The 121,896-nt window shown below is 47.9% G+C and overlaps 5 protein-coding genes and 2 non-coding genes across 21 annotated transcripts; 2 read left to right on the forward strand and 5 right to left on the reverse strand.

Moving 5' to 3' along the window:
• Nucleotides 1-68,642: 68,642 nt before the first annotated feature.
• armc1 (armadillo repeat containing 1) lies at nt 68,643-74,253 on the reverse strand. Of its 2 annotated transcripts, none has more exons than XM_048976180.1 (7): nt 74,033-74,253; nt 73,025-73,214; nt 71,761-71,852; nt 70,907-71,096; nt 70,581-70,697; nt 70,435-70,509; nt 68,643-70,284 (listed from the first exon to the last, which is right to left on the reverse strand). In XM_048976180.1, the coding sequence occupies exons 2-7, from the start codon at nt 73,184-73,186 to the stop codon at nt 70,108-70,110; spliced, it is 813 nt and encodes a 270-aa protein (XP_048832137.1). In that variant the 5' UTR covers nt 73,187-73,214; nt 74,033-74,253; the 3' UTR covers nt 68,643-70,107. The 2 variants fall into 2 exon arrangements, with proteins under 2 accessions (XP_048832137.1, XP_048832136.1); XM_048976179.1 differs by having other exon boundaries at nt 68,643-70,302.
• Nucleotides 74,254-74,339: 86 nt separating this feature from the next.
• mtfr1 (mitochondrial fission regulator 1) lies at nt 74,340-81,105 on the forward strand. The gene is made up of 8 exons (XM_048976178.1): nt 74,340-75,266; nt 75,976-76,122; nt 76,928-77,026; nt 78,444-78,565; nt 78,643-78,869; nt 79,214-79,448; nt 79,587-79,758; nt 79,845-81,105. The coding sequence occupies exons 2-8, from the start codon at nt 76,114-76,116 to the stop codon at nt 79,890-79,892; spliced, it is 912 nt and encodes a 303-aa protein (XP_048832135.1). The 5' UTR covers nt 74,340-75,266; nt 75,976-76,113; the 3' UTR covers nt 79,893-81,105.
• On the reverse strand, nt 81,022-98,649 carry pde7a (phosphodiesterase 7A). Of its 10 annotated transcripts, none has more exons than XM_048976169.1 (14): nt 97,651-98,649; nt 88,719-88,779; nt 87,257-87,289; nt 86,851-86,940; nt 85,911-86,056; nt 85,724-85,787; nt 84,861-84,956; nt 84,516-84,616; nt 84,252-84,383; nt 83,897-83,988; nt 83,660-83,798; nt 83,470-83,572; nt 82,621-82,701; nt 81,022-82,430 (listed from the first exon to the last, which is right to left on the reverse strand). In XM_048976169.1, the coding sequence occupies exons 1-14, from the start codon at nt 97,786-97,788 to the stop codon at nt 82,216-82,218; spliced, it is 1,491 nt and encodes a 496-aa protein (XP_048832126.1). In that variant the 5' UTR covers nt 97,789-98,649; the 3' UTR covers nt 81,022-82,215. The 10 variants fall into 10 exon arrangements, with proteins under 10 accessions (XP_048832126.1, XP_048832125.1, XP_048832130.1 ...); XM_048976168.1 differs by having other exon boundaries at nt 86,851-86,964; XM_048976173.1 differs by lacking the exon at nt 97,651-98,649 and adding an exon at nt 91,602-91,883 and having other exon boundaries at nt 86,851-86,964.
• Nucleotides 98,650-100,155: 1,506 nt separating this feature from the next.
• On the forward strand, nt 100,156-110,384 carry dnajc5b (DnaJ (Hsp40) homolog, subfamily C, member 5 beta). Of its 5 annotated transcripts, none has more exons than XM_048977536.1 (6): nt 100,156-100,283; nt 103,980-104,109; nt 104,857-104,979; nt 106,881-107,094; nt 107,578-107,755; nt 110,075-110,384. In XM_048977536.1, exons 3-6 carry the CDS (start codon nt 104,873-104,875, stop codon nt 110,158-110,160), a joined length of 585 nt encoding a protein of 194 aa, XP_048833493.1. In that variant the 5' UTR covers nt 100,156-100,283; nt 103,980-104,109; nt 104,857-104,872; the 3' UTR covers nt 110,161-110,384. The 5 variants fall into 5 exon arrangements, with proteins under 5 accessions (XP_048833493.1, XP_048833489.1, XP_048833490.1 ...); XM_048977532.1 differs by lacking the exon at nt 100,156-100,283 and adding an exon at nt 100,525-103,222; XM_048977533.1 differs by lacking the exon at nt 100,156-100,283 and adding an exon at nt 100,525-100,700 and having other exon boundaries at nt 103,094-104,109.
• Nucleotides 105,779-105,864, reverse strand: trnay-gua (transfer RNA tyrosine (anticodon GUA)). The gene is given in 2 exon segments: nt 105,779-105,814; nt 105,828-105,864. It is a non-coding gene; the product is annotated as a tRNA-Tyr (tRNA).
• A 542-nt stretch (nt 110,385-110,926) lies between the features above and the next one.
• trnay-gua (transfer RNA tyrosine (anticodon GUA)) lies at nt 110,927-111,011 on the reverse strand. Its single transcript is given in 2 exon segments — nt 110,927-110,962; nt 110,975-111,011. It is a non-coding gene; the product is annotated as a tRNA-Tyr (tRNA).
• Nucleotides 111,012-117,828: 6,817 nt separating this feature from the next.
• On the reverse strand, nt 117,829-120,698 carry LOC125708920 (corticoliberin-like). Its single transcript, XM_048976844.1, has 4 exons — nt 120,626-120,698; nt 120,021-120,132; nt 119,158-119,243; nt 117,829-118,648 (listed from the first exon to the last, which is right to left on the reverse strand). The coding sequence occupies exon 4, from the start codon at nt 118,626-118,628 to the stop codon at nt 118,146-118,148; it is 483 nt and encodes a 160-aa protein (XP_048832801.1). The 5' UTR covers nt 118,629-118,648; nt 119,158-119,243; nt 120,021-120,132; nt 120,626-120,698; the 3' UTR covers nt 117,829-118,145.
• Between the last annotated feature and the right edge of the window lie 1,198 nt (nt 120,699-121,896).

The following is a 121,896-nucleotide window of genomic DNA, read 5'->3' on the forward strand; positions in this document are numbered from 1 at the left end:
ACTTGGCAGGTTGGGGGGGCCCAGTTTCACGTGGGGGGGGGGGGAGAGGAAACAATACTGGGACGTCGAGCATAAATAACTTGTGGGACACTGGCTAGGATGTCCCTAGCTTATGGGGGCCACTTGAGCTGTACTTTTGCTTGAAAGAAATTAAAAATTAAATGGGGGGGGGGGGGGGGGGGGGGCTGAAACACGAAAGCCGAGCCAGAGGATGGAGTGCTGGTGGAGCTGAATGACGTTACATTTTTTTTTTCCTCTGTGGAAAATGGAAAATCGATATATGGACCAGATTTAATAATGGATTAAAAGCATGTGGCGGGCCGTCATAAAGCTATCTTGTGGGCCGGGACTTTGAGACCCCCACTTTGGGTTGGACTCACTGGCCTGTCGAGTAACACGAATGTACCCTCCACGACTCAGCTCACCTTCGGGCTTTATGCCACTGATGAGGCATCATCCTCTATCCCATAATATCCCAACAGATGCTGAAATGTGTTTCGGTAATCGTAAAGCTATAAGCGCACAGAATCATGACTGCACAAAGGTTTGTAAGGAGCATAAATACATGACACCAAACCATTAATTTTCCAACCACTTGTGCTAGAACGTGTTGGGGGTCCGGGGAGATGCCAGAACGTTAAACAGGATAGGACACAAGGTACAGGTGCACCCTCAATGGGATGCCAGTACGTTAAAAGGCACATGACCAGTATAGGCTATTTAGATAGACCAGTTAGCCTGGCTTCATGTCTCTGGGTGGTAGGAGAAACCTAGAATCTCAAGCCCTGCTTTTTGAGATGTATATGCGTTTGAGCTGGAAGTCATTAAACCCATTAAACACATTAAACGCTTCAGATAAACCCATTGTTCCAGTCCCGGTTATGGCTCTGAAAGCAAACATGCATGTAACAGCATTTTCCATTTCCCTGCAGTTTGGCGTGACCATCTTAATGTAAAACCATTTGCACAAAGGACTTGTTTACAACGGAAGTATTTATGAGCACGTCTGAGGTGGTTTAACGTTAGTTCTGCTGTCATCAGACGGGCTCTGGGACAGTGGCTATAAAGAGATGCTACCCAGCCACAAACCTTAAAGGACAAGGTTGAGAGTCCAGATGTTTGGGTGACCTTTGGACCTCGGGACCTGCTGACAGAAGCTGTGATGTAGATTGGTTTTGGCAGAAGCCCTGCAGACCAGTAACACCCAGTGCAGAGAGGAGAACGTCCCCCAGCCCCCATTCTCTCCAGCCTGAAAAGCTGGAGGCTGCGGTCAGCGTGGCTATAAGCCGTCGGGGACAAAGACTTCAGCGTAGCAGCCTGCCAGAAGTCATCACGTCAGAGAGGACTTAGCCGCACGAACAAGAACTGCAGGCCCTGCCGCTCTGCATTGGGTTCAGCTTCCAACAGCTGTTTCTTGAGAGGATGCAGATGCAGAATAATGATAATAATGGCAACGTACAGCTCAGGCTTGGAAGTAGAGATGGAGTTCCCATCACACGCAGGAAGTGTTAAGCTTAATGGTGTGAACAGTGAGGACCCCGAGTCCACTCACATCAGCCACGCAGGAAGCTAAAACCAGGAAGTGACCTTTAAATGTGAAATACTCCCTAACAGCTACTCATCATTATGGAGAGGTGTGGGGGGGGGGGGGGGGAAGGCCAGTGTATCATACCTAACTGTTCGTTAGCTGTCCTAGTTTCCTTAGTCGTAGTATGGGGCACTAGAAGACAGTGAATTCACTAGAAATCACTGAGAGTCACTGAAAATCACTGCAAGGCACTGGCAGACTCTGAAAGTCAGTGCAAGGGACTGAGAGTCACTGAAAGCCACTGGGAGACACTGGGAGACACTGAAAGTCACGGAGAGTCACTGAGAGGCACTAAAACTCACCAAAAGACACTGGTAGACCCTGAAAGTCACTGAGAGACCCTGAAAGTCACTGCAATTGACTGAGAGACACTGAAATTCACGGAGAGGCACTGAAAGTCAGCGGGACTCACTGAAACTCACGGGGAGATATTCAGAGACACCGAAACTCCCTTAGAGGTCACAAAGACACGTGGAAAGACTGAGTATTCCGAATGATTGGGATGGACCCAAAACTAGGGAGTGTGACAGCACTACCTGCGGTTGGAAGTTACATAACAGGCAAGTGCAGAAAACATGTGCTGCCGTCTTTGGAGTCCAAGTCCACCTTCCATCCCATGCAGGATAATAACTGTAATGTTTTGATATACTTGCTGATTGTTTTGGGGTCACTCTGGTGAGTTCTCAGAATCCATATGACATTACAAGTAATATTTGTACTGTTGTAATATAGATTCTGGCTCCGTAGTGTAAAACAAAACGCGTTCCTCAAATGGAACACGCAGCCAAATATTACCTGGCACTCCTGTCCCCCACAGGTCACCTGCGGAAAGCAGATTGCGCGAACGGCGGAACACGATCACCTCTCGTCAGGCAGTGTTTGTAGGTGTCTCATCCAAAGGGGGGCTGTGAAAATGCCCCCACCGGAGACTCAACATATAAAAATATCTCCGTGAACATTCCTGGCAGGAACATGCAACAGATTCTGAATGTCGCGCAGAAACGGGTCCGTGGAAAGTGTCGCTTTTTGAGATGACTCCAGTCTGAGCAATACCAAAGCATGTGGTTTGGTTGTGCTTCAGCCCGCGAACCTTTCTGTCGCTAGAACATTCCACGATGGTGAGGCTGGTGATGAGTGTCAGTCAACATGACAGGGACAGTGTCTGTTTTACTCTGTGGCTTAACATAAGTCAATTTACTTTCCAAATTCATGCAAATCATAACTTAATGTTGGACAAAAGGTGCATGATTTTTGACATCAAAAGAAAGGGCACCAGACGGAATCACCAGTTTGGTTACAATTTGGATTCTTATTTGAATTTTATGATTCTGGATTTTTCCCAGCACTTCTATACTTGACCTTCCTTTGCAAGGCTCCCGACTGACTGACCTTAGAATAGCAATTTGGCTTTTGCAATTAAAATCCACAAGTGCAGCTTATCTTGCATGTTGCATGCCTCCTTGACAAATTGGTTTTCCTAACATTTGGCCATCAAATATTTTAATATGCAGTTGGTAAAATAGGTCTAATTTTCAGTTTTTAATTGTCTCTTTTCGTTTGAAAACTTTTAACAACATATTCAACATCTACAAAGCAGTTTTGGTGCACTTTCTGTGAGATTATATTATCGAGTTAAAATATTCCATAAAAGAACATAAAATAAACTTTCTACCCACAGCAAATAACAATACAGTAGTACAACTTTCTCTCCCCCAACGTTTTATTTGCTTCCTATTTATTTTTACCCATGTATAGCTAAATTTTTAAACTTGTGTGTAACCTTGCACTCATTAAAAGGTATGTAAAAGGTATGTATTCATTTTGCACCTGCTTACACAATTTGCCAATGTACCTAACAAAACATTAACAGCCTATTCTGTATTTCAGCTGATGTCCAGCACTTGTCAAAAACACTGCGTGTCAAGAGAATCAGGGAAAGTACCGAAATGACAGCTCACAATGTCTGCAAAAGTGAAGCCTCAGGAAAAAACAGAACATATTAAAAGAAAAACCCCCCCATGCCTTAAAGTACTTCTGTCAACGTCACATCAGAGGGAAAAAAAACTGTTCATTTTCACAGTTCATTCTCACCTAAAGTTTGAAAAAGACAAAAAAAAAAAAAAAAGATAATTTATGAAACACCAGCACTGGGTAATATGAAGGTTGCAGTCTCACTTGGTATTTTAAAAGCATAGATTAAACAGCAACACCACCCCAATTCTGTGCATCAAATAGAAAGACCAAACACCAATGCCGCATATCAGAGACAAAGTACAAACACCACTGATGTACGTCAAAGACAAAGACCAAACATTGGTGTTGTACATTAGAGACAAATACCAAACACCAGGGCTGTACATCAAAGACAAAGACCAAACACGGTGCATCAAAGACAAAGACCAAACACCAATGCTGTACATCAAACACAAAGACCAAACACCAAAGCGATACATGACAGACAAAGACCAAACCCCGGTGCTGTACATCAAAGACAAAGACCAAACCCCCGGTGCTGTACATCAAAGACAAAGACCAAACCCCGGTGCTGTACATCAAAGACAAAGACCAAACCCCGGTGCTGTACATCAAAGACAAAGACCAAACACCAAAGTGCCACATCAAAGTGAAACTTCACCATAAACGTCAGCGAAAGTGGTACAGACTGTCGTGTCCAAATGTTCTGCATTCAATCCATAATTGATATAGTTTTGTCTAATATCGCCGGTGCTGGCAGTGAAACAACTTGCCAGCTTATTAGCAGAATGACGTTACATTATTTTGTATCCTGTGAAAAACAAAAGATTGATCTGCTGACCAGATTCAATAATAAATGAAAAACATGTCACAGGTCAAGTAAATTAAAATATTGTGGCACTCAAGCACTGAAGAGATCTTGAGGCGGACAGCAAAGCTAAATGTTTAGCAGGCTTTTTTTTTGTGCGATCCTTAATAGGACAGCGGTAAAACAACAAGCATGAAAAACTCACTGACATGCGGGAGAAATACAGCCGTTAAGTACACAAAAGTGGATACAGGCTATAGAGACAAAGTTGTACTCTGTTGAGTCATATTCTGAAAACTATGAGACTTAAAGGCTATTTTTTTTCAGTGTGGCAACTTCTAAAACTTAAAAATAGAAACAGATCAAAATAAATAAAAAATAAAACGGATAACACTCCACTCTTTTTTGAAACCAGTGGAAACGCTAGCAGGTTCTCAAAAGGCACCAGAGCGAGAACCAGCCCAGCACCAGCAACAACACCGGCTCTGTGTTGGTGGAAAAGAGATTTCTGAGTCCTGACATACGGCTCTTAGTCAGTCATGGGTCAGCACTGAATGCCGCAACTCCAAAGAAACAGCATTCCTCCATCCCGCTTGCGGATTCATACAACCGACCTGCGAGCTCCTCAGTAAACACACACTTCCCGAGGGCTGTATTCTAGTGGAAGCTTGATCTGGCCGATGGGGCTGATGGCAGGGCTGCTCAGCCCTATAAGCGGCATAGATGGCCGTCTGGGACACTAGATTCTGAGGTCTGAAGCTCGCTTAGAGCTTGGATCAGCCCTGGGTGGTGGATGCACCGTTTGAGGAAACCAGGGAGTAATGAAGACGGGGCGAGCCTATGCTGAGGGGGGGGGACCTGGCCAACGTGCCGGCACCATGAAGCAGCTGGGCGGAGCACACTTAAAGGGCCACACGCGAAGTTCGACAACTGTGAAAGAAGTATTAAAGAGGACACAGCCGCCCGCCGGTGACCTTGAGTGACAAGCGCGCTTCATTTTGGCAATAAACAGCGGCCACACTGATAAGTGCTCGGGGAGTAATTACCTATCTGTCACGGCCGCTGGTGGGTGAGGAGCGGCATAAATGAAACATATATAATGTACAGCAATAACAGTGTGTATGCATAACCTAATGTATTCCCATCATTCTTGCTCAGGTTTATGTGGCTGCCATCAGTGGGTAAATGCCTAGGGCCACGACCATCTCATTCTAATCTTTCTTCCGTGTTATAATTTTCATCGCCAGACAGACAGGGTGAAGCAGGGCGCTTCAGTCGGAGGCGAAACACAACACAACCTGTTACCACATGTTTTATACTCCATACGTATAAAACCCATTACACTAAATAATGAGATATATAATTAAAGGAATGGAATCAGTTGTAAATCCACGGATAAAGGCTTCAGTATTCCGGCCGTGTTGGAGCACCCGCCCCCCACCCCCCGACATGTCATTGAATATGCCACTCTTAACCCATTTCATAAACCGAAAAGGAGCCCATAGGATGCAAATCCAGACAGGGAGGGGAGTCCAGACAAAGGCCACTGGTGTAACGTATATATGGTTCAGGTGGGCGAATCGACCAGTCGTGACGAAGCAACTGTGCTGCACAGGACTCCATAGGCTACGCTAAGCTGCCGCTCCAGTAACTGTGCTGCCTGAGACCAGATAGGCTATGCTAAGCTACCACCCTAGTAACTGTGTTGCCCGGGTTCCGCTAGGCTACGCTAAGCTGCCGCCTGAGTAAATGTGCTGACCTGCCCGGTCAGGGTTTTTTTTTGAGTCATGGTTCCCATTTTGGGATCTGGTGAAAGTTATGGACCTTCTCCTGAAATTATGCACATAAGCACATAAACTCAATTTTGCACGCAATTAATATATCTCATTGAACTTTGTCTCATACACTCATACACTACATGACACGCACAAAACACTAATAAATAAAAAAATCTGAACAAAAAAATATGTTTCTCACTCCTTTTTTTGCAAAATTAACGGGCAATCCATGTAGAAATGAAATACAATGATCTCATGCAATATAAACAATACGCAAATTCCACTCCGTTGACTTCAGTGAGAAGGTTGCTGCTCTTTGGCTTCAGTACGAAGACGAAACTGTGGAGTTATCGCTTTAAATCTGATCGCTGACTCCCTAAGGCCCATTGACACACCGCTTGGGGGCTCACGGACCCCAGGTTAAGAACCCCTACACTAGCCTATGCTAAAAGCTGCCACGCCTAGCAAATGCATGCTGCTCTATTTCCATACTTATGCAACGTTGCATCCTGCTACTGTAACTGCAGAGGTTCAGCAACAGGGCTATGAATGTGCAGAACTGGTGTGGATTTACTGTTTAATCCATGTCTTTAATGACCGCAGACAAGGGGGGAGACCCCTGGGGCAGATAGAAGCAGCTGATTGAGAATATCCATGAGGGCTCTGGGGGCGGGATGGTAGGGGGAGTCCTGCTAGTCTTGTCCTGTGACGTGGTCAAACCCAGCCTGTGGAAATAATGGCTTCTTTGCCCCCCCCCCCCCACCCCCAAAGGCATAACAAAGAGCTGATTAAGATAAAACAGACACATGAGACGCAGGAACCGGGATGAGATGGACCCCATGAAAAGGCTTCAGCCGGAGCTAAACAGTGAAACAAGACGAACGAAAAAAAACATTAAAAAAACAGTTTTTAAATGCATCGCATTCCACGTCCGCTTCAGCAAAACGCGTCCGATTAACTCAATAAAAAAATGTCAGCACGCTAATGCTTTTCAAATATTCTCTTTCATCAAGAAGTCTGATGAACTCTAACCCGGCAGAGGCGAATCTTTTCATAGATGTCTGTTATGCGCATGAAAAAAAGAAAGAATGTGATAAAAATGAATTGTGCCAAAAATCTGTTACACGCTACACGTCAAGAGAGTTATTTTGGCTCGCTGGGCGTTAGACACTGAGTCCAGCAGTAGGAAATCCAGATTTCCGTGGCAGGTGGCCCCCTGTTGCATCCAAGATACCCGTGGTACACCCGCCCTCCCCCCGGCACTGCATTTAGGCTGTTACGAAACAACAGAAGATCTTGACATGGTTCACAATTAAAGACAATGTAATTTTGCTGCATGATTTTATTTGTTTTTTTTGTTTGCTAAGCGAGGGCCGCACATACCTTCAGCATGCCCGTGTGATATCCGTTACGGAGCTGGCGGTTCGCTGAATCTATTCAGGTCAAATACCTTGCTTAAGGGTACGACAGCCGTTGCCTTCCTGGGATTTTGAACTGTAACCCTTTGATCACAAGTCCGGTTCCATGTCCAAAACAACACCTGCTGCCCCATATAGCATGAACTATAAAAAAACCGCCACCCCCCCCCCCCCCACTCCCCCACACACACATTTCTCAGACCTCCTGAGATGTTTGGATCGTTCGGTAAAGGAGCTACTCCTTCTTGGTGTAAATAAACTCTTCCGACACACAGCTTCTGTGTTTGCAGTGACCGCAGCCCACGCTCCGCAGTGGAGAGATAACAATAAATTGACTGATTTCCTGGTCTGTTATAAGGGGGCTGGGGAAGCGTAGGGGACTTGGGGGGGGTGGGGGAGGTTGTCTCACAGCCAGCCGCCTCTGCTTGCCCTTTGTCACGCGGCCTCTTCACCCCCCAGCCCGTCAGCGTTGTGTCAGACGTGATCAGCGGATCCAACAGTGTCCGCCAATCCTCGTGTGCGTCCGAACGGAATGACATGAGGTGTCTGCTGCTACGTGTCAGAGGGCCGTGTAAAACCACATGTCCTCATTATGGGATGAGGGGGGGTGGGGGGTGCTCAGACCACATGACACGCAGTGCGTGTTCGTGTCACGACGGCCCTGCCGCGTTGTTGCCTTGGCGTTTGGGACGACGTCCATCCCACGCCGCTGTTTAGAATCACGTGCGTACCACAATCACAAAGGCTGGTGGGGGTTCGGCTTCCAGCTAGAAGCTTCACATCGAATGAGCGTTGAGGGGAAGCCTGACGTGACCTTCGCACAAACGCAGCAGCAGGCACAAGGGGCTTCTCATGTCCCTCTTAAGCGAAAGGGGACGCTTTCAGGCCCCCATTGAACCTGTGACAAATCACAACCCCCCTGTCATATTTGAAGGGCCCCAGCCCCGAATGACAAAACTCGCTTTATTAGAAAGGGCAGATTGCTGCTTGTCTGACTGACTTAATCTGTGTGATTGAACAATGAGATGCCGTCGGGTTCACAAGTCCTTCAAAGACAGCAGATTTTCCAGATAAAAAAAAAAAAAAACTCCTTTCACGCCCAGCACTGTGAACGATCGCTTTTTAAGATTTATTTATTGGCTTTAAATACCTTTATCCACTGGCAACCACCCGCGTCCTTTCAGTTCATCAACCTGCGACAAAGACTCCAAGCTTGGACAATCTGTCAAGTGTCATTGTCATTGAATGCAGGACATCTCCCCACACCCACCGGGCTCTTATTGAAATCAACCGTCAAAGGGTAGAGAGGGGACCCACATTACGGAGCCCCTACATTCATTGGCCTGTGTGCCACCGCCTCATTATTGGGATTTAACTTCACACCCCACCCAGCGCTTTTGAACGCGGGGCTGCTGCACAAAGGGGCGACCGTCGTCATTGTGCTTCATTTAAACTTCATTTAAGCATCCATATGGTTCCCTGGCCCTCCTCAAAGCCTCGCGTTCGGGCCCAGCATCTCACACACACCCAGACTCTAAGAGAAGCAGCACTCAATAAGCACAGCCAACCTTTTCTTGGGGACAATGCGGCAGATCATGATGGAGTGCTAAACTGCCACATGGAACAGATGAAGCGGGAACCAGCAACCACCGCACCCCCCCCCCCCCCCCGAGTGCAACTGCGAGTGGCCCCTTAGCCTATCACCTAATAACCGGTAAGCGTGCGGGGCTCTTTGATGGGACCCCCACCTCTGAAATTAAAGCATGGCATCATTAACACTGTTAGCCATTAGCACTATTTGCACTGTCAGCATGTTAGCTGTTAGCATCGTGCGTAGGGTGAGCATGTTGGTGACCGTTTCACTTTGTGAGTGACGGAAACTCATTGCCAAGGCACACGCGCATGATCTCACTGATGACAGAGCAGCCCCCCTCCCCCCCCCAAAAAAAAAATTTAAGTACCAGGATATTTAACGTAGTCCAATGGCTGTGTCTCAGAGCGAGATGTACAAAATTAGCATTACGGGGGCCTGAGTGCAGTCTCTGTGGCTAAGCTCTGCACAGACAGCTCCTTCCAGCCTGCCTGTAGTGACAGTCTGTCCACGACGAGAAGCCATCACGCGTAATCGAGTCTGACTCCTGACACGCAGGGTTCCAGGGAAAGGCTGTGCATGCCCAAACACGCACACACACACACACACACACACACACACGCACACACACACACACGCACACACACGCACACACACACACACACACACACACACACACGCACACACACACACACACACACACACGCGCACACACACACACACACACACGCACACGTAGGGTATACCTATCCTTATGGAGCCCGCTCATTCGCTTCTATGGGAAAAATGCTAACATTAACTATGACAACCTTAACCCCCACCCAGCCCTAACCATAACCATAAGTAACCAAGCAAAATACAAGAGTTTGTGTATTTTTAGTTTTTTCATATCAGTCACCGATTTTTATAAAGTAGAGTTTTCCCTTATGGGGACCAGTTTCCTGGTCCCCATAAGGGAAAAGAAACGGATATTTATCACGTTATGGGGACATTGTGTTACCTAAATGCAGCAGCTTCCTTCCCGCCGCGTTCTACTGTTCTTCTTGCGTGTCTGTCACACCACCACCGGCACAAGTGAGGAGAAGCGGAAACCAGAAGACCCTTGCTTTTGTTATAAATGAACTGGTGGTAAATGTTCTAAATGAGGGACATTTCCATAACCTCCTGGGATTAATTTAGCAGTGATGCACATTTTGCGAGAGCAGGGTCAGGCAGTTCTTAACGTACTTGGGGGTTAAGGGCCTCGCTCGGGGGTCCAACGGCCACCTCATTCTGCACAGCCCAGGATCTGAACTGGTGACCTTCTGATCACAGATACAGTAGCCAATCCCACTGAGCCAAACACATCCGCCACAGCCAAGTGATCAGCGTATTCAGAATGGTGATCAGCGTCAGCCGTATGAATGTATATACAGTGTTATCAGCATATTCAGATTGGTGATCAGCGTCAGCCGTATGAATGTATATACAGTGTTATCAGCATATTCAGATTGGTGATCAGCGTCAGCCGTATGAATGTATATACAGTGTTATCAGCATATTCAGAGTGGTGATCAGCGTCAGCCGTATGAATGTATATACAGTGTTATCAGCATATTCAGAGTGGTGATCAGCGTCAGCCGTATGAATGTATATACAGTGTTATCAGCATATTCAGATTGGTGATCAGCGTCAGCCGTATTAATGTATATACAGTGTTATCAGCATATTCAGATTGGTGATCAGCGTCAGCCGTATGAATGTATATACAGTGTTATCAGCATATTCAGATTGGTGATCAGCGTCAGCTGTATGAATGTATATACAGTGTTATCAGCATATTCAGAATGGTGATCAGCGACACTTGCGCATGCGCGTTACATATGACTGCATATGTAGCACATGACTGTATGTGTAGCACATACATATACAAAAAAATCAGCAACAGACAGTATCAAAGAAATTAAAATTATCATGTAAATTTTGCACAAAATCCCAAATATGGTTAGAGGATGGATGGAAGGATGAATGGATGGATGGATGGAGAGATACTGAGATTAAAGAAAAGGACACTGGGTCAGGTTTTGTTATCCAGGAGAGACAGTCTGTTTACAGTTTGTGAGGCGACACTGATGAGTGGAGAGCCATCGTCACATCAGTCCATCACCCTGCCCCCACCCCTCTGCTATCCTGCCAGGACATGATTATGTTTTTAGTGTGTAATATTCTGGACGCCTGCTCCGACACTTCCTCCCTCTCCCAGCACACCCCACCATCCACTCTCACCTTTCCTCAGTACCACCAGGACGCGGAGTGTGGGACCCAGCATCATGGGCAGCCGAGGTCCCGGCTCACTCTGGCGGCAGGAAGCAGAGGGACCGGCACGTACAATGGCGGACTGGACTGGGGGGAGCGTGGCGGGCCACACTCGTGAGCCGCACAAAGCCGTCGCCCTGGAAACAAAGGTCGCGGTTGGTGATTGAGGCCGGTGGCACCCGGGCAGCTGCGTCCGCCACGCTCACGCTGACAGGCGTCCAGGAAAACAGATGGTTTGTGTATTCATGAGCAGTTTAGTGGAAGCCCAGGAGTCAGGGCTCGCGGGCCAGCTTCTCTCGCACCGCGCCACAATAAAGTACCTCGCTCTAGTAGAAAATCACAAATGCATTTTAAAATTGTCTTTTAATTAGCAAGGTCAGGGACTCGCACTTTTCCACGCGTCTGCGATCTCCCTCAAACGTTTGTGCCCCCTCCTCAGCCGAAATGCAGGAAGACCGGCCCTCCAAATCCCTGGCATCAAAAAACCACCCCGAAACATGAAGCTCACACTCATCATAGACGCCGAAGGGCCGGTGAGCCGCAGCCTGGAAAGATGGAGACGGAGGCGGTAACCATGCCGACTCCTCACATCTGTAGAACCGCGACGGTCCACAAGCGACTCTCAGGCTCGGAGTCTTTCAGCGACGTGGATCTGGGCACCAGATGGCAGGGGCCCCCACCAGGGATGTGAGCGCCTTCCTCGGGCCCGGTCCGCTGGGGGCAGCCCCCCCCCAATGCACACCGTTCGGACACACCAACCGGTGCGTGAACGCGGAAGACAGGCGGCTGCCAAGGAGATGCGGTGGACCACACTCCACATCTCCTCATCTCCCACTTTGAAGAAATGTATGAAACTCAACCATAATCTGAGGAAGGTGCCATCTGCAGCTTCAGCCAGAGCTCTGTACACACAAATTAGCCTGGATACCAGCTGAAGTGACATTAAATAAACTTTGTTCATTCTCATATTTAAATAGTTGTGCAGCTTCCAGACCCTGGAGGCATGTACAACAATGGAAAGCGCTTCAGAGCGTATCTAAATTAAAGATAACCAGAATGACAGCGCAGTCGTTCCTCAGCTGGAAAACCATCTGGACACTTAATATTGATTTCTGAATGAAGTATTAATGACTATTTCATTTGGATTCATTGTTTTTCCTCCGCGATGCATCACTGAGGGGCCACACTTCCTCTCTGCTGCGGTTCGTCCGTCTCTTTCCTTCACGGCCCGCAGAAGGACGACTGCTTGACTGGCTACGAGGCCCTGTGTCACACAGACAGGGACGCCGTTCTCATATTTTTGACGCTGGAACGAACGAGTCGTCTAACCTGAACGGAGACACCCATGCTGTTCTCGGAGAAAACTTCTGGTTTCTGAGGATGGATTCATATTATCGGAACTCGATTACCATAATCACTCTTTTTTCTCATGAATAAAACAGGACGTGACACACGCCACCACAAATGACCCTTTGCGTGCCATTTCTATGGCGCTACCTAGGACACAAAGAGCCGGCTTTACAGTGTTCATCAGTCCTAGCTGAGCTCAAACTGGACAGCTAACATTTGGACATAAAATACCATAGGTTTTTGCTGAATTTTAGTTTTGACACCTTACAGGGAAAAAATTTGCTCCTTTGCAAAACGAAAATGCCCTCAGCGGACTCGTCAGGGATCTTAACATTGCCTTGTGGCGATGTCACCTGCTTTGTGGCGATGTCCCTAGGCTGCTAACAGTGTCCCGGCCCTGTCTGCCCGTCTGTTCTTTCAGCTGCACTGAGCCATGTCACGAAAGACTGGAGACCAGGCTGCGCTGGACGGGGTGCAGCAACACAATCATAGAATTTACATGATTGCTTTTCAATTTATTTAGTAGACACCTTTTTTCCAAAGTCAATAGTGAGGCAAATAGCACATCACAAACATATGAGCTTGAAGTAAAGGCTGTACTTCCAACGAACGACCAGGTACAAGTGTAAGCCGTACTGGAGCAAGAGTTTTAATGCTTTATTTTAGAAAATGATACTTTGTTTCTTATTCTGAGGAAAATATAACAGAAAACGACGTCACAACAGACTTTAGCAGTAGGAGACATTTTTACAGCAGCTTTTATCCTTATTATGTTACATTACATTGGAATAATAAAGTGTTTACAGTGCTTAATACAGGCTGAGTCATCGGTGCTGTGATGTCAGTGTGTGTGCTGTGCGGTTCCGACTGACTGCTGTCCACCCAGCTTCATCATTAACCATCTGAGTACCTGCTTCTGTAAGGCAGTGCAGAATATCATCTTCAGTTTAGTGCCGCTGTCCTCCCGACTTATAAACCTGCCTTTTGTATGTGTCCCAGCCTTATCGCACGGGTGTCATTTTTGAACCACTTTAAATAATGCTGCAAATCGCAGAATTTGCACGGGAAACCGTTTAAACGATTTAATAAATTTATCCTTATAAAGTTAGTACTGATCCTGATCTTTGACTGAAGATCACAGATGCATTCTGGTTCCTTCTTGAACACTGCCCTCTTCTGACTGATAATGGAAGTGAACATGTGAGTTGTTCGGCATCCCTCCCTGATCCGGGGTTTTGTCTCTTTCTGATGATCATGCTTGTTAAAATCACTCTTCCCTGTTGCGGACGTCGCTTCTCTTCATTCTCCTGCTTAGTCAACCTGTCACTGGCTGAATTTCACGCTTTACAGAGGTGTTTTTAAATGTTAATAAGCAAGCGGTCCAGATGAGTCTGAAGGGTAATTGTCCTCTACGAGATCTCTATCCCAGCTAAATTTAAGAGTGAGAATAAAGGCAGCAACTGGGCGAGCTCACGGCTTGGAATCTAAATCCAAGGGGGAACCTGAAGCTATCCCTTTAAAATACACTTAATCAGACCTGCTCCAATAAGCTATCAATGTGGGAAAGGGGAAAACTGCAGTATTAGTTAGTGAAATAATTCCCAGCTTCTTCTGAGCAAGGAAGTATTGCTGTCATTGGTGAATGAACAGTGCAATAGCAGAACAACCGTTACAGGTGATCTTTGCCAAACTGAAGCTACCACAACTGCATTAAGCACAAAAAAAGGTGAAAATCCAGAGAGTTAAAAAGCCTGTCACCCTCAGTGTAGACCAGTCCATAACATGGAGTCACACACATTAGAAAAAGCATGAACACAGCGCACTGTGCTTGGGTTCTGTCCGCAGGATGTTTCCTTCATGTTCCCTTGATTCCGTCCTTAGATCAGCACAGATCGCTTAGAGGGCCACCTTTCTCCAGCATTTTACGTAAATCCACAGAGCTACTGCCTGATGTCCTGTGTTTGACTGGCAGCAGGACTGAGCAGGGCTCTCCAGGGAGTCTGTCAGGGGAAGCAGTCTGAGGAATTCGTCCTGTGAAGCTGAATTGGGGGGAGCTGAACAGGGAATTTGATCTGGGAAGCTGATTGAGGAAGCTGATTGGAGAAGAGGAACAGGGAAGCTGAACGAGGAAGCTGAACAGGGAAGCTGTCTGGAAAATCTGATCAGGAAAGCTGATCAGGGAAACTGAATAGGGAATCTGATCAAGGGAGCTGATCGGGGAACCTGATTGGAGAAGCGGAATGAGGAAACTGAACAGAGATGTCTGGGAAGCTGCTCAGGGAACCTGATTGGGGACACTGTCTGGTTATCTGATTGGTGAAGCTTTCTAGGGAAGTTGTCTGGGGAAGGCAAATGGGGGAGCTGATCGGGGACGCTGTCCAGGGAAGCTGATCAGGGAAGCAAAAAGGGAATCTAACTGGGGAAGTTAATTACGGAAGCTAAATGGGGAAGCTAATCTGGAATCACTGATCAGGGAAGCTGAATAAGGAAGCTGATGGAGAAGCTGAATAAGGAAGCTGATGGAGAAGCTAAACAGGGAATGTGATGGAGGAAGCTGTTTGGGGAAGCTGACCAGGGAAGCTGAATGCCAATTCCTGGAGGCCGATGCTTTCAGATCCGCCATCATCCCTGGGACCCCTGTCACTGGCCATGCTGGAAGGCAGTCTGTCATCCAGAAGTACAGTTAGTTGTACTTTTATGGGGATTTTTAAATGCTTCTCTTCCTTCTGTTTTTTTTTTTTCTTCTTTTTGGTTTTTTCGCTACCCTGCCAATTGCTGTTTACAACTGCCAAAAAGCGCCTCTATTGTTTCAGGTTCACATGCACTAGCTGAAAAGTGGGATATTGGATAGAGCGGATTTACAGTACAGCCCCCCCCCCCCACCCCCATAAATGCTAGCAGAGACCTTACAGAGCGAGACGTCCTGCAGGCTGCTGTCGCTGACGAGGGGAGCAAAACAAGCCCTGCGTTCAATGTGCTCATTGTTCCATTTTGGATGAGCTTGATTCCAGGGAAATGTGATATAAATGCAGACTGATCTGGAATGTGGAAAAAAAATTCCCTTCACTGTGTTACACCAAATTACAACCATGAAAATCTATCACACACGTGTTCACTGTGAAGTTAAAAACACAGTCGTGGGGAAGCAAAGTGATACCAGTGATTCATCTTCTCAGATGTTTGTACTCTTATCCATATTGATATATTTCAGAAATAAGTATTACTGCTTTTTGGTGAAATGCTAGAGAGAACAGTGGAGATTGTAGGGATTATGCAGAACTGTAGGACACCATTAAAGGAATGATTAGTCATCAGTGATAATTAAACTTTGCTGTGTTTGGTGCTTAATTAGCGGCATTACAGCCCTCGAGCATTAATAAGATGTCTACAAGGAGTTCTAGTGATCTCCAGACAGACAACTCTTAACATATGCCACATTATAACTGCAAATTCATCCATCTTCCGCCATTCATCCAAGAGCCCATCCCAGGCATCATGGGGCACAAGCCTGGGATACCAGCCAATCACAGGGCACAAGTCTGGGATACCAGCCAATCACAGGGCACATACTCTACCGGCAGCTTAAAATGACCAATTAAATGAACCCCATACCTTTGGTTGGTGGAAGGAACGCAACTCAGCACAAGGGCTCCAATCTCCTACAGTGCAGAGGTGGGATCGAACCCCAGAACCCTTCAGTTACAATACAACTGCTTCATACAGGAAGCCACCAGACCACCATCAAAAAGAGACACATATTTTACATCTTCTCTTTTAGACCTGCTGTTCCTATCTGCTAAAACACTTTGCACTAGCACTTACTGAGAATGATGCCTTCGCACCATTTATCTCACTGACGTAGTAGTAAAAAAGTAGTATTTTCAGTAATACTGTACATGACATACTCATGTATGCAGTTCGAATGAAAGTCCCTCTATAAAGATATAGAAGTGGATCGTTTCAGTGTGAATCGTAGCTGGATGATAACATTCGGACAGAGCGGTGCGATTCCATCCCGGTTCTCCTGGTGAATTCAGGGCCATCTCTGAGTGACGAGGTACAGAGGAGAGCCTGACCCAGGGCAGGCCCGAGCAGGCAGAAGCGGGACAGTAATGCCTCCTATCTGCACGCTCACCAAATGGCTGCTGCTTCATTAGCTGTAAACCCCATTTTGGGACCTTTTGTTCCCATATTTAATTAAAATGCCATTAACACCTTTCCTGCGTACCGAGCTGCACAACTGCCAATACTGTCTAGGTCTGTTATTTAATTGGCCTAAAATGGGTTAATTACATTTCACAGACAAAGTCATTTGCGATATTTAAAGAATGCAATGCTTTAAATTTAAATGTCCCTAAATAAAATGGCACGACCGCCATTCAGCCAGATTGATACATTTACACTGATTTAGGCAAAAAACCGAATTGGTTGTTCAGAGTAAAAGTCCTCGCGCTGGAATTCGGCACCGTTTGTTCAGTCGAGAGAAGTAGGCAAAGGAGCCTGAAATGCGCAGTGATGTTCAGGCTTTGTGATTTTATGATGTGTGCATGTAGGTAGGTGAAATGTTGTGGCCCAGTATGTAAGCAGCACGACAGGGGTCCGAGCGTGGGGTTTGCGAAAAGGGGGGCTACGGTGACAGCCATGAATAACTGTTATACACAAAAGTAGAATCGTCCACTATGTCTCTAATTAATGTGATCTTCTCACCCTCCTAATTAATTGTCTGGCTGACCAAACACTGGGGATGATCCTAGGATTTTACTTCAGGGTTCCCACACTCAGTCTCAAGAAATACAGGACGCCTATTTTTTAGAGGGGCTGAAACAAAAAATATCGCCCCTCTAAATGGGATCTAGAATCACCTATGCGCAATACCAAAGCACAGCTAAATACTGAATGATGCAAAGTAAGTACGAGCAGTTTATCAAGTTGAGGTGCCTAGGAAAAAAGGTAGTGTGGACATTTCAAGGAAGACTTTGGTAGTGAAATTATGATAGTGGACAGTTGAGACATGACCTATGTGATGTGCTAATATTTATCTGTTCGGCTACATAAAGACAACAAATAATGAAACTGTTCAGTGTTGACTCTGGCTACTCATCATACGAGTCATACCAGGAACTGACATTAGATACAGATGCATGAGCATGTAGGTTATCCTGTCAGTTCATCAAGCGATTCAATGAAACATTAACATTAGATAAATGACTAACATAACTAATGTAGGCGGTTCTGTGCACGCCATCCAAACATCCCTGTAAATCCCAAATTTCTTTGACTATCATTAATGGTATTCTTGTTAAATTTCTACATCACTACATGACTATTTAAAATCTGTTTCTTCATATGACTGATCGACTCCTCCTGGTTCATCTTTGTCAGTCTGACTGATCGTCTCCTCCTGGCTCCTCTTTGCCAGTCTGACTGATCGGCTCCTCCTGGTTCATCTTTGCCAGTCTGACTGATCGGCTCCTCCTGGCTCCTCTTTGCCAGTCTGACTGATCGGCTCCTCCTGGCTCCTCTTTGTCAGTCTGACTGATCGGCTCCTCCTGGCTCCTCTTTAAGAGTCTGACTGATCGGCTCCTCCTGGCTCCTCTTTGTCAGTCTGACTGATCGGCTCCTCCTGGCTCCTCTTTACCAGTGTGACTGATCGGCTCCTCCTGGCTCCTCTTTGTCAGTCTGACTGATCGGCTCCTCCTGGCTCCTCTATGTCAGTCTTATTGATCGTTCCTCCTAGTTCCTCTTTACCAGTCTGACTGATCGGCTCCTCCTGACTCCTCTTTGCCAGTCTGGCTGATCAGCTCCTCCTGACTCCTCTTTGCCAGTCTGGCTGATCAGCTCCTCCTGGCTCCTCTTTACCAGTCTGACTGATCGGCTCCTCCTAGTTCCTCTTTACCAGTCTGACTGATCAGCTCCTCCTAGTTCCTCTTTACCAGTCTGACTGATCGGCTCCTCCTGACTCCTCTTTGCCAGTCTGGCTGATCAGCTCCTCCTGGCTCCTCTTTACCAGTCTGACTGATCGGCTCCTCCTGGCTCCTCTTTACCAGTCTGACTGATCGGCTCCTCCTGACTCCTCTTTACCAGTCTGACTGATCGGCTCCTCCTGACTCCTCTTTACCAGTCTGGCTGATCAGCTCCTCCTGACTCCTCTTTGCCAGTCTGGCTGATCAGCTCCTCCTGGCTCCTCTTTACCAGACTACCTAACCATTTCCCAGGTCCTGTCTGTCTCCCCTTCCTCCTTCTTTGTTACTTCAGCTGGTATGAATTTTGGCTCCCAAAGCCAAAGGAAGTGACATTCCGGCATGGATATTAGCCCCCATTTCAGTTCTTAAAGCTGGATGTTGCTTTTGCAGAGCAGATGCTGAAGAGCACAGCTGGAGACACAACCGACTCACAAACAGCTGGCAACGGCAGGTGACCCAAATGCAGGGCAGCAGCTCTCTGCAGGTTTCTGCCAAACAGGAGCACACTTCAAGTTTGTTCCCCTTCCTCTCTTTTTAGGTAACGGCTTGTGGCTTTTCTGGAAAACTGGCTGCCTGTCGGAGATGCACAGGCTCTATGGTGACAGACGCCTCGTTAAGCACGGCGGTGAAAACTGTTCCTTTGTCCTGCTGTATACCAATGCCGTGCAAACAGAAAAAGGGAAGGGATGAGACTCAGCATGATTTCCCAAAGGTAACTCCACCGCCCTGCCAAAAAGAAACAAATAAACAGCATGTGGATGTTTGATGGGGATGCCAGGAGCGCACCCAGTCCACTGTGACAACACCGCGGTGCAGCAGATGAGTCCACCAGGCTGCAGCTTAAGGTGCATTTCTTCTGCATGTCACATTTTAGATTCAAATGTTTATTTGGCCCTTTTGGATTCCGGAATGTATCATCTGCTCTTAGCGCTGTCCTGCTCCCCCCCCACTCAGAACATTGTCATCGGCCTAACAACCAGGAAGTGGCCCCGTCAGTTTCCATGGTAATTTGCCTGAATTAGAACTCACACCAAGTTCACAGAATAATATTAGCTGTTCTTAAGTCATGCTTGGGATCCTGCGTGCATGTCTGTTGAGGACCCTGGAGGGTAACGCAGCTGGGCAATTGGACCTCCAATCTCCCAGGAAGGACTCCCACACTTCCCAAAATGAGCTCTCACCTCCCATGGAAAAACCCCAACCCCCCCTAATCAACCCTAGTCCTCTCCACTGGAGATTTATGTACCAACGTCCCTCAGGTCAACAGCCATAAAGCCTGTGAAAACAAGAGTCCAAACATGCTTTTGGATCTGGTGCCATACTAAGAGACAGCCCCGCCCCACCCCCCAACACTGCTCGATCTTAATGGCTTTTATGCTGAGGGTGAGCAGAATAAGTTGAGTACTTCCTGTGACTTTTATACTGCTCACCTGCTCCTCGGTGGTAAACCTGAACATTTGATTTCGTTTTATTTCAAAATACAATGAAATATTCTGTAATTATTCAGCTTAAACAATGTACGAAAACTGTTATACTCTTCTGAATTGTCTCATACCACGAATAGCTTTACATCTGAATAAGAAACACGAACTCTGCATGTCACCTGATTGAGGTGCTAACCATGTGTTAACATCCTCATTTATAAATGCATCTGTCCACTGATCCAAAACACATAAATGCAGCAGTACTTAAAAAGCTTTTTAGTTTCAGAAGCGGTGCGCTTGGTTACTTAATGATTTCCAAAACACCCAGTGCTTATCAGAGTTTCCGGCAGCTTCAGTCTTTATTTCTGTTGACCAACAATTCCTTCGGCTTAATTACAGTCATTTCAAATGTCTCACTGCTGGCTTTAAGATCAAGCAGAGACACATACACTTAACAAAGGACTCCGCTTGTGAATAAGATTACAAAAGACCTTCCTGCGGAACAATGGTTCAGAGAAGCTGTACTTGTGTTCCTATCAGGGCAGGATGAGAGGACGGGTGGTGAAGCACCATCTGACGTGATAACATCTCGGTGGGGCTACTTCTGAGTCACAACTATTCCAACTGTTCTTCTGACTTGCAGACAAGTAGGCCATGTTTCTTAATGTACGTGTGATAGCAAGGCGAGATCATTATGAGCAATAACAGTCAGTATCAGTATAACTGGTTTCTGTTATGAGATCAGTATCAGGTAGAGCTGACAGTAAGGGGGACCAGCATGGGGGATGATTGGCTTTTGGAAATGAATGTTCATCTTCTTAAGTCTACTTTTCCTGGTGAGTGTCCTAGTAGAAGCACATCAGGCAGGTCTAACTAGACCAGCTTCAACCGAGAATTTGGACTCGTTCTGGAGGATCCCCAGATGTTCCAAAGCTAAATGGGAGACACAGTCCATCCAGCATGTCCGAATATGTTTCCTGGCATCCTCACAAGATGTGTGAATCACCTCAGCTGGCTCATCTCAATCCAAAATACCAATAGACTCTATTTCGAGGTCCCTCGTGATTGCCGAGCATCCTGCCGCAGACTGCAAGCCCTGCAACCCTGCACAACTTAATCATGCAGGTGGCCATAGGTGAGGACTGCAGCTTAGATTGACCAATAAGGCCAAAGTTTTGTCCGAGCACTCAGCTCCCATTTAGCCTCCATGGAAGCTATGGAACCAACCCATCAGTCAACCCTGTGCTCCTTCATACCATCACTCATGAACTGGATCCCGAGGTATTTAATCTCCATCACTAAGGGCAGACTCAGATCTGCCCCCCAACCTGAATGAACCAATTCATTTTTTCTCGAGAGAGCACCGTGACCTCAGATTAGGAGGTGCTGATTCTCATCCCTGCCACTTCATACTCGGCATGAAGCTGCTGGAGTATGTGCTGGAAGTCCTGGTCAAGTGAGAATAAAACTACAATGTGATCTTGCAAAGGACGTCATTCACTCTAAACTAATTCAATTTTAGACCAAGTATGTGGACGTGACTCTTGAAAAATCCATACATGGACCCTAAAAGCAGAGAGTAGCAACCCCGGTGTGGCAACCTGCAGTACCCGGTGTGGTACCCTGCAGTACCCGGTGTGGCAACCTGCAGTACCCGGTGTGGTACCCTGCAGTACCCGGTGTGGCAACCTGCAGTACCCGGTGTGGTACCCTGCAGTACCCGGTGTGGCACCCTGCAGTACTCGGTGTGGTACCCTGCAGTACCCGGTGTGGTACCCTGCAGTACCCGGTGTGGAAACCTGCAGTACCCGGTGTGGTACCCTGCAGTACCCGGTGTGGCAACCTGCAGTACCCGGTGTGGTACCCTGCAGTACCCGGTGTGGCACCCTGCAGTACTCGGTGTGGTACCCTGCAGTACCCGGTGTGGTACCCTGCAGTACCCGGTGTGGAAACCTGCAGTACCCGGTGTGGTACCCTGCAGTACCCGGTATGTGCCCAAGCTTTAGGTCAAATGTCTCCTCCAAGTGCCCAAAGCACATATAACCAGTGCTGCACAAAGCGTCACTCATCTATGCAAGTCCACCCACATGCAAGTCAACTCAGAGTGCTCTGTTCACCACTAGATATCATTCCCAGAGCTGGTCCTCACTTTCCCACTCATGCTAAACACAGCCTGAGATGGGTCTCACCTTCACTTTCTCAGACAATGAAAGGTTCTCCAGAACTGTGCAAAACACTATCAAAGTCACGTATATAATGCTTTTTATGCAATAAGATCAGGTGAACACCAACTGCAAGAAGTATTACAGGTCCAACAGATAGAAGAAATCAGCATCTATCTGCCACTGTCTATGCGCTTTGTTGAACTCTGTAGATAAAAATGTATCATTAAAAATTCTATTTGTGTTGATATATATATATATGTATATAACTGTAATTTAGTATTTTCTTTAATTCTGTCCTGTAACTATGACAATATTATTACCCTCTCCACAGAAAAATGTATTAATATCATTTTGTCATAGTGTTTGGGTGTAACTGTAAAATATTCACAAGATTTGATTTGAAATGTAAAACGTGTGAAGAACAAAGCTATTTTTATTCATTTTTTTGTAGTTAATGTAATTAGGTGGCCATCCAGGACAGCAAGAGCCTACTTCAAATGGGACGACAGATGCATAAATATTAAGCAGTTTGCATACAAACAACCAAAACATGATTTCCACCCAACCCTTACATATGAAAGTTACTCATAAGTGATGCATCGATTATTGAACATCACACATGTTTGAAGTTCTACTGATTATGTTAATTCATAATTAATTCATTTAAAGAGATATTCACTCCATTAATCTTTGGCCTTTTTTTCTAAGCAAGTCATTTCCATTATAAAAGTTTTGGAGAGCGATTGAATCTGTGTGTAGCTCTGCAAGGTCAGTAACGGATATCATTTTCTGCATGACAATATCATCATAAGCTTGACTTTTGTGTTGCATCCAGAATTGTGTAAACACTGGAATAATAAACAAAACACGCAAACACAAACAAGCCAGCTTGTTGTCTTCTTCGAACATTATATTATTGCATTACATTAAGCGAAGCGATGTTTCGGTGTGTGCATGCAGATATACAGCAGGTCTGTGGTCACCTTGAGATTCTCACTTTTTTATTTTCATATCTCATTGTTTCACACTGACACTTCCACGGGGAAAATGGCAGAACCTTTATCCTGCATATCCGTGTATCTCTCTACCAGTGCTTCCTGTCTTTCTGTTTTGCACTGTTTACCAGTGTGCAGTTTTCCAGAACTTTCACAGGGAAATGTCAGAGCCTTTAGTCTGTGTGTCTGTCTCTACCAGTTTTTCTCTACCCCCCCCACTCCCCCCTTACCAAACCCCTCTTCCTATTTGGTCGATGTGATGTGTTGGAAATGGCCTTGGATCAGTACACACAGGCCTCCAGCCAAACCACACAGCATTTGAACTGACCTGGGGCCAGTCCAGCCCATGGATCCTCCCGGGCATGTGGCCCGGGAGGCCCGACGCACCATCAGGTGGGCTTCTGCGGCCCGGGCCCCCCGGCACTGCGGCACCTTGGCGTCGGCCTGGCTTCCCCTTGCAGCCCACACGTCTGCCTCCCATGAAGCTTGGGCCCGCTGGCGAGGTGTGCTGATGGAGGTTGGCAAGGAAACCAGACAACCAGCGCCTGGACCCAAAGTCCTGTGGCGGCAGCAGGTCTGAGTGAGCAGACAGAACTGACTGACACGTACCAACCATGCAATCATTGTGCATGACACAGTTACTGACCACTTAGCCATTGTACATTCTCCTTGCATGTAATCAACATTTTAATGAAACATGAAAGTACGGATTTGCCCCCTTTCTAATGCATGTAAACACCATGGAAATTGCTTATATTATTGTTTTATTCTAATCCATTCATCTATTCATACCGCCTCACCAATCCCCTTCTGAAGCAGCATCGCAGACCGCACACGGTCCGACCTTTGACCCCATGTCCTACATGTGGACGCTGCAGTGCCTCTCCAGCATAGTTTCAAAGGGTATTATGTGCTGTGGATGTTGCTGTTGTGGGGCCGCTGTTGGACTCTTCGGGTGTCTTCTTGCCCTCGAGCGTGGGGGGGGGACAGATCCTGCCAGCACCACTCGTGTCTCACCTTGCCTGGTCCATTGGATTGTGAAATCGCACCTTGCGCACCGCTGCGACTAGCCAACACAGAGCTGGCATTGACTGGCACGTTGCTTCCTAGGCTTTGTCAGGGGCCACACAGGGGAAAAGGTACAAAGAGTGGCGAGGGAGACGCACCGGTCTGGGACTTTTCTTGCTGTTGTCGCTGGGATTCACCATTGAGTTGAATAAGCTGCTGGACAAAAATGGCCGGTATAACCTTTCTTTGAACTGGAAATAGCTGGTTGCCTGTGGTTCATCATGGGCTTCATGGGTGGTTCTATACATGCTGGTGTCTTGTCTGGAGTCTCTCGGTTCTAGAAGCCAGAGCCTTGTTCCTGACTTTGAGGTTTGGGTAACTGGTGCCTTGTTTGGAATATCAAGGTTCTGATTATCTTGAGCCGTGATTCTAGGTCCGCGGTTCTGGATTAGCTGGTGTCTTGTCTGGATTTGGATTTCGGTTTCTTGTGCATATCTTGTTCCAGTCTTTCAGCCCCATTTTCCAGTTCCCGTTCCTGGTTTTCCACTCCTCCGCACTTGGGAATGCCCATCTAAGAGGCATCCGGAATGCTGTAAAACACATTTGTTATTATGTAGAATTAGTTACACGCCTGTGTTTCTGTTACTTTGGGGGAAAGGTTGAATCTGGTCGTCTTTCCATAGCAGTGCGTAAACGTGCAGTTAGCTGCAGTCCAGTGCCTCTGTTCTTCGCCATAGTGATGCCTTCACCACGGATGACAGCTGAGTGCCTCAAAAGAGCCCCTGTCCCAGCAGCGGGGCCCCAACCTGGCAAAAATCCTGAAATCAGGCTCCGTCGTGCGCCCTGCCCATAATGATTCTGACACATCAAGCCACCGAGCGGCACAGTTTAACATAAAACAGCCCCAAGCTAACTGCACCCATGCAATTATTACAGACACAGGTAGCAGTGTGCGGATATCTGGGATGATGTCAATAATTATAAAGCGTGTTACCACTTGTCGTGTTTAGTTTTAACGTGATTAAAACTAGGTGTGTGGGTGGGAATTGACTTCCCCAGGCAACTCGAGGAACTTCAGAGCTGACAGCTTATTGGGAGCCAGACATGGATGCATCACCAAGCTAACACGAACCCCACAGCCAGAAGGCATAGACCTGACATTTTGTAGTTCTGATTATTGACGTTTTTCTCCTAAAGATATATTATATTCTCGTCGCAAATGTCCCCCCTGAGAAAGGCCGATTTGCAGTTTTAGGTGGAATTAACCCCTGCCCTTGACTCAACTCTCCTTTGACTGTGATTGAGACTAACAGCTCAGGCCATATGGTCAACAATTACATAAATCAGTCAGGTTTGGCCATATATAAAAAAGGGGGCATTGCTGCCTTTTGCCACGGGAGCCCGTTCTGCAGCCACCGCAAGCTGGCTGTCGGTTTCACGTCACCGTGGGGCTTTTAGGAGATGCTCTCTCGCCCTCCAATCGATTGAAGGAGAACAATTATCAGCTGCTGCATTTAAATGAGTAACCTTTCAGAAGCCAGCGAATGGCATCTACGGCAGATGGGCGCTAATGTTGATGGGCTTCGCGTTGGCTGGAGTCAATCTCAGTGGGGCCCGGATGTGACACGCAGCAGGAGCCAAGCGGCGGGGCACTGCCCGCCATGCAGAGCGTCTCCGCCATGGACGGGCGTGTGCTAATGTTGCTTCACCAGACATGGGTGTGCAGGGATACCGTTTCACCAAGGACAAGTGTGCAGAGGTGTTGCTTCACTAGGGACGGACGTTTGCTAATGTTGCTTCACCAGACATGGGTGTGCAGGGATACCGTTTCACCAAGGACAAGTGTGCAGAGGTGTTGCTTCACTAGGGACGGACGTTTGCTAATGTTGCTTCACCAGACATGGGTGTGCAGGGATACCGTTTCACCAAGGACAAGTGTGCAGAGGTGTTGCTTCACTAGGGACGGACGTTTGCTAATGTTGCTTCACCAGACATGGGTGTGCAGGGATACCGTTTCACCAAGGACAAGTGTGCAGAGGTGTTGCTTCACTAAGGACGGACGTTTGCTAATGTTGCTTCACCAGACATGGGTGTGCAGGGATACCGTTTCACCAAGGACAAGTGTGCAGAGGTGTTGCTTCACTAGGGACGGACGTTTGCTAATGTTGCTTCACCAGACATGGATGTGCAGGGATACCGTTTCACCAAGGGCAGGTGTGCAGAGGTGTTGCTTCACTAGGGACGGGCGTGTGATGGTGATACTTCACCAGGGACACCGCTTCATTTGGGATGGACGTGCTGCAATGATACTTTACCAGAGACACGTGCACTGCAATGCCGCTTCACCAGGGAGGGGCTTGCAGTGGTGCCACTTCGACCAGTGAAACGGGCATACAGTGATACTGCTTCACCATGGAGAGGCATGTGGGAGTACCGGGATTGTCGCCTTCACAGCTTCATCATCCTCAGAATAAAGACCGTCTTCTGCTTCGTTCGACAGCAGCTCACTGCTTACTGTGTGACAACCTGCAGGCAGGCTGTCACCCTGTGCCACCCCCGTGCCCGATGACACTGACCGGCACCTACACATTTGGCTGGGGGACATACTGACCTTGTTCCAGCAAATGGCACGTCGGAGGAGTCCTCAGTAGGATGGAAACGTGCTCTCCATCCAAATGACTCTTTCCTGCTTAATTATTTAGTCTGGAGCAATAAAACATTGGATGAGATAGCCAGAACAAACACCACAGAAATGACATCGTTAACCAGCTTTTTACCATAGCTGGAGAAGGCGGAGCTAAATGACAGTGCAGTTTGGATTGTTTTGAGGGTGAGGCTTATCTGTTACTGTCAATCACTCAGATTTAATTTGGTATCACACATAATAGCTATGAAAGTTTCTTCACAAAGCTTTTGGCAGTGCATAATACTGATAGTAAAATATCAGAATCATGGTGTGAATTATCGTCTAAGAAATGCATCGCTAGGCAGATGGACGCTTCTCACTCTGCTATCGGACTGAGTGTCACACCAGAATCTGTCCATAATGCACTGGGTGTCACACCGGAATCAATACATAATGAATTGAGTGTCACAATGGAATCAGTCCTTGATACGCTGTGTGTCACAACAGAATCTGTCTTACGTACACAGGAATCAGTCCTTAAAGTGCTGAGTGTCACATCGGAATCGGTCCTTAATGTGCTGAGTGTCACACCGAAATCAGTCCTTAATCTGCTGAGTGTCACACCGGAATCAGTCCATAATACACTGAGTGTCACATCGGAATCGGTCCTTAATGTGCTAAGTGTCACGCAGGAATCAGTCGATAATGGACTGAATGTCACACCGGAATCAGTCCTTAATCTGCTGAGTGTTACACCGAAATCAGTCCTTAATCTGATGAGTGTCACACCGGAATCAGTGCTTAATCCTCCAAGTGTCACAACAGAATCAGTCCCAAATGTGCTGAGTGTCACACCTGAATCAGTCCTTAATGCGCTGAGTGTCACACCTGAATCAGTCCATAATACACTGAGTGTCACATCGGAATCGGTCCTTAATGTGCTGAGTGTCACACAGTAATCACGTAATCACTTAAATCCTTGGGGGAGAAAGGGGTATTTAGGCTGCCTTCTGCACCTCCACTGAGGAGCATGCTGGGTAAATGGCAAGGGTTCCCTCACCTAATTGGTCAGGGGTGACGTATACCTTAACATCCTGACATCCCTTAACAGCTGTAATATACATTAATAACAAACATTATATAATAATCCATCCATTATCCAAACCGCTTATCGCGGGGGGTCCGGAGCCTATCCCGGAAGCAATGGGCACGAGGCAGGGAACAACTCAAGATGGGGGGCCAGCCCATTGCAGGGCACACTCACACACCAGTCACTCACACATGCACACCTATGGGCAATTTAGCAACTCCAGTTAGCCTCAGCATGTCTTTGGACTGTGGGGGGAAACCGGAGTACCCGGAGGAAACCCCTTATATAATAATAACAAACATTATAATTGTATAATCATTTAATGCTCCTTATTAATATATATTAAAGCTGTTAAGGAATGTTAGGATGCTAAGGTGTACTTGCATGCTGCTTATGAATGTTCTATGAATGCATTATGAATGCATTATGAAGGTGCAGTTAATGTAAAGTGTTACCCTTTATTTATAAAAGATTTATTTTCGGTAACTTACAAAATTTTTTTTTAATTCCAGCGACTGCCAATGAGATTTAATACGCCGCAAAGTCAGTGAGATGACAACAGTAAATTAAGCAGCATTGCAACCTGGCGTCACCGAATGGATCAATTTGCCATCAGTTAAGCTTTACCGTTCCTTTTTTCCACCGTTATTATTGTGCGATTTATGATGAGTTTTAATGCTTTTTTGAGAATGTCATTAAGGGGGAGATGTAAAAAGCGAAGACCATGAAATCTTCGGAACGTCACATCAGCGTTTAATCAGAGGCCTGTGACAACATCCTTAAAATGCGATGGAGTATTAAGCTATCAGTCACCTCCGCGGGAAATGGACCTGTTTGGTTGCATTTTTTCTTTATATTTTACTTTTATGAAGAAAACGAATAATTGAACTGGATGGTTTCATTTCTGGTCTGTTTTATTCGCAGCTTAAAATGCTTCCTCAGCAGCTGAGAGGAAAGCTGACATCCAGAGCTTTAGTTTCAGGCTGCAGTGCCTGCTGTAGAGATGGGTGCAATATGAACACAGCCCCTTCCTCCATTACTCTCTCAGCATTTCCCCCTGCCAATAATAGCGATAGAAGCTTTCTTTCTGAATATGTGGTTGTCTGGAAGACAAGTCGCCCCATTTAGTCAGGGCGGGGTGATTTATGTAAATCCAGGGCTGTGCTTTCGCTTTGATATAACACTCTGAGACAGGGTGGGGGGCTTGAAGAGAAATTCAACAAGAAGAAAATAAATAAATTGAGTCTTTGGCCTGACATGTTGCAATCGTTTGATTCCTGAATGTAAAAGGAGGGGGGGGTATGGGGTTGAGGCCGGATATCATGTATACATAATTTCATGCATTATATGTCCTGGGTGTCGACGAGTGGGGTCTATCCCGGTGATCATGTGACTGTCCCTCACAAGTGACTCTGTCCCACCCCCACTGCCCTCTATATTAATCTGTGACACGTGACTGCATGGGGAGGAGGGGGGCTGATTCCAACTGATGATGCACATGCAAAGTGAAGGGTGTGACAAGGGATTGAGGCGATAGGGGGCGATGTGCATGTGCGTAGGGGACCTCCGACGCTGAGTGTCCTTTACATTTTGGCTTTCCCGGTCCATCCCCCACCCCACTTATCTCCCCTTGTCGTGTAATAACGACGCCCCCCAGAGACAATTTAGGGCGATAGAAAGCGCTGATTGGGACAATAGGCGGCGGGATCTCATTTCTGCATGGCACTGACAGGTGACTCGCACTGCAAACACACCACTGTCTCCAGGGACCCCGAGCGGCTGCCTTCTCATCCGCCTGACAGCTGCAGGGAAAGTTTTCTCTCCGTCTCCGTGCCCTGAGGACCGCTGACGGTCACCGCGAAGCGGCTAACGGGAAGAGTGTCGCCCCGCAGTGGTCAAACTAGAGTTCAACACAAGGACTTCAAAAGGCGCATCTTATTTATTTGATATTGGGAAGTAGATGGGAGCTACCAGTGGCCTTTAAGAATCCTGATTGGTTGATATTGTTCAACAGTAGTTGCCTGCACATGTTAATGGGATGGTTTATATTATGCATGTGATAGTAGCCCTGTACTGGATAAGATGGATGGATGGATGGATGGATGGATGGATGGATGGATGGATGGATGCAGCTGAAGCGACGGCAGCTGGGGCACAGATGTGCAGGGGAAACGCAGTGGCCCGGCGGGGCGTGGGACACTGCGCAGCCTTACTCGGCCCTAACGAGGCAATCAGTAGCCATCACGCCTTTCTCTTTCCCCGTTAGCGTGGATTGATGAGCACAGAGAGCCACAGTGGTTGGGGGTGGGGGGAACTTAACCCCTCCGTTACCAGCCTTGGGGGGGGGGTGTATATGCGCACACAAACAGGCATGTAGAGAGACCCACACAGAGGTCCCCCACCCCCGCCAGCTTAGGATGGCATGCAGCACAGCCGGGTCTGGGATTAGGACATGCGCCGGATAATCTGCCTGCCGCAGTGGACCAGCCAGTCCGGTGCTGCTTTCCACTCCACAGTCCAGTCCAGAGAGGCAGGCGATGAGACCAGACAGCCGGCACGGAGCGCGCCGATCCGTAAGCGCCGGTCCACCCCCCCCACCCGCCTGGCACCGGCTGTCAAACCCTGAATGACAGGACGGGCAACTCGAACCCAGAGCCAGGGACTGCTCGGGGAAAACTATGAATGTGAATGATGGCTTAAATGGCCTCATGTGATTAAAGGCTGCACAGAGCCCAGAACCTTCCGGCAGCAGTAGACCCGGAGGGCGTGTGCGAACCCAGCGAGAGCCGGACCCGAGTCCCCACCACGATCCAGATGTATTTATTCCTTAGCATGTCCCATCACTGACATCACGCCGTCATCTGATCCAGTTTAATCGCAGTTCACCTTCGCTGGATGTTTTACACTGACAGCAGCGACAGCAGAAGACAACGGCGGCTATGGGGGAGGCAGACAATGCGAGCTAATGTCCCTGACACACTGATTACACAAAGAAAATAAAAACTACGAGGGAAAAACCAGCCATGCATGCAAAGCAGGCGTGCACCGGCGTCTCCGAGCACAGCCTAACAAAAGGAGAGGGGCCCTCGCCCCCCACCCTTCACACTACCCCCGCCCCCCCGCTGCCCCCCGCTCTCCTGCGGTAATTTCTGGACGCGACGCATGGGCACGGTGCCCTCATTGCTTATGCGGGCTCGTCTGGCTGGGGCCGTGTGGCCGGCCCGTACCCGTGGGTGCTGATCCCATGTGCTCAGGGTTCCGGCCACATCGCCTACCTGCAGACGCCCATCCAAGCAACAATGTGGCCATATGCAAATCAGCGGGCGAGCAGATGCTTCTCCTCCATTTGTGAAATCAAGTCGCTGGAAAAAAGTCAGAAATACGGGCACAGAAAAACCACAGCGAAGCGGAATGGCGTTGAAATGCGGGTAATATTTACACTGGGTGGTCAAGCCGGCCGGTTCAATGGAGAGCAACCGCTTGTTGGGACTGAAAGGCGTGTGTCTCACGGCAAGACGTGGCGAGGGGGTCCGGCGGGGCACTCACCTCCACCGCGTCACGCGTGACGGCATCGTTATTCAGTCACGCACACGCACCGCACACGCATATGTGTGATTCCCACTCAGATGAAAGCAGTTTTTTTTTTTTACACGTAAATATATATCACCCACGCACGCACGATTCGTATTAATGTGCACATACATTACGCAAATGGAATTCATGCTAACAGGTACATGACAATGGCGGGTCACATGTGTGCGTAATTAATCCTCACACATATGACCCCCACCATCTCGTTTTGGTAATCCTGGACCAGGACTGCAGTCAGACTGATACCCGTCACCCCAAATAGTTGCAGTTCTCACACTGTGGGAGGACGTGTGTCTGTGAATGTGTGTGTGTGTGTGTGGGGGGGGGGGGGGGTATGTTTGTATTAGATTGTGGGGGCAAATGTCCCCACAGTGCAATAAAAACCTGTTATTTCGCATTGTGTGGAGCACGTTTTCCTTCCCCCCCCAAGGGGAAACTCATGATAATAAAAATCTGTGACTGAAATCAAAAAAACTAAAAATACCAAAAGACTTTTTATCTTGTTTGTTTACTTATGGTTATGGTTGGAGCTGGGTGGGGGCGAAGGATGTCATTGGTGGGTTTTTTCCAAAGAAAAAAATGGAGAGTCCCCAGAAAGATATGAATACAAAATGTGTGTGTATTGGGTGGGTGGTGTGGGGGTGTGGGGGGGGGTCCTTCACTCACAGGCGTTGTCCATGGTGAAGGTTGGGTACACTCAATAAGTGGTGAGGTGTATCCACGGCAACCCCATCAAATACCCCCTGGTATGGCCCTTCCTCAGCAAGTGTACACACGCACACACACACACACACACACACGTAGGGTATACCTGTCCTTATGGGGCCCGCTTCACTTCTATAAGAAAAAAGCTAACGCTAACTATGACAACCTTAACCCCCACCCTACCCTAATATGTTGGTAATATAAACATTACCCACAGACACACACACACACACACACACACACACACTATTTGCTCATATTTGCTCATATTAGAACTCCCAGTCATTTTTCTTCCTGTTTCCAGAAAAATTAACCCCAGTTTATTCCAGGAGATAAAAAGAAAACATTATGTTTTATTTTTAATCAGCATAAATTACTAGCATCAACCAATGAAATATTATATTAAAACCTTCATTTGACAAGGAAATATGACACGTTGACTGTATAGGATGATTTACTGCCAGCTTAGACCCCCAAAACCAGCACTGAAACTCAGGAGGGTCTGAATTATTGCATCTGTATTATTTTTCAGGTTTTGTTTAATAGTTTATTTTTTATGTTTTGATGCTTTAAACTGCGTCCTGATTATTACCCAGGCAGCCTCATTGCCAGCTGCCTAAATGCCAAGAGTAACTAGTGATGTCACTTCCTTTCTGCACTTCACCTGCTCCTCCAGGCCCTAAGATGAGCTCAAGGGACTTTAACGTACACAAAAATGTTCTGAGAGCAAAGTGAAAAATGATTGGTTCAGAGAGTTAACCAACCAATCAGATGTCTTGGTCCTGCCTCCTATAGTTGCTTGGACCCACCTCCTCTACAATCTGATTGATTATCTCTCTGAACCATTTTTCATTCTGTGCTCAGAACATTTTTGTGTAAGTAGAACTCCCACAAGCTCTTGCCGATCCCACTTCCCCTAACCCTAACCCTTTCCTCTGTGCCCATCATTCCTCCTACACACTTCCCTTCACTGCCCAGAGAGACTCTTTAATTGAAATACTTTCTGTAAAAAACACTTAATAAATAACCCGGCTGACTTCGCGCTGAACATCAAACATGGGGGTAACCATATAATGAAGTTTTTCCTCAAGTTATGATTTTTCTTGGCAAAGCTGCCAGTTATTCCATTAAGGGGCATTTAGCTTTACTACGGCAGAAGACCGTTATTTGGCAGCGAAACCAGTAAACAGTGTTACAGTGTCACAAAGTTTGTGTTGTAAACAGTTATGCCGCTTCACTGTGATTTAAATGGATAGATATTGTCTCTCTATATGCAATTATGTACATAAAATACAGCAGGAAGTCTTGGACCCCTGAAATTCATACGGGTTCAGTTGATGATGTGCTTCCTTCCCCATGTTAGAGAAGCAGATTTAGAAGTTGTCCGCAACCCGAATAGCTCGCTGAAAAACCAGACAGCTGCTTCGCGAAAAGCCGCCGTTAAACACAGTTGCACGTGGCTGAAGGAATGATGAATGTAGCTGGGCCCTGAGTTCCTTCTGGAAGCTTCTTGCCTCTCTCCCTTTAAAAATAATGATCTCGCTCAGTTACGTTGGGGAGGGGGGCGGGGGGGGGGGGGGGGAGGGGGCAGCAGATGGTTGAGCACTTGCTGCCAGTCAGTGGAACGTAATTAGCACAACAGTCAAACCCTGGTTAGGGTGGCAGTGCGCGAGTGAAATGTCACCGTTGTCACTCGCGCCGTGTCTGAGGCGAGCACCGAAGAGGGGACCACAGGACAGGAGGGGTGACCCCTGTGAGTGCAGGTCACCAATATCGCATCAGAACTCATAACTGCGCATAGTCACAGTCACTGCGGCCGCGATGCAGCCAGGAAATGTGGTCAGTGTTGAGGTAGTGGTCTGTGAGTACTGGAGGACTTGTGCAGTGAAAACAGAACAGGCCCTGATGTAACAGCCTGTTACGTTACAGTATAATCCCAGTCCCAAGCGCTAACATTATTTACCACAGAGACATTACCTGGCAGGATAGGCTTAACTGGTAACCACTGGTACTCTAACCTCAGCACCTTGTTGTCCGACTTTATACGGATTTATATGTGTTTCTGTGTGTGTGTTTGTGTGTGCTGTTGATTATTGAGTATTGCCTGTATATTGTATGTATTGTATATGTCCTATTGCTCAACATTCTATAATTTGTTGTTTACTGTTCTTCATCATTACATGTCGCTTAAGGCTGCAGGGAATTTCATTGCACTTGTACAAATAATAATGCAGGTTTTGAATCCTTGAAGCATCCCAGTCTGACCCCATGCTAGTCCAGTTTGGGAGACGCGAGTCGGACCACGATGACATCCTTAGGGCACCTTACACACTTAAGTGCCACTGCTGGTGAAATGTCTCAGCTCTTGAACTTCAGCTACAATTCCACTGAATATTTTAAGAACCCGATGGCAGAAAATAATGTTACATTTCAGGTTTTTCGTGCATAATATTCAATAAAGCTTTAGTGAAATTAGACAGTATAAATTATCCCTGTAAAATTATAAACAGTCCTTTTGTTATCAGTGCAAATGACTGACTGCCAACATGGCTGAAATGAGCAGGATTATTACACTGTCGTGCTTAACTAATGACTGCAGTAATGGTTTAAAGACTGAAGTCACCAGTGTGACAGTCTCCTCTCCCAAAACGAGGAGCCTGACTTCTATCCCACACCAGGCTCCTACTTTTCATTACTGCTCAACGTATTCATTAACTTAATTGATATAATTATTAACTGAAGTGCAGATATTTAACAATCTTTAAAAGGTATAGTCTACGGCTTGGAAGTCAAATTGATTTGAGGTGCCGACAGTTAAATCCTCGGTGTCTGGAAAGAACAATGGCATTTGTCCAATTAATCAAATAAGCCAATTAACTAAGTGAGAGCTGGATCACAAGGTTATTGGGGGCAGGAGGAATGACAAAGCATGCACCTCGACGAGCGGGGTTAAAAATGAAGGCATGTTAGAGACTCCCACAGTCGTTTTTCATATCTTCAGTCTGGACACAGATCAGTGCTTTGAGGCCAGGCAGTTCTGCTGAGAAGACAAGGAGCTTTAGAAAGAGACATGCATGGCCAGGGTCTCTCACAACACTGCGGCTTGAAGAGGAAGGGATCATAGCGAAATAAGACACTGTATTCTCAGCACTGAGTGCATTATTAAGGGCTGTGCTTTCTGTCAGCAAACTACTCTGAACAATATCCTTCCTGTAAAGACTGTCCTTCCAGCGAAGTCTGCTGTTATTGTCAGTACTGTTCTCTCTACAAACATTCCCATTCCTGCAAACTGAGTCCTTCCTATACACAATGTCCTTCTTGTAAGGGCTCTCCTTTCTATATAAACTGTCCTTCCTGTAAGGGTTGTCCTTCCTATATACACTGTCCTTCCCGTAAGGGCTGTCCTTCCTATATACACTGTCCTCCCTATAAGGGCTTTCCATCCTATACCCACTGTCCTCCCTATAAGGGCTTTCCATCCTATACGCACTGTACTTCCTGTAAAGGCTGTCCTTTCTATATACGCTGTCCATCCTAGAAGAGTCGTCCTTCCTATGTACATTGTCCTCCCTGTATGGGTGGTCCTTTCTATATAAAATGTCCTTCTTATAAGGGTCATCCTTCATATATACACTGTGCCTTCTATAAAGGTTATCCTTCACATACTGTATGCACTTTCCTGTATGAGCTGTCCTTCATATATACACTGTCATTTTTGTAGGAGCTTCCTTCATATATACACTGTCCTTCCCTTAGGGGCTGTCATTCCTGGCAACACTCTCCTTCCTCTATCACGTCCTTCCTCTCCGCACTGCCTGTCCTGTAAGCACTGTCACTGGTCATTAATCTGTACAGATGCCTCTGCATGGCATGTGTATACAGTAACGGATAGCACGGTTGGCATGGACACAGCGGGACACCATCGACTGCCACCTGTCTCTGTCTTCTGCGTGATCGTTCACTGTCCAGTGCTGTCCGTCATGTTCCTCCTCTGCTGCTGTCTCTGGGTACCTCCTGACATCCAGTCATTTACCCCAAAGGGAGGATGGTGGAGATTGGAAGCCGCAGTCTGCTTACGCCCTGGTCCTGTTCTGGACGAGACATCACAGCTGTCCTCTACTTTTATACATTAATGTCCCATCCTCATAAGTTTATAGTTTCATATAAAATATCATATAATGGATTAATGAACACCTAGGCAAATTAGCATAAAATCTGTGTATAAAGGCCAGGCATTTGGTAATTAGTTAGTTAGTTCATTAGTTAAGCCTCATCAAGCTAGCCGGTGTGTTCTTCTGCAGGATCCCACATATATTCCTGTCTGGGGCAAATCTTCACAGCCTGCTAGGATTATATCCTTTTCATAATTTGTAACTTTATACATGTTTATTATGAGAGGCTGCTCCCAGAAAGCTTTTGGAGAGAAAAAAAAAACTGAAAATGCAGTAATTAATACCCAAAATAAAACTGTTAGTGTCAATAACCTAGTTATAAAATCACAGACGTTTCTCACTTATTTATGCTTTATAAATATGAGCCATTTATAGATCTCACCTTAATAAGAAGCATTAGCATAGGAGGTAGGAAGCTGTCACCCTGACCTCCCTCAGCGTGTGGCCGCGCCTCCCGCTCCTTAACCACTCCGCACGCCGCCTCCTGCTGGGGCCTCTTTCGGTGCCTCTCAGGCCTGCTCACTCACTTGTCCGCTCTCTCCGTCGTGTTTAACAGATGGTGCTTGCAGGCTGAACTTCTGCACTGGAGCAAAAAGCTGGGAAAGGCAGCCTGTTATTCTCACATCCGCGCAGAGGGCTCCGCCCCACGCGAAAGGGACGTGTGAAACTGCGTTCGGCATCTCGGCGCCGCAATGCCAGCGGAAAGGGGAGCCGCTCCCGGGCCACTCCAGGCACAGACCCGTCCTGTAGGAGCACAAAAGCGGCCGTTCCCAAATCACAATAAACTGACGTCACCCGGAACGGGTTCTCAGAACGCGTTGTGATTTTGGTTTCTGAGAATCTGCTAACTAAGTGTGAACAGTGAGGCAGCTAACAGGTGTAGCGGGCGACCCACCTTAAGAGGGTAATAGAGGGAGGTGTGAGATGGCGTGGAATGAGTTCGACATGAACATCTCACATTACAGACTTTATCTTGTGAGACTTACTTTGATTAGCATGATACTGCTGCATGACTGGCTGCCCCGCAGCAGGGGCATAAAAGCCAAAGATGAGAAAACGAGTGTGAAAAGGAGGAGAAGATGCAGGGATCATCTGGGTAGTGTGCAAGCATGCGTTTCAGTCACATTCAGATATTTATATGTATATAGGTGTAGTGTAAAAATTACTGTGCCTCTCACCCTCATTGTGATCAGTCTTGTGTGTTGTTTGTGTTTCGTGTTGCACTCATGATCTTGGAGAACGATATTTCGTCTCACCGTGTACTTCATTGTGTATTGTTTGGGTTGACAATAAAGCTCCACTTACTTACTTACTTACTTACTTATTCGTGTGTCTGTGAGTGTGTCCATGCGTACGCGTGCAGTGAGTGCTCCTCTCTCGGGTGCGTGTGTCCGTGCGTGCATGTGAGATGTTCACCCCTCTGTCTTGCGCGTGTCCCCATGCGTGTGTGTCTGTGCATGAGATCTATACCACTCTCTCATGCACGTGTCTGTGGCCGTGGGTCCACGTGCATGACGTGCGCATCCCTCTCTTGCGCGCGTCTGTCCGCGCGTGTGCATTTGCGTGAGGTGTGCGCCCATCTCAATGTGCTTCACTCGGGGATTTGAGGTCCCCCCCTCCCACCCCCCCTGCCCGCCCCACCCTGCTCTCTCAGGCGTTTCCCCCTCCGCCAGCTGTTTGTACCCCACATTAACGGCATCATGTTCTCAATTTTCCCCAATAACGAGACGACGCTGGGCGGCTGGCTGGCCTGCAACCGCGTGGGGCGGAGCGGCGAGGACGACGGAGGAAGATCACAGTTCACAGGCAGTCAGACGGAAAATATTGAAAACACAGAGCTGGGCACCGAGCTCCCCCCCCCCCCCCCCCCCAAATGCAGCAAGCTGCCATAGTTTGACTGACAAACTGACTTTGCGAGGGGCCTGTGCCCATTCCAGTCAGAGTTTATTGAAGGTGATTTTGATCTCCTCGGCGAGGCCACAGCGATGGCCATGCCATCTGTCACCTTGATTGCATGGCGGACTCTCTGGAGGGGCCGCGATGGCTCATGATCGTTTACAGATTGCGCTGCTCTCGCCTCCATAAGGACCACATGCGCGGAGCCAGATGGTGAGCACACAGGCTTATTATGAGTCTTTATCTCAGTGCAGGAAGGACTGCAGCCATTAGCTCTCCCCCAGGAGCAGAGCTGCTCTCCACAAACCATGCTGTTCCTCCGCAAATACAGACTTCTTCAGCTGTCACGGCCCTGTGCTCGCGGCTCCCGCAAAAATAAACAGCAATCCGCTCGGATTATTCGGAATTACAGCGACATCCACACTTCCAGGCACTGACGGCAGCGGGCTGGGGGAAGGGGACTGGGGCGGGGGTGGCGGTATGGAAATATCTGGATGCTAAATAAACTCTGACATCAAAGGTCAAAGCGATTATGCGTCAGTCATGTGCCTGTTTAAATCCATCTTTCGCGGCCGCCCTGCTGTCTGAGAGTGTGGCTGAGACTGTATGAGGTCCCAGTTTTTCGACGTGGCACGCACGGACGTTTGGAATGTTCCGGAAGCTTGAACCACCCGGTGCATCGATGAGCTGAAATCACTCCGACGCATAGAAAAACAGAACGGTGACTCGAAGCAGGCATGCGGACGGGGTGCATGTGTTTAATGCGGCGTGCATGTGCCGTTTGACCGTATGGTGAGTAATCTAGCTAGGTTCCCATTCATAGGGGAGAATGAACGCTCTTGCCTTTGAGCAGGGATGCATATGGGCTCATGGGTGAGATCTTAAGCCCCCACGAGGCCGTCACTCCCAATGACATCGCAAACAGCCCCTAGATTCACCCCCCGCCCACCCCCCACTTCAAACGTGCAATTTCACAAAATGCACAGCGAACACAGATAAACAGAGATAAAAATATTGAGCGCTTGGGTGGGGGGATGTTATGACATTGCACAGAGGTGAAATTAACTGTGGCCCTGATTACAAAAACACACAGGCCACCAGACAGTGGAAATTCCCAGAGAGGCGTTTGCTGTTGGACCCTAGGGCTGGATGATTAACCAGGCAGGCTACAGTGCCCATCTGCGTGAAGAGATAAAATGAAATTACCAGCGAAATGATAAAACTACAGTAGCATTAATTATATTTTTGAAATGATAGCTTTGTTTCCCAGGATGTTCTGGAGTGATATGATTGGACAATAAAAGCGAAACAAGGATTCGTAAAAATATGGCAAGGAGTGAGAATGCTAGCATACACTAAGACATAACACACGCTAAAGTAAATCATGCTAAAAGAAAGCTAAAGGTTGCTAAAGTAAGCTAATGCTAACGATGCCAAAGAGCACTAATAGAAGCTGAAGGATGAATAAATGGCCCCAGTGGGGCATTATCTCTAAGGTCTATTAGCAGTAAGACATGGGGTTATAGCCCAACAAAAGGTAGGACATTCGGTCATGAGTCTTACACATATAGACAGTGTGTAAATAAAGGAGGCCTTACAGTGTTATGTGTGACTCTGTAGGTTAGGATGCTGTCTTTGTGATCAGAAGGTCACTGGTTCAAGTCCCATGGTCTGCAGAGAGATGCCACTGTAGAGCCCCAGAGCAAAACCCTTAACCCCGATCGTTCTAGAGTCTGGCTGACCCTACATTCCCCGGTGTACATTCTTTGTGTCGGGTGAATCGATAAACCTAAATAACGAGCTTGGAGGCAGCGGTACCCGTGGCCGTTTTCCTTCGCTGTCCCTTATTTGCCCTCCCCAGGTGCCAGAATCTCAGTTAGCATTCTGCTTTTGTGTGAATGTGACCACCCGCCTGCCCAGCTCCATCGCGGCACCCACAGCGGCACAGCTTCCATCAGGGCATCCCACCCCGTCCCGAAAACCCACGTGCTCAGATCACCCGGCCAACCCCCCCCCCCCGACCGGGACACCAGTGCGACTCTCTGGCTTGTGGGTGCCGGGAGCCACTTCAGTGTCACACTATAGCAGCAACCCACCAGGGTGAATCCAGGCGGTCTGGCCATAAAGCCTGACTCCTCCCAGCCACTTCAGAGGCCTTAGGAGACAGTAAGGCAGCCCCGATGACTGCCACCGTCAGCCGTATCACTGACATCGACCGCCCTGTGCTATTTCAGAAGCCAAGTGAGACACCACTGCACCGTCATTGTTTATTATTCTTTATCTATTGTTACTGTTTGCTGCTGCCTTTTTTACCGCCGGAATGTGCGTGTTGCTAATGTAAACATGCCGTTTCATTCCGGCTTACTGAAGTTTCCATCCATCCATCCATCCATCCATCCATCCATCTATTTATCTATCGCTAGACAGTCATCATCTGATATGTCACTAGTATTAGCTTTGGTTTTCACTAGCAGCGACACACTAGACCGAAGCTCCAGGATGATCTAGTGGGCCACACGGCCTGTAGTCTGCTGTTCTCTTTTCCTCTTGGTGTCTGAAGACGTTCAATTATGGGGAACTAGTGTGAGCATGTGTGTGTGAGTGTGTCTGTATCCTGTGATGGACTGGGGTGTCCTCTGCTTTGTGCGCTATACTGGATAGGTGGTCAGCAGATAGATAGATGGATGGATACCATTGTTTATGTTTTGGATTTCGGGGGTTTCTCTCACTTTTGCTAACGGGGCGTGATGCTTCTGGGCTGGCATGGAGGCAGTGGTAGACACTGCTCGTCTTTGCAGACCCGACGAAGGCTGGGATGCCGGGGAACTCGCGCACACGGCCGCGTGACGCTCCGCTGTCGGCCAAAAGCCGCTCGAAGCGACTCTCCTGCCCTCATGTTCACGTAATTGCTCATGAAAGAAGGTCAGCGGGCCCTTCAGGGGGTCGCATGCACCTGACCCCGGAGCAGATGCGCGGGCGGCGGGATCGCCGAGGACGCCGTGAGCACAGACTGAAGGTGTCACCCCAAAGCGGCCGGCTCGCTGAACTCTGGGCATCCGCGGGCGGCCGGTGGCGAAGCTCGGCGCGGCGCTGGTGGTGTGCCAGCCGCTCGGGCGTGTGCCAGGCCTCCGGGGCTGTTTCATCACCGTCCAGCTCCTGTTCCCGGTTTCTCACTGTCCCCGATTTCACTGCTGTCGCCGGGGGTGGGGGTGGAGGTGCGTTCGCCCCGTAGAGGTGGCACCGGCTTGCAGTTGCGCGGAGCCCCTCTCCCGGAGCCCTGAGCCCCAGAGATCGAGGGGATTTAGTGCACAAGCACACATGCTTATCCGGTGCGCGGAGAGCAAACGTCAGACGCCCCCCGCCGGCGCCCAGGGGGGGCCAGCTCCTCCTCAAGGTGCTCCGCTCCATATTTGTCCTGGAAGCAGCTTATAGAGCAGAAATTCTGGGTTTTTTTTCACCCTCCTGCAACAATCTGTTCCCAAGCTGTTCACAGATTTTGGTGAATTTCCCAGGCTAATTCTTTGGCACGGCCAAAGAAGGGAGGCTGATTACTTTAGTATGAACCCCGGAAATCTATCCAAGCTCGCGAGACGTGTACGGCGCCATGTGCGGGTCCGCGGCCGGGCTTAGCCTGATCCTGCTCGTGGAAGCGGAACGCACGCGCAAAAACCGTCCGATGACATGTACCTGCGTGCGCATGCATGAAGTCTGCGTTGCAACAATAAACAAGACACTGGAGGCCAGACAGGAGACAGGACACTCCGGAGAAAAGCTCTTTAAATGGTTACTGGGAATTATTGATGCAGCCACATAAATATATATATACACACACACACACACACACATACACATATATGTGTGTGTGTATAAATATATATATATATATATATATATCAAATTTTTCTTCGTTCCTTTAATAGACTTCTGGCATTACTTTGAGCTAAAACCGGCTTTACCATGACGCACTGTGACGTGTGAGCAGGGCTTTCTGTAAGGCAGTCCGGCGTGTATTAGTGTATTAAAGGCACAACGCCCTCTTCCTCCTCTTGGTCGGACCCCGCCTCTCACGCACAGCCTCCCTCTTTGCCAGGAGGCGCGCGCCGGCTCCCGTCTCGTCCTCCACTTCTCACACTTTCACATGTGTCAGTGCCATCTGGTGGCTGCGATGGACCCCGATGGCTATCCCGGCTGGCGGGGCATAGGGGGCGCTGTTCTCACCGCAGGCCCTGCCTGAAGCTCCCCTGCGGCCAGTCCAGCAGAATAACATGAGGGTCACCATACTGACATGGCTGTGTCGCACACCGGGTAAGGTGTCCGCCCTACCGCACCCCACAACCCCATACAGACGCTATAATAGAAACATATTCACTTCTGCAAATGCACGATTTGTTCATGGGGCAGTCACTGTACCAGAATTATTTGTGGGTGTGGTCGGTGCCATCCGGCCCGTCCTGGGGTCCGTCAGGACCCACCACAGCCTAGAAAACAGCGTCCACGTCCCGGCCAAGGCTCAGCGAGACACCAACGACCGAACACTTGGTTGAGGTTCTGCAGCAGAGCTGCGAGGAACAGCCAGCCGTTTTCAGATATTTACGAGTTCACCAGCTCGACCGTTAATCATTTATCGAGAGAAAGCCGCCATGAATTCAAACCTCATTAATGTATATGAATCCTCAGTGTACTTGGGCACATTTCCCCCGTTTTCACCATGAATTACAGCTGTGCCGCGCTGTGTAAACACGAGCTCACTGCAAGGCAGCTGTGCACCATTACAGTGCGTCACGGCGGCTGATTTCTTGCACCTTGCGGTCACCAGGCCACATTTACAGCCAGTAATTAGGGGGATGAAATGTTTAATTGTGCCTTAATTGTGATTAAATTTATCTGTCAGACGTCCCGTAATCAGGCATCATGCTCGTGGATAGGCTCCGTCGGCAGGGCAGCGGTTCTGGTGCTGCAGAGCTGACAGAGATGTTTGCAGCCACTGACTTTATGTCACATGGTCTCACTCCCCCCTCCCAGTTCTGCATTCTGCATTTCTCCCAGTCCTGTCCCTGACCCAGACCAGGGAGATCAGCAGGCTGCACAGGAAGAGGCAGGTAATGGTCCTGGCCGACACTGTGGCATCGCAGCGATGGGATGTGGTGTGAGGTAAAGCAGAGGAAGAAAAGAACAGCCCTGGGAGCGAAGGGGGGGCAGACATTCAAAAAACAGGGGCCCCTCAGACCACACCCCAGCTGACAGTTGTGCTCCACTCCCCCCCATGAAAATCTTGGGCCTGCCCATCAGGTTTGTTCTGGCATTGACCCTTGAGCTGGGGGGGGGAGTGACTTGCAACCTCTAGGGCCAGGAGAATTGCCATCCAGTCCATAAACGGGAATGAACAGCTGTTCTGGATTAAGAGTGCAGAATAACGAATATTTAAATGAGAAGCCTGCAAAAATATCATGGAAACAGTTAGTTGACACCTTAACATTCAATCGGGGTGAAGTGCTGAAGGTGCTGTTTACCGGAACCTTCTACCGGGACCATTCATTTTTTAAATTAATTTTTACTCAAGAAAATATAAGTGTGAGCGGTTGGATTAGGAATCAGCCTGTACATTTGCTTGTTTTTGATGTTCATTTTCACGTGGGTCCAACACACGGCAGTGTACCCCACAGGCAGTGCCTCCAGCTACCCCCCCCCCATAATTACTCTGGCTCAATGACCTGTAAGGATTTTAAAAATTACAAGCATAGCTTCAGTGGTACAACATTCTGCTTAACATGTGGCACCCATAATAATTAACGTGACATTAGCTATTAGCTATTTGCACATGCGCACTTTACAGGCCCCGTGCTGCCCGTTGCGGCCCAGTGGCCCATTACGCCCCCCCGGCGGCACACCACGGCGGTGCAGCTGACCTGTGCACCAGAGATTCCGGCAAGAGCCTGCCATTGCTTCCATTAATTCCAGTATCCGAACATATCGCATAAACTGGAAAAACATCCAACCATCCATCCACCTCTGAAACCTCTTGTCCTGTTCAGAGACACAGGGGGTCCAGAGTCAATCCCAGAAGCTACGGCCGTAAGGCAGGGAATAACCCACGATGGGGTGGCAAAACATCCCTCTTTCACTTTCCTCCGTGTTCACCATCCTCATCGTGCTGTACCCCTTTAAGGCAGCAAGAATGGTTCAGATTCAGATGGTTAGATCAGCCGTGATAAACAGCATGGTCTATGTCACACAGTCTATGTCACATGGTCTATGTCACATGGTCTAAGTCACATTTCTAGGAGGCAACCAAGACAAACTTCACCACAGGCACCCCCTTGTCTAAGACAAAGCAAAATAGCCCCGTGAAATCAGCACCCTGTCCGAAGAAGATGCCCTAGTTGCCTAAAGCATTGATCGGCCCTGCTAGGAGATATAAATTGCTGTGGAAATTTCACAGTTAGGGTGAATTAATTGAGATGATTCATTTCTCCATTGCTACCTGCTGCAGCACTGGAGCAGCTCCTTCGACTGAGGATGAGTCTGAAGCTGAACGTGAGCGACATACTTATGCCCTCCTGACCGTATGTCAGAAATCGGGCCCCCAGTTTCTGTGCGGGAAGAAACTCCAACTCTATCAATACGATCCCCCGGCGATCGGCATGGCGGAGCCGGGGGGGGGGCGGGGGGGTGGATAGGTGGGTAAGGAAGACCCCCAGCGTCTCTGTCCTTGATTAAAGAAGAACATTTGTCATTTGCATTTAAAAACATCGTGATCGAAAACAATTACGCAGCTCTGTTTGTTTCCGGCAGCATATGAATTAGATTAGGGGCCTTTATGAGGGCCGGCTTCTCACCTCCTTGCAGACCTGACAGTATTTGAAGTTTCCCGTGGTAACTTCATTATCCGTATTTTGTCCAGAATTAGCGGAGCGTGCCGAAAATCGCTAATGACAGATGTTTCTCCACCGCGCCTTGTATCATTTGATTTGGGGAGCCGGCATACGGCGTCCTGCTCTATCAGTATGTCACAGGCTGCCCGCTAACAGCTGCTCATAACTCAGTTCACTGAGAGCCATTACTTCCCAATGAGGAGCTGGACGCTCTCCAGGCTGCGCGCCATTGGCTCCGGCCCCGTAATGCGGTTTGCCCAGCGCTTAAGGTAGGGAGGAGTAGAGCCACAGCGGCTGAACAAAGCCGTGCTTCGAGGTGACCGTGTGCGGGGTGGCTGGGGGGGGGTTCAACAGCGTGCCAGGCCGCTGCCGTCATAAGCTCAGTTTGATTAAAATCTGCGGAAACCTCGGGGGAATAGTTCCACACTCGGTATGGAAACACATCAGATCAGGGACGGACTGCAGGAGCGAAATCCTGAAAGAGTCCAAGAAAAGTGGCCAAAGCGCGAGACCCACACGGCCGTGCGTCGTCATCCTGCAAAAGCACCGCAGTCTGGATTGCAGCATCTCTATTGCGCGATATGATGCGACATATCGCTAGTCAGTCAATATCAAGATCCCACAGTTCAGGATTTATTAAACGGTCTGACAGCAGTAAAAGACAATGGATAAAAGCCCAAATAATCATTAGGCACAGTGGCTCATCTGGGGGGAGTTCTGCGATTTTTTTAAAGTAGGGGACATAAGAGGAGGCATAATTCATACGGGGTCTTCCTTGTCATCAGCCAATGATATGTTTTGAATTGGTGAATAACACGGGAGGGGGGACACCGGAGACCAATCAGCTTTCAGTTGGGGCGCCCCTGTGACTCCACCCCTTTTTACGCCTCTGAGTTTTTTCCTCTGAATACTTGTAATCAAGACGATCAATGGTTCCCTTTAAAAGCAGAGCATGTTCCTAAAGCAGCTGCCTGATTTACTAACCATAATACGAGGGAGTTTATTAACTGTGTGAATGTTCTTGTCTGTGTGTAAAATGGTTCTGGCTGAGGTAAGGTTATATCATGCGATGTGTCTCATGGTGATGTGGCTCCTCCACATTCAGTCTTTCCTCCCTCCTTCTTTATGCCACCTTACCTGGGCTGAGACACGTCTCCACTGTTCTCAGGTTCGAAAATAGCACCCTCTGCATCTCCATTTCCCAGCTTAGCGTCGCAAGAATCGTCCATCCGTTCATGACTTGCCACAAGTTGCTTTGAAATCATGGCCATTTTTAAATCTTTACCGACATTTCATAGTCGGCTTTCGAATATTGTACCAGAAGGCTCTGGAACTCCACCAGTGGTTGTCCTGTTCAGTGCCAGGAAAGAAACCGCGACCACAGTTCGACGGCGTTCAGATGAACATAACCCCCTACAGCTTGATGGGGGCATGACATGGAGGGAAAGCGACATTTACTGTGGTGATAAGGATGCTGGGAAATGGAGGCCCAAAGTATCATAGTGTGACTACATGGGGTTTTAATTCTGATGCATGTGACTGTGTTGTCATGGTGCTGCACAGGCCCTGTTGCAGTAATGCACAGGGTTTTGACTGTGTTTCTGACGCGCGTTACCTGTCCATGTGACTGTTGAGATGTGCTCATCCCTGTTAAGCAGAGCTGTTAGACGGCTGGGACTCAAATTAGTAAACAGCCAGACCTCCTAATGTGTCAAGTCACTTGTACAAATGGGGTCTTTTTTTCCTCATCTGGCTGCAGCAGGAGAAAACCAGCCCCTGCAGTCAGTGTAATAAGGGCATAAGCCCTCAGCCGTGACGTTCAGAGGGGCATGACCAGCGGCTGACAGGCAAAACGTTCAGGGCGAAGAAGCACTTCAGCAGTGAAAGGAAGAAGCCTGTTGGCTTAAAACAAGCCGCACAGTAATCTGTGACTTATCATGTTTGCCCTGGTATGAGTCCCTGCAGAAAGAGAGAAGGTCATCGATGCACCCAAACGCCTGGCTGAACTGTCTTGTTTCCTTCTCCGGGTGATTCCGTTATGGTTAACGTTTTACCTGAGGGGGCACAAGTCACTTAGGAACTCAGCTACCACTCATGTACAAATCATGAACAAATACATTATAGTAACTGCATGAAACACATGAACCGATATCATTGAATAATGATGGGATCAGTACCTAACTATCACTTTTTATTGGCACCCGCAGAAGATAAAGGATTAGTTAACTCAACAAGCTTTCCTAATTTTATAACCTGATTATCAGAGGTGGAGATTTCAGGCCCAGAGAGTACAAATCCAGGTCAAGATTCTGTTTCAACCAACCAGTTGAGTCACTCTGTGACTCTTCATACTCACATACACGCATATTAGCATAGCTTGGCCTAAACATGACACAAATGTACTGCCAAAAGCAGCAACTCCTCAGCACCTGTGTACACAGCACTGAAAATGAAAAAGAAATATATCATATACTTGTTGTGTTTGTTCATGAAGCACTCTAGGGTCCCAGCAGATGATTCTGGAAACGTCTGAGGACATTCTGTTTCATGTCGCTGAGAGGCCATCTTACTTAAAGTTAAGTGAAGTGACGATTAGCGGGCTAGGCACTTAGCTTGGCCATATGAGTCTCATCACTCGCGATGGGGTTATACATTCGCTGTCACTATTATTTTTATTATGTGCTTTTATGTTTCACAAGTGAAAAGTGAGGATGATTCATCTCTTTGGTTCATCTGTGGATTTTGAGGTGCATCAGAAATATCTTCCTGGTGCTCATAGTTAGTACAAAGTCATTTTGACGCCATCAATCAGACGTACCATCTGATCCTCCACCTGGGCATTAACTTACCACAGCGGCGTTCACCCTTAAGTAGGAGGCCTTCCGGATAATTCCCAGTATGAGTAAGGAGAAACAGAGACGATGCCCAGCGATCCGGTGGTTTGGTCCCTTAATCTGGCTGCACAGCATCGCTTTGGGCCATAAACAGACCCTCTGCTGCACAGCAGCAGCGCGGCACAAAAACGTGTCTCTTCATCTGCCTGGTCGCCTCCCTGTGGACAGATTCTCCTTGTTAAAACATTTCAGCGGTTACATTCTGTTAGCCACATCGAGGGAAATGAGGCAGGGCTTGGAATTCAAGTGGAAAAATGACGTTTTCTTTGTATTTACACAGACACTGGCAGACGACGTTCACTTTGGTGGGGGGAGGGGGCTGGATCACTCACACATGGGGCTACTTCCCAGGCCTAACATTCACATTACATGTTTACATTGCTACATTGCACTATCAGGGGTGTACCTTGAAATTCTGGGCTCCCTATCAAGTGCTGAGCCCCCCGAATCTGCCAGGGTGTCCATGCTCCTCCGACACCCCTGCACATTATATATTTACATTGCACTGTGTTTGTGTATTGCTATTGTCTTTTTGAAGCACCCCCCCCACTTTTTGTGCTTGTGTTTAACGGTGGCAGGAAGGACACGCAGATTGAGATTTCCATCACAGTGCGACTGACTGTTTACTCTGCATATGACAATAAGTTTGGTGAATCCTCACCTTTTCACACACACACTCACCTTAAATCCCAGCCTCCTTCTCTAATCTATGATGGCTATTTTGCTTATTTATTAATTTTTTTGATCACCTCCCGTTCTGCTCTTTCATCAGCCTCAGTAAAATCTATTCTCTTCTGACCGTCATTTCTATAGATTGTGTAGGTTTGTAGGTTTTAGCTGTGACAGCTGCTAATGCCTTAAAATGCTGCTTTTACATACAGCGGCACCATGACAATGAACCAATTTATAAAACATCCTCTGATTATGCTGTTAGTTGGGTTAATAAGTAGAGAGAATTCTGCTGATAAATGCTGTGGGATGTTTTATGAATTGTCGTGTTTTTGATAACATAATATACTTGAAAAATCCCTGAAGTAATGACCTAAAAAACTATAGTGGTGCTTTTAGTATTATGGGTTAGACTGAATCACAGACCAATGACCTGTGACCGTGATATTCCTTATGGTTGCTACGGCGGCTGATTTGATATCAATCCTCTCTCCGGTCCCACAGACAGCGTGTCACTGATACGTTTCAGTCTAAAATATTTGTCTAACACCTACATCAAAAACGTAGTGTGATAGGCACTCAGTGTTAGTTATGGATCCCTTGCATTTGCACTGTTAAATTCTCTCCTGCCTCCTGTACATGTCAGATGGCAGGTTTTACACATCCCTGTATTTATATTTAAACATATAAACTGTAGTGTGCGAGGCTATTCTGCAGATGATCTGAGAATGTTCACTCATTGTAGGCAGAGTCAGGGTTTGACACCTCCGTGAGAATCTGCATGGCCCCGGATCTTCTCTCTTTATGAGCCTAGATCTTCTCTCTTCCTGAGCTTGGATGTTCCCACTTCATGAACCTGGATGTCGCTTTTCATCTCCATGGATGTTCTCCTTTCATGGGCCTGTATCTTGCCTCTTCATGAGCCTGGATATTCTTCCTTCATGGGCCCCTTTGGGCAGGTCTGACTATCTGATCCGTGAAGTATGACTATGACACTGTTCCGTTTCCCTTCGTCTCGTTGACCTTCAGAGCACTTGCTCTCTCGCTTTGCCCCTCGTGCGCCCTCCTTCCCAGCACACAGTCACATGTGAATTACGGGCTTGGGGGGGGCGGTGGGCCATCAGATTTTCACGCGTGCAGGACTATCTCCATTTCGCCAATCACTACGCCACGCTTGAGGACCCCCCCCCCATCCTGCAGAGACAGAGCTGATGAGAAACAAAAGTAGAATTTATTTGCCCGACGTCACCTAACCATAACGCGGGTGATGTATTTACCGTACTCTTCCTTGTCCTGGTTCTTCCCCGAATCTGTCGAGCTGGTAAGTTCGGCGCGGCAGCGCTGCAGAGGCAATCTAAAAGCGAGTCGAGCCGTGACAGATAGGGGCGGCCGGCATAATTGAATCATTTGAGCTAAGACAGCTCAACTTGGTGAAGCTCGGCGCGGCCCTTAGTCATATTACCGCGGGAGTCATTAGCCATGAAATCATGTCTGTACTGCTCGCCCGCATCCTTTACCGCGTGACAGCCTGAAAAGCCCACCTTCCCCTGTGACGCCAATCAGCAGGCTGAAGAACCTTGATGGTCAAGCTCGCTGATGATCACATTCCCATAATGCACTGAGGCATCACTCTCGAAGCATGGACAGGCCTGCTCTCCCCAAGCATGGAGTCAAACAGCCGTGTCCTTGGACCAGAGTGTTTTTTTTTTAACTGCCCCACCAAATTATCCAGATCCCTAAATGAACTACATTAGTCTCTATGTGATGGTAGAGTGAATGATTTAGCAAACCTTAAAAAAAGGTTTTAAGTATTTATCCATCTTTCAACTGCTTATGCTGGACCGGGCTGGGTGGGGGGGGGGGGTGGGGGGGGGGGGCTGGGGGGTTTAGCAGGAGACAGTCCTTAGCAGCAAAGAGTACAACATTTATTTTGAAAAACTATTTATTTTATTGATAGAAAACAAAGGTCATATTCCTTAATGATTTGGCTGAAGCTGATTACAAGATAAATCTCTGGTCCCCCCCAGGAAAGTGTACAGAGGGTTTGATATTGGGGGCAAACGCACTTTAATATTTATTAATAATTTAAATGTAAAGGTCTATTTTTGGGGGCACTAATGAAGCCAAATTAATTATTGGGGGCTACATCTCCCCCAGTCCCCCTTGGTTCCCATACCCTTGTCTCGGTGTTGGTGTGTGGCCCAGTGGGTTATGACACTGTCCTTATAATTGGAAGGATTCTGGTTTAAATCCTGCAGTTGGACACTTGAACAAGGTCCATAACCCCCCCAAATATCTGACCCAGCTTTCTCAAAAAAATGCTGCTTTGGCTAAAAGCGTCTGATTAATGTAAATATATGTTCAACATGTTAACTGCAGTGACGTCAACCATGACTTGATCTTATTTACTGTAAAAGGCATTTAAGATCCAGTGTAATGATGTCGGCACTGGAACACTGGCAAGATGCAGCAGTCGCAGGGAGGAGCGAGAATTTGCTGTAATGAAACCCTAATAACATAAGTACGACCGGAACCTGACAGGCAGACTCGCAGGCGCACAGATGCGGTCAGAGCTGGGTTCTTATGCATGACGCATGGTTTCATGTTCCTGTAACAGTCAGTCAGGTGGTCATGGATTTATGGACCTTAGATCAGGGGCCCTTGGTATCCTGAGAAGACAACATTGCCTTAACCCAGAGGGCCCCATCTACTTTTGATGGAGGTTAATAATGACAGGCCCATTTCCAGGATTAAATGCCCCCCCCCCCGGGAGCTCTCCAGCGACGAACTGAAACGTTTAACCCGTCCTGATGCTCTTCGGCATGCCTGTTCCTTGAAGATTATGGATGTACATGTGAGACAGCTGGGTGGCCCCGGCCAGGCACTCAGATTACCGGAGAGGAAGGTGTACTGCCACCGCTACTCAAAGGGGGGGCGCTGTGGGCCACCTGTGAGTGTCTCCTTTGAAGGCTTGTTTCCGGTGACATTGACTTACTGGGTGAGGGCACCGTCACATTCTGTTGGGGGACAGTGTGTGCGTCAGTGTCTTCGACAGGCGTCTGTAATCAGGAAGCCCCGCCTACATCGCTGTTGCATCATCACAGAACAATTCCAAGCAAGTAAACGATTTAAAGGCATTTCATTTGACATTAAACCAAAGACTCCTAATTTCATTTTTCAGAAACAATTGTATTTATGCAGATATTACTTTAAAAACGATGCTGGCTAGCGGTATTCTCAGACCATATTTCAGTGTGGAAGTGTAAATGAACTGGATTTGCTAAGCGTTGTAACTATACATAGATTTTTTTTTGTACTGCAAATGTGTTTACCTGTTAGATGTCCATAGGAAACTGAATGCCAGTGAAATCTGGATCTGTGCTCCCGTCTGGCCATTACCTGGTAGCTTAAACAACACTCGTTTGCATTTAGCAGCTCATACCTTGGAGAACATGAAGCTAATTAATCATTCCAAGGCCACCTGTCAGGTTCCATCCAAATTCCGTCTTGAAAAAAAAAACCCTGCGATTGCAGAGAGCGATCGCCAACAGGACTTACACTGTGTCTGACACCCAGCTGCATTGTTGCTGTTATTATTATTATTATTATTAGGTATCATTAGGTACCACTGCATTCCATCCCAACTTTATACAAACCCGCTTCCACAAAAGATGGGACTTTGTGTAAAATGTAAATAAAAACATAATGAATTTTAAATGAAAATAGGACAAAGGCAACACATCAAATATTGAAAGTGAGAAATGTTATTGGTTTATGACAAGTACATGCACAATCTGAATTTGTCCCAACCTAAAAGTTGGGAGAGGGGCATGTTTACCACTGTGTTGCATCACCTCTTTCACTCTGTAAACGTTTGGGAACTGAGGAGACCAGTTGCTGGAGGTTTGAAAGTGAAATGTTGTCCCATTCTTGCCCGATATAGGATTTCAACTGCTCAACAGTTCAGCGTGTCCGTAGTCGCATTTTTTGTTTAATAATGCGCCAAATGTTTTCATTGAGTGACAGGTCTAGCCAGTCTAGCATATATTTGCCATAAATTTTACACAGCACCTCCATTTTTCTTGGAAAGGGGGTTGGATCTGCTGCCCATGTCGTCCTGCTTCCCAGGGCCGTGCTCACTGTTGTGATGCTCGAGTCTGTCCACCTTGTTGCAGTTGTCTGCTTCCTGTTTTATTACTTTCCTAGCATTATGATCTTTTCCAGTTCAAAATCAAAATAAAATTGGTTTGGGCTTTAACTGAAAAAATCACTATTGGATATTTTGCGGCATGTCAGCGACAGTGCATTCATTTTTCAGATTAAGAACAGCGGGTTATCATCGCCACGGTTCCTCATTCGGACCTCGTGCACATGCTCTGAGCATCATTCATATTTCAGCCTCATGTTTACCTGGAAAAATGTGCGAACAAGAGGCGCTCCTAACGAACCAGAGTGTCCGGGAATGAATGAGAGGAGCTCCTAGCCAACCAGTGTGCTCCGGGAATGAATGAGAGGAGCTCCTAGCCAACCAGAGTGTCCGGGAATGAACGAGAGGAGCTCCTAGCCAACCAGTGTGCTCCGGGAATGAATGAGAGGAGCTCCTAGCCAACCAGTGTGCTCCGGGAATGAATGAGAGGAGCTCCTAGCCAACCAGAGTGCTCTGGGAATGAATGAGAGGAGCTCGTAGCCAACCAGAGTGCTCCGGGAATGAATGAGAGGAGCTCCTAGCCAACCAGAGTGCTCTGGGAATGAATGAGAGGAGCTCCTAGCCAACCAGAGTGCTCTGGGGCGGGGCCTATAACTGCGGGATCAAAAAGAGACTCCTATCTGTTACAAACCTGCATCAATATTATTGTAATTCTCTCATATATTAATACAATGGACTCATTATATAAACAAAACTAGATTTTCTTTGGTAGTCTGCTTTAAAAGAAGCTTTGTGTCATTCACTGAGACGCAATAATGCATATTGATTATAAATAACATTAATATTTGTAGGTTTTCACTAGTTTCTAATTCCTACTGTAGTTGGTGCTCTACTATTAGGTATTTATTATCAAATCACTTTTCATCACCTATTTCGATGAGTGCGAGTTAAAGGGTTAAATATTTTAATAGAAATAAAAGCCCCAGAAGTGATGAACTGAGGAAGAGCGGCTGGAAAAGGGAGACAGGGGGATAGAAAGAGAGACGAAAATAAAGTCTGGTCGACTGCACGCTCGTTACACAACACTGCTAATGAAGCATTGGCAGAAAGTGATAATTATTTTAATTAATGATAATGGTTTTAATGATTCAACATTTTGGCTAATTGATTATGATTGATGACACACTGCTAAACAAGGGAAGTGAATCAGGGAGCTAATCGGCGATCTGACAGCTCAGGTCAGCGGTACAGAACCGCGGGACAGCCGCGAGCTCGTGAATCAGCCGGGTGGGGGGTATGCTCTGTGGGGGTGGGGCCGCCGTGTGACCTTGGCGGAGGTCACGCGTTCGCAGATCTGATCGGATAATTGCTGCTTTGGCGGTGGGCGTGGCCTAATTAAAGGGGAAGTCTGGGCCGGGTGATGCGTGTACTCCCCCGGGGACGAGCTCGCCAGTGGCCGCTCCTGGTTCTGTCCCGAGCGAGCCTGAAGGTCACCATGGCGTGACGGACCTGTGTGGATTATTACCATTTCATTTTATCTCTTTGAGTGAATATCTTTGGCTGACTTGTGTGACTGTGCTCTCTGTCGTTCTGTGTACTGGGAATTGTTGGGTGGGGGGGCTTGGCTTCCAGGGAGACTTCCTAGAGACCTGCACACACACCACAGCTGCCATTGATTCTCACTTAAAATGAACATTTCACTGGGATGCTGTTTAAGGCGTCCGCTTGCCTGTACCGACGCTGCCTGGGACAGGCCACCCCCACCCTGGGGCACCTCCCTGAGCTGATACCTCAAATGGTTTGATTCAGAGTTTCATCTACAGCTCATCTACAGCCCCCTCCTCTTGTTCTGCTTGGAGGAGAAGTTACTGACCCCATTAAGCGGCAGAGGGCTCAGACAGGGATGAGGGGTAGGGGGTGAAATGCTCTCTGAGATTAAGAGTTACACTACAGTCACCAGCACGCTGCCATCGCAACCCCCCCCCTCCCCCCAACAGGAGAGGAAACCTCTAACCCCCCACAGCACCTGCCCCCCACCCTGCTCCCACCTCCTCCCTTACAGCCGACACTCCTGGCCTCTCCACACCCTGCTCACGCCTCCTCCCTTACAGCAGACACTCCTGGCCTCTCCACACCCTGCTCACGCCTCCTCCCTTACAGCCGATACTCCTGGCCTCTCCACACCCTGCTCACGCCTCCTCCCTTACAGCCGACACTCCTGGCCTCTCCACACCCTGCTCACGCTCCTCCCTTACAGCCGACACTCCTGGCCTCTCCACACCCTGCTCACGCCTCCTCCCTTACAGCCGACACTCCTGGCCTCTCCACACCCAGCTCACGCCTCCTCCCTTACAGCAGACACTCCTGGCCTCTCCACACCCTGCTCACGCCTCCTCCCTTACAGCCGACACTCCTGGCCTCTCACACCCTGCTCACGCCTCCTCCCTTACAGCCGACACTCCTGGCCTCTCCACACCCTGCTCCCGCCTCCTCCTTTACAGCCGACACTCCTGGCCTCTCCACACCCTGCTCACGCCTCCTCCCTTACAGCCAACACTCCTGGCCTCTCCACACCCTGCTCACGCCTCCTCCCTTACAGCCGACACTCCTGGCCTCTCCACACCCTGCTCACGCCTCCTCCCTTACAGCAGACACTCCTGGCCTCTCCACACCCTGCTCACGCCTCCTCCCTTACAGCCGACACTCCTGGCCTCTCCACACCCTGCTCACGCCTCCTCCCTTACAGCCGACACTCCTGGCCTCTCCACACCCAGCTCACGCCTCCTCCCTTACAGCCGACACTCCTGGCCTCTCCACACCCTGCTCACGCCTCCTCCCTTACAGCCGACACTCCTGGCCTCTCCCACACCCTGCTCACGCCTCCTCCCTTACAGCAGACACTCCTGGCCTCTCCACACCCTGCTCACGCCTCCTCCCTTACAGCCGACACTCCTGGCCTCTCCACACCCAGCTCACGCCTCCTCCCTTACAGCAGACACTCCTGGCCTCTCCACACCCTGCTCACACCTCCTCACAATGGACTGACTGGGTGAGGCTTTAATTAAAGAAATGTATGATAATGTGATTTCTTTAATAGAATGACATAGTCTAATGGAGTTGTATGATTATGATTAATTCACCCCTTTGCAGCAGAAAACTCCCAGCCAGGAGCTGCATTAAGGCCATGCTCTTTCAAGTTTGACCACTGAAAATTTTCAGCAGAGACCCTGGGAATTAAAAATGTTTCTTGCACAAGACCAGCCTTGTCCCTGCAATCCTGTAATCGTGTTTTCATGACTTTTGTCGAACCTTATATACCAATGTCATTCAAAGGAGGCCTGAAGGCCTGAGGTTTTGAGCACATGAACACGCTGTACTTGACATGGGGAAAAGAGCCAGTGAAACAGACAGAATGGCCAGGACACTCTCACCTCCACAGCTAGAGGGCGCTGGTGCAGTCCACCTTCTACCATGGCTGGATCTGCAGAGACATCTGCATGACCCCATTTGACCAGATACAGCGACTCCTGTGATCCCGGGAGTAACGAACACAAGCAACCTAACTGGAGGTGGGTGTTCCACTCTCACTGCAGCGCCAACTAGTGGAAGTCCTGAGAAGTCACATGGGTTCCCCTGCAGTGAGAAACCAGCATTCAAAAAGGATGATGACAAAGTAAATATAGCATCCAAGAGGTGGGAGACAGGGAGGCTCCATCTTTCTCTCTGTGGAGGGTTTTTATTTTGAAGATTAATGGACAGCGAACGTCTCAAAGTTCAAACGTTAAATCAGAAATTCATCAAGGACGCGTTGAGAGGAAGTTTGAGGAAGAGTCAAAGTCACCTGCATCACTGCACCATTTTGACTCATGATCATCGTCTGTATCGAGAAAAGTCTGCAGGAGGAGGACTCGTCTATTCAGACGGCGTTGAAACTCAAATGGCGATGAAACCTGCAAGAAACTTCTTCGTTCTCAAGAATGTTGGAAGGTCGAGTCAAGGACCGACGTCACATGTTCGCTGGGAGAACGGGAGATGCTGTTTTGGAGTTGCACTGAGCCGTTAGTCACTGTGATACCTTGTAAATTTGATAATTAATATCGTAATTCAGCTAAATCCACTCTGCGGGGCCTGTAATGAAAACTGATGCAGCCACTTAGCAGGCCGAGCAACGCAGGTGGGCTCAGGCGAAGCCACAAATGCGGTAAAAATTGGCTGAGCTGGGTGTTTTTGTCAACGTCACTCAGTTTGGGGCGAACGGCGGTAATTCATTCTGATTTTACAGAGTCGTACATTTAGGACAAAACACATACATTACAGGGGGACTTTTCTGACGGGGGGAGACCTCCCTGTCTGCTCCTCCAGATGGGCCTCGCAGTCTCCCATCTTTAAGAACCCCAAGGGCCCCCACACTGAGGCCATATTTAACGCAGTACATTTATTTAGCAGATGTTCTTATGCAAAGCAACATACATTTCTGAGAAAACAGGGTGAGGCAGCCCAAAGGACAAGCGGGGGGGGGGGGGGGGGGGCATTTGTGTGTAGGTGACGAGCACTAAGAGGGTAATATGTAAAACTGAAGACTTTGGACTTGAGGATATGGGAGCTTAACAGGTCAGGGTGCTGCGTCCACAATCAGAAGGTTGCTGGTTCAAATCCCAGAGTCAGCAGAGTAATGTTACCGTTGGGCCCCGAAGCAAAGGCCTTTAACCCCCAGTAGCTCCAGAGACCGTCTGACCCTGCCTTTTCAAAGAATGTATGCCTTAGGACAAAAATGTCTGCCAAAAATAAACAAACTGTCATTAACAGAAACAGAGTCTGACTCCGAGGTAGGTATTTATCGCCAGCCTGAAAAAGGCGTCTGTGTCCGCGGGATGACTGGAGGTCCATTGTATGTCCTCTCAGATCTGAAAGGAGCTTAGCGCCAAATGAACAGACGCGAATGCTGTTAGAACTGCAGCTGTTATTTCTCATTCATAATGACGGGCAGTGCCTGTCACTGCAGAACGCGCGGGTTACGGCGCTCGTCTGAACAGACGAGGAGCGCCGTGCCTCTGAGTCACAGCGGGCGTCTCCTCCCTGCTCCCGTGTTTGTTGTTTTGTTATCGATGCCTCACCGCTTCCCTTTAATGAAAATAGCGGCTAAATCAAAGAAATCATCACACATTTATGAATATTTAATACAATAGTCATGGAAAATAAGGCGAGTAATTAGTGGTTTCCATAAATTTGCAAATTGTTATTTTATGTAAATGAACGATCTTCGTTTCGATTCATGAATAATTTATATTTCGGCAAAAAAAGTTAACGGAAACCAGCAGAACAAACCGGGTAAATTGCCGTCAGAGGCATGCAGAGAAACAAACAAGCACGGGCATTAGCATACAATCACGGCGCTTTAGCAGAAACGAGTAAATGAAGAGGGAATGGTGGGGGGGGGGGGGGCACTCCAGGCGCCAACCTGATGGACACATCCGTCCTGTGGGTGATGGGGTCCGGCGAAACTGGGAGGGATGGGCAGGTCTGAGCTAGACTGGGGTGGGCCAGGTGGGATGGGGGTAAATGGGTTGTACTGGGCGAGTCCAAGCAGGATCAAGTGGGTCCATGTGGATCGAGTTGGACTGCAAGCACTGATTAACGTGGAGGCGGATGGCAGCCCACACTGGTCCATCTCCGAAGGAGAGGCATTCCACCCGAAAATGAGCAAAGCATCAGCGTTGGAAAAACCCCAGCAGCGTCAAAGAGTCGTTAACGTGGGGGTGGGACCCGGGCGGCTGGGGTTGGGGGGGTGGGGGCGTCAGCTCAGGAAAGCAGACAAAAACAAAGCCGTGATCTGTAACGTGACGAGCGTCATGCACGGGATTAATGACCGGCTCGGCACTGTGAAATTACGTGCCCTTTGAGTCAGGAGAACCGCTCCTAGTGGTGCGGAGCCTTGAAATGAGGTGAGACCAACTTCACCTGATCCACAATTATCAGGCCCTTTAACGACCGCGGCGTCTCGTCTGGGGTGGGGGGGTGGGTGGTGGGTATAGGGAGGGGCTGCTGGGGAGGCGTAGATGAGCAGTAGAAAGGGTGAAGATCCCCAGGACTCCTGCTGTAATATCTTTTATCACGATCACATGCAAGGTGGGGTGGGGGGAGGAGGGGCTGGATAAATGTAAACATTGCCCGATAGAGAGAAAGGTGTCCTGGAAGTGGAGGGGTCACATATGCCGAGGTGGGGTGAGGGGCTGCGAGTGAGGGGGGGGTGCTTGCCTCACAGCCTCTGTTATCCTCACATAATTCTTCGTCAGATGCGCTGTTTTCAGAGAGATGAACTGGGATCGCTGCAGCCATCCGGACATGATTATGAAAGATTCATCAGCTGCCATCTGCCTCCTTTACGGCACAAAAACAGCGGGGGTGGGGGGGGGGTGGGGGGATGGACAAAGGAGCAGGCCTGTCTGAAGGTGCCCCCTCCCTGTGTCTGGTCACTGTCCTGGGTGGGGGGTCTCCTACCTGCTTCTCCAGGTGAACACTTCCAGCATGTCTCATGGAGCAGACCCGTCACTGGAGGGCAAAACAGGCTCTGTACTGGAGGGGGGGGGACTCCAGTCAGCCCCCCACTCCAGTCAGAAAAATCAACAGAAGGGCACCAAAAGTGACATTTGGTCAGGGGGTCCAGAATTGCTACTTTCTCCCCTGTCATGAAAGTCAGACGGGCTGCGTCTCTCGTCACGAAATGAAGATTCACCATTTTCAGAAGTATGAGGTGAGGTACAATGGAATGCTTATCTCATATATCCCATCATGCTCTGCACTGACATACATGCACACAAACACATACAGTTAAGAGAGAAGGTTGGGGTCAGAGTGCAGGGTTAGTCATTTATCCAGCATCCCTGGAACATTATTCAGGGCCCCCCTATTGACGGGGCTTGGGGGGGGCTGGTTAAAGTTGCAGATCCAGGGGGGCCCATTTAAGGCCCCTTTTCAGTGGAGGCCCCTGGGCACCAGCCTCAGTAAACCCGTGCATTAGATCACCCCTGACTACACCACCTGATACAGATACAGAGCATTTCCATTTAACAATCATATGTGGCAGGACAGGTACATGCCATGCTGTTCAGGTGAAACAGCGAGCCTTAACACTGAGCACCTTAACACTGGCCGATTTTACACTAACACTATGGATGCCATAGTGCCGATTTCAGTGCTCGTATATCTCGTTACCTCAGAGTGCAATTTTAATTCAAGTGGACCCTAAAAGAGACCCTGCCTGAGCCTTCACTGGAGGGAAAGGAACCAATAAGCCCACCCCCCCCATGTCACAGGCCCTGCGCACTGATAAAGCCCGGAAATATCACTCTGAGGCAGGAGCCCCTGCTGTGTGTGTGTGTGTGTGTGTGTGTGGGGGGGGGGGGGGGGGGGCACCCTCACGTCCATTAAAATATCAGCACATCACAGGTCAGAGGCGCACTCTTTAATTATGTACGGCCGAGTCTGCGTCTAATAACCTGTCACTGGGAGGGGCAGGGGGGCTGAATGTCACACTGCTTGGTGATGGGGCTCACTTACGGAGATCAGGGGTAGGGAGCCCAGGAGAACATGTGTACACAGACACACACACACACCGGTCCCCCAAAACAGACCACACCAAGGGAGGATCTCCATATCACAAGCATTACAGAACCCCATGACATCTGCGCCTGCCATCCGGACACAGGTATTGGACTCTCTACAGCACCCTGTGGCATCCAACACTGGCATCAGACGGACCACGGGTTCACCATCCCTTGTGTAGGCTGCTGTTGACATGGGCGCAGAGACGGCTGCATTTGGAGTGGTGACAAGTGGCGTCGTACCATATTCATCAATGAATCTCGCTTCTGCATTACTGTAGATGACCGCCATGTGCATGTATGACAGCGCCAAGGTGAGAGGACCAATCCTGCCAATGTCGTGGAGAGACACGCTGGCATCATGCTGTGGGGAGCCATAGGGTATGACATCATGGTGTGGGAGCCATAGGGTATGACATCATGGTGCGAGGAGCCATAGGGTATGACATCATGGTGTGAGGAGCCATAGGATATGACATCATGGTGTGAGGAGCCATAGGGTATGACATCATGGTGTGGGAGCCATAGGGTATGACATCATGGTGCGAAGAGCCATAGGGTATGACATCATGGTGTGAGGAGCCATAGGGTATGACATCATGGTGTGAGGAGCCATAGGGTATGACATCATGGTGTGAGGAGCCATAGGATATGACATCATGGTGTGGGGAGCCATAGGATATGACATCATGGTGTGGGGAGCCATAGGGTATGACATCATGGTGTGGGGAACCATAGGGTATGACATCATTGTGTGGGGAGCCATAGGGTATGACATCATGGTGTGGGGAGCCATAGGGTATGACATCATGGTGTGGGGAGCCATAGGGTATGACATCATTGTGTGGGGAGCCATAGGGTATGACATCATTGTGTGGGGAGCCATAGGGTATGACTTCAGGTCATCTCTGGCAGTAATTCGGGGGACCCTGACGGCACAGCACTACGTCAGTGACATCCGGCGTCCGTATGTCTTACCCCTCCTGAGACAGCATGCTGGTGCAGTCTGTCAACAAGACAACACCCATCCACACACAACACGTGTGTCTATGGACTGCCTGCGTCATAGATATTTTGTCCTGTCTATTTTACTCGTTAACGATATCACGATATCATTCGTCGTTATGTGGTATTGGTCATAGGCATCTGCACATCGTGATGAGGACATGACCATGGTATTACGGCTGCTTCGGCTGCGTCAGCTACTTCAACTGCGTCAGCTGCGTCGGCTGCATCCGCACTTTACACTTATTTGTCTTTAAGTGCTTCTTACTGTTGTATGTCAGAAATGCTTCTATTTTATGTGCATTTATCTTAGTACTTACTGCTGTTTTCTGTCTGCAAATTGCAACACAAACTTTTGCTACAGATACTCAATGACAATAAATTCTTCTTACCCACATACACACACACTCTTATGCACACTTCCACACTTGTGAAGAGGGCCTTGACTAACCTTGTTTAATAAAAACTAAACACACACACACACACACACACACACACACACACACACACACACACACACACACACACACACCCGGAAAAAACTTTGTCAGTTGCCACCAACTCCTTCTGCCACACACACCACATTGCAAGACATAATGGGTGGCGGGGGGTTCATAATTCAAATAGCCCAGAGGTCTCTGAATATGTTAGTGTGCCTCTTAGTGTGTGTGTGTGTGTGTGTGTGTCAGGGGGGGTCAGTGGCTGTGATCCTTTACTGGGTCAGCAAACACACGCTACACTCCTGCTGCACGTGCTCGCAAACACGGATACACAGAAATACTTTCTCTCTTCCCTTAATCTAACACCCTTGACATGATGAAATGAACAGCGGAAGCAGTTCAGCTGTAGCCTGATAACTTTTATTAAACCACTAATCCGGGTACCGGCCGCTCCATCATGGCGCGAGATATGCATATCATGAATTATTTTGACACCGGGACCTTTTAATTTTCCCCTGCGATATTTCATCCCACCAATCAGCGCGTGGAGCCAGGGAGGGCACCCCTGTAGTGGGGGAGTGGGGGGGGGGTGGTTGGGGGACGGCCCCAAATCATCCGGGAGGCGTAATGAGCGGCGGCGGCAGCGTTATCATCCGTAATACTCACGCATCTCATCAGAAGACGCTGGCGGAGGCCCAGTGTGTGGGCCGCATCTTAAACAGTCGCACACTACCACTCCCTACAGGAGAGGGAACAGCATGCACACACACTGCAATACACACTGTCACACATACTGCAATGCAGACACACTGTGATACACACACACACACTGCAATACACACTGTCACACATACTGCAATGCAGACACACTGTGGTACACACACACACACACACTGCAATACACACTGTCACACATACTGCAATGCAGACACACTGTAATACACACACTGCAATACACACACTGTCATATACACACTGTCATACACAGACAGTGCGACAAATAAAATCACACATTCTGTGACACATGCTGCAACACATACACACTGTGATACACACACACACTGCAACACACTGCGATACAGTGCAACACACTGTCACACATACTGCAATAAATACATACTGTAATACACACACAGTCATGCTTACAAGGGTACAGTAAGGGCATAGATACCCACGCAGATTCTGGGGGGGGCAGAACTTCACAGGGCCCTAGTATATGCAAAATTATAAAACTGTATAATCAAGGGGGGCCAGAATTTCAAGCTGCGCCCCTGAACACACAGTCATACACACACATCCCATGCAGACGTGTATTCTGTCCGGGGGACACGCCTAACCCAGCCAGAACCCCGGACATATAAATACTGGTCCAATAGAGGTTCTGTTTGTGATCACTGCACATTACAGGCGCCACACAACATGCTATGTAACTGCGATCACGGGCATATGAGATGCTGGTTTTCCTCAGGTCCACCCAGGAGTGCAAGAATGCTCCATCCAGCATGACGCTGTTTCATTCCGATACTCCCAGACTGAGGGTCTTGTCAGTGAGCCAAAATGTCTTACATTTATCGTGTACATTTTTGAGACAGCAGCGTTAGACAGACCCCGGAGCAATTGGGGGTTAAAGTGAAGGGCCTTGCTCAGGGGCCCAATGGTGACATCACTCTTGGCACTTGAGATTTGAACCAACAATCTACCAACCACAGACACAGTATCCTAACAGACTGAGCCACACAGCGCCCCCACAAGGCAGGTAGATGACATCGCTCATTGGTTTGGTGCACCTAACATCTGAACTGGCAGTTTCTATTTTCCAGTGAGTTGCGACCCGGTCTCGAGCTGCTGCTGGGAGGTGCTCGGGATAGATGTAACAAAAGTCCCAAGACCCGGTTGTCCAAGACTGGCATTCCAGAGAGGAAAATCTCACACTTAATTAAAGGTCCGAATCTTCTTCACATCCCTACACATGGCACAACCCGCATTCACGGGAGTGAATAACATAACCGCCAGAACCAGTCAGCATCTTTAGATCAGTGTCGGGCCATAGCTGAAGGACGCTTGGGGCTAATGCAGCCGCTGCAATGACCATCCGTGGAGGCAGTCACCTCATGGCTGGCTTTGGGATTTCCGTATAGTTTGCGGTTTTTAGAGGACACGCACTCCAGCCCGAGTGCGCGTCTTTATACATCATCGGGGCGCTGACCCCAGCACCTGCGGCGCGGCCCAGGCTGTTGCCACTGGGGACCACTCTCGCCCTCCCTCGGTATTTAAGGTGAAGGATGGTCAAATTAAATCTTGACGCCAGCTCCCCTCGTCCCCCCCCCTTCCTTCCCCCGGAGAGGCTTGGCGTCCAGAGAACTGCCGTCTGCGCACCCCCGCCCTGGGAAGTCGTTTGACATAAATTACAGGTGTCATATCATTTTCCTGCCCGGGCAATGTAATTTACCGCTGATCCCATTGACTGCGAGCTGAACCTCCAATAAAACAGTCAGACTGCCACGTCCCGGAGGGCTACCTTTCTCGGCAAACTCAGATCCTCCACGCAAACCAGCAGGCGGCTCCCCGGTTAGGGAGGATTTAGCATTTAAAACCCGGGCTCTCCTGCGCCTCCCTTGGCGGCTGCGATCCGCCGTTTTCCGTTCACTGTCGCCCGACTACATAGAGTCTCTGCAAACGTAACTACGGAAAACTAACAGCTTCGTTATTCACTCCAGCCCCCTTCTTTGGAACGGGACAAGTTAATAGTGGTTAGAGATCACGTTGGGAGATAATTAAATCGTGTCACGTTAACGGTGACAAACGTCCATAACGCGGATGTCAAAGCAGAGCATCAGCAGCCGAAGGGGAGCTGAAGCACTTTACAGGCGTTACTAACACGCCGGCCTGCGCATCGTTTCTTATGTATTACTGTGAATATTTATGTGCATCCCTTCTTGAATTTGCATATCTTTGCGAATTTTACCTGTGTCGCTTCTTGTATTTGTATATCTATGTGTATTTACGTGCATCCCTTCGCCATTCACATAGAAACTGCATGTAATTTATCCATATCCTTTCTTTGTATATCAGTGTTTATTTATGTGTATTTATCTGAATGTTGCTGCCTTTTTATCCGCGTATCAGTATATTTATGTGTGGCGCTGCTTTTGAAATTGTGTATCTCTGTACGTTATGTTCTTGCTTTTGTCCAGGTATCCAGCTGTAGTTTTGTGCACTGTAGCTTATTAGCGTATAACATAACCGCAAGAACCAGTCGGCATCTTTAGATCAGTGTCGGGCCATAGCTGAAGGACGCTCGCCGTTATGCAAGAGCGCAACTCTGATATATTTCAGCTTTATACAATTGTTTTAAATCGTTAACTACATGAGTGCCATTTTGTTTACTTACAAGCGATATAGATCAGCAAGTGACCATAGGAATAATACATCAAGGGATCGTTTGGAAACTGGTCAGGCAAACAAGCGACCCCACACAGCGCGAGCTTGACGACCAGCTGTAAAGGCGGAGAGCGTTTCAAAGCTCGCTGGCGCCACCTGGTGGGCGTGCAGCGGCATGTCTTTACTCGGTGTAACAGCCGTTATTTGTTTAAGAAGAACCGCGGGGGCTACGAGCCAGCGGAGCGTCTTAGAGATCCTCATGTACCGGCTTTGGGATGAATGTGCTAAGCTGCTGCTGAAAGGGATCGTTTGGAAGGGGTTACACAGACGCGTCATCAGCGTGCCAGCGATTAACGGCGGCGCTGCTGCTTCCGCTGCGTTTGTCACCCAGTTTATCTACATGCATTTCTCCAGGAGCGTCATTAAATAAATGCTAACAGTTTTTCTTTGCGCGTGGACGAAGCGTCCAGGTGTGGACCTTCTGCAACCTTCAGCCAAAGACAGCATTCCGGATGGCCGATTAGGGTCTCGTTGCTGAATTTATGCAATGCGGCATCGTCTCGACTTCCCCTGCGCCACGTGCAAAGTGATGGCGCCATTTTCCGATACAGGACATGCATCAGAAGCAGGTGGTCACGGCAGCAGGGGGGCGCCTCCCCCCGGGCGAGGAAAAGGAGGACTTTGGACGTTCTCAAACGACTCCTTGGCCGCATCTTACGTGGAGGAGCCGGCCATGTTTCCTCGGCGCAGCCGTTGTCAAGAACTCCCGGTGCCCGGGCTGGTCCCGGACGCCTGCTGGAGCTCCTCCCGCCGTCAGCTCTTCCAAGCCTGGCCCGTCGCCGGCGGCGCTGACCCACTTACCTGACCAATGGCGTCCGCAGTGCACAAGCCCGTGAGAAGGAAGGTTGGGCTTCTAAGCCGCCGACTGCACAGGGCACACCAGCCCCCGGTACGGGCGCGTCAGAAAGCCCTGCGTTACGGTGACAAACAGATGGCGCGACGAGGCGAAACGCTGCCGATCGTACGGAGGTGACCTCTGTGCCTTTATTTACCGGAGCTGGACACGAATCCCATGACTGATGCCGGATGGAACTACACTGCAGGTCCGTGCTGCAGTGTCAGATCCGTGGGGGTGACATTTCATTATCGTCATCCTAATGCGATACAGGCAGCCGGCTAACACCAGTGCATCAGAACCCGACTAGCGTGTCGCTCACTAATAGGCCCGCAAAGCCACGCAATGCAGCTCTGCCACGAACACGCTGCTGTAAACGCGCACACAGGTCGCACTGACAGTGCTCATGCCAAAAGCAGGGTAACAGAGCAGTTTATGCGCGTCTTAAATAACAAACAGCTGGCGTGGCACTTTGTCCATGAGACACGGACTCTCAGGATGCTGTTTACACTGACCTATTTACCGAAGAGATTCCCACAGTGGCGTCTGATTGGTTCACAGATGCTTCATGTAAACTGACTCACGTAATTTGACCTAATTATATCACTGCATAATAACTCATGTTAAGCAAAAGTCGGGGAGACTGAGCTATGAATTTATACAGATTACAATGGATGTCAGATTAAATAATGACAATAAAGCCCAATACGTTATTTCTGGCTCAATTGCAAAGATCCTGCAAATTTTGCAGCCGCTGTTTCAAAATGATCAAGCTGAAGTTAACTTTAGTTCGATGTGGTTTGATTTGTTATCACTGGAACAGAAGTTCCGTCGTCTCTATGATTGAATTATTAACAAAATCGAAATTAATGAACATAGGCGTAGATTAACGCAACCTGTTAACCCTGTTAAGGTTAACAATCCATCCACTAGCTCAGGGCTGCTCAAATTACGGTTCTTAAGGTCCAGGCAGTACTGAGTTTCCAGTCTTCCTTTACCTGTGAGCCAGGTGTGAAGCCTCTGGCCAATCAGAATCAGTAATTATTTAACCTGGGAGAACTGAAAACAAGGCCCGGATTTGCAATACTGTCTCACTGGAACAGCGCCACCCACTGCCCATGAGATGCAGGACATGTTATAAAATTTTGTGTTAAACTGAAGATGCGAAGGCTAGGTTAGGTGACCCTCCTCTGTTGTTAAAAACAGAACTACATCAATTAGGAAACAAGATCCAGGACCCATTAAAAGTTTCACTATATGTATCCAGTTAATGTTGTCTAACCTCCAAATATATTTATATAATGGTTAAAATGATCATGAAATTTCCATTTTAACTTGTAACTGACATTTTGTTCTCATTGTACATAACCATGAACCAGCAAATCCATAGCTGAGATCCACTGGACCGCTGAGACATTCACCAAAACCAGAGTCTCACTGAGAGACAGAGAGCCCAGTCAATGCCTTGCTTTATGTCACTGCAGTCTCATCTCCATGGCAACACAGGTCTGTGAGGGGAGGGGGGGGGGCAGTGGGGGAGTGTCACCCACAAGGGACAGTGGTCACTCTGGACCTGAAGTGATGAAGTGGAAAGGTTGCAGCCCAAGACCCGCCACACTGGCAGACAGGGCCATTTGTGGGCGACCCTCCCCTTCCCCCACTAGGGGGCGTCGGCTAACACTCATCAATGAGGGCACGTCAGTTTCTCCCATTAGCTCTGCGGAGCTCATCTGGCACAGCGGGAGTCTGGAAAGACAGGAAGCAGGGACCCCCCTCCTTAGTGTGAACCCGGCCCCCCAGGTCTGACTGCACCTGCAGCTTGGGTGACACCTCTGCACAGACAGCCCCCACTGGAGAACAGTCACATTAGTTCTTTCCAGTGATCCAGAGCAGGTACTGAACAATAGGAGTCTTTGCCAAAAAGGAACCGTCTCCAGCTGGCTGGGCGTCAGGAAAGCAAAGCGTTTGTGTCAGAGCACAGCCGCCCCCCCCCCCCCCCCCCTGTCCAAAAGCCTCTCATAGGCAGGCAGCGTGTGCAGGTCGCTCGACAGGTCCCTAAAACCGCTACACCACAGGAAGCACACACGGCCGAGCGGAAACTCTTCCTCATCACATTCCTCGCCCCATGACCTCTGAAATGAGCTGGAATCGATGCTTCTTTGAGGAGTATTGAAGCAGGATGTTAAACCTGCCCACCGACAAAGGTGACAAATCAGAAGCAGCAGCTACTGGCTGGGGACCCTCCCAAAGCAGACTCCACTCTCCACGGACAGTGAACCAGAAGCACATGAAGCATACAGCTTCGGTTTCAACCTTTATTTACGTGGCTCCATCGCTTTACAGCGTCTCGGATCCGTTAGTAACCCAACTGCATAAAAAGGTCGATAAAACAGGTGAGCGTGGCGCTGAAGGTTAGTTAAGGGTTTCCTGCCATACTGAGTGTTCTGAATACTTAGAGGTTTCTGCATGGTTTAGTGTCCTAATAGCACACACATTACTGAGGCTTTTTACAGTAATTACAAGGCCAAACAATCCTCCTCCAGTATAAACTCAGCACCAATAAAAGAGTAACAGAAAGGAAAATGGCATCTCATTCCTAAAAAACACAAATAAATGATTATATTTATACATGGGTGCCCTACACTGCCTGTCTGTGATAAACGCTTGGAAGACAGACAGACGGATTGGAGATAGTCATGGCACAAACTCCCAACAAATAAGCCCACACTGCAGCCCTGTTCCACCAGGGGATCGTTCAACCACTAGGGGGCCTAGCAAAAGGCTGTGGAGGGGGTCAGGTGATCCCCACTTCTGTCCCCACATGGGGGCGACATTCCCAGTGGCAGGACCAGAGCTCGGAGCATCGTTTACCATCCGATGCTGTAGTGCTGCCCGATTTATATTTTAATTTTTTTACATTATATTACAATAACTGTTTTTACAATAATACATCTGGATATCAGCTTGGCATGGGAGGGATAAATGAAAGGTAAAGGTAATGGGGGGTATTGGTGTGGGACCCAAAAATGCTGCTTCTCACGTCGTGAGAGGGAAGCCAGGTGGGGTGGGTGGAGCAGGGCCAGCAGACAGACAGCGGCGGGGGGCTTAATGCTATCCTGCCAATGTTATTCAGACTTCTAAACAGGACAAGGTGTTACTGAAATCATCAGAGCTACACCAGCGGGGATACAGAGCGTGTGAGGCTCTTCTCTACAACTGCATGTTCTTTCCTTTCAGTCTAGAGCATTAACCGGCGAGCCACCTGCTGGCAGCGGCATAGCAAAGAGACACCTGGAGAGAGCTGCACGGCTGGGGTGCGGTTATGGGAGCAGCAGAGGCTCAGAGGCGGTGCCGAGCGACGGTCAAAGCGCACTGCATAGCAGGTAAAGCGACCCCCCTACAGCGAGCCGGGCGTCACCAAACGGCGGAGACGGAAACAAAAAAAATAAAAATAAAGCACAGCTCCTGCTCATCACCTGTGACGACGGCAGTCCAAACACTCAAGGGTGGAGTCAGAGCTCGACCCCACGGCCCGGGAAGGGGGGGGGAGCCCCCAAACGCCAGCCGTGAAAATGGACCCTTCTGCAGCCCTGCCCCAAAGAGGGCGTGTCCGAGTGCAGTCTGGAGTCTTTCATTGGCTGTGGCACATGGGGGGGAAAGTGTGAGCGCGTGCGTGCGGGCAGGGTGCAGGCGTACAGTACGGGGGCTTGTGCTTCTTCAGTCCTTTCTTGGCCGTGGTCACGCTCCCTCTTCGCCCCGGCGCCGGTCACCAGTAGAAGGAGCGGGACAGGAAGTTGGCAGCGGTGCTGAGCCATCCGACACCATCCTGCAGGGAGCCCACGCGGGACACTGCCTTGTCCAGCCCTTTGGAGGGGCTCTCCTCCTCGGGGAGGTACTCGGGGAGGTCCGTATTCTGCTCCACCTCCTCCTCCAGCGAGTCGTCCTGGAAGGGGACCATCACCTAAACACCACAGAGGTCGCAGCTCAGGAAGGCTGCTGAGATTCAGCCGTTTTTCTCTGACGTTTTTCGGCGTTTCTGGTGTGGGGGCACCGATTCTAAAATGGTCTTTAAATCCACAGCGATCACACTCACCTCATCGCCTTCGTCGTCTTTCACCACCTGCTTGGCTTTCATCACCTTTGTGGATGCGATGGCCACGCCCAGCGCCTGCAAATGCAGGACACAGCCCAATGAGTGCCTGCCCCTCTCCGCAGATACCCCTCCTCCTCCGGACTCACCTCGGCCTTCAGGTCGGAGCGTATCCTGACGACACATCGCTTGACGGCCATCTGGAAGGTGAAGCTGATGACACCACGGATCTTCAGTAGGGCTTCCTCACACATGCTCCGTCGGCTCTGTGCAAGATGGCAGTCAGTCAAGATGAAGGCGTGGCTGCAACAGCCCCCCCCTCCAGCGCCACAACACACGTGAGGAATTCTATCGGTGGATGCTTAGGGTCGCTTGTCACTTGTATTATTTAAATACATTCATTTAAAAATAAAAAAAATTGTAATTAGATGTAGCTAGGGGTCTGAACTCCATGTGGACAGCGGCAGCCACCTACGGTGTCGTCCAGGCCGTCGATCTGCAGGACCACAGTCTTGGCACGCTTGTTGTTGGTACCCAGGAAGAACTGGGCCTTGCGGCGACAGGAGGCTCCGCTCTCGGCCCGCTCGGCCTCAGCGTCGCCGTACGCCTGCAGGATCTCATAGATCTCAGAGGCCAGCAGCTTGGTCTCGCCAGGGGTGGTGGTCCTGAGGAAGAGGGGGCCACCGGCATTATTCACCGAGGGAGCGTGGATGGGCATCCACCACGAGGCACAGAGCGCTGACGTCACATTTACTGGGGTTAAGGGTCGTGCTCAAGGGCCCAGTGATTACATTTCTCTTCCAACCTTGGGATTTGAACCCGGGACTAATCATAGGTATAGTGTCCTAACCCACTGAGCCATACACCATTAAGGGGGGGGGTAAGGCAGGGTGCACACATCATGTACGACATGCTCTGGATTCACGTTTTTGCTCCCACCTAGTTCTACTGGAAGACCATCTGGCAGGGAGCAAAAATGTGGACCAACTGTGGGTTCCCGAGGACCGGATTAGGAAACACGGCTCTGGCCAATAACACAGGCGGTACAGTGCACCGAGTCTGGCCCCTCCATCTCTGTGAGGGGTACGATCAACTGGGGAAAGCCCCATTCCTTCAGTGAGGCAGTATTCATACCACAGTAATGCATAACGACTATGTAACTCAAAGCTGAGATACCGCGGACCCAAATCCCGATGAAAAATAAACACACCGTTCGTTACAAGAAAAAATAAAGGAGCAAATAAAAACGCTGAATAATCTCGGCCCCCGTCTGCTTCCGTTTTCAGACACACATGCGCAGCCTGCGCAGCCTGCGCAGCCCTTACTCACTTCTGCATGACGTTCTGTAGGCTCAGCATCATTCCCAACTCGCCCTTCATTTTCTCCCTGTTGGCTCGGCATTCTGCCAGGTAGCGCACCGCCTGCGAAGGGCAGTGGTCACATGGTCACACAGGCTCCACCCACACCGCTGCATCTGATCTGACCCTGCCCCCAGTAACAAAACCAGACTGCGGGACAAGGAGCATCCCAGTGATGTGTGTGTGTGTGTGTGTTGTGCACACGAGACAGAGAGAGAGAGACACACACACACACAAACCTAAAACAATCCACCCATTAAAAATTCATTTTCCAATCACAGCCTGCCAGAGGCACAAAGGCGGGGTTAGATGCCTCCCGCTTGAAGCGTGTAAATCACGTGGTCTTAAAACACGGACATGCAACACACACAGCCTACTGCACACTCAGGGACTGAAGCCCGGCTCTGCAGATGTCAGACGACCCCTGCTGACGCGGCGTTAAACTTCCGCTGGAAACAGGGGAAACTCCTTGGGAAGCAAACAGTGAACTACGTCTAGCCAGCATGGTGCACAGAAAAAAAAAAGTTCTGAAAGGGTGAGCTGCTCCAAAATACAAGAGAACAAATTTACAAACGATGTGTCTGAAATGTTATTTTTTGGAGATGAACACAAGATTCCTGTGGGATATTTTCAAGGCAGTGTGACCGCATCTTGTAGAGAAACCTCAATCCTCACTAAACAAAATTTGGCCATGTCAATTTTAGCAGAAAGCAAAGCAAGTGTAAACGATAATTCACACAGTAATTAAGGTTTAATTGTCTCAATCAGTCACAGTATACAGATCAAACCATCTGTAAAAACTTTGCAACAGCACGGTCATTATTGAAATCTTTCTGATACCGATACTGCCAAAAACACTACATTTATATTTTAGATTTATTTAATACGCGCTTTTATAAAAATCAATGTACAATTGAAAAAGCAGGGTCAGCCGGTCCCTAGAGCAGCTGTGGTCAAGGTCCATGCCCAAGAGTCCAGCGGTGACACTCCGCCAACCTTTGGGATTTGAACCGGCGCCCTTCCGATCACAGACACACCATCTTACCTTCCTGAGCCACACATCACAACATACATTTCCATTTATACATATTGAGCAGATGTCATACAAAGCGACATACAAGTTAGATAAACAGCACAATACAATCAAACACCGGCTTGGAGCACAGCCATTCATATGGAGCGTACAGCACAAGGAAATCTAGGGAACAGAACAGCCGTATGGCAAAGGGACTCACCAGCAAGGCAGAGTAGACGACCTGCGGGTTGGGATGGTCCAGGAAGAGAATGAGGCCGGGAAGGCAGCCCTGATCCTGGACGATGGCCCTCCTGTTAAGGGGGTCTGCGGCGAGGTCCCGAAGCTGGTTAACCACGGCCAGGGCATCCGGCTCCCCGCTCATGGTGCGCCACGGACACCCACGCTCCGGGCTGTAGGCATGGCACACAGGCTGAGTGCAGGGGCCACCAACATCCTATTAGCTGCCAATATTTCTACCCTGCAGAGATGGTATATGTGTATTCCGCCCCACTGGAACAAAGACTTCAGTTTCTGTACTGAAGCTGCGGCTTCACACACCAAGCCTTCAGCTTCAGCATTTACATCCAGCAGACACTGATATTCAGGTTTGGTTAAAACAAACAACCAAAACAAAAAAAAAACACAACATATTCATCCTAATGTTCCATAAAACGTAGTAGCTGAGTATGATCACCGGACTGACACTTCTGCGCCCGGAGATGACCACCAGTTAGCTCTGAGCTAACAAGCTGGATGACCTTTGGGGGGTAATTTACAGCATGAGGGCTTGAGTGAGGGGGTTAGGCGTCAGGCACCAGGTACGTCTAAGGCACCTGTCAGCTGCCTGTCCCATCTGCAGCAGAGATGTCCAAGGGCAGGAAGCAATGCAGACGTGGACCGTCATGCGCACTCTGTTCTACCATGGGGTGTGTTGAACCACATACACGGACACTTTGTAAATGACCGACCCACACTGTCATATAGTGAGGAACCCAAACACATGGACTCGGACCGTGACCGATCACAATAAACGCTTTCTGGCCTTGGCTTCTCACTTTCTACCTGTCAACACCGTCCTTGAACAACGACAGCTCCTACCAAAGTGACAGCAACTCCGACCAGTTCTGATAGATGACTAGCGGGCAAACCGGCCCGTGAAACAGGGCCTGCTGACCGCCCAGCGCCGCTGGCCTCATACCCTCTGCTAAGTCCCAGGACTGCGACCTACCTCACGCCACACTTCGCTCTTCCAACGAGCTCTGCACACAGCGACCTGATCGGCTCACGTCCCAGCGGCAGCGGGTGTGGAGCAGTCTGCCACACTGACGAGGCCACCCGTACGTAATTTAACTGGCAAGACTCCGACTATCACTATTTGGCTATGTGGCTACCCAGCTAACTGTCCCTGTCCCCATGACGGCCGCGTATCTTTTGACCGATGTCGCTGATTGGCTGATATACCAGGACACCGCATTGATAAACAGCCATTCAGGCGGCGTTTTATTGACGAGCACGAGCAATGACGTAATGACCTTTAGCGCACCCGAGCGTTCTCAAACAAACATTGCAGGACTCTGGTTTTGCTTTATGGGGGTAATTTAAGTAATGTCGATTTTTACTTTTGTGCATTGCAAAGTAAAATTCATTTGCTAACGCGGGTAATTGAAGAAACCCAGAATAGTACATGTAATACCTGTGTATATGCCGGAGTGTAATAAGTTTTGAAGCTTCTTTCCGCATACATGCCGTGCTAGGTACCCGACAGAATCAATTAATGACTAATATTGCTTCTAGGGATATTATTTAATTTTGCAACTATGAATTTAAAGTATATTATGGAGCCTTTACATAGTCTTTTCAGCGAAAACGGCACTAAAAGGTTAAAGTATTTCTTTGGGTGCATGGGAGATCAAATCTCTATGTCAGGGTTACTTCAGTGAGGTGTAAATCTTGTAGTCATATTGGTATCTGCAAATTAACGTGAATCTTTCATATAAACCAAGTATCGCATAATTTCGACGTCTGAAAATACAACTTGCATTACACCACCCTTTCCTGTTCGTGAGCTGGACTGAAACTAAACTTCCTTAAAGGGCGTATATTCTAGCTATTCGTAGATTGGTTCGTGAGTCTACTCTGGAGACAAACATTAGTAAATGGCTTTGCCATTCATCACGCCACCTGGCGACTTCTCATTGTCATCTTGCTCCTGAGACTCCCACGGGTCACAAACAGCAGGATACCCGACGAGACTCGATTCGTGCTGTAACTCTTGAACTCTATTGGATGATTGCGGTGTCGTGCAATACGCCGTCGGCCGATGTCTTAGTGGTGGTTGGTTTACAATTTTACCAGTCAAATTGTCATTGGTCAATGACATTGTCAATCAATACGCCGTGTACTGTAGCCGAATGCGCTTTACTCTGCGAACTTGGGATTTACTTCGCCGAAAATTGAGTCCTGTAAGTTCTCTAAAGTTACACGAAAGTATTTTATGTCGCGAGGAACATATATATTTAAATCAGAGCTTTACACCCGTACTTACGCAGCTCATCGCTAGTGGTTACTTGTAGTGTACCGCAAATCGTTTTCAGAATAGTTAAGAAACGTCAGCCGGTTAGGCAGTCGGCTATTTTACACGGTTTATACGCTTTTAATACACTATTTGGCACATTTACACGATTACGCGGTGACCGCCTTCACTACAGTATATGTTCGTCCTGCTAGTCCGCGGTGACCAGCGAAACAGTGATGACTTTTTAATTAAAGCTAATTAAATATGGCACCCGGTGAGTACATGTATTTTGTTGTCAGTTGACACTAATACAGTGTCCGAGTCATCGAGCCGTCTGACTTTAACCGGAAACGAGCTGCTGTTCCCGCCATTACAGAATGGGTCCGGACTTGGGACTGTGCCTGGTGTTATTGAAGGGCATTGTATCCTGCCCAACACTGCTCTCCTATTATTAAAAACGTGCCTGCTCCAAAGCTGGCAGTCGATCCCTAAATGGACCTTATTTGTGAGAGACATTTTGGCAGGCTGTGCAGCCCACGTTCCCCTCCTCGGTGCCGATGGATGCTGGTTCCGGTACCTTTCCCATGAGCCAGTAGATTCTGCAGTGTGCAGGTTGACTCGGATTGTCCTTTCTGCTCTTTGTCCTGCTCCCGCAGGCAGTGAGGGCAGCAAGGCCTGCTCCTGCAGTGTGGAGCCGGGCTGCTGGAGGTTGACGATGTGTTTGGGTGGGTCTCCATGGAGCCAGCCAACTCGCAGGCATTCCTAGAGTGATCGGCATCTGAACAGCAGTAGAGATGGACCTAGTAAGTAATCATGCATAGGGTGACCAGATAATCGATGTCAGTGAGGACACTTTGAGCTACTTCAGATTTTGCAAACTGCATTAAAACTGAAAGGCTCCTGTGCATGACTAAATCGTTCACTTCTTCTTGTGCTTTGACTGGTTTGTTTCCTTGATTGAAAGATTCATCCAGCTGTTTCACCACATTAACATTAGTGACACATGCTTGATTATAGGAGACTGACCAATCAGCACACAGCAAGAACTGAGTGCTTAAGTGAAATCTAGGTGCTTTTAATTTAAATGGTAGTTTACAAATCCTGTCCTAGTTTAAAGTGTCTTCCCTGAGATAAATAAATAAATGTAAAGAATGGTCATTTTAATAAGTGTATGAACTGAGTGATACTGCTTAGCTCCCCAAAGCCATTCACTGGTGCTCTGTTTGCTCTCACTGTTCGCTCACATTGTAGCACAGGCTAACATAAAGGTTTGTTGTTACTTTCTTCCCAAGCCTGTAGCTCTCCGCTGACCAGAGCCTCCCTTAAATTAGTGCCTAGCTGTGCAGTCAAGCTGGCATCCTTTACACTCTTGAGTCCACATCCCATAGCATACTGGGCGTGCCCCATCCTTGTGCCCTGTGCTGCCTGGGATAGACTCCAGGCTGGCCTTCTACCCTGACCAGGATAAGTGGGTAGAAGATGGATGAATGTTCAGATCCTTAGCAGTCATGCTCTCCCTGAGAATCTGTCTTAGACCCTAATCCTGAGTCAGGGTGTAAACCTGAGTATGCCTCGGTGAGATGTGGAGTCTTATTCGATGTCTTTGAGGTCTTTGGGTCAGTGAGGCCGTATGGGTCCGCTCGGAGCATCGTCAGAAGAATCGGAACACGCCTTCCTCTGGCCCCGTGCCCCCGAGTCCGATTTCAGGTAGGACACACCGTTGAGCGGTTCCCCCGTAGGCACTGTGTGTGATTTTCGCAGGTCTGATCTATGAGGCCTTCCTGGGCCTGTAGCTCCTCCTACTGTCTTCCTGGTGGCTGCGGTGATCATAAGAGTGTGTCCGTCAGTTTTACCCCTGCGAATCTCTCGGGCCTTTTTTCTATTTCATATTTTGTCTTCCTCTTCCCCATCTTCCTCCGGCCAGTGGTCCTGGCATAACGACTGTAAGGAAAGATTTCTGTGTTGCGCCTGTTTTAAATGCGGAAGCTCTGCCTGCCAGCGTGCCGCGTAGCGTGTCATATGAAACGACACGGTGGTGCTGTGTTTACCGTAAAGCCGCCGGGGTGACATGCTGGCAGATGACCTGCACACTCTTTTCAAAGTGTGCTCCCTTTTTAACGTCTCTCTCTCACCTCGAGAGCCTAGGGTGCCCGTCTCTGCCTGCACCCCTTTGCCTTCCCGCCATCCTTTACCGGGGCCCCCGTTTGGCCACTCTAGGTCAGTTCCCTCTTTGATGTGTCATGGATGTGGCTGCATGTTGATGTAGGACTGACACCTTCCACTCACCCCGTTTTGTGTGTAACACAGTTCATTTTAATGCCGATAAATATTCATTGCGTGTATATGTCTCACTCCTGACGTGTGAACGCTGATTTACATAGAAACTTTATTAACTTAGTTTGGTTTAAAACTTTAGTTTAACTTAATTGCTCCTAATTTATTAATTCCAAATATGCCATTGTTTAATGAAGCATTTATTAGGGATGTGATTAAAAATGCTGAGTTAGCCAGAAGCCATAAAAATTATGTTTTCCGGGAAAGAAAAGAGCCAGAACTTGCAGCCAGTCAGAGCGAAACCTGGTGTTCAGTTACGGCGCCACGACGCTTGGATTTCACTCTATTTTTCTTGCTTGCTGTTCATACAGATTCCCCTTGCTGCCTTTTTTTAGCAGCATTATTAGTTGTATTCCCGGTTGTACAAGAGCTTATCAGCCCATTCCCTTTCTCTGCTGTGCTTGCATGGTCCTCGATTCCTCCCGCGACCAGATGTCGCGGCTCGGTGTGTCTGCGGAGCATGACGGCGTTAAACCCTACGGGGCAGCAGTTTCAGGGCAGCTAGTGTCAGAAGCCAGGCAAGCAGCCGACCCCCTCTAGTCAAACTGCTGGATTCGGAGCAGCCAGCTGGCGGGTGCGACACTGACCCCAGACGTGACTCTGGCATGTCAGTCTCCAGAGGCCATGTTCCGAGCCCCCCATAAATGTCAGTAATGGAATGGGACACTAAATAGTTCTGACCTTAATGTCGCAGGGCCGCTTTTTCCGGATTTGTCATTTGCGGGGTAATGGTCTGCACCCGTAGCTACCGCTGATTCCGTCTGTTTACACCCCTGCCTCCACCTTCCAGCTGCAGCCTTTCATCGAAGGTGCCCGGGCCCTGGGCAGCTCACGTCGGCGCAGTGAGCTCATCGCTTCTCTGGCCGACGTTGCCTGGATAGACGGAGAGGACGATTCCTCGACGGGCCTCAGGTAGGCGCCGTTTCCCCCGCTCCTTCCCCTGTTACCTGTGTGTTACTTCATTGGTCTTCGTTGGCTCTTCTCTGCAGGCCCGGATCTCGCCCGGGATTCATAGTTTGCTCCCACCAGCGGCAGCCCCGAAGGAGGTCCTCCAGGAAACGGAGGTCGCTGCATGTGGAGGAGACGGACCGCAGGGAGCCGTTGCCTGGCAGCAGGGAGACCATCCAGAAGATCAGCGCCCTGGAGAGTGAGCTGGCCAAACTCAGGGAACAGATCGCTCAGATCGTTCTCGCCCAGGACCACAGCGCCCAGGCTGGTAGGTCACATGCTCACAAACGTCTGGGGAGAATCTCACGTGTCCTGGCACGCTTCCCGGGGGGTCTGCTGGCTACCTGTTGGTAGTGATTAGCTGGGTGCACTGGGGTATGGCAGTGTTGAACCCAAAGCCTAGTTTGTGATATTGGTGAGAAATTCAGAGCTGGTTCTGCTAGGTAACGGATCTGTACTTATCCGTTAGCGAGATTCTCTGCTTTTTCTTCCCTTAGAAACCTAAATCGAACCTTGAACTCCACAGATCTCATCACCTGAAGTATTTGTCTGGGGATGCAAGTGCTCTGAGGTGTCACTCACATGTCAGTACCCCCATCCTCCTTACTTTAGTACCAACACCCACCGGACCTGGACCTGGACCTGTCCCTCCACCTCCACCTCCACCACCACCTCCCCCACCTCTGCCCAACCCGCAGCCAAGCTCCTCAGCCATTGACCTCATCAGAGAGCGCCGTGGTAAGATGGCGGCTGTGGGGCCACAGCCGGAGCCCCGGGGGCCTCCAGAGATGCCCAGCATGCTGGAAGTACTGAAGGACATGGGGAAGGTGAAGCTGCGTGCAGTGAGGTAGGCAGTGCACCCAGGCTCCTCTGTTTGGACACTGTCAGATCCTTTCGGAAGAACAGCTGATCCCTGAGCCCTCTTGCAGGCTCGAGCGCTCAGCAGTCTCAGTATCACGCTGACCTGCTATCTGCTGTGCTCTAGGCGCCCAGAGGGGGGCGACACCAAGCCCAGTGACCCCAGCGATCCCGCTGCTCTCATTGCGGATGCCCTTAGGCGCAAATTTGCATATCGCTATGGGAACGAGAGCCGGGCCGAGGGGGACAGCCAGCCTGTGGGCCACGACGCTAACACTGACCGTGGTGAAACCCCCACGGTAAGCGCCGAGGCCCTGCTGGGACCTGCCGGTCCACATCCACTGCCTGTTCGTATCGCTCACATTGGGTTTCGCTTCCTCCCCAGTTCGGACAGCACATGCTCAAGTCGACTCCCCAGAGGAAGCTCCTATAGGCCAGATGAGACGGGACTCCGCCTCCACTCGCGATGCCCCCGGATGAACGTGTGACCTGCCAAACCAAGGAGCCTCCGCAACATTGACCTTTCGGTGGTTTGATGACACTTTAAGGCCACTTCTTTTTGCCCTTCAATTGCTCCCCTTTAATCCCTCCCACTCCTTCTGTAACAGCTGAGATTGGGAGCGTTTCCCCTGAGCCCCTACAGCCATGAGCTCACGCCAAAGAACAAACAGGTGGATAATCTGCTCAGTCTTACCCAAACACTCAGCTGGATGGTTTAATGTGACCATTTTCTCTAAAGCGCCCTCTGGTGGAAATGCTGGGAAATGGTGGAATGCTAGAGGAAATGCTGGGGAGTGTCATCCGTTACCATAGGACAGTGGGATATATATGCAAAATATTGTTTGAATAGTTATTATACTTGACTATTTATTATTAGCTGCTCACGGATACGTGTTACTTATGTGCCGTTTTGATTTTAGTTTTTAGCCTGATGGAATCTGAATGTCTACTTGTATTGAAGACGAATAGCTGAGATCCTATTGGCGAGTGGGACGTAGCGTCAGGTCATCTGTATGAGAAGGTGCCGTGTTTGGTGACAGGGAATGACGTGACCCCGTGACCCTCTCCCTGCATTTCATTCACTACTTTGAGCTGCTATCTTTAGGTGGTATGAAGCCCAAACATCATTTGAATCCTAAAGAACCTATTTCAGTTCTTTTTTTTTTTGTAAGTTTGAAACTTATCCTTGTGTTTAGTAATTTTCCCAGGGATTAGTTTGAGGTTCGTTTGAACTGGTTCTTCACTACTGGTACAGATATCACAAGTCACGCAGTGGCCCAGTTTGATTCAAATGTCTTGGGGGGGGAAAAAAACTGGATAATCGCACACATCGTGTTTAGTGAAGTTGTATATTACGGTAATGTCTTTTGGTTTAAGTATTTAACTTCAGAATTACTGTATAAAACAAGCAATTTCTCCTGTTACTGACACACAGTGCTGCAGTCATACAAAGTGGTACAGAGGTATCGGCAAAAGCTGTGGACCCTTTTGACTTCATGTGTGTGTGAGATTTTATAATGATATTCATCGGGGCAGGTGTTCGCACCACATTAACTTTGGAATTAGTTTAATTTGTTTTATTAATCAAAATGGAACTGCAACAGGCATGTATCAAAAGGTCAATACAGTAAAGTTTTTCAAAACGGCTTGACGCTGAAGTCTTCTCCCCCAGAATGGCTGTAACAACAAATTGTAAACAGTTTCATCAAAACAGTCTTACAGCACTTACAAGATGAAAAAAAAAATACAGATTAGCTGAAATGAAATAAAGCACCAGTTATGTGAAATACCAAATGGAGACCCAGAACGCCACCGTACTGTACAGAACCAACGGTACCGGACGGCCATATGGAATGTTTGCTGCTCCGCAGCGAAGGCTCGCAGGCAGACGGTTAAGAGTCAAGATGCACGTCGTGAAGTTAGGCGCTAGTTTGGTCACGTAGCTTTGTGCATAGTTAGGGCGGTCGTGGCGTGCTGTGCTGTGGCACTACTGCGTCATCGCACACATTCTCCGTGAGCTTCTAATGCCTTTGGTCACCGGCTCTAAAAGCAGCCCAGGTCAAAGGTCACATCCACAAGCAAACGTCCCTGAGAAACGTCCGTTTTCAGCTGGTGGGGGCCCCATAACCTCACCCCCCCCCCCCCCCCTCCTGGGCTCTGTCACCATGGCGTTTTGTCACAGGGCCGCTGTCCCACTGACTGCGATCTGCGGTTTGTTCCATTTCCGTGGGTCAGAGTTCCCTAGTGGTTCTGTGGGCTTGTGCTTAAAGGCATGATCCCTTTTCATCGCGTTTCTCTCTCGCACACACACACATGCACTCACACACACTGTAAACAGTCTCAGAGGCAGCAGAAAGATTGGGCCCTTTGTTTCAAAAGCATCAGCAGATTCCTTCGAGCCTCTTCTCTGAACACTTTTCGAAACCACCTCCGAAAGCAATTAAAAAATAAAATGGCACTTTCGCTACAGGAATTTCCTGTCGGCTTCCATTTAATTTCAGCGTGTGAGATTTGTTCGGCCAGAACAGCGTGAAGGAGCAAAACCCAATAAATAATACAAGCTGACTGAGGGCACAGCGGAAGTGAGATGAGGTATCTATGTATTGCTCTATGTTCAGAAAAAAAAAACGGGTAAATTTTTTTCCTCAAATCAGTGGTTTGTCAGGGTGGGAGATGTGCAACTCAAACGGGGGAGGCCACAGGCTGGCTGCAGCAAGAACAGTATAATCCCTCACCCCCTCTGCTCTGGGGGGGGGTCATGACCTTTGACTTCCCTGAGGTAATGCTGTGGAGTCGGGCTCCTCCACGGACGCCTCCGTACCCTCATCCAGGCCCCCCGCCAACTCCTGGAGTGCACTGCTCCAGCCAGCTTTGTTTAGGGCCAGGTAGCCCAGCATGGTGCGGGAGAGCCGCGTGTCAGAGAAGCGTGCCCACTCTGCGAACAGCGGCTCCACCACGTACGTCATGAAGCCTGTGGGGGCAGGATGGCTGAGTCAGTAAGCCCAGGGACGAGCACTGTGAGCACTGCTCAAAGTGGAACTGGAGGAGGAAGGTGATGCGTTTACAGTTTGTAAATGTTTCATACTGATCACAGGGAGTCTGTTTCACACGCTTAGAATCCTGCAGGATTCCTCAGCGGAACGGGGCCTGGACCAGCTTACCCATCTGAATACTGCCAACGGTGTTGGTCTGGCTGTCGCACAGAGGGCTCACTTCCAGATTGTGTCTCTTTTCAATCTCACCTATTACCCAAGGGAAAGAGGTTCAGAGGTGAGACAGTATTTCACATGAAGGCACTTTCACTGGAGTTGTTCTGTCCAAAAAGCTGCAGTAATACGTTACTCCCGTTTTATCATCAAATTTTAAATCAAAAGTTACTTATGAGGTACAGCAGGAAACTGGGTTTTATACCACTTCAGTAAAGATGATTGTATACCTCCATTCTTTTCCGGATTTCATGTTTAATGTTTTTGGACAAGCAAAACTTGACACTGCCAGTGAAAAGTTCTTGCACCACACTGCGATTTTCTACATTTCCATGTTACTCAAAACTAAAAATACACTCAATATTCTTTGCTAATGAAGCAAGTTCATCATTTGAGCACCTTAGAAAGAAAATGTATCTTTGACTCAAAGTAACGTCCCCTAGTAGTTATGACAAAAAAAAAAAAAAAGAGGCATTCGTTCTGCAAGGGACATTAAATACTGCTATTTGTCATGGGATGAAACAGTTAACTAGTGCATTTAAAGTTAAAGGAGAGCCTAGAGTTTGACTGCCATCACTGCACAACCAGTGAATAGGATGTCAGACATGCACTGTTACATACTCTTTCAATGTTATGAAGCAAAATTGTTTTTATTTGATTTATTTTCCAAATGCTTAACAAGAACAAAAAATCTGCAGTTTATCAAAGAAATGGAAAAGTGGTAAAAGCCTGTGGTGTGTGAAACACCTTTTGACATCTATACTTACGAGCGATCAGATCCGATCAGAGAGGTAACAGACATACCTTGATGGAAGAACTCCTCAGTCACCTTCTCGCTCCACCGTTTGCTCAGTTCCCATGGTCTGCAGGGGTTGCAGATGTCGGCACACTTCAGAGCCATCTGCAGGTCAGCAGGAGAAGCACAACCGTTCAGAAATGGCACGCGGAACGTACCGGACAGCGGCGCGTCTGTCGACGCTGAACTTGCCTGCAGGACAAAATGCCGGTGGCCGGAGTTAGACATGCACAGGTCGTCCTTCTCCAAGTGCTTCCTGAACTTCGTTAGGTACTCGTTCTGTCTGCTGATATCCGTGGCCAGGATCAGGGATCCCAGCTGTTTCTCCATGTTCAGTCTGAAACACACCACCTCAATGGAACGCTGCTTCACCAGCGCCGATCGCATGACATCCATGCATGAAAAAGCAGTGACCACGTGTGGCGCAGTACCGACCCATCTTCAGCAGGCAGGTGTGAAAACAGCCCGGACTCGCGCAGTAGGCCGACTGCAGACCTCCAGTGATGATTCTCCAGAACTGAGGTATTCTACAAGTGGTGAAGGAACCGGACAGTTTGGTTCAGTCCTCAGTCATGTGACAAGCGCAAACTTTATCTCTACTTCTGTAGTTCTGCTGATGCAAATGATAATCAAGCCCCCGGACTGCTGGAGTCGTTTAATTGTGACGTGTCATGTTAATTACCCCGTATGGCATTTAGGACTGTTTGGTGTGGTGTCACTTTAAGGACTTTAATTGAAAGAGGAGTCGGTACCAGCACTGGGTAGCTGCCAGGTGACGCAGAGAACGCACCTTGTACAATGCAGCTAAGTGGTGGTTGGTTTTGATGAGGAAAGGCTGGTTGACACCTGGGTGGTCCAGGTCGTGAGTGACGGCTGCAAGAAGGCCCAGCAAGATGTCGCAGGCAGAGAGGGACGTTGAGAGCTGTGCAGAAGACGTCAGAAGGTAACAGTTACAGAAACTCACTATTGAAGATCTCTTGGGTTTTGCAGGAAGAGAAGACATTTCATCGCTTTCCAATGAGACAAAGAAGAATGTCCCACCCGTGAGTCTCACCTTGGGCTCCTGCAAGTAACAGTACATAGCCTGGGTTATGTCAGCAGCATGCAGAGCATTGTGGTAGGGGTTCCGACTGTGGTAGTCCTCCTGAACCAGAACTGCCAAGACACACGTGTAAGTTTACTCCATCACCACCAAACAAATATGTGAGAAAACCCTTCTTCACACTGGCCATGCATGAGCAGAATGACTGCACCTACTACCCAGGCAAGGACACTCGCACAAGTGCACAAATATACGACTGAAATTTTTCAGATTAACTCCTACTCAAAGTCTAGGTCTGCGTCTGCATGGATAAAATACATCACCAACAATTCTCAGATCAAAGGGGAAAAAAATTACCTAAAAATCTACGAAGTTTTACCATGTCTAATTGGAAGAGCTCAATTAATCCATAATGATGGAATAAATGAAATGTCAGGGTGACGAGGCTGTTTCCTGCAACAAAGGGGGGGGGGGGGGGGGACAATAAGAGAAATGAGATACAATGTTGCCATTTTGGAGACAGTACAGAGAATTCCTGCTTCTTCAATTGGTCAACACTAATACCGAAATCTTGGCTTTTTTTTTTTTTTTTCATCTCTAGGGACTATTATTTTGTTTGGAGTTCAGAAACTCTAGACTGCCTTACAAAGATCAGTTTCAAAAGCTGCTTTCTAATCTAAACAGACTGATAAAAACAGCCAGCAGGGGGCAATATTGACTTTCCATTGAATTTTCAGAAGCAAAGATTTGTGCAAAGGTGTGTTACACAAGTACCGTCCTAGACTTCAGTCTAAAGTTAAGCTTGTGTTGTTTTATTCAACATATATTTAGACATGACTCTCATCCAGAGACAGACAAACACACCAGCACACACACACACACACACCCACCCTTTCAGTCAACGTGATTAACAAAATTCCTAGCATTACAACCACGCGACTGAATTGTGAAATGTACATTTTCATCACACGACTCGCGTTACTGACGAAACAGGTTGCTCCTGTCACGTGTTAAAAATGGCTTGTATTGTATTCTGCATATGCAATCAATCTTCTACATTTTCTCACAATTAATGGAAGGAATTGTGGTGCAAGGCTGAAATTCAGGAGCACTAAATTATCAGTGAAAGTTATGGGGATAAATGAATGTAATTTGTATGAATTACTGAAAACAGCGTTTTGTACACTGCTGAACTAGAGAGAGAAGCTGTATAAACTTACCATTTGTTAATCTGTCAAAGAGGAAAATGTCGAAATTCCAGCTCCCGATCCTCTGTAGCATACACTGTAAGAATTTTGTCGATCAGCCAAAAGCAAACCGTCAGACAGATAACTCCAAGAACAGGCCTGAGGTGCAGCAGGAGACAGCATCTCTCGCTGGCTTTTGGGCCGGCGGTCTGCGGCTGACCTTTGCCTGGCCCACGTAGTCATCGTCGAGGATGTGAGGGGGGCCGCTGCCGCACTGGAGGCAGCGGGAGGAGTGCAGGTATCGCTGGAAGCTGAGCAGCCGCCGGACACTGTGGGCAGAGGCAGGAGCGGCGGGATCGTGCCGGGCTGTGGGGACGGCCGTCAGGGGGGCAGTCAGAGTGCATCCAGGGGGCGGGACTCATATGGGTGTACTTGTTAATTAATTAATAAGGGACATTCTAATATGGGTGGGGAATACTAGTTATGGGCAAATGAAGCTTCATGAACCATTGATCCACTTGATGTTGCTCTTTGATTGCTTTGGGGCATGCATTGAGCCCTTTTATGAACAGAGAGCACCATCTAGTGGTAGTCAGAAAATATAGCAAACGGTTCATGAAGCTGCACTTGTGCATAACTAGGGGATGCTAGCTCCTCAACTACAACAACATTAAGCTTTATTTTTCCTGCCCTACTCAGTATTGTTTTTATCACAACAATACGCACATCACATCATCCAGCCTGGTGTGGGTACAGTCACCCTACCCCTTTGTTAGGGGGCCACAAGCTGGTGTGTGAATGTCTACGGGGTTCCTTAAAACTACCAGTGCTAATTACTGGTGATGGGCAAATGAAGCTTCATGAACCATTTGCTGTATTTTCACTAGATGGCGCTCTCTGCTCAAAGCATGCCCCCATAGGAAACCAAGAGCACCATCTAGTGGAGTCAAAAAATACAGCAAATGGTTCATGAAGCTTCATTTGCCCATCACTAATAACTACTCCTTAGTGTGCTTCTCTGCTGCAATATTAGTATCAGACATGTGCTCTGTCCAGGGAACAGGTATGCAGTTTGTTAGAATGACCACAGTTTAACTGCACACGACTCACTCAGAGAAGGGACTGAGCTGGATGTGGATACAGGAGCTCGTCATACTTACAGTGCAAAATTCGGAAATCAACACACAGGTACGGGTGAGAGCCCCTTCGCTCGGGTTCGAGGCTGATGCGGCTCCTCACTCTCACATCTCCTAGAGGGCACCAACAACAAGGTCCTCAAAAGAACAGCGACAAAGAGCACTTTGTTTTAGGGCAACGCAAGCAGGGCGATGGCGGACAGTGCAGAGCTTTAGTGAGCCAGTAGGGGGGCAGAGTGGGGTGAAGCCAGGGGTCACACTCGCACAGTGAGACAGTGAAGCATTCATACAGTGCCAACGACACAGTGCAGCGCACTCAGGACACAGCTGGTTAATAGCCAATCTGCACGGTGCGATACCAGAGGGTGACACTTAATAAAGTCAGTAAGCATCAGAGAGTCGCACAGGTTCCTCCTGGAATATTACTTACTTGTAAACAGCTGCCTGAATATTACACAAGCCCCTATCAAAATACCAAAACTGCGTATTACAAGTCAGCCGAACTGTTTGATTAACGTCACATAAGAACAGAAGCGTGTCATTAAAGGAGTCAGACGGGGGACAGATCAGTTATTGCAGAGCTGAGCGTGTAAGCAATGCATAGAGATGGCAAACAGACCCCCCCCCCCCCCCCCCATTAACCTTGGTAACAGTGTTCTTAAGGTGCCGATGCAGTTCTGACCAGATAGGTCAACATGCCCACCGTGAGTGTGCTCATGTCACCAGTCACCACCACTGTCACACTGGAAATGTCTGACCATTTTTTCATAACCGTAATTTCACGACAACACCGTATGGCCACAGGGGACACTGTGCTGTTTGTCACCATGCCGTCGACACTGTGAGTCAGTGTCACTGAACAACACGGCCAGTCCTGTCATGGCTGCTAAGCAACAGTGTGTGTGCGTCTGTCATGTGGACAAACTGTTAAAAGTTAGATATCACCACACTGCTTTTACAGCAAGGAAGAGGAAATAAAATGCAGTGTGATTTCCCTCCACTTTTGACGGGTCTGTTTTTTTTAATATGGGGGCATCTCAGCCATTAAGGACAATAACAGCCCCCCTCCCTCCTGTACCAGTTCATAATTTCTCACTTGACGTTCATAGCCCACCAGCTGCATCATATTCCTTTTTATTTGCAGTCTAAATAACTTCGATCTTTAGAAATTTACTAACTCCACGTTCATCATTATCTGAAGAGCAGACTGATTACTAAGCATGGACAAAATTTCACGGTGAATTCTTGGATTATGAGAACATTCGAAATAATAAGACACTAAATGTTACTTGGGCTAAACTAAGAGCTACCAGGTAGCTCCTCTCCACCAGAAGGACTCCAGAGGGGAGGGCTCCATATCAGCCCTGTACTCGCCTCAGCCCGGTGACGCCTCTGTAAGGGCTGACCATATTCCTGCATCAAACTGGTACTTACATTCATAAGAGCAGTAAGTCACCCTTAAAACTCTCACTAATATCACTGAAGTCTCTGTTATACCGAATACTGGCAAAATAATGACTGGCGGATCTAGTTTAGTGATTATACAGCATGTAATTACAGGTTTAAAAACGCCTGTCAGCTTCATCAGCCCCCACCCACCTCCATGAAGCTGTACGGTGGAGTGGGGGCAGTAAGCCAGTGGTGAAGTTGGTGGCCTGCTAAATCCCCCTGAGAGGATTCCGCTCTGGCCAATCGATGCGGCTCTTGACTAGTTCAATGGCAGCGGTGGTCAGTGATGCCTAACGTCACTCCTGCACATGGCGGGGGGGGGGGGGGGGGGGGGGGGGGCTGCAAGCATAAGGGTAGCCTCACGCCCAGGACTCACACGGCGTCGTCAGGTGGCCGCACTTGGCGGCCTGCACACTCCCTCCGATGCCAGCAGAGATACTTACCTAGCATACGAATGTAGAGTGCCGTCTGATCAGAGCTGTCGTACGAGATCGCCCCACGTCTCTGCAAAAGGAGAATGAGGGGGGAGTGAGGGGCTTAACATTAAATAAATAAAAAGACCCTGCAGCCTAATGCATGCAGTGTCAGTCCCCGGAGCTGGGGAGTGTAGACTAGAGATGGCACAATATCATTTTTTCTGTTCCGATCCCAATGCCAATATTAAAATTCTGAGTATCTGCCGATACCGATTACAATCCAATCCCCTTTATCAACTACTTAGCATGAAATATTTATGTCAACACATTTTAACTAACTTGCCAAACTATCTGCATCTTCTGCTGTAGCTGCATTTTTTGAATATGCCAAGAATAGTGAAATATGATGGTCATGTTACCCAATCAAAAGCTATATGATGGTCATGTTTACCCAATCAAAAGCTATATGATGGTCATGTTACCCAATCAAAAGCTATATGATGGTCATGTTACCCAATCAAAAGCTGTGCCGTTACACTACTGAAGAATTCAACAGCCAACACTTTCACAAAATTGAATAGAAATATTTTCTTAAAGTGCAAATTGTGCAGTTGCTTCCCAAATTAAATATAATGTAGAAATTCAATCATAAACATATCACTGTATATTCCAATTAACCATTTCTGCCAAAAAGCACACAAGTCTCCAGTACAAAATATTCAATGGAGCCCAGATAAAACTTTTAAGTACAGACACTCCTCTGCTTATGAATGAGTTACGTTCCGAACGGCCGTTCGTAAACTGAAGTGTTTGCAAGTCGTTTATCAGCATTATGTTAAGGGTATACGCAAGTACAAAGAACTAGCATGCTGGGAGTACGCACGCTACGCTGCTGCGTGGTGAGAGTAGCGCCCAGAAGTCGTATTGGGCGGAATTGGCGCACAAAATTTTTTTGATGTGCAAACAGGAAACAGGAGCCCAAGGAACACGATTTGGACTTACAGTCCTCTTCATTCATATGTCTGAAAGTTCGTAAGTTAAAAGCTCGTAAGTAGAGGAGCGTCTGTAATTAAAATTAAGTACAAGTCAAAAGTATAATTTTTTACTGTGAGACTTAAGCAAAATCAGCACTTCCCTTACATACGTTTCACTGCAGGTTTGCCCTTTCCTTCCTTAAGCGTAAAGTACAGTAATACCTCCTTCATACTGGCGAAGGTTAGGGGCCCACGGGTGTGAAAACAGGCGATTAATAGGCACCACTACCTCAACCCATAACACTCTGCTTTGCCTGAATGATAATATAAAAAGTTTATTTATTACCAATGTCTAAACATTGTGCTGTACGTTATATATATACAAACCTTAGTCTACATAATACCCCTTAAGTATGCAGTGGAAGACATACATTTTGGACGCATTAAAAAGAACAACAATGAAAATTATAAACGTTAAGAAGAAATGCAAGATTGCACAGTTACAAAGACAAGTAACACACGAGTGAGGCTGGTTGCTGAGACAAAAGATGCTCGACATACTCAACATTAAAAATATAGAAAGCACTTACATCATGAATTATTATGCATAGTATACATTATATAATTATGTGTGATTAAATCATGTGATTAAATCATTTTTGGCTTACGCATCACCTGTGAGTTTCTGCGATCTTTCACCAAGCTTCAAGAATATTGTCACTGATTGTTCATGGTCAGTTCATGCTGATAAACGCTGTGAATGTGACCAGGCTACTGCATCTCCACACAGCCGACAGGACGGTTCTGACGCACGTACGTTACTGGACAGCTAACCATCATGTGACCCTCACTTCTATTTACGGTTGTGTCTTGCTAAGGCGACAAGCATTTTCATGGTCTATCAGGGTATGCCTGATCTAGCATTTTTTGCTGGTATCAACCCATTACTGATAGCTGGTTTCAGATTGGTGCCATCTCTAGTTAAGTCCCTGTGATCTGAAGGTCACAGTTTCGAATCCCAGCGTCAGCACAGTGATGTCACTGGGCCCTTGAGCAAGGCGCTGCCTGGCCCTCCTTTCCTCCTGGGGCAGCGTGTGGCTCAGTGGGCTAAGCCTGTGTGCCTGTAATCAGAAGGTCGCAGGTTCAAACCCAGCCTCAGCCTGTGGGTCCTTGAGCAAGGCCCTTAACCCCAGCTCCCTGGGCGCTGCTACAGTGGCAGCCCTTCGCAGAGAACTTCCTCTATGAAAAAAAGAGCAAGTTGTGGGAGGTGTAAAGACAATTTCCTACGGGATCAATAAAAGTGTCAATTATTATTTCTCAATGTTGTGTCGCTTTGGATAAAAGCATCAGCTACTAAATAGAAATGTAGATCAATACTGTTTAAACTGCACTGGTTACACCTCAGAGTACGTTCACACGTCAGCAGTGGAGATGCAGTCTGAAACCACCCCTTTTGTCCGGCTCTGTCTCCAGATGCAGTGTCTCACATCCCCACGCCGTCCTCAAACCCGCCTGCTGTGTCTCGCACTGTCTCCAGATGCAGTGCTTCACATCCCCCGCCGTCCTCAAATCCGCCCACCACTGCTCGCATCCTGCACCGTCCCCAGACACTGTCCCTCAAATCCCAGCGCCACCCTAAAAGACAGCTTTGTGCTTTAGATGTTAATCTTGTTTTTATACGTCACCATGTGAACCGGGCACCCAGTGTGTTAGTGCAGTGCTACGGGTCATGCTTACAGCAACACGGACAAACCCCAGTGCTAGATCATCAGTTCCGGACCTGAGCCGGTATCTTCCCTTCTTAGACATAGTAGGAAGCACAGAGTAAACATGGCAGAAACAGTCAATAGACCCAGCTGCATGTGCGTGAAGAAAAGAGGAGGAAGATTTCTCAGGTGAGACTCTCTCTCTCTCACACACACATACACAGTCCTACCTTCCAAGAGATCCATCTGAGAAGTACGGCAAGTGTCCAGAGCAACACAACTCCCATAGGTCCTTCTCAGCACTGAGGAGCACAGGCTCAGTGCGTGTTTTTTGTGTGTGTGGGTGTGTGTGTGTGTGTTTGCGTGTGTACCCGTGTGTGCATGTACATGGATGTGTGTCCCCCACGGCCCCATGTCTGACAAACGAAGACAGACAGTTGGGTTTTGGGGTGGGTTGTCGTGCAGCTGTCCTGTCACCTGACTGCGAAACTCCCCGGACCCCCAGCGAGCCTCATTTCTTACACCCCCTCCCAAAACAGCCCATCTCACCATGGCAACCAGCAAACAGCCCCACAAACACTGTGACACGGCTGGATGTGCAGGCAGGGTCTGCGGCGATGCGGCAGAAAATAGTGTCACGCCTCGGCGTCCATGACGAGGAGAGTGGATCAGACCGTGCAGCTGACTGTAAGCGCTCATGCTAGACCTGAGAAGCACGGCGGAGGCGTGTGGGGCGTGCGTGGGGTGCGGCGCCCGCCTCTGCTTAGAGGATGCGCCACAGCATAACCCTGGCAGAAGCCTTGGGCATACGGTAGCTGGGGTGGGCATGGGGGATGTTCAGTCCATAGCAGGCGTTGGCCAATCCCCAAAACCCCCAAAACACGCTGACATCACAACCGGTATTTGCGGAGGTGTGTGGACACAAATAGCAGCTTCACAAGGCCTGACGCAGAAGCTCGTCACGGGTGGCAGGGGTGTGGGGTAACCGACACATGGGTCTCTGTCAGGACTGGCAGTGCCTTGGGGTGGGGAAGCCCACCACCAGTACCCCTACCTTCACCTCTGGGGGGGGGGATGTGGGAGCTGGTCAACTCAGCTACAGAGGAGATCTTGGATGGAAGGATGGATGGATGGATGGATATCAGGCACAAATTTGGCTCATCAGCCAAATGCCCAAGCACCTACTGGGGCTTGAACCACAAACCTCTTGGTTTAAGGAGCAGTGTGATGTCAGTCAAAACCCTTGCAGTGCACTGACCGAATGTCACAGGCAGCACTCCTATCTTCACCTCCCGCAAACTTCACGGGACCAATTTCACTTTGACTCGAACAGTGAGTGCCAGGGATGGACCTGGCGGTGGATACTGCTAGGGCAGGGGGGAGGGGGTATTGCCTTGCTAAGTTGGTGACCCCGCAAACGACGCTGTCCAGGACAATCGTCCCATCTCCTTGCCAGGATCTGCCTCTGAACCGATGTCAGTCCTCACCAAAATAGCTGCTTTTGTCCAGTCGCAGCTGCAGATATGTCAGACAATCAGATCTGGAATTCGTTCACAACAAAATCACACTCGCGCTCCTCGCCAAGCGCGACAGGCTCCGGACACCCAGCGGAACACGGCGCCTTTGTCTGGGCAGCAGAAATGCCACTGAACGCCTTCGAGAAATCCTGGTGTGGGCACGACCCCACAACCCGCCAGCATGAGCATGCCATTCCACCGGGGGGCACCATCCTGACCGTCATCACAGCCCTCACTGGTAGGGGGCAGTACAAAGCCAACGAAGACGCGAATGAGACCCAGAATCCCTTTCAATCAGTCTGCTCCACGATAACCCTGTTTTTGAATTATTCTGTATAAAGGAATGAAGCAATGTATCACAACACACCCATGTAAAGAGCTCTGGGGGACTCTGTTGCAAAAGGAACAATATAAAAATTTACTGAATTGAAAAACAGCCATTATCCTTCTGTTGGACCTTGGAGCCAGTGCAGCTGATAGTCCAGCTGTACCAGTGTGTCATTCTGCATAGGGTTACATGACCCTAAAAGATTCCAGAGAGGCATTTGGCTCTGGTTTGGCAGTTCAAGGGCCCACAGTAACCCCCCTCCCCCCATACTGAAGGAGGCACACAAACGTGACCTCACTGTGAACCCAGACCATGATTGTAACTAGTGGAGTCAGAAATCCAGCAGAGTCTTATAGCCTCCAGGCATCAGTGATGAGATAAAATGTTCTATGAAACACAAACGACATCTGATTGAGGATTTATTCTTTACCAGGCGGTTAAAATTAAGTTCCGGTGCCATGCATGAAGGTGTCCTGTTCCCCAAATGGCACCCATGAAGTCTGAGGGGTACAGGCACAAAGAGGCGATCGAATTTCCACTTAGTGCTGCCCAAGTCAGATGGGTGTGTGCTGAAGCCAGCGTCTCGCACCCCGAGGGGGCGTCTCCTGAAACGCAGGGATGTGGGTCTGTAACGGGACCCTGCAGCAGAGAGATGACGCACACAGGACCGACCGGACCGGCAGTCACACCTCACTCTCAAAGTGCCCTCAAACACACTTCTGAGCTTCATGGAAAATATTGAAAATGACATGATGGTGATGCCCCCACCGTGGAAGAACATACCAGCGACCAGTCCCACTGCAGGGGTGGCCACCAACCTCATTCTGGGAGGGGGCTCCCATAGCCACACCACCCCCAGCCCCCTCTTTCTGCTGGGGGGGTTACAGAGAAGCCTCCCAAATTCAGAGGTGCTCTGTGAAGTGTGTGAAGCACATTGCTGACAAACTGTGTGCGCGTGTGTGTGAGGAGGTTTGGGGGTCACACAAAGGTCACACCTGCCCCCTAAGACAGATGCTCTTGATCACAGATAGGGGCTACAAGGACCTAGTGCATGATTGATGTATGTGCACCTTCACACAGCCGCCAGACCAAGGAAAGCAGAATTTTCTGACAGCCCTGGGCACTCCCAGTGTCATGGGGGGGGCGGGGGGGCTCTGAGAGAGGGGGGGGGGCTTGTTTGAAGACAAAACAGCCCCAAACTCAAGGGCCAGAGGATATTGACAAAGTCAGCGACAGAGGGGGCTTTTCCACCATACAAAGTACGGTACTTTTGGTACTTTCCCTTTTCCACTGACTTCCGGTCCAGTACCAGCACCAAATGTTCCAGTACGTAAAGTGCCAAACCAGCTGGGGTACTTCTTGTCAATTGGTTATACAAATTGCCTGCCTCTGAAACACAACACAACCACAGTCTTGGGGAAAAAAAAGCTGCTCAGACAACGATAAACAAAATAAATAAAATAAAATTATATTAATTACGGATGCATGGACAAATGAGATTCAAGTTTAAATTATGATCTGGTTGGAAGAACAGATACATTGGGTGGAGCGCATTGGGTGGAGCGCATTGGGCGTGAGCTAGGCGGTGTGCCAGAGCACAACTCGGCCGGTAACGCAGGGGTTACACAAACAGGTTTTGAAACACAACCTTGCAAACGGCTCCTCTGGCTTCTGACCACATCCTATAGCTAAGGGAACATGGCACCGCATAAGCGACCTTAACAGGCTCAGCAGAGGTAAACAGCCTGGTCACGTGGCCCCAGGGCTCCAACCCAAACCCAACCCTCAGACAGCAAGCCGGATCCAAACAAAACCCCCACCCCTAAAAATGTCCCGGGGGGGGGGGGGGGGGGGGCGCAGTGGCCATCAGTGCTCTCAAATAAGGACGAGCCAGTCAGCTGCCGCTAAACTACGTTAAACTCCTCCCTTCAACCACCCCCACCAGGCTGGGGTGGGAGGGTGGCAGGTCACAGGGTCATCTGCATGTGTAGAGACATTTCAGAACGTACTGCGAGAGCAAAGGCAGCCTGCACACGCAGGTCACGCTCACAGCAACACGGTCAGATGCCGGAACACGGCAGCAAATCGAGTCAAAATTATTAAATTTGGCCAGGAGATCGATCCACCAGAAGCTCCCCCCCAACCAGAAAATTTTACCGCTGGCACGCCCCGCCCCCCCCAACACCGTGCAAACTAATTAGGAGGGGCTTCAGCTGTGATCTTCACAGCAAAAGCCATCAGGCAATGGGCACAGAGGGGTGACAGACTTGGCCACATGTACACGAGCTGAGTACCACAGACCCCCCCTCCGCAAACGTCACCACCAGCACCCTCCGTCCCATCTGAGACAACGTGAAACCAGTACAGGCAGGTCAGGCTCAGATGCGGCCAGAGAGACAGAACAGCGGCCCTGGGAAACAGGACTGCACACCCAGGAAGCACCCCCCCCTCCGCCTCGTGCAGCTGGGGACATCACCAGCAAAGAGGGGGGGGGGGGGGGGCGCTCAAAGGGGCTCTGTGTCCTGCAGGGCAGAGAGAGGATGCACTGATCACTAACATCCATCGGGTTTCTCACCAGATCACACCATTCTGACACCAAACCAACACGGAGCCCCCAGTGTGTGAGCTGTAAAGAGCTGGGATATGGCACATATTATAAACTATTTTTTAAAATAAATGTCATACGAATTCTCTTAAATTGTGAAATAAGCATAAAGGCCCTTTGTGACCCAGGCACCCACCTGAATGAACCGATTAATCATGTCAAACGATCGCGTGTCACCTTTCTGCAGGCACTGGTAACCTTAAACACCTTTTGAGAAGAGCCATCAGAGCTCGCTCTCTCTCTCTCTCTCTCTCTCTCTCTCTCTCGCTCTCTTCCCCCCCGCGCCAATCAGCTCCTTGAAAGGACACGTTTTAATTTAGCTTCTCGCCCAGACTGCATGTCAGCAGAGAGCGACGCCCGTGAGGAGGAAGCGTGTGTGTGTGAAGGTGCAAGAGACCGTCAGGCGGCAGAGGGAAGACAGAAGTGTCGCTTTCTCTTCCGATAGAGAAGCAGCCTGGCTCTGAGAGAGGGCTGCAGCTGGCAAACAGACCAGAACCCACCATCCCTGCACCCATATTTAAAAACTAGCAGAAAAACTGAAATTTTCCCACAGGGATTCCCACATACACGGCAGCAACAGGGAACGTGTCAGGATATAAATGTATTATAAAAAAAATAATAATAAAAACATGCAGCGATTTAGTGAGTTTTATTCTGCAAGAACGTAAAATTTTACTTCCTCCATGCGCATGTCTGTGATGGTATCAGTGACAGCTAATTTACAAACTAGTGGGGGGAAGTACAGAGATGGCAAAATAGTAATTGTTGTAAGCTTCACGTGACTTTGAAAGGACATCAGGTAATTTCTTTTGCAGGAAGGTGCTTTCAGGTCACTGCGGTGTAGCAACGCATCCTTAATACCCATCTGCCAATTCCCGCACTTTTAAGCAACGGATTACTTCAGACCTGCAGTTAATTTCACTTTCCTGCATATTTCCTGCATGCGGCGTACTGTAGCTTGTGAACTGCGAAACTGCACAAACCTTCACAAAAACACACACAACAGACGGGGCCGTACACACAAATAACTAATTCTAAGCATATTTTCATTCCCCTAAATAAACTCAAACTTCAAACAAGTACCTAATAAACAGTGCCGCGCGTAAACAGAAAGTAACAAAACGTTACTATGTCACACGCACAGATAGAAACACACAACAAACACTGGGCAAAAGTTGCACTTGTTACGGGAAATCGCTGCGGTGCTGCGCCTGTTAAGATAAGATAACACTTTATTGAACTCAGGGGAAAATCTTGTATACATGCAGCAGCAAGGTATGCGAAGTGCGCCCATACGGTGTAAAACAAAGTGCAGAGAGTGTACATATGCAAACAAAGTTTAAATAATACACAGTAGACATACAATATGATGAAAAGGAATGCTGAGGAAATAAATACATGAAAATAAATTAGGTGCAATAAAAAGGCAACACTAGACTCAAATCCACACTGATGTTGCGGCACAAGTGTCCCGAGCAGGTCCCTTTACGCATCACTCCCAAAAAGCAGGACAGACGTGAAACATACCGAAGGTAACAGAACACCTAACTGCCGCTAACTTTCACCTGATCTCGCCCATAACCATGGACTCCATACTCCACTTCATAGTCATTTAAATAAGCCTATAACTATCCATCACTGCACAACTGTTTTTGCACTTTTGCACTATTTTGCACATTTAAATTAGATGCCAAACTGGAGTTCGTTGTCTGAGTAGCCTACTTGTAGTTTGTGCAACGACCGTGAAGTTGAATCGATTCCAATCTAAACTAATTGTATTCCGAAGCAGCAGTCTGAAGCCCAAGCACATGCGTGGATGAGCTGGTTACCTGTGACAGCTGCCGGGGATCGGGGGCACCGAAGAGAGCCGAACTGGAGCTGAAGCTGATGGCCCCCCTCCGGCTGAGGACATGCTTCGGGACCGGCCTGTCCAGGGGCAGCACCGGCAGCTGGTAACATACTTCCATTGAACAAAATACACGCTGGATCCAGATCAAAATTCAGCAAAAATAAAAATCATAGACATATAAAATAAATTAAAAAGAATTAAGTGGCGCTGGCGACATAAGCCCCATGAAGAGACGCTGTCCTGCGGTTAGAGCGCTTCCCCGTGGAAACACGGACCCGCAGCCCGGCGGCATTAAGGCGCAGTCCGCGCCGCTCTCGTCCAGTCCCGCTTCAGTCCCGGCTGCTTATCCATGCGGCAGCGTTCACTCCCCGGCCTATAGCCGCCGAGGCCTCGCTCGCTTTTCAGTCTCTTGTAAAAAGCGCTTCCTCATTTTAAGCTGCTTTCGGGCTGTGAATCCGAACAAGAGGCGCGGCCGCCGGAGAGGGGCTCCGATCCTCCGGAGGCAGGTTGGTAGCGGCCAGGCGGCTGTCAGTCTGCGGCCGTGTGACCATCGGAGGAACGGGCGCTGATTGATCCCTGTTTCACTCCGCAGACATGCACGCCAAGATTCAAACCATGCAAACACACACTCTGATGCTCACACCGTGCACACACACAAACTTACACACACACACACACAAACATACATATGCACGCACACACAGAGATACTCACACAATGAACGCAGACTCACACCGTGCGCGCGCGCGCGCACACACACACACTGATGCTCAAACCATGCACACACACTTCAAGGCTCACACCGTGCACATGCACACACTCCGAGGCTCACATCGTGCACATATACACACGCACACACTCATCGGCTCACACCGTGCACATATGGCGAGGGTGCAGCACACACACTGGAACCAGTTATAACACGCAATGGCGACGCGAGCCACGCTGATTTCCTATCACCAGTTTCACTCCCTAAACATACCCACTTTCCACAGAGAAAAAAGCTGTCACAGCACTCCTGTTATTGTGGTCCTATTGCTACGCGTTGCGTATTGTCACGCTAAATTTAATTGGTTTAAGCATCGTACGACGATTGTTACGGAGGTTCTGATTGGGTAGATAGAGGGCGATTCCGAGACTTGATTATGCAGTCGTTTGGAGTCTGCACGGACCTCGGCAAGGGCTTTCCTCCACAGCGGGGTTTGCCCTGCTGCCGGGCCGCATCATTGCTAGTGATTACCTTTCTCGCATGAGTCATCCAGTTGTACTCGAGCGGTGACTCTGTTAACTGTTAGTGCTTATGTGCCACAACGTGAAGGCAGAACGCCTTCTCCATGGGAACGCCGGCCCTTCACGTGTCTCCGCGATCTGAGGCATAATACAGACTGTAAAGTCGCTACCGAACAGCAGATGGCAGAGTAGTTAAAGAACTGATCAGAGAGTAAAACAATGTCTGTGGCTGGAATGCTGCTGGCTCTTGTACCCATGGACACTACAGTTTTTCAGTTCTGTTTTTAATAAGCTGTATTTTGAAGTTAGTTAACATCTCCAGTTTGATGGCAGGTGTCTGTCAGAGAAGAATTAAATGAAAAAGCTTGTGTGATGCTTTATTTGCCAGCTGCACAGTATGAGTACATGTATGTCGCAATGTGTCTTTTCACGCGTCCTATCGCGCTCTCCTTTGATACACACATATACGGCTGAGAGTGAAGACTGGGGTCTGAATGCAGCATTGGCCATTTAGTCATTATGAGCTAAAGGCCGTGTTGAAGGGCCTAACAGTAGCATTAGTCTTCTGGCCAAGGGATTCAAACCAGCAACCTTCTGATCACAGGCACAGAATCCTGACCCACTGAGCCACCCCAAAGAGCACCTGTTGTGACAGAGAGGCCACCTGTGACTCTGTCACCTCCCTGACATCCCAGCCCCTCTTCCTGGCCCCAGAATTCACCCACCCTGGACAATGGCTCTCTGTCTGCCCTGGCCACCCCCAACCAATTTGAATCAGGGTCCTTCCAATGCCGCCTGGCTTGGTGTCGGGAGCAGACAGGCCGCGCTGTCAGCCCCGACTCCCAATTCAGTCCTTCTCCATTTACTATCGAAGCAGTCAAGGTCTTTTTCTTTGCGAACACTTCTGCCCAAAGCAGCGACATCACTTCCTGTCCTCTTTGTGCAGCCAGAGCTTCGCTGCAGCCATGTTGCCTATTTCGTTCAAAGCTCAAACAGCCTCTTGTTCTGTCCCTTAACAGCTTAACAAGCTCTGGTTTCCTGAAGTATTACTGGCCTGATGGAAATTCATGTAGAAATGAAGCTGAGTGTTTGTTTTTTGTTTTTTTTTGCACAGTATACATTTGTGAAGGTGACAGAGCTAAAACATAAGTACCTTCTATCTAATGTGCCTTACATTGATTTAAAAAGGGGGCTGTTTCACTCATTAATTGGTAGCTCTTATTCTAGTAGAGGAAGGACTGTGTTCTAACTGTACTGTGTAGAAATGTAACCTCCTTGGGACAATAGAGACTTTGGTTAGACAGCCTCTTGAGCAAATGTGCACTTCTTTGTTCAGCTGGCCCATTGGCGGCCGGACACGGCTGGGCAGCGTTAACTCTGTGGGTGAGTGAATCCCCCAACCTTAGCTTGACTGTTTGGGTTCCCAGAGTGATCCTTTGCCCCAACATGGATGGATGAATTGATATGGGACGGTCCGCATGAATGTTTTCATTTCGTGTATGCTCCGTTTGAGCTCCATGCACTGCTGCACGCTAATGTTATTTCCGCTTAGACGTTAACTCAAAACCGCAGATCTCCAAGTCATGTGACCTCAGCAGCTGACTAACTCAAACAGTAATCCACCCGTTGTTTACAAACAGCTTTGCAACTCCAGGCTCCATTGGTAATGTTTAAGTTTATGTCGCGTCAAGAGCTCTTGCAATTGACGAATTAAGTTATGAGCAAACTGTCAACAAAAGCCGTCTGCAGTCAGATTCGGTTTAAATAAGGACAGGCAGCTCTCGATCCACAAACGCTCACGTAAGTCACATTTTCCATAAGTCAGATTTACCTGCCCATATCATTCAAGGCATCTTATCGCAAAAATACATAAACACAAAGTATAATTGTATCTCGGATATTTTTTGCGCAAGTTCGGATTTACTTAAGACAGTTTTAAGTTGAGAGCTGCCTGTACTTCAGTAGAAAAGAAACTGTATATTATTTTTTCATAAGCTGGAAAGCGCCAGCTTCAGTGGCGGATGTGCTTTTCAGGTTATGCCTTTGTACTTGCTTTCGCTGAGTGTCTGAGGTCACGTCGGGGCTGGACCCGCATGCCGTTTGAGGTTTCTGCTCTCCTCTCTTTTGTATTATTTTATTTTTTTTTCAGTTTCATCTCACTTTTGCAAACACTACAAAGGAAACGCTCTGACGCAGGTTATTTCTGAGGAAAAAGGTTACAAGAGCAGGAGATGGGCGTTCAGATTGGAGAGGTGCAGCCTGCATCAAACTGAGAATCTGCACACATATTACTTTGGACTCCGGTGTTTAATGTAAACGTGCATTATGAAGATGTCCACCGCCCATCCTCGGAAAGTGAGTGCGTGTGTGTGAGGGCGGAGTTTCTGCTGAAGAGTTGTGCCCCGGTGACCAACACGGTCATGCTTGAATGGTAGGCTACCAGTCATGCTGTAAGGATGACACACCGGTTGCTTACGGCCTGGGCAGCGTGTTGGGTCTGACTATGTGTGAGTAGTGACGGGGGGGTTGTCTCTAACAGAACAAGACCACAATAACATCCCACATGCTCTGCATATGTTTTTAGCGGAGAGGAAATGGTCTAACCAGATCACATTAAAACATTAACATTAGGAAGAATAGCTGCTTAACTGAAGCCAGTCTATAAGATTCTGTTAGGCTTATTTTGCAAACGCTCCGGGAACGTGTTCACTGTGTTGTCTTGCGCCATCAAGTGCCCATATAATGTTACTACAGGAACGCAGAACAGAGGAACAGAGTTTACTCAGCATGACTAGCAGTATAACGAATCATTTCCTTCATTATTTTAGGTAAAGTTAATAGATATAAAAATATATTAAAAGAATTATATAAAGACGCTTTCAGGCAGAAGCGTCAAGATCCTGGGGAGAATTCCAAGCAGAGAAACTAGTTCACATCACATTGTCTTTGCTGCATGTGACCAGAGGCACCAGAACGTGCTGGAGTTTCCATACCCCTTCGTCGCCCCTGCACGTGACTGTCAAACATCGCTCCCACATCTTATAATGAAACAAAATATAACAAATGACCTGACACTAGGTACTGTGACACCCTACGGCGAATAGTCTTTCTACACTTTTTTGAGTTTTTATATGATTATAAAAACTGCAGATCCTGCTGGCAATGTAGACCACTACTGGGAACACTGGTTCTAAATGAAGTAAAAATGATGGAGAGCTAGAAAATTATCACAAACTCTTCTGGTTAATCAGCAAATATTCAAAGAAAAAAAAAGAATTCTAGACGAGCCCTCTGAAAGTCGTTTACGCTACGTTCTCATGCTGGGGCTGATTTTAAGGGTAAGTCTATGACCGCCAGGTGGCGTCATTTCCACATAAGTGGAACATAAACATTTATACCGTCTGCTAAGCTGATTTAATGTACAACAGGCTGAATCGTTCATATAAACCGTTCTTACCCCTTTTCGGAATTTCTGTTTTGGTTTGTTACAAGAGGAAATTAAACTGTTTCACTGAGTCACTACGTTTCTCAGTCTGTTGCCTATGATCAAGCGTATTTTCTGTTCTTAATATCTGAAACATCCTCCACAGATGAGACGGCGTATTCACCTGGACCCCCCACCTGATGTCCTTGCGTGCTTACCTCAGATTATGAGTACAGAAAGCTCAAGGCAAAGGGGTCTTTTCGCTCACATTTCTGGGGGGTATTTAGTGCAGCGACTATGTGTGCTGTCACGCTGTGTAAGTCGCACCCTACACAAGCATCTACCCGGCTGCTTCTTGACTGCGTTTTCGCAGTGCATCAGTATGATACCTGTACGATGCCGCTCACGATCCGCTACTGAATGCTTAAGTCTCTGATGAAAAATTCCATTTTCGCCTCCGGCGTTGTTTCGTTTCCAATCATCCCCTGCGCGAGCTTCACAGCCCTGCTGACTTCATAAGCTGATTTGCACCCACCCCAAAGCTATATGTATAAAACAATCAGGTGCACCATACAGTGAAAGTTGACACAGATCAAACGTAAGACAGTGTACGAACATACAATGCAGCTTAGATGCCTGTCTGCCTCCTTCATTTATATACCTACATGCGTATTTATTATTTTCACAGCTTTCTTTATATTTTTATTGTATTTCTTTCGTTTAATTTCCGGATCTGCATCTACGCTGGAACTCCGCACCGGATGCTCAGACCCAGCAGACATGCTGGAAAGATTATATCTCTCGGCTGGCCAGGGAACACCTTGGTAATCCCCCGGAGGAGCTGAGGAGGTGGCTGAGGAGACGGAGGTCTTGGCATCCCCGCTTAGATTGCTGTCCGGTAACCTGACCCTGGATAAGCGGCGGATGATGGATGGATGGATGGACATCTATTTTACTTTTATTTTATTTATTTATTTTACTTCTATCTTGTTTTGTGTACGCTTATTTTGACAGATTGTTTAATCATGCACTTCATGCCACCACCTGCACTAAAAGCAAATACTTTTGTATTTTTTGCACTTGGTGAATAAGATGATTATTGATTCATACCCCTCTGATCATGTCCAGGAAGAATGGTTGGAAGATGGTTGGATGGATGGATTGTTGGCACACCATTTTATGGCAGCAGAGAATATCCATCCATCCATTCGCAAATACTAGGCAAGATAAAAAGCCAAAGCTAAAGCATTGACCACATCAGTATGAATGAGTGCTCGTCAGGTTCGGTGAAACCCCGGGTGGGACTGTCCCCAGTACAGGAAGCCCCAGGTGGGACTGAGTCCTTAGTGTGATGCCGTATTTGGCAAATAATCATGCCTGTCGGCAGCATCGGTCCTTCGGTCCGGAGCGTCTAAAAGCCGAGACGCTTCCCAGCTCCTGTCCAGCTCCTCGACCATCGGCAGGATCCCCAATCACAGTTTTCCAAGCTACACCAGATACATTATGGGATGGGATTCCAAAAACAGCCGTTTGCCAAAACGGGCCCGGGGAGCGTTACCGGTGAAATCCGAGCGAGCGCGCTTGCCGCGCCCCGCCTGTTATTGGCGGCCTCCGAAACCGGAGCCAGTGACTCAATTAATGTTTTATTCATTTAGGCTGCAGATCCGTTGCACAAAAAGGAGCAACCTGACTCCACTGACCTGCCAGCGTTGGCTTGGAAAGGACTGGAACGAGGGGCTTGACTGGGAGCTGGTGGAAGACGCAGCCCGTCGGAGGGGGGTGCAGGTAAGTGTGGAGCCTGTCCGCCGGACCATCTGCAGGTGCTCCTCCGCAGGGCAAAGGGTCCTCCTCCCTTCTGAGGCTCGCACTGCCGATTCTTCTGTTCCTTTGTCTGAATCTCACTTGGCTACTTAATACTGGGATCGCTTCTGTTGGTGGAAAACGCAAGAAGCCTGGATACAAAAGCAAGACTGGTGTGAATGAGGTATTAGATGCTTCAGTACATCTACATCTAACGTATTTACCTCTCTGGTCTTTTTGATTATATGTGTTGGTGCACATTGGTAAGTCCTATTGACTCTGTGCAGAGTTTTATTCCGTACAGTTTGTCACATTAATGTGAGCCTGTTGGCACCTTCAACTGGGTGTTTGTGTCTATTGGGGGGATGTTGCTGCGTGTTTAGAGCGAAAACTCTAACTCTGCATAATAATCCCTCACGCTAAGAAACGCTGTAAGTTTGGCCCTATCAATAATGAATAGGGTCGCTGTTAGGCTCGCCGATACAGTTACCGACATCAAGGCTGCAACACCGACATTCTCTGACTGAAATCTAGTGGCTTTTGAGATGGGCCATCCTGCCCCGTAAAGGGGTCTTTAAAGTCTAGGGGGGAGGGGGGTGCTTTCGATGCAAAAGCCGCACGTCTGGTCACACTAAGGCCCGAGGGACGCACTCCCTCGTTCGTCTCGGACGCGCGCTGGCAGTGTTGGCAGTGTTCTGATGACATGCTCATTGTCTGCGTGTGATTTCGCAGTTAATTGTCATACGCCATGTCCGAGCAAAGACAGCGTGCCCTGTCCACTTCAGGAGAAGCCCTCTACCAGATCCTGGGCCTGGAAAAAGGCTGCACCTATGAAGACATCAAGAAGTCCTACAGGTGGGTCATGTATATATATCCTCACGCCAACTTAGCACCACACTGCACGGAGCACCGCCCAAAACCTCTGTGTTGCTTCCTGCTGTTCCTGTTGTTGTTGCTGTTGTTGTTATTTTCGCCCAAACTTCCACCATGAATCCACGACGGCCCAGTAAGCATGTCACCATGGAAACACAGCCTTACGCCCTGTATTCCCTGGCTATGACAGCCACCCCTCCCCTTTCATGGCAGTGACTAGCCCTGGTAGACCAGCCGTCGTACAGACTAGCCAGTTTTAAACCATGTGACACTGACCGTTTTTTTTTTGTGACGGCCGTCTTCAGATGCATCAGTTATATTACCAAACGCAGAAGGGAGTGAGAGGTTGCATGATTCTTAACATACCATCTTTAAATCACCCTCAGTGTGTAGTGGGGTGTGCGCATCCCATCAGGCCACGCCTCTGCCTTGTGTCCGGTGCTGCTTGAGAAATGTGCCCCAAGTGACCGCGACCAGGATAAGCTGTTCGAAGATGGATCAATGAATGTAGCCCTTCCATTAAATTCAAAATGAAAACGCAGTTATCTGTATTACAGTGTTTGGCAGATGATTTTATTTAATGTGACAAACGCTGTTTCGAGAAAGGAGGGTCAGCCACGACACTGGGTATTAGGGACTTTGCTCAGTGGCCCAAAGGTATCGTCACTTTGCCGACCCAGAGAGTTGACCTTGGGATCCCAGGCACACCACCCTGCAGAGCAACACAGCACCCTCATAATCTTTATCAGTTCGAGGAAAAAAATTGACCCGCACCATCTGTTCCTTCGAGCCGGATTCGAACCAGCGACCTAAGGATCACAGTACAGCCTCTACAGTCCTCCGCTCTACCAACTGAGCTATCGAAGGGTGGTGTGGTGTCCAGCAGACAGTTGTGGTGAGGTGTGCTGAGCCTCGCCCCCCCCTCCCTTTCTCAGCAAGCACCCCGCCAAGCCATCACTGGCCATTTTCACTGCAGGAATAGTCATGCACACCAGGTGGCACTGGAAAGCCATGAGCATAAAGGTGTGAAGCAATAATGGAAATCAGTGACCCACACCGACATAATCTGTTTATCGCAAATAACTGCATTTATATCTAAACACAACTGCTTGCAATGACTTAAAATGATGATGATGGTGCGATTTGATGGCCTTACTTCTTCGACTCCCTCCTCCACTCTTCTCCATGGTTTCTCTCCCGATTTTCCATGGGGGCCTTAATGGGATGTCATTGCCTCTTTGAAGGAGGGGCTTAACCACCAAAGCGTGGCTGCAGACACAGGGTGGGAGGAGTCTCCCATCTTCAGAGGCCGTTTTCCACTCAGCCGTCTTTGCGGGAGATTCTAATTGGGTCCCTGGACCCTCAGAGCCGCAGCCAATCCCAAGCTGACTGCCCGTCCAATCGGCCAGCAGTTAGCTGGAAGGGACCCACAATCAAGAGCAGAGCTCAAATGGAACCTTTAGCCTCGATCATTATTCTAGTCAAGTTGAACTATATACTAACTGAATCACGTTTTGCTTGAACCCTCTCAGGTGGCTTTTCTTCTTGAGGGGGGGGGGTCACAGCTACCTATGTTGTGTTGTCCTCCCCCCTCCTTCTGAATCCTTATTAATGAAGTGAGGCATTGCAGATAACACATAAAATGTGTGTTTGCTGCATCACTGATTGCCAAACTCTGCTCTAAACCGCGGTACCAACTTCAAAACACTGAACTACGGTGCCTGATGCCAGGTCAGACACCAGCTTAACTGCTATGCAACAGACCTAATTAAATTAACTGAAATTAATACATGAAGGAAAAGGGTAATTTAGAAGGAGATCCAGGATGTTTTGGGAAGTTCTGTTTTTTTTTTTGCACTAAGGAGGCCAGCTTTCTCTTCCAGGAAATTGGCTCTGAAATATCACCCGGACAAGAATCCCGACAACCCAGAGGCCGCGGAGAAATTTAAGGAGCTGAACAATGCTCACTCCGTGCTGTCAGACATCACTAAAAAGAACATATACGACAAGTATGGCTCCCTGGGTTTGTACGTGGCGCAGCAGTTTGGAGAGGAGAACGTCAACACCTACTTCATGCTCTCAAGCTGGTGGGCCAAGGTGATAAGCCGACGCTGCGACCCTTAGCACTGACTTGACATAACATCCGTGGGTTTGGCCTTTGGCCAGCGCGAGTCTGTGATTATTAACTGTAATCACAAATCTGTGGATCAGATTTAAGCAGGAGTATAGCACTTAACCTGTCACAAACCACCAAAACGACATGTCTTACAAATTACGAATAAACTACTAACATTTTCGGATGTAGAGATTTTGATGAAATTGATGTAAAACACGCTGGTGTTCGAAACCCATAAGGGCGTCATAGTGTCTAAGAGAAAGTGAAATTGGCTTGCTAAGTTGGTGCCCCGTCACTAGATGGCGCCATAGGCGGCTGCTTATATTACTTAATGGGTTGACAGTCCCTCAATGACCATTCCCTCATTAAACCAAACATGCATCTGAGCAAAACTGGCAGAAGTCCCTCCAGAAGAGAACAGCACTGACAGCGTGCGAACTGACAGCTCCGACATGCGTCTGCAGGGTCTCTTCGCCATCTGCGGCCTGCTGACGGGCTGCTACTTCTGCTGCTGTTTGTGCTGCTGCTGCAACTGCTGCTGCGGGAAATGCAAGCCCCGGGTCCCAGGGGAGGAAGAGCAGCAAGAGTGCTACGTGTCCCCGGAGGACCTGGAGGAACAGATCCGTACCGACATGGAAAGGGGTAAGTGGGACCGGCATGCACGAGGTAAGGTGACCTATGGGAAGCAGAATCTGCTGGAAGGGTTCCGTGCTGATGCACGGCATTCTAGGATCGGGGACCACTCCAGGGCTTCTCCTAGCCGACGCTGTGCTTTTACTGGTCAATCCCCTTCAGGAAGAGCGTCTGTAGAAAGAACAAAGGGACAGAGGGCACAGAGAACATAGGCTGTGTCTGAATTCCAGAGATGAATCCGTCAAAGGACGCAGTCTTTGAAGATAGACTTGTGGGATGCGTTCTTCGTGGGTCGAATGGAAAACGCTGTCAAATCACCAGCTGTTCCCGCCTTTGCCCTTGAGTCACGAAGTGCCCCCTCCTATCATCTAACCAGGACACGCCTACTTTACCGCAATGAATCTTGGGATATCTTGGGCTATGAAGGGTCCATCGGGTGGATGCATTTCCAGGTCACATTTTACAGAGGCTTCCAAAGAGGACAGCCTTTTCACACCACCGTGGCTTAAAACAAGGCCTCAGGTTATGACAGATAATCATATATTTATTATTTTCATATAGCATCCCTCATAACAGTCACACCAAAGCACTTGATAAGAATGTGTGGCAATCCATTACTATATAATTTATACAAAATGGGGCATGGAACAGGGAAGTGGAGGGAGGGAACTAAAAAGTAGGGAGAGAAAATCCTCTGGGGGTGTGAGGACAAGTAGCTGAATCCCTCCCCCACCCCCCCCACCCCCCCCAGCATGGTGACGTTTTAGATTTTGTAGACGTGTCCCAATGTCTTAATCTCAGATAAATACAGTGGTTAATTAACAAAAACAATAACCATTATATATTAGCCTTTTCCTTTGTCAGTGTGACAATGTGTGTATTTTTTCCTCGTCTGCATTAATCTCCACAAACCACTAATTACCGTGGGTGTGAGTCATTTCCCAAAATGTGTCTTCGTGCGGGTTATTTTTGGTCAGTGCAGTGCCTTTCATGTCCTCAGAACTGGCGAGCCTCTGCTTGAGGAGAACGACACGCTCCCCTTCACAGCTCTGCCTATGATTAAGTCCCACAGCAGATGTGAAGAGAGATGTTTGCAGCAGCAAATGTAAAAAATGCCCAGAAGAGTGTTCACCACGTCAGAAAAGTCCTCCGCCCTCACACATTAATAATAGAACGAGTCATGAGATACGGTCTGCTAACGAAGTCAAGCACTCGCTTACGCTGCTGCGTTTATTGTGGAATTCGCACGCAGTAGCCTCCTAAACGGTAGAGCTGCAGGTTAGTGGTGAAAGATCAGACACACCAAGTTCAGCACATCCGCACCTGGATGTGTATTATAAATGCTATTAATAAGAGAAAAGCCATATTTGTTCTGAGGGACTGAGGAATTGTACTGCAACTCCTGTTAAAACAGTAATGATTGCAAAGCTGAAATCGCAGAAATAAAATCAGCTTTAATCCTCTCTGTGTCCCGGTAAGGCCAGCTTCATTTACATGATCGTTGGTTCTAATGTTTAGAAGCAGAGATTTAAATATTATTGAATGCTTTCACACACAAACATTCGCACAGGACAAGGATAGAACTGTTGTAGAAAAAATTACAGGAAGGAATGTGATTATGTGCAGTTAATGTTTTTATGATGCATGTCAGACTCCTAGATGCCTTACGGCAGGGGTCTCAAAGTTAAATATCTTGAGGACCACCGGCGAGGAGCTCTTCCCCTGATAGGGTCACTCGCAGAGCTGCCAGCTCTCACGCATGCGGCGCGACCCTCACGCTTTCAGACTGTCACGCTCACGCAAGAAATCATGCAGCAATATTTTTATATTATTCCATCATAAACCTAAAATCAGCTACAACAAAATATTGGGGTAGTTTGCAAACCCTACATACTATTAATACGTTACTCTTACATACACGTAAATGTGGGCGCAGACTTGTCTCGAATTGAAAACCTCGTGCCAGTCAGCTGACCAAAGTTGCCAATCCCGCACTTGAGATTTTTTTTTTTAGCTGAAAAATAAACAGGAGAATAAAAGAGAATTAAAACCAATGTTAGGTCTATATTCCACAAATATGTGCAGGGGGAGGGGATGTCAATGGAGAAGCTTGAATGCCTGTAAACCTCACAGTGATCAGCCCCCATCTTCTGTGTTAAATTTGAGTTTGTAGCTTGTGAATTTGACTGTAATATGCCTAAATAGAAATAGTTAAATATCACTGTGTTCAGGGCGAAATGGCTCAACATTTTATTTTTATTATTATTGTTATTGTTGTTGTCTTCTCAAGCAGAATGAATTTAATTTTTCTGGGAACAATATTTTCAGATGGCGATACGCCCATTGTGATGCAGCCAACGAGCGCGAGTGAGAAGACCCAGCTGATCGGTGACGGACACCGGACCTACACCTGAGAGGGCGGGGCCACTGGGAGGCGGGCTTTGTAAATAGGGATGCGTGTGTGACATCATGCGGTGACGTTTGGCTGCATTTTCACGTTTCTCCTGGTTGCCTAGAGATATTTTGTTGTGACTTAGCATTAATAAATAACGACTGGAAAAGGAACTTTATAAGAGAATATAAAGAGTAAAGTCTGTTATCTGATGTATCAAGACAAATAAAAGCATTTTTGAAGATTTATTGATGCATGGTGTTTGCGGTTTTGTATATGGTTATTTATCGCATACAATTCAAAGTTACAATAATATCTTAAAAAGATAGAATATCTTAAAAATATAGAAGATGTATGTCAAATTCTCAGATACCATATTAAATGTGAACTTCATTAACTATAAGGAAGCTATTGAGGTATTATAAATGCTAAATTAAATAAAGTGAATTCCTATCGGACAGTATTCATTTAGCATACTGGCTTTTAACACGGGACTTTTAGGAAATCGATATGTTTTATTTTTGTTGATCATTAATAGTTTCACTGTGAGTTGTAGTATTCTTGGCTTGTGTTTTTCTGACGTTAATCTCGTGAGTATAACAGCTAGGCAGCTCTCAGTGAAACAGAGATCAGGAAAGACGCACAGGTACATACTATAAAGTTTACTACGCTGAGTTTTCTACAAAGCTGACATTTCCATCTGTAGCTGCCTCGGGTTCATCTGACAGTATAAATTTTCTCAGTCACACCAGCGTTGAAATGCATCGATGACGTCAAAATGCGCCTTTTCCTTCGAGCCGGATTCGAACCAGCGACCTAAGGATGACAATACGGCTCTACAGTCCTCCGCTCTACCAACTGAGCTATCGAAAGAAGAACGGCAACAGAAATTGCTGAATATTACTTAATATAAGAATACAATACAATTAAGAGATGTTTGAAAGAATAATTGATACTTTATTGATCAACTGTAGGCAAATTATCTTTACGCCTCCCTCCCTTTGTGGAGTAAGTTGATCGCGAGGTTGGTCGCGGCGCCCAGGGTTAAGGGTCTTGCTCAAGGACCCGCAGATGTGCTGAGGCTGGTTTCGAACCTGCGACCTCCTGATTACAAGGACAGAGGCTTAGCCCACTGAGCTACACGCTGCCCCCCTCCTCCCCCAAAGAGGAATTCTTTAGGAAGCTCGTAAAATTGAGATAATAAGTATAGATGTATATTATTTCCTCGATACATTATTATTAATATCATGTGAACAATCGTTTGGCTGCTAATTTAATATTTTGGCCATCACAAATGTGATACAAATCCTTGAATAACGGACAGAACCTGGCCATTTTGCTTGGGAAATTAATATCATTTGTGTAGCGCTACAAATCATCTTGACAGTGGACTCGGGTGTGCTGGGAAACACAGCACTGAATTGTAATAAAGCTGTGTAAAGGTTTCCTGTTCACACAATCTCCTTCAATCTAGACACTCAATGGTGCTGGTGAATTCGGCAATATTTAGACAATTATATTTATTCATTGTAATAAATTGACTAAATACAGCAGTCAGATCTCCTGCTGCAGCTCACACCCCCCACCAGCACCCCCTGCCCCTTGGCATGTAATCCACAAAGGGAGGGTCTGTCCCTGTCACAGCTCACGGGGATGAGCCAAAGAGCAGACAGCTGAAGTTCCTCTGCTACCCTGAGATCATGGCTGACAGGCAATATGAATATAATCTCAAGGAACAGCGCAAAGCGCCCCCTGCTGGTGCCGGGAGTCATTCCCAGAGAGTGGGGCACTGCCTAAAAACATGTACATTGTGAAACGTTCTAAGATTTCCTTTCAAACTCCTCAGCACACCTCTCTTGTCTTCTACATCATTCTACACATTTTCGTGCATTTTCTGCATTATCCAAAGAAATCTTTATAGACCACGCAGAGCTCTCTCAGCTGCTGTCAGTTACAGCCAATAGAATCTTTACGACCATGTGAGTGGCAGGAGGCAGACGTGCGCGTGAGAGGCGTTTCACCAGTAGGTGATGCTGCACAATGCTGTAGGAGCAAAAAAATGATGGTGATGGCAGGGAGACGGCAAGAAATGGCGACGCATCCCCACTGTGAGTCAGGAAAAGTCTCAGACCTGAATTATAAAGAACTTTCTACTGGCACATGGTGCAAAATGTGAAGATATTACAAGACAAAAGAAGCCTTTTCCTCCTTAATTCCATATAAGTTAATAAAAGATATGTGCGTAATACAGGTAGAAGTCTTTACATGGAACTGACCTGGTAACTGGTAGAATGCTATTTAAATCGAGCATTTTGAAATCATATTGCTACCACGTAGCCACATCCCGCTGGGGGCAGCATGTAGCTCAATGGGCTATGAATCTGACCCTCTGATCAGAAGGTTGCCAATTCAAGCCCAGCCTTGGCACATCTGTGGGTCTTTGAGCAAGGTCCTTAACCTCCAGCTGCCTAGTGCTGCTGTGGATGGCTGTCCTTCGCAGCCAGCTTGCTCTCACCTACAGAAAACAGGTGAAAAGAGAATCTCCCTGTAAGGATCAATAAAAGTATTGAGTCTTATATCCTAAGATAGCCCCAAATACAGGGCGGCATGGTGATGCAGTGGTTAGCACTGTTGCCTCACACCTCTGGGACCTGGGTTAGAGTCTCCGCCTGGGTCACATGTGTGTGGAGTTTGCATGTTCTCCCCATGTCGTCGTGGGGTTTCCTCCAGGTACTCCAGTCCAAAGACATGCTGAGGCTAATTGAACTTGCTAAATTGTCTATAGGTGTGCATGTGTGAGTGAATGGTGTGTGAGTGTGTCCTGCGATGGGCTGGCCCCCCATCCTGGGTTGTTCCCTGCCTTGTGCCCATTGCTTCCGGGATAGGCTCCAGACCCCCTGCGACCCAGTAGGATAAACGGTTTGGAAAATGGATGGATGGATGGAGTCCCAAATACTGCGGTGAAGGTGATCTTTTTGCATCATGTTTACTGAAGAAGGTGCCAGTCTCCCATAACTGGCGCTGTGAGCTGTCTTAATTTTAATCCGTCTTTCTTCTCTTGCACAGAATGCAACCCCCTTCTGCAGGAGTGTGCAGAGATTTTCCTTCGTCTCCAGCATCAGCTTAATCCAGGTTGGCGTAATGACCAAGAACAAGGTCACAGCTGCTCAGCACGAGCCGGGATCGAGCGCAGCTCGGCTACGGGTGTCCGGGTCACTCCAGCGTCGGCGTTGAGAAAGAGGCACAAGCTTCCGGAGAATTCCGGACCTGTCAGGACTGTCAGAGTCATGAAGGCCAGGCATTCTGCTGAAAGTCACTGACAGCACTGCATAGCCTGATGCTAGATTATTAGTGAGATACAGCGTTTGGGATTTTTTTAGTCAGACTGTTGCTGGGTACACGACTCCTTGCAGAAGATGAGGAGGGGGATAGAGAGAATGCAGGAAGAAGGAGCGGGCATGGTTTGGGTGGAAGTGGGAGCCCATCCTCGGAGCGCAGGAGCTACAGCCTGGCCCAAGTGAGATGCAAGAAGATGCAAATTAACTGGGTCCACTCTGATGGGGTATCTATTTGCCCCATGGGATTCCCATTCCCATCTTCAGATGGATGCTTGAATATGTTTTATATACTGCACAGGTGCAATACGGACAGTTACTGCAATAAATGAAATATAAATGTTTACATATTTCATCGCATTTTCTTTCCTGTGAAGCTTAAAGTACAGTATTTAAGGCTCCCAAAGGAATGTTCATCCAAAGCAATCGATAGTGTCACTTTCGGCCTTTTTAAAGTAGAGTGAAGGCTTAACATCTGATCATTTTGGCTCCGACAGACCGCCATGTTGTGGTGTTCGTGTTTCTACCAGTACAAGTAAATTCTGAGCACTTCCGTGTTCAGCAGAGACTGTGTTTGGGTTCTACGGCACTATGGCTATAGTGTAAAGCAGAGATCGCCATGCTAGTGAGTTACAAATAAATGCTGAATTCAGATCTCAAAAAAAATTCTGATATATTCAGTCCAAGATGGAATAGAGAACCACCGCTACTAAGTAATGCAACTATTACTATTAAGTTGGGTCTGAAATAAAACTTTTTAAAAATAAAAATCAGTTTTGCTTTGGAGGTTGAAAAAAACACTGTCTTGCAGTGGGACTGTTGCTGATGCCAGTGATGGAGGAAAATCATCAAGATATGGTCGATGCTTCTGGTTATTTGCTGTGCTGGGTGCACTGGAATGCCTCGTGTATGACAGACTAAAGACGATACACGCAGTGCAGAACAATACAGACAGTGAAAAGCTGGCTGGTATCCAGTGAGTGGCTGATGAAGTGAAGTAGCGCATCTATAAAGTGCAGGTACCACGGAGGCTAAGGGAAACAAGCAGTCTTTGAATCCTCACATTTATGCCATTCTCCTTAATTTAACCTCCTCCTGTAAGTCAGAGCAGGTGGACTGACTGGCCCTGGGTACATAACCATCAGGTTCCGGACCCCCCTGAGTGTAGCATGAAATTGGGGATGGGGAAAATGGCTCTCACTGACCCCCCCAGGCAAAGCTAGCATCTTTGATGCGCATTACTATGCAGAGGAGATGTTCTCGCAGGTATCCTGTGCACTAACCCATATTTACCGCATTTCCACAGTAACAAAGGCAGATTTATAAATGCGCCGAATGTCCCTCTGCATCGGGAAGTTTTACTTTCCTCTGTTTCCATTTGTGGCATTTTCCCGAAGATGCCGCTTCATGCATATTCAGGGCGTTATGCGGCGTTCAAGACTCTGCCAGCTGGATCTTAGGTGCTAGTGGTGGGTTGACAGTTGCTGCCGGTGGTTCGATCAGAACAAGGAGGTTTTTTTTTTGTTGTAACTGCTCTTTATTATGCTCAAGCAGAGACTCATCAACTTCTGCTATGAGCTCTGTGTGTATGTTTAAGCGTGCAGTATGCGTGAACACATGCTTCTAAAATGGAAGTAGATATACATATTCCATATCATCTTACATACATTATTCAACAATTACAATATGCTGTATATGGACATTACAATAATATGTCAATACAATAAAGTATTTACAGGTAAGGAATAACTGTGGCCTAAAAGGGAATTTCCTCCAATCACAACTATGGGCATCAAAGGGGCGGGCCCATATATATAAACAAATGACTGGATAGCTCCTGAGTGACAACAAGCTCAGCTAATAACATGTAGAAAATAACAAATCAGCGCAGTGATTGGGGCGGACATCCTAGCAAAACAACTAACATCAACTGCGCCGCAGACAGATTGTTATCAACACAACGGAACTGAAGTGCTTGCCGCTCATAGACAGCTGCAGACCTTTGACACCTTTGTTAGTGTATGACCTGGGGGCAGAAGCAAAGGATGACAGAGGGATGAGGGAAAGGTGGCGGACGGGAGCTGTGTTGCCCTGACACCTGCTGCGGACGCCCTCACTGCACTCCCACCTCCGGTCTCTGTGTTATGACCGGAGCAGCACTGAGTGGCTTTTCAGTGTGACATAAAGCCCTCGACCTTCCTGTAATATTCCCCGAGTACCACCTAGGCTCACGTACACCGCAGCACTCTGTTATTACTACCTGCATCACACCCAGAGCGTAATGACTAAATGGGGCTGATTAATGCACTAATTTAACACTGTTTAATGCTTCCTAACCTGAAAGATATTGCACAATAGCTATGTAATTGTTGCCTATGATACCGCAGGAGAGTTATTTACCCAGGTATCTCTGTACCCTTTGCAGTACGTATGGTTCACAAGCAAGGCAGGAGGGCAGTCGGTGGCTCAGTGGGTTGAGACACTAGTTGTGACCGGAAGGTCGCTAGTTTAAATCCTGTGATTTTCCCTTAACCCGCAGTCATCCCAGGGACTATCTGTCCCAGTCTTTCGGATTATGGTATCAACTGCATGAATAAATGTAAATCATCATGGCCTGCAATTCACAGGCTGCAAGGTGTCACATCTCCTTGTAAAAAGTCTTATTGCATTTTGTTTCATTTTTGCAGCTGGTTTTACGACATGCCATAGTCACTCAGTTGGAGGCGCTAAAACCTCGTAACTCCTGAACTGTTAATTGGCTTGACTCAGTGTGTGTGCAGCTTGCATGATCTGCCGATGTATGTACGCTGCTTTCATCTAGTGAGGAGGCAAATTGGTGCGTGTCTGCCATTGGAATGCACCTCACACCCCTGAGTGTCAGGACCACACGTTAGACACGGGGTTTATTCGGGGTAAAACGCACACGGGCGCCCGGAACAGGCAGAAGCGACGTTATGACGTTAATGACCGGACTGGGGAAACGTGCACAGAAAAGCACTTAAATACATTAGACTAATTAAACTTAACTAGAAACAGCTGATAACAAGAGGATCCCACTTGAGGTAAATGAGGGGGCGTGGCACACAGGAGGGTCGAACGAACGGGACGTGACACTGGGTTTACTGGGGATAAACTTCACGCTCTTTCTAAACCTGTCCTGGACAAGTGTTCATGAAAGGTGGATTTTACGTATTTCAAGGTCAAAAGTATCGATTAAAGAACATGCTCAAATTAATGTATCGTCTTATCGTTGAAATTTATTCAAGATTTCACGGATAGTCCAGAGTAGGGGTTCAAGAGAACACTCAGACCACGAAATGGAAAAGAGATTTAACACACTTTTCTTATTTATGCATTTGTTTTTAAAATATTCAGGTGCTGAAAGGATGAGAGCCAGCATTTAGCGGGATCAGCGTGACGTTAAGTTCAACTGCGGAAGGGCTGGTTTGGGTCTGTTAATGATGGAGGCTATAGCAGCACTGAGAGTCACAGCAGCCCCATTTCTGAAGACACCAGGCACCTACGCTCTTCCCAGCCTATTTGCGGCACTGCATTTAGTCCGGCTGTGCACACAGGTATTTTTCCATTCAAGTGTTTTGTTGCCCCCGTCCGTCTTCAAGCTCCCTGTAACATTAAATGATTTGGATATACGAGATATTAGAAAGTAATGCTAGATTCAGCAAAAGTATTTATCTTTGAACCGCACAGATCAATATAACTATTGGTTTGGCCGATGATAATAATAATGTTTTATTATTATTTAACGTCATGGGCTTTTGTGTATGCACTATTTTTTGGTCCTGACTAAATGATACGTGCGTTATTTAATATCCAGGGAGTTCAGGTAGACTAATTACAGCGTAGTTAAATGTTGATGCACAAGCACCTATAACTCTCGTCGCGTCATTTACGATTTATTTTAATAGGTGTAATCATTGAGGAAATCACACGAGATCCCTTCTTCGGGCCCTTAAATAGCCTATCTTCCGTTCTACCTTTTTAATATCTGACGTTCTTTCTTTTAAAGAGGGATTAAACATAAGATCACACATTTGCGTTTTAGCCACAAAGCGCAAGAGAGCAGCGCTCACTGCAGCGTATTAACATAAATGAAACTGAAATATTTATTTAACAGATTAGTTTAACGCTTGCGTACAACATTAACATGCTGGAAGCTTAACATGGAAGAATCTACACAACTGAATGTGAAGGTAAGCTTTTATTGAAAATATATAAATAGATATTCTCTGGCACAACAAAAATGACTCGTTGCTCATATCGTGTTTATTATTAAACTTAAACAAGGTAAAGTACAGTAGAACTGAATTTCAGGAAGAGCTGTTCAGTTAGGCTCTTTGTGGGGTTTCTACAATCTAGTTAAAATAAATGGTCTTTTAAGACAAAGTATAGGTTGATTCTGTGTAAATGCTACACTTTCAGCACTGTTACAACAGTTATACAAATTGACGACAGTTTTCTTGCATTTTGGCACACAATCTGATTACCACCAAGCGAAATAAAAATCCAGATTTATAGTCAAAGCTATAAAATAAATAAGGCAATAGATAAATAATTGGACGAACGAAAATAGATACAGCAGCACTATGGTATGTAATATAGTGTGTTTGTGCTGGATGTTAAACTTTCTTTGGCAGATGGATGTCGGTCACGCTTATTTACCGATGATTTCCATCATTTTCCTGTTGCTGTGGGCTTGCTGTGCCAGCTGCTCCGCTCTGGCCATTTCCAGCACTTCTCGGAGCAGGTGGAAAGTTAGATCCAGTGAAATGGGAGGCTCCTCAGAGCGCTTTGCCCTCTCCTCCGGCTCGGCGAGGCTGCCGGCAAACCGGCTCAGGTTGTCGACCTTGCTCTGCAGGAGGCGCTGCGTTAACTGCAGATCAAGCGCCTTTTTGACGGTCGCGTCGGCGGACGACACCGGAATGACTGGCTGCCCGCGACCGCCGTCTCCAAGCCGGACGAAGTACTCCGATCCGAGACGCACCAGAAGCGGAAGATGCTGCTGCTGCTGCTGCTGTGGAGCAGACTGGTGGGCAGGAGCCGGCAGGGCGCCGGGGGGCTCGATGGCTCTGCATTCATGCCGGGGCAGAAAGGCGACTAGGAGGACCGCGATGGACACAAGTAGATGGAGCTTCATATCAGGAGGTCAGCGGGGATCTGAGGAGGAAGCAGTTTAGCGCACTTTATACTCACGGTTAGGTGCCAGATCGGCATTTACAAAATCCAGCCTGGACGGGGAAATTAAATAAAAAAGTTTTTATGGATTATATCAGTTAAACAATTATCGCTATGTCAATAATACCGTTTATTTATTCAAAACTGGAAACAAAACAGAATTCTGGAGGCACTTTAAAATTAAAAAAGTAACATCTTTAAGGTTATTTAGTGTTGGAAAAAAAGTATAAGTTTATTACGGACATTTTTCTGAACAACGTAAAAGCTCACGAAAACGGTTGACAAGTTTTTACAAGAAATACTGCTGCAAGAGAAACTGAGCCTTTTATTATACCCTAAATTACTCTAAGTTCATTACGGCACTCTACACATATATCTGCATATAGATATCCACTCTGCGCATACTGCACACCGTCCGAAGGACCATCACCGTTATCATCACTTAATTTGTGGAGTACCATTCAGAACAAGCCAACAAGTTTGTGGAGTACCTGAGCTGCGCCGGGTCAGTGAGCCTGTCCCTGGAAGATGGCGTGTATCTACTGAGATGCTTCCTTCTTCCACGTTTTCTTATAGTCTATAAAGAAATCGGTGAAAGGGCTTCTTTAAAGAATGAATCGCTGTTTTATAGTCAAGATGTGCGACAAGTGTCACGCAGTGAGCTCAGATCTTGCGTCTGCGCAGACCTGAATGGGTAGACACCTGAATGAAGCGCGTCTCCGGCGGACTTACGATGGGATGAGTCATAAAGAGCCGTTGCCGCACTCAGCACAGAATACCAATATTGTAATATGTGCATGACTGACTTTTGTATGTATAAAATGCATCTTATCCATATTCTGGTCTTTTCTACCCATCTTCATAAATATGGCCTCACTGCTTGGTTCCAACTGTCACGGACGTCAATTAAAAATCAAAGATAATCTAATCTAGACTGGCTGCACCTGGGTACACTGACGTATGCCTAATAATAAATAACCCGTAGGCCCTGAACACTTCTATATATTCCATATCTCTTTTATTGCCATTAATTATGCCATTAATTTGTAAAATGTGTTTGCTTATTATGCTTATATATTTGAGTCGGGTTTAATACATGTTAAATATATATATATTAATTAATGAATTAATAAATTATATATATTTAATCTCCATGATTTGTGAGATTACCTGTATGTTTCAGTGTTTTACCATAGTTTACCCCAGCAACAGCGGTAGGGGCAGGTTGTTAAGCACCTGCTATAACTGGATTGCCGCACACATGGTAAGTTCCTCGGGGTGACTGTGTTGTGAAAGGCACTATATAATAATAAACTGAACTTAAAATGGAACTTTGAAAGTGTCATCACCTTACGCAATTTCAGATGCATTCAGTTTTTCAAAGGGCAACAGCAGACACCTGTTGGCTGGACCTCTCAGTTACATCAGGGAGCATCAGGGAGGTTCCTCTCCTTGGTTTGCAGGAGCTGGACAGATGTGACATACACTAGGAATTAACGTGACCAAATCTTACCCACTGACACCCACCCAGGAGGCAAATAAATTCTGGCTCAGATGCAAGGTGATATGAATTCTGTGTCCTCTTCCCCAATCATTCACACCCAGAACATCCAGCCAGAAGGACAAGGGCTGGCTAAAAAAATATGACTCAGCCTGACCAGCGCTGTAACATACGATGCATATAAATAAGTACGTCTACTAAATGCTTAATAGCATAAATTTAAATAATTAGAAGAATTGCAAATAGAAATATCAGTGAAATAGCAATTATTTTGTGTTACCACAACAGTGCCCCATTTTACAGGTTTTTGAAATCGTATGGATCTTTTAAAATGGTAATGTCAGCGTGATATTAAAGGTGAAACATTTTTAATCGGTTCCTTGCTCATAAGCAAAGCGCTTCAGGCAGATTCTATCGGATGTATATAACGATGCGGAATGTGTGGATCGCTTACTAACTTTCGCAGTGATGCCACAATCTTTCCTAAGCTTGTCACCAAATCTGCAAAGATCAGAAAGACGGCCCCCACCAAGAAACTGAGTATGTTATCAATCTCGTACAAAGCACCCCGCACCTTCCTTATATTACACTCACTATTACCCAATACCACAGTACTACCTATTACTTTTCTTTACTACTCAATACTAGTTAGTACCTTTCAATATCTATCAGTACTACACACTATGACTCAGCACCACTCAATGCTACTTAATATGATTTACTACTACTCAGTATCAGTCACTACTGCCCAGTAACATGTATTACTACTCATTACCACTCAAAACTACCCAGCCCCATACATTACTACTCAGTATCACTTACCTTGTGCCATGCATAAGCACTCAGTAACACTCACTACAATTCAGTACCAGTGAGTACTACTCTGCCTTCTGATGTGTTTACTGAGTTACAAGTAAGAGCAATATAGCCAGTGTCAGTGTGGGGGGGGGCATCCTGGTTGGGGGTTGGTGATGAGGGTTGGGAAACAAAAGTCAGTTGGGGGTGTGACCTTCTCAGGGTGGAACTCAGTCCCACTCCAGCTCTGGAGGTGGCGCTGTGTGTTAAGTCCAGCTCGTCCTGTCCGCCTGACCCTCCCTCTCCTCCTTTAAGTGGCCCTGATGAGTTACTTGTCACCCCTTGTTGGTCTTTGTATATAAGTTCCCGTTTGTCTCGTCAGCTGCAGTCCTGTCATTGATGTTGCTCCTCCTGTGTCCCTCTCCATACGGTCCTTCTTGTTTTGACCCCTCGCAGTCTCATTTGTGTCCCTGCTTCCTTTTAGCTGAATAAGACCCCTTTTTGCCTTCGTTCCACATGCCGTGGCACTATAGGGTTCTACCGTAAAAGAGATGGATGAGGAGAACTTCTGGTCCATCACTTCTGCTTCCCAGAGAAGAAGCTACACTTACGTATAGGATGGTGCACAGGGACCATCAAGGCTGTACAGGAAAAGCAGGAGGATTATGTATAGCATAAGAATTATTTGAGAGTGACATGCTAAAACATTTCCCTATCATGTAAGAGCACGGACAGTTACTGAGTCATTTCGTATTCAAGAGAGATATTTGGTCTCAACGCATCAAAAGTACCCAGTTGAACTATATCACTTGTCACTTTTTTTATATATTTCCTCTATGAAATGACTGCGTAATGTTTAGTAATAATAGGAGTATGATTCTCTTTTTAAACAATGAGTACTTTAAGGAGTATTTGGAGCTTTCAGCATTGATAA

The sequence above is a fragment of the Brienomyrus brachyistius genome, chromosome 15 (assembly GCF_023856365.1).
Source record: "Brienomyrus brachyistius isolate T26 chromosome 15, BBRACH_0.4, whole genome shotgun sequence".
NCBI lineage: Eukaryota > Metazoa > Chordata > Actinopteri > Osteoglossiformes > Mormyridae > Brienomyrus > Brienomyrus brachyistius.

Bases quoted from the DNA above. Each gene is read 5' to 3' on its own strand.
- dnajc5b (XM_048977536.1), top strand. From the start codon at position 104,873: ATGTCCGAGCAAAGACAGCGTGCCCTGTCCACTTCAGGAGAAGCCCTC. The intron at 107,095-107,577 runs GTGATAAGCCGA...ATGCGTCTGCAG, and splicing joins TCTCAAGCTGGTGGGCCAAG to GGTCTCTTCGCCATCTGCGG. The intron at 107,756-110,074 runs GTAAGTGGGACC...CAATATTTTCAG, and splicing joins CCGTACCGACATGGAAAGGG to ATGGCGATACGCCCATTGTG.
- mtfr1 (XM_048976178.1), top strand. The intron at 79,449-79,586 runs GTAGGCAGTGCA...GCTGTGCTCTAG, and splicing joins GTGAAGCTGCGTGCAGTGAG to GCGCCCAGAGGGGGGCGACA. The intron at 79,759-79,844 runs GTAAGCGCCGAG...CTTCCTCCCCAG, and splicing joins ACCGTGGTGAAACCCCCACG to TTCGGACAGCACATGCTCAA.
- armc1 (XM_048976179.1), bottom strand. From the start codon at position 73,186: ATGAGCGGGGAGCCGGATGCCCTGGCCGTGGTTAACCAGCTTCGGGAC. The intron at 71,097-71,760 runs GTGAGTAAGGGC...CCTCTTCCTCAG, and splicing joins CTACAGAACGTCATGCAGAA to GACCACCACCCCTGGCGAGA. The intron at 70,303-70,434 runs GTGAGTGTGATC...TGTGGTGTTTAG, and splicing joins AAGACGACGAAGGCGATGAG to GTGATGGTCCCCTTCCAGGA.
- LOC125708920 (XM_048976844.1), bottom strand. From the start codon at position 118,628: ATGAAGCTCCATCTACTTGTGTCCATCGCGGTCCTCCTAGTCGCCTTT.
- pde7a (XM_048976168.1), bottom strand. From the start codon at position 97,788: ATGGAAGTATGTTACCAGCTGCCGGTGCTGCCCCTGGACAGGCCGGTC. The intron at 86,965-87,256 runs GTAAGTAATATT...TGTTCTTTTGAG, and splicing joins ATTCAGGCAGCTGTTTACAA to GACCTTGTTGTTGGTGCCCT. The intron at 84,617-84,860 runs GTAATTTTTTTC...GTGTCTTGGCAG, and splicing joins AAAACTTCGTAGATTTTTAG to TTCTGGTTCAGGAGGACTAC.